This window comes from Harmonia axyridis, chromosome 1 (assembly GCF_914767665.1).
Source record: "Harmonia axyridis chromosome 1, icHarAxyr1.1, whole genome shotgun sequence".
Lineage (NCBI taxonomy): Eukaryota > Metazoa > Arthropoda > Insecta > Coleoptera > Coccinellidae > Harmonia > Harmonia axyridis.
In genome coordinates this window covers 60,710,943-60,835,206 of record NC_059501.1, presented here as the reverse complement: position 1 = coordinate 60,835,206, position 124,264 = coordinate 60,710,943, and the positions used below count along the sequence as shown (strand labels likewise).

Below are 124,264 nucleotides of genomic sequence, written 5' to 3'. Positions count from 1 at the left end.
CGAAAACAAATGAAAATCTGATAAAATTTGTTTGTTTTTTTTCATTACTTTCATGTGTACAATACTCTGAAGATTGGTTTAGCCCTTATCATAAACCCTCAATATAAGGTAGAATTATTCAAAGGGAACAATCAACATTCTATAGTACAATCAGGTGTTGGAGTATATATGTAACAACAATGTAGCAAACACTTCACTGATATGAAGTTATCAGTGGTCATGACCAATCAGAAACCTATTCCAGTTATGTGCAGTGTTGAATGTCCCCCTCATGGGAGTAGGTAGCCAGGAAGGGGGTTTAAGGGGTTCAAATGCCCCATTTTTTAAATTGAAAGAGGCGAACTGGCATGCAACATGTCGACCAACCTTCGCGCAGCCGCATTCGATAATCTGAATCTTGAAACCCCCGAAACTGAAACCTGGCTACGCCCGTGGTCTCCATAGCAGCTGCTATGTAATATCGGTTAATTGATACTACTCCAATCTTGTTGAACTGTTTTTAATAAACAGCGGTTTAAGAGTCTGTAAAAAATGTTTTTAAACTGGGCTTTCTGTAAAATCTTTTAAAATTCGATTGAATATATTTAGTTTTATCACAAATTAATTGAATATTCTGTGCTGGAAAATTTATTCAGATTTGAGTTGAAATCTGCAGCTTTCGATCTCTTTGTGAATAAAGTTTGTTTCTTAATGCTTAATGCAATATAATCTACTGGGTTTAATTTCAATACATGAACTACAGGCTGAAATGATTATCATTTTGAACAACTATAGATTTACATATCAAACATTTATCAATCTATTTCCACTTCTAGTGTTCCTCCATAATGGAAGAAAATGAAGATGCTGTTATAGAATACTTCAGAGATAATAAAGATGGATTGATATGTTCACAAATAGGATTATGTGGAAGAAGATATGTTAAGGAAGATTTATAAAATTTCTTAAATAATTGTGATACTTTTTATAATAATACTATTTATATTTCGTTAAGAAATCTGTTTTTTTTTCACCTATATCCTGAAAACCTATGAACTACCTCATTTACTTATAGACAAATTCTGGTATACATGAGGTTTCTTTTTGTCAACATGAAGATTTTTGAGATTTCAAATAAAAGTGTAATGAACTGATATGACATAACAGCAAGGGCGTAGCTACCTAACTACAAACAGGAAATCCTGGAATCAGATAACATGAGCAAAACCCTTTGGAAAACAGTCAAGAAAATTAAGGGAATCACAACTCCCGACACTGAAATACCAGGATATCCAACAAAAATAGCGAATCTATTCAATACCTTTTACTCACATGTGGCGAAGGACAGAACTGAAAGAACCCAATATTCACAAAGCAACCATAAAATAACAGGAGTAAATTCTACATTCAAACAACTACCGGTGACTGAAGAAGAGACCAAGAAAATAATCTCCATGTTGTAGAATAAAAACAGCTACGGAGGTGATGATATCCCAATTAAACTGGTAAAATACTGTGCAGAGCAAATAGTGTCCCCTCTAACTTATCTAATAAATATGTCTATAAAATATGGTATTTTTCCAGATTTTATTAAAGAAACACTAATCAAACCAATATTCAAGAAGGGTGAACCAAACGAACCTCAAAGTTACACACCTATCAGCCTTCTAACAACATTTTCCAAGATACTTGAACTAACAATCTGCACTCAACTAATAGAATACCTCGTAAAAGAAAAGATCCTTTCTACCACACAACACGGTTATGTCAGAGGTAGATCAACTCAGACAGCAGTGTTTGAGTTCATTTCAGGAATCCTACATGCCTTGGAGGTTTTTTCTGCATGCTGCTTATCTACAGAAATTAAGTGTTCAGTATTTAGTTGAGACGAAGAATTTGAAATGACTGACCAGGGCCCCCTCGCGGACCTTATAAATATAAAAATGTATCCTGAAAAATCGAAAAATATGCGTGGGCACTCACAAGGGTGAAAGATTGATGAACTAGAATGGTTGAAGACAGGTTGAATGTATTGGCATTAATGCATATACATAGAACCATTTGCAGCAGTCTTGATGTTGAAAGATACGATAGTCAAAAAAATACGAGACTAGAATTTGTTATTAAATTTTTAATATTTGATGATATGTCTTAATTTAAAAGGTGTAGTAAAAAGGAATTCATTATTTGTCCAATATATGGCTTTAGTTATCTGTATTTTGCGTTATACATACAGGGTGGGCAAATAAGCGAGGTAAGCGGCTATATCTCAGGATCCACTTATCGTAGAGACTTGCGGTAAAAAATTTTATCACTAAAGTGTACAAAAGAAAACACTGGAAATTGTTTTGAAGTTCATACCTCCACCGCTAGGGGGCGTAATAGCTATCGTCGAGTAGAAAAATGCATTTTACTCGAAAAAGTTTCATATTAAGTTGGAAAAAAAATATCATCACTGTAAACCTTGGAAAATTCTCTATCTGTTTGAATTGTCACTTTCGATTTTGCGACATCAAATAAGGGTGGGGGAAAGATAGAAATCTGACTGATTGAAATGTCTGTAACTTCAGTTTGGCTCAACATTTTTGAGCAAATTAGATCTTATTTGAGAAACAACATCTTGTTGATTAAGGAAAAAATATACTCATGATGAATTTGATTCAGCTGCTTCCGATAGGGAGCGCTAAGTTAGAAGTTCATTGTTTTGTTCATTTTTCTCTGAAATTTCAAATAAAATGATAGGATTTTCTTAACAGAAACAAAAATTTCATTGAATTTGCATGAAAAAACCTGAAGGTCGCAAAGCGATAATTTCAGGCGTTCTGAAGTTATGGCCGAAAGAAGATATTCTTCAACTGATGCACTGCGAAAAACCAAATTGAGTCTTCAAGTTCTAACAGAAACAGAAATCCCATCAAATTTGTATGAAAAAACCAAAAGGTCGCAAAGCGATAGCTTCAGGGGTTCTGTAGTTATGGACGAAAAAAGATATTCTTCAACTGATGCACTGAAAAACTAAATTGTGTCTTCTTTCGGCCATAACTCCAGAACGCCTGAAGCTATCGCTTTGCGACCTTTTGGTTTTTTCATACAAATTTGATGGGATTTCTGTTTCTGTTAGAACTTGAAGACTCAATTTGGTTTTTCGCAGTGCATCAGTTGAAGAATATCTTCTTTCGGCCATAACTTCAGAACGCCTGAAATTATCGCTTTGCGACCTTCAGGTTTTTTCATGCAAATTCAATGAAATTTTTGTTTCTGTTAAGAAAATCCTATCATTACATTTGAAATTTCAGAGAAAAATGAACAAAACAATGAACTTCTGACTTAGCCCTCCCTATCGGAAGCAGCTGAATCAAATTCATCATGAGTATATTTTTTCCTTAATCAACAAGATGTTGTCTCTCAAATAAGATCTAATTTGCTCAAAAATGTTGAGCCAAACTGAAGTTACAGACATTTCAATCAGTCAGATTTCTATCTTTCCCCCACCCTTATTTGATGTCGCAAAATCGAAAGTGACAATTCAAACAGATAGAGAATTTTCCAAGGTTTACAGTGATGATATTTTTTTTCCAACTTAATATGAAAATTTTTCGAGTAAAATGCATTTTTCTACTCGACGATAGCTATTACGCCCCCTAGCGGTGGAGGTATGAACTTCAAAACAATTTCCAGTGTTTTCTTTTGTTTACTTTAGTGGTAAAATTTTTTACCACAAGTCTCTACGATGAGTGGTTCCTGAGATATAGCCGCTTACCTCGCTTATTTGCCCACCCTGTACAAGTCCGATCGGGTTTCACTATATGGATGAGATTTCGCACTACAAAAACATTCTGACAGTTTTGTGATGAGTTGACTCAGTTAAGTTTGAGCGCGCCACAACGATGGACACTAGCAAAAAAACAATAAGCTTTATTTTATAGTTTTTCTTAGATAAAGACAAAAATACCAGTCAGGCGGCTGAAAATGTAAATACTGTTTTTGTCCTTATACTGTAATAGCCAATCACGTGCAATTTTGGTTTCGTCGATTCCGTTCCGGTAATTTCGATGTCAAAGATGCACCACGCGCTGAAGGCCACTGGCCAATTGTCGAAAATATCGATAAAAGCATGGATATTGTCGAGTCCTGTTTCGATTGCTCAAGAGCTTAAGAGTCCACAATAAACCGTACGGAACACTATTTGCATAAGGCTGATCTCAAGAAGATGCTAGATCTATGGATATCACATGAGCTAACCAAACAACCGCATGGACCGAATTTCCACTGCGAATCACTGGAGAATCACAACAAAATCGCCCTATTTTTGAAACGCTTGGTACCTGGTGATGAAAAGTGGATCATTTATGACAACGTCAAGCAAAAACGGTCGTGGTCGAAGCGCTGTGAGCCTTCGGAAACAGCCAGGAAGGTTTTGCTGTGTGTTTAGTGAGATTGGCAGGGAATTATCTACCAAGAGCTGTACAGGGTGGGCAAATTTCGATGTTTTAGCACTACAACTTTTGAACCAGAGGAGATAGACAAAATCTGATACCCACTTCTCGATCTCTTTTTCTGAGAAACTAAAAAGGGTAGTTTTCGTTTTTGGCCACCTTCTTTTGTTTTCGAGTTATAAGCGAAAATTGGAAAAATGGCGAAATCGAAAAACAGTTATATCTCCGCTAATACTGATGATAGAGCTCTGAAATTAAAATATTATACAGGCACTTTTTTACGTAGAATCCAGTGGCGTACTCGTATTTTCAAAAAGGTTTTTAATTACGAAGCTATGACCCAAAGTTATGTTTTTTTAAATGGGAACACTAGATTTTTGTGCCATTTTCTGAAAGCTTATTTTTTCCTGATTTCAAAAATATATAACATCGTATGATTCGTTTCAAAATAAATAACAGAAAATGGTCAAAAATCTTTTTTTACTTAAGAGTCTCAATATTTCTATGGTTTCAACTGTTGATGAGCCTTCCTATAACAAGATCAGTGTCCTTCCGTCAATCTGATTATTTCTATGCTTTTCACTTATTTCTACAAAATTCGAATCTATATTTATTTTATACAAATAGTTTCGAAAAGATAAACGAACTTGGAAAAAGTTTCCTAGGTAGCTTGAACACAGTTTCAAATATTCATCTATTGAAATATCGAGAAGAGGTGTCGACTGTGCATTGTGCAATTGTTGTCATTATTAGGTTAAATATTATTTCTTGTTTGTCCCTTCGTAATTAAAATGTTGAGTTCAATCAGATATGCATTGTTTCATATGCTGTTTAAAATGGATTGGTACTCCTGATACACGCATCTCAATACAACTCTTTCGATTGAAAAATTCGATATTGTGGTTTCTCCGTTATTTCCAAATCAATTTTTACATACAAAATTTATAAAACATATCTAGATTCGAATTTTGTAGAAATAAGTGAAAAGCATAGAAATAATCAGATTGACGGAAGGACACTGCTCTTGTTATAGAAAGCTCAATTTTTCTGTGTTCATCAACAGTTGATACCATAGAAATATTGAGACTCTCAGGTGAAAAGAGGTTTTTGGCCATTTTCTATTATTTATATTGATCCGAATCATACGATGTTATATATTTTTGAAATCAGGAAAAATTAAGCTTTCAGAAAATGGCACAAAAATCTAGTGTTCCCATTTAAAAAAACATAACTTTGGGTCATAGCTTTGTAATTAAAAACCCTTTTGAAAATACGAGCACGCCACTGGATTCTACGTAAAAAAGTGCCTGTATAATGTTTCAATTTCAGAGCTCTATCATCAGTATTAGCGGAGATATAACTGTTTTTCGATTTCGCCATTTTTCCAATTTTCGCTTATAACTCGAAAACAAAAGAAGGTGGCCAAAAACGAAAACTACCCTTTTTAGTTTCTCAGAAAAAGAGATCGAGAAGGGGGTATCAGATTTTGTCTATCTCCTCTGGTTCAAAAGTTGTAGTGCTAAAACATCGAAATTTGCCCACCCTGTACACCTAAAGCACAACTGTAATAACTATGGTAATTGAAGCCTTGTTCTTCATGCAATAATAATGGTTTTCTTTGTACTACATCTTATATTTTCTTGCCCTGGGTTTTTTCAAGAAATAAATTTACATATATTTATGGAATATGTGAAATTTTTCCTTGTTTTTGTACTACAAAAGTTTGGGAAACTGAATATATGATTTACTAAAATCCATCTTTCTAAAAAAAAACAAAAAGAGATATTGATGTTGTGAAGGATATAATGATTAATGGCAAAAGATACGAATTGGCTATTGGCGTTTCGATGGAATCCTTTGAATGAAAAGTACTAAAAATAAAATATCAAGACACCTAAAGGAGGGAATAAGCAATACCACTATAGCGTGGCCCATGTTACTACGATGCGCAGGATTGTAATTCTTGGTATACATCATAACATTTAGGATCTCTTTCTTCGCATAATGTTTTTGATTATCGTTCAGTTTTTGTAACATGGGAACAAGCATTATAGGAAACTATTTGTCCTCATCAATTTCTTCGCTTTGTTTTTGTTGTAGGATTTTTTTTAATGAGCTTTCGTAAGATGTTATCTTCTTCGCGGTTTTCTTTTCTTGTAATATGAAACAATATGAGGAATATGAAATGCGAAGAGACATAATTATTACTAATTGATTAAGTTATTTTCAGATGTCTTGCCAATGATAATAGCTCCAATTCTTCACACTTCGAATAACTGTTAGGAACTACATACTGCAATCAAGGGAAAGACGCATGTTAGCAATTTTGGATATGCTGCAACCTCAGTGGCGATGCTAGGTCTGAGTGAGGTGCAGGGGGGGCCGGGCCACTCCTGAAATTCTGCTGCCCCCTCCCTTAAATTTGACATACTAAGGCTAAAGTGATTAGAAGATTAGCAGAAATATAATTACTTACTTTGGTCTCCCAAAAAAATCCGGCCACCCCTGATTTTGAGAGCTGGCGACGCCACTGTGCAACCTCCTGTACATGCCAGATATATCCGAAGAAAACTGGTTAACTATTACCACACAGTTTTATGGCAAAAATGATTCTCCGCATCATATTGGAACCGTGTTGACAGCAAACACATAAGATGACAGAAACTTGATAAGACCGGTACTGAGTTTTTTAACTATGACAATTTTTCTCAACAATTCTTTTGGGTGCGGTTATTGTTTCATGTGGGGGCATATGGTACAAGCAGTGATTATAAGGTCTACAAAAATTTTAATTCCGCCCATAGACTCAATAAAAATCGATTAAATATTCCAAATGTGCAAACGCTACCTCAAGATGAAAGCTATGCATTTAGTCTTTTGTTTGGTCATTAGCTTTCTTCAATGCTTGTCCTAGCTAGTACAGTCTAAAATATTAAGAAATACCTGCTTGTACTGTTGACATTACAGGAGTCATCCCGTCGTCCAGCACACGCTTTGTTTACGTGTGTTGGGCTGGAGGCCCCCTTGAGCCTGTCCGTTTGGCTCATTTCAATACGCAACAACCGGGTCTCTTAAAAAATGAGACTGAGGGCCAGTTGCACCATTTGCCTAAACATTGATTAAAAATTTAAACGTTGATTACTCTATGATTTCTCAAGAGAAATCAGAAATTAATCAATGTTTAAATTTTAATCAATGTTAAGGTAAATGGTGCAACTGGCCCTGATGGTTGCACATGTTTAATCGCGGCGATTATTAGGTCGTATCGCAGACATAGAATAATATTATATTATAGATCTATGAGTCGTATATGCGTGCAGTCATATAATAATAATAATGTCTTTATTTTCACAAAAAAGTTACAATAATTCTTATCTTATCTTATTTTAGTTATTAGCTAATTTGATTTATTGTGAAAAAAGGCGGAGTCCAGTTATGCTCATGCATATTCTGCTCTACTCAACCCTTACAGAAAAAAAATAATAAACAAGAAAACAAAAAAAAAATTTTGATTTGTTTTTTCACACTTTTTTCATAGGCGTTCTGCGTTCACTAATGGAGTCAGTTAGACATGTGTTTCATTTTTCGCGACCAAACAATCTCGCGGCAGAAAATCACATGTGCGCGCCTCACCTAATAGTCTAAGAGCCAGTGGACGACACACAACACATATTTTAGGAAAGCCCAAAATTTCCTCAGTGAGAGTCTTGTACAGGGTAGGCAAATTAGCGAGGTAAGCGGCTATATCTCAGGATCCACTCATCGTAGAGACTTGCGGTAACAAATTTTACCACTAAAGTGTACAAGAGAACACACTGGAAATTGTTTTGAAGTTCATACCTCTACCGCTAGGGGGCGTAATAGCTACCGTCGAGTAGAAAAATGAATTTTACTCGAAAATGTTTCATATGAAGTTGAAGAAAAAATATCATCATTGTAATTCTTGGAAAATTCTCTATCATTTTGAATTGTCACTTTCGATTTTACGACATCAAATGAGGGTAGGTGAAAGGGAGAAATCTGACTGATTGAAACGCCTTTAACTTCAGTTTGACTCAAAATTTTTGAGCAAATTAGATCTCGTCTGAAAGATAATATCTTGTTGATTGAGGACAAAATATAGTCATGATGAATTTGTTTTTGCTGCTTTCGATAGGGGGCGCTAAGCCAGAAGTTCATTGTTTTGTTCATTTTACTCCGAAATTTCAAATGTAATGATAGGATTTTCTTAACAGAAACAGTTGCCATAGTTTTGAATCATTTTGAGATTATGTATTTTAAATGAATGTATTCTTCTGATAAGTTCTCGTTCATTAAACAGATTTCTCTATCGATTTATTGATGACGAATCCGTCTTCGAATTAGATTCTGGCCAGCCGATTCGAACAGGGGTTGGTAAATAAGGCCATTCAAAATCCTGCATTATCATCAATTTCGAAACTGCAATTTCGATTGGGACGAAAATTTACATTTGAAGAAAGAATGGGCGCGTTCAGCAGAAAGATCGCTAACGAAAGTAGCTCCGCTACTGATAGGTATCAATTTGGTAACGTTAGTATTTTCTGCTGGACAGGTTGCTCCAGTTCTTGACAGCAATAGATTATGTGGGTCCTTCTTGAAGGTTACGTTATGACGAGAGACAATATTCTGTGAAAATATCGATTTTTATTTCCATGTTTGCTTATGGTATTAGGTAACATTCAGAATGTTAATAAACGTATCTGTTTCAGTTTCCATTATTGTTATATTTGAAATTTAAATTTCGTCCCAAAATCACTGTCACTAATGTCAGTTACTCAATATGTAAGATGTCTAAAAACATGGTGTATGCACTCAATTTTTGAATGCAATGACATTCGACCAAATTGAGAATATTAGTTTTATTTCGTGGAGGCGCCGCAATGTCATAATTGTCATTTCGACCTTTTTCCTTCGATTTTGATAGGATACATCAATTAACACCCAATCCTGGCCAATTAAAAGCGATGTGTAACCGAGTATGATCGTGCAGAGTCGTGAAACAAAATACAAAACGTCTATAAGAATGAATTGAAATATTTGAAATAGAGAAAGAGTTTATTGGTCTTTATTAGTTTCAATTTCGAGAATTGCTTACACAGGTCATAACTATAATGAAAGATATGTAGGTACAAAATGGCACAAAACTCATAAATAATAAATAACAAGAATCTTAATTTGTTGGTAGCGCTACCTACAGTTGACTTAACGCAGCTTAACTAATATTCTCAAAATTGTGCTGTTTGAAAAATATTTCCTTATTTGTTGAATAAAACTTTGTGTTTAATATTTCGTACTATGATATTAAGGTTTTAGGCGATTACGATGACCATTCTACATTCAAATGGGCTCTCTGAAAAAGTCTGGTGTAATCTTGATTTGATTTCCGTTGAGATGTTCATTATAGGGGTACCTAGATCGAACTGAGATTTCGACATCCACCTCAATCTGAGTCATCTGCAATTGATCTATGGCCCAAATTTCTTCTCTGTAGCAGAAAAACACCACAAGTTTCTGGAACAAAAGACATGGATGTTAAGTGCATATCTCCAATTATACATAACCATGTTTCACAAAAAACAAAAAAAAAATAATAATATTATGAGTCAAACATTATTTTTTCTGAAGAAAAAGAAAAGGAAGTACGATTTCTAAGTGTGTAAATATCTTAAGATATTACTTATCTATCTGGTTAATGTTTCGGCCAAATGTCATCCACATAACCATTGTCAAACAGAAGATATTTATTATATTTATTATTTTTTCTTATAATAGTATTTTATTTAGATGTTATCAACTGTAACATTAGAGAAAAATCATATCAGCTCCGTACAGTTTGAATTGATAATATTCCTCTCATGACAAAAATTATTATTCCACAGAATAAGTTTGTTTTTTCAAAATTTTCACTTAGCAGTTCACGTTAATGAGTGCACGCAATTTAATTTGTGTGATCTCGAGAAGTGTCCATCCTGAAACCATTAGTCGAGTTATTAACAAGTCAAAGTGCTGGTAAAGTGATTTCTAATTTGCCTTAGACAGTTGGACACAGAAGACAGAACAAGGGCGTAGATCTCTTTTTCTTAGGGGGTAATCGAAAACCTTTTCTTTAGACAATGTTTACTCATATCTGTAATATGAGAAAGAAATGTTTGATAACGAAGTTTGAATCAAAAATTACTCGAAATATGAAAATTCCTTGAATAATTTCAAGGGTAGAATGTCCTATACATGGGCCCGCAAATGCGTTGTTTTCGAGATACGGGGTGTTTCTTGTAGTCGGACTATTTTGTGATGCATATAACAGTTTATTGAATCTTTATTGATATTCACCACATATTGTGTAAATAAGTACCAAAACTTATAATTAATTATTTATTCATCACAGCTTACTAGATCTTATAATAATTTGAATGTTCCTGAGGATTACTGAAGAATTGTTTGACAAGAAACCATAAAGGGTAGTACTGGACCACAGTTTCATTTTACATTCTTCTTAACTACCAGTGGTTCATTAAAAAAAGGTTCTGGTGGAAAGAAGCGGGCACTCTTCCAAAAAAAATATTACCCTGTAAATTTGCATTCAAAATTAGCATTTCACATGATGAAAACTTAAAATTGGAATATCTATGCAAAATCTAAGTTGAAAATCTTGCGAAGGGAAGGTGCTATGAGAAAAATACTTGAATTCAACATTTGTATCTCGAAAACAAATCGTTTCCGGACCCATGTTATAGGACATTTTTTAAAATGATCCGACGAATCTGTCATTTTCGTTTGTACCTCCAATTTAGAAACAGCCTGTAGATTAAATTCAAAAACTGATGTCTTTACGAATAAACTGCAATTTGAATGAAACAGTTTGAATTTTAAAAACAGCACAGACAATTTTTCGATGCGAATAACTCAGTTCAGCTCTTTGATAACTGTAGTAATAAAATTTTGTGAGGAAAATGATACAAGATCATTTTGAAAGCGATAATAAACTCGATAATAAACTCATAAACCGTAAGAGGTCGATTTTGAAGAAAGGTAAGAAGAGTATTGGTTCATTTTATGAAAATATTTTTGTTTTTCATCTATGAGAGAATTTTGAGAAATTTTATATTTTGGACATCTTGGGGAGGGGGGTAATTACCCCCATTTCTACGCCCTAAAGGCAGAATCTTAATCTTTGTTTCGCGATCTCAACTTTTTTATATACCACCTTTGTAACTTCTCTGTATAAATAAGAATAAAGTTAATTCAACCTTAGAAGAGTCTAAGGTTGAATTAACTCTATTTTTATTCATGGAATTTTTATTTTCAATAATGCCGTAGAGTGGCGTATCTAATGGGGGGGATATAAACAATTTTTTTTCTTATAACTCCTCTTTATTCTATTTGGTGGTGTTGCTGGAGGTCAAATTTAAATTATATACGCGGAAGAAAAGAAAAAAAGAAATAAAAAAGATCAAGGGGACTAAATTTCAGTGCAAGGGAGGTGACACATCTCTTTGGAATAGCACTCCAATATAAAAATATACTAGAAAAAAGCAGACAAATGCCATGACGAATTTTGAAAAGATTGAAGGAGAGGCCGGTAATACATTAGCGAAAAAATATGAACATTTGGCGGAAAAAGAAACTATTCATCGCTGACGATACAATAAAAAAGAAAAAAGATTGAAGGAGAAAATGCATGCTGAAGAGCATAAACTTAGAAAGGAATGTTCTGAACTGGATGTCGAAATAAGGAAAAACAACTGAAAAAGTTGTCCCGTTCAACCTGATATATTCAAAAGAAATTACCTATTTATTTTATTTTGAGGGCTATGGTTTCTTAATTAATGAAGAATAACATTTTCTTTCAAACTGATCTTTCATCAGTAACTTATCGCAGTTTTTCGATTTCAAGATTTCCATGAATAATAACGAATCTCTTTCTTTCTGATTACAACTTAAAACGTGTACACAGCTGAATCAGCCGACTAGGTCGTTTATGTTCTCCGATATGTAAGGTTAAGGAATCGCTAAAGATGATTTAAGGGTCGAAATTTGGTCAGTTAGCTGAGGTTGGTTTAATGGATGCTTTAATAATCTTCTAAAGTCAGTGCAACACACATTGATCGTCATTGAAGTGTTATGGGGCCTTTAGCCTAAACGACCCTTTAAAAAAGGCGGTGCAAACAGGCGCAAATCTCTTATTTGATGTGTTTATCCAAACAATTTAAACTAGGCAGGTTGGATGATGATATGTAGCTGAGGATTATTTTGATTTAAGTTAGTATTTGGTAATACTCTGCTGATTGATATGTGTCTGGAAAATGAAGATTTGCTGCGCCATCCCAACGCAGAAACCTACATACTGACACTCCCATTATAGACTTGTCAAATAATTAGAAGACTTATAACAAAAATGAGTTTTTAATATATATTGTCTATAAAGGTATCTTCTATATCCAATCTTAAATCTATTGTACTACTTTATAATATCTCATCATGTTTACAATACATACGCCTATTGCCCGCCGTACAAGATATCAAATATATCGATATTTTTTCAGGGCCGGTCGAGCATCTTACCGAGAAGAAGCTGTTGGATATGTTCAAGTGAAACACGAGGGCTCTAAATGCACAGTAAAATGCAGAGTTTCACCTGAACATAAAGTAAAAAGTAAGCCTTATCATTGCACGTTGGTTTGTGATAAAAACGAAGGAATGGTGGAAAGTATAGTTTGTCATGATTGTGCTGCTAATCAAGGAGGATGTAAACACACCTTTTTATTTCAGCCATCGTGTAACGAACAAAACACGACACGAACGGCACAAGTGATTGTACACCAATGAATTCGTAAGCACTCTGCGAATACCAGTCGCCTCGTGTAAGTGGCGTGACGTCACACACTAGACTATGAAATTATTCTTCCAAGCGTAACTTCAAAGTCCCATAACTTTTTCATTTCTAGAGATATTTCAATGATTCTTCCACATTTTCGTTTCATTTTACTTAAATTTTTAGAATTAATCTCCACATTGATCGTCATTGAAGTGTTATTTAAGGGGCCTTTAGCCTAAACGACCCTTTAAAAAAGGCGGTGCAAACAGGCGCAAATCTCTTATTTGATGTGTTTATCCAAACAATTTAAACTAGGCAGGTTGGATGATGATATGTAGCTGAGGATTATTTTGATTTAAGTTAGTATTTGGTAATACTCTGCTGATTGATATGTGTCTGAAAAATAAAGATTTGCTGTGAATCGGAGAAAAACATTTTATTCTGCGATTACTCTTCCTGCCTTGGCAGCAAAATGAGTATTCTCAATGGGAATAAAACATTTCATTATTATGGGCATATACCTACATTTCCATAGCAACTAATCATTCCAACAATTGCGATTTCTATCAATTTTTTTGAAATTTATCTCTACAGAAAATATAGAAAGATTGTGAGTAATATTGTAATAATTTGCAAATACAATATACAGAGGACTCTCGTTAACTCGAAACACCACGAGACCAAGATTTTTCGTCGACCTAGGCGTAGTTCGTGTTATACAGGTCATTCTTGATTAAATTCGACTTACAGAGATAAGCCGAGAGGTAATTCGGGTTATAGAGGTAAAGAATAGTGATATTTATCCCCTATAATAAGATCGTACATATTTGATTAATTTACTGAAAAATTAATTGACAATTGAAAATTTCATAATGAAATAGATCAACGTGTATTTGTGTTTACACAAAAGCCAATCGACAAATTCTGAATATTTTGAGAGTTTATCTGATGGAGGAGTCTGATATACAGGGTGTCCCATAAGTGGCACGTCACAGTGACACCGGAGGTAGGTCAGCTAAAGAGGGACCTAACCAGCCTAACACGACCCCAGTAAAAGTTGCATGGTTTTCGAGTTATTACCAAATTACGTTTTTTAGTGAATTTTCACTTTTTTTAACATTGTCAGGGTCAGAATTCTGCTGGAAAGCTCTCGAAGCTTATTTTTTTTGTTGTAATGGAATCTTAAATAGTTATTTAAGATGACATGAGTATGATTCTGTCAAAAAGTTATGTGGATTTCCGTAAATTAATGGATAAATCTTGATTTCAATTGCTAGCAAAACGAGAACCTTGACTTTGGACACCTGCTGTGACAAAAAAATCCTTGAAACAAAACGAGCAAGTAACATCAAAAAATTGGGCATTTTAGACAGATTTAGAAATGGTACAATACACGAATCTTATGCCCATAAAACTAGGTATTTTCATCATTTTACCGATGCCCTACTTAACTAAGTTGAAACTAGGAACCCCGCTATCAGGTAATTTTGCCGCTTGCTATGACATTACATTTGATACCGGGCTTTGTTATTATTTGTTAAAGTCACAATAGGGAAAAAGATGGATTAGGGGAAGCGAAAAAGGAATATTATTGAAAAAAAAGGTAAATTAATGAAAAACAGACTTAACTTTCGATTATTCATTTAATTCTTAAATCTAACTTACAGTAAATGTTCAAACTGTTTCCCTCGGACTCTAATGCATAAATGACACCGTTTTATAAAATTACGATTTTTTTTATTGGGGATGTTTAAAGGACAAAGTGTATGCAAAACCAATAAGAAGCGAGGAAGAATTGCGTGAACGCGAATTCGACGCAGCCCGGACCATATCGGAAATTAGTTCAAGAAAATTGAATCGTAATTTTATAAAACGGTGTCATTTATGCATTAGAGTCCGAGGGAAACAGTTTGAACATTTACTGTAAGTTAGATTTAAGAATTAAATAAATAATCGAAAGTTATGTCTGTTTTTAATTAATTTACCTTTTTTTTCAATAATATTCCTTTTTCGCTTCCCCTAATCCATCTTTTTCCCTATTGTGACTTAAACAAATAATAACAAAGCCCGGTATCAAATGTAATGTCATAGCAAGCGGCAAAATTACCTGATAGCGGGGTTCCTAGTTTCAACTTAGTTAAGTAGGGCATCGGTAAAATGATGAAAATACCTAGTTTTATGGGCATAAGATTCGTGTATTGTACCATTTCTAAATCTGTCTAAAATGCCCAACTTTTTGATGTTACTTGCTCGTTTTATTTCAAGGATTTTTTTTTCACAGCAGGTGTCCAAAGTCGAAGTTCTCGTTTTGCTAGCAATTGAAATCAAGATTTATCCATTAATTTACGGAAATCCACATAACTTTTTGACAGAATCATACTCATGTCATCTTAAATAACTATTTAAGATTCCATTACAACAAAAAAAATAAGCTTCGATAGCTTTCCAGCAAAATTCTGACCCTGACAATGTTAAAAAAGGTGAAAATTCACTAAAAAATGTAATTTGGTAATAACTCGAAAACCATGCAACTTTTACTGGGGTCATGTTAGGCTGGTTAGGTCCCTCTTTAGCTGACCTACCTCCGGTGTCACTGTGACGTGCCACTTATGGGACACCCTGTAGACTCTAAAACGTCAAAAAAGTTCATTAATTCATAGTGTTTTGTTCGTTTCTTTTTTTCCATCCTGAAAAATTATTGCAATTATTGCGCAGGAGCATTTTGTTCAAATTTTTTAAGTTTTTCGTAGAAATTCCAATCTACCGAGAGGTCTCTCAGAGGCTTAGGAAAGTCGGGATAAAAAACATTAAACAAAAGATGTATTTTCAACAACCTTTACATAAATAAGCAACAAATCTAAGACAAAATTCTATAAAACCTCACGATGCAATTATTGCATTATCAAATATGCTCGATTCACCGACACGTTTCGACTTGTGTGGCGGGGTTTGGAATTGACTACTGACTACAAAAATGGTAAAATCGAGGGTAAAATATATCCGTAACATCGTTTCGAGTTATGCATGAAAATTTTTTCGGCTTTGACAGGTTTTTCCAAGGGGATTGAAAATAATTCGAGTTATCGGGGATTTTGAGTTAACGAGAGTCCACTGTACTACATGGTTGTATATCATTATGAACAATCGGCTTTAGCTGAATTCCTAGCCTCGCTACGCTCGGCTATGAACTATCAGCCGCGGCAGTCTAATCTACTTCTTTGCTGCCTAGTAAAACATAACTATTCTCATAAAGTTCAGCTTACTCTAGTGACAACAAAAGGTATTGGGCTGCTGATGCACACTACATCAACAATTTGTCTATTTTATGGTAATATCAATAGAGTAAAACACAACTGATTTTTCAGTTCAGTTTTTTGAGTTCGGTAAAATCCGACTAGGGATTTCGATATTCTGATTTCAGATGTAAATAACAATGTGAATTTTATTATGATCGCATTACAGAACCAGAAAATTCACCAATGACATAAAAAATCAAACAGAATATCCAATTAACCAATACTTCCATAACAACAGATCCAATTATAGGTTGAAATTTAGTTTATATGTGTAAAATAATGAATCTTCATGCCGAATTTCAAGGGGTTCGTCATCGAGGGCGCAATAGACGCATGAATGACGAGCGCTTAAAAGTATCTCTGACACCAAGCCAGTACTTTTTTCGAATTTTTCAGTTCAGAGTTCAAAAAAGTCCCAAAACTGCCGTTAGGATTTTGCAAAGAGAGGTCAGGAAAATCATTTAAGATAGCAACTACATACTTCGATTGTTATTTGAAAATGAGTCTTCAATGATCAGTAGCAGGTTTAGATGAGATCTTGCGCGAAGCTCCCTGAAAATAATAAATAATTGAAATTATTGAAGTGAACAATTGTGCAACTAATATTTTCTCAAGTAAAACATTTTTACGCCGAGTAATGCAAAAGCAAATATTTTTTTTTATTGACCAACTAGATTTTCATAAAATAGCAATTATTTTTTAGATGAGCAATATAAAATCTTTGAAGATGAAATATCACTCGCGCATTTAGAAATCACCATAAAATTTATTGACATATTGTGCAGCAGTAGCCCAGTACACTTTGTTTTCACGACAATATGATTAACTACATGAAAAAGAAATCTCCTCCTAAAACTTCCAATAAAGATATTTTTCATAGCCATAATTTTTTTTTCAATGAGGAACTCAACCGAGACAAAAATATTTTGAATTTGAATTTCATCATATTATCAGAACCTTAGATTATTCGGAAAGAAATAAATCGGCTACAAATCTTATTGAATTTTCCATTTATAGAGAAAGAAGAACTAAGTCAAGCTTTGTAAGAAATTTCGTGTCGAAAGGCTTATTAGACCCAAAAAAAATCAAGCAGAATATGAAAAAATGCATAAAATATAATGCTGGTAGTTATTAAAATCATGAAAAATTGAAGGAGAACATCGAAAAAAAATGGGGAAAGCACTAACGTGAAGTCTCTAAGGCCAACCAGTTTTCAGAAAAAAATCAGGTAAGACATCCCTCCTAGATTTTTGGAGGGCTTAAAAAACCGATAGAAATTTTTTATTTTGATTTCATAAACTAAAACTGTACAAAATTTCAACAAATTTATGTGAAAATTTTTCGCTGCAGAAATGTAGAAAGTGTTTGATTTTTAGAAATTCACTTTCCAGGGAAATACTAAATTGTGACCGTTATTTTAATTATCAAACATAACGCATTACGCTCAATAAAATAGTGCTCAAATAGTTATTTATAATACAAGTGCAGAAGGCATTGATATTCTTCCACGAGTTCAAAATTCAAAAACGAGCCACGAAGTGGCGAGTTTTGGAATGAACGAGTGGTAGAATGAGCCTTCTGTACGAGTATTATACATTATTTTCTCTAATTCATTGCATTTTCATTGAAATTAATGAAATATTTCCATAAATATAATTTAGTGATTTTTGCATTGAAAAATGTTGGTTAGCAGAACTGATTTCTTTAAGGCAAATTGATGAATTGACAGATAAAGCCGTGGCGGAAAGTTCGGAGTGCCAACATAGAATAATAAAATATAACCATGAAAACTGTGCGTTTCTGATATATTCTCGCACGATTTTGTTCTACAAGATGTGGAAGAATGAACGGAATAACCACAGAATTAGAGAAAATGATATTAAACACCCAGTATCTCGCTTATGCTACGATAACGGAGTATAGGTCAAAAAACAAAAATGACTCTCCTGATGTCATCTACAAAACTACGTATATTAGGTTATATATGTTTCTCCAGATTATGGTGAAACACCCTATATATGTATTCAAGACATGAACTTGATTTTTATCTTTATCCAATTTATCTGCATTTATCCAATTTAAATTTTATAGCTGTCGGATCAGGCTTTCAAGCTAGAAGAATCAAAAAAAGCAACCGATTTTGTATGATTCTCCATGAAAAACACATAGTTTTATTTGTTAAATTATTATGTTGTAAGATTTTTCAAAATGCTATCTGGGCAGCTCTTGTTTTTGAAGTTGTCATTTTTTGACGAGTTAAAACTACTTCTATACTAAAAATGGAACGATACACTCTTCAAAAACGCATTGAAATTGTTTGAATTCATTACAAAAAAGGTAAAATTTTGTAGTCACAGTTGGCAAAACTAAAGCACTTTTGTGTCGTTGTGATAGCACCTTCTCGACCGGCATTAGTGAAACTGGTGAAAAATTTGAGTTGTTGGGATAAGTTAGTGACAAATATGAATCAGAAGACAGAAGATGCGAAAATGTTTGTCTAGTCGAGAGTTCCTAGATATATTTCATGGATTCGGTCCTTATTTGATGGAAATTCATTATCAAATGAAATAAAACAAAACTAATTTCCACAAATTTGTGGAAATTAATTTTAATTGATTGATTTAATTAATAATTAATTTATTTTGTTTTATTTCTGTTATAATTATTTATGATAAGCTGGATCTTATTACCTCATTTATTTTTTTGGAGTATTAATCCATTTCGTTCATGGTCGAACCCACAGCATTAATATTTCAGTGAATCTTCAAGGCACAACTTCAAGGTGGAAATTCTTTAAATGTTCCTCTTAGTTTGAAGCATGATCCGCCACTGGTGACTCGGTCTCTGTTAACATGTGACATCAAAAAATATTTGCTTTCAGAGATTCAATCCATTTCTCGTTTACACCTGAGGACGAAATTGTTAAAAACATTTAGTAATAACATCTTTGAAAGATCATACAGTATATCTATTAATTTTTTCCACTCACCAAACAGGCGGCAACATTGTACTAACGTAGTTCGTACTCGTACATATGTCAGAACGACGAACGTTGCCCTTGAAAGTAGAACTTGGTGGAATCATCCTATTTATTACTAGGGGAGTCCGCCTGGGTAACAACATAAACAATGCGAAGAATGACAAAAGCTCTAGAAGTCTCGGACTAAAGAGGTAAAAAATTCCCTGAAAATATTTTTTTGATGAATAATACGAATCATCCAGTGATGAAGAATAAAACTTCAAACATAGAAATATTACACATCAAAATTGGCAAGCATGTAACATTTGAATCATGTAAATGGATTCGCCCAAACGAGCTCTGTGAGATTTCAGTGCGCACGTCTTTCCACCACCACTATCCCAAGTAAGCAAATGCAAAGCAAAGCCAGTATTAAATCGGTCATCGTTGTGGGAAGTTCTTACAGAATGCGTCACAATTTTTTCTCAAAAAAAGATTATGTGAAGTTTGAAATATATTGTGATTATTTTGTTTTCTTAGAAGAAGAGAAGAACACTTGTGTCACTGGAATAAAATTTTGCAATTTTAATGGCTTTTTTGAGGTGAGTTTACTTTCTATTCTTAAACGTAACTAGTTGATTTTCTACAAATCACTTCAGCATTTCATTATATACCTTAGAAGTTGCAATTATTGGAAATAATATACTGTAAAACTCGTATCTATAGTAGTGCTTCCTATTTATTAATTGGAAATCTATATTTTACTGTAGATATGCACTAGATGATCTTGTGATATGAAATTCCGCTCTGTTCTGACAATTTTCTAATATAATTTTTCATTTTGAAAGAAAATTCACTTGTTTTGTTGTCGGTGACGGGTGACGTTGCGTTGCAATCACTTAACTTGGCAACAGAGTGAAAAATTAATAGCAAGCGTGCCATCAGATTGTCATAATTAAATGAAATTTGGAAAGCATGTTACTCGTATTTCTCGTTCGGTATCACCTCAACATTCTTTCCAGTTGTGAAGTTTTCTTTCCCATCTGATTATTCAGATATTTTTCGAAGATGAAGAGTTTACCGTTTCCATATTGATAGATAACCATACCAACCGAATTCATTTTATATTTGTTTACTACGATGAAACTTTACGTAAGAATTTCTTTCAATCCATATTAACTCGGTGTTTAGGTTGAACGGTGCGGCAACAGCGGATATCTCATTTTATCCGGTTTCATGCTCTCCCACTGTCCTATCGATTTACCAGTTCACGAATGCCCAATGTGGTGTCAGGGTTTCAGATCGCGGGAGTGAACTCGTCACCCAACGTTGCCAGACTTCCATGAAAATTGTGTGTTTATTCATTGAACCGAATTGACAATGAGCCATATTCCTCATTGTTTATGACAGGAATTTCTGATTTGGTTGAATATTTCTTCTATCCTGTGTGTTTAAAATAATTCGAGTTATATAAAGATCTGTAGTTTTCACGTTTCCTTGTTTCCAAGGCATATTTCACATTTTTATATATTTGAATTCTTCCTATTGAGTACCTACGTATTTCGCTAATGCGTAATAGAATATACTGCATTAATCACATTCAACTTAAGTGATAAAGTTGTAATAATTTCACAAATAAATTGTACATGATCGAACCCACGGGGTTTTAAGGAATATATGCATTTCCTTACGTGTTTTGTTGTAACAGCTGTGGAAGTTGCGCAAGGCTATCCTGATTACCGCCAATGAGTTTTGGTTCTGATGCGCGCGTTCCGGTTGAAATAATTTGACATTCATTTTGTCATTTTATTATTCTCATTGTTCCTTACGTAATCAACGTGAACGAAGAAAAATTTTCACTTCAAATTAGCTCGGTTTCTAACGCTGACCATAAAAGTTCTCAGAATTATAATCACATGCACTCACTTTTTTTGGTGATTTTCCATAACCACAACACCAGTTATTCGTTATTTTCATCTCACGTTAACCTGTACAGCGAATTCACGTTCTGTTCTAATTTCTGTTAGGAGTTTTCCATTGCCAAGATGCTTCTCATGTGAGTTGCCAGTTGCCACTTCTATTTCTACCAGAAATAATGCTGGGCGTGTCAATCGCTGTAGTTCCAGTTCTCTCTTTCATCACCGACTTCAAACACTTTTGAATTTAACCCTCAATATCCCCCACCATTTTACCAACAGCTGAATGGTATACCATCGTCTATAATCGACACCGCAATATTTATTTATTTTTTGTAATGGACTATCATACTCTGAACTCTTATTTAGTGAGTATACATTGAAAGCATACGAATTCTTTTGATTGAGTTGAACATAAATTCATTGAGTTATCATATTGAGAAATTTTTATGTTATGATGAAAATAACATTTTGATAGATAAAAGCCGTATCTAATATTTCATTAATCTTATTTTTCCCAGCAAATGCGAACTCGTTCGAAAATTGAATAACGGTTCTAAGAAATAATGTAGACATTTAGCTTCAGGATCGAACACAAACAAGGAAATTGTGCCGTGTCTCAGTAAATAATCTATTTTTATACAGGTGCAGTCACCTGCGAATTAATCTCTAATTTCTTTCAAATCGATGTCGAAATTTGACTTTATCTCTTGTATGTCTTCAGATCTCTAAGCTTATAGTACATTGGACCCCCATATGAAACTTAACAGTTGAATATTTCGTTTGAAATAAAATTTTGTGGAACGCGTCGATTTAATGATTTGGTCATCGATTCACATGATAACTTATTTCGGTTCATCATGTCCAGTAATGAAAATTTGGAATCACTGAAGGATATAATTTTCTAACCCTCTTTGAAATCTTCACCACATTATGGAATTATTAGGAATAAAAAATGAACTAAAAAACATTCCGTAAGCCGTCCAGAGAAATTTATTCTAAAACTTGATTCTCCTGGCTCGAAAACATGATTCATGGATTTTGAAAGCAATACATCAAGAAATCAAATTTTAAATAATTAATAACTCCGAAAATTGACACACACACACATTTGCCAAATTCGAAAGGTGTTACTACAATATTTTTCACTGCAAAGTTCTGGCTCAAATAATTTCTATGAGTTTGATGTGGTAGGGAGATGGGGTCCGACAAATCTTTGATGGTTCTAATTTCTTCTAATTCATTTAAACAATTCGAGATTTAGAAAGAAAAATCCATAGTATTAGGAGATTGATAGATCAAGGTGTTCAAATTTCAAACTGCCATCTATGAAGGCGTATCGTTATACATCGTTTCTTCCAAACCACTTATTATTATAATGTCTGTTTTCTTGAAAATTGATTGAATTTTTTCAACGGTTATCAGATGTAAATCGATATTCCCCGCTAATTGAATTTTCCCTAAAATTCACATCGAACGAAATATTCAGCTATAAACTTCCATATGGGACAGCCTGTATGTACTGTATTATAGTTACCCCATCAAAATACTTATCCACACGTTGTTCCAAACACTTCATAGAGGGTCAATATCATTGTAGATCAATACGTGTTGAAAAGGTATATTGATCGTTTATGATACGCTTTAAGGGATCAATAAAGCTTATTGAAGAGCATGCATATTGATTGATTTATTGGCCTTCCATCCTAATATCTTTTTTATGATATATTCATTTTACATAACATTCAGTTTATTTTCTGTAGATTTTTCTATTCATTATTATCCAAGGTAGCTGTTATAACTGGATAAATATAATTTGGATGAAAAACACTAACAATTTTTTTTCGTTCACCTAGGAGTCCTAGGATATTCAATGCTTTCATTAAATGCCGAAGCCACAGACTTATGTGAAATTTTTCCGAAATGCATGAAAGGACTATCAACAAATGTAGAAGATAGAAAAACATTTCGATATCGAGATCCAATTTGAAAATGGACCGAAGATTGGCGCAAGAACATACGAGGAGAATAAATTGCAAAATGATACTTGATGTTACAAGAATATTAATTCTTGCACTTTTCAGTAAAGAACTGAAAAGGATTATTTTTTGTCGAGAAAGATTCTTGACAAAAGCGCAAGAACAATTTTTCCAAAAAAAGTTCTTTTAAAAATACTTAAGGAACAGAAACGATAATGGACGTTTGTCTGTAATGGAATTGAACTAAACAAACATTTTCGTTCTCCTCAAATTGCTGATCTTATTCAGCAATAGGAAAGTTGCCTTTAACTTTACAAAGGTAAACATTCGAAAAATCAAGAGTATTACTAAATAACGAACATTTTGATTGAATAAGGATCATTGAAATTTATCAAAGAATTGCATTCTACAGTGGTAAAATGCCAAGAAGATTATTATAATTGATTTCACAGGAAAGAAATCAAACTAGAAGGGAATTCAAACTATTCTGATAGGAGGATTATGTGATCTTGAGGGAAATCTGATCAAGTGGGGATACTGTGAAATATAATTCTCAACGGAAAATATTATAATTCAGTTTACGTTTAATACAACTGCTCAAAATATATTATGTCAAAATATTCAGTTCTGTATTTCTACCCTATTATTTTATTGATATACATATTACTTTTTAAATTTTTTTGAGAAGTCTGGTACAAGTTCATCATAAAATTATTAAGATTTGTAATTCAGCAATGACATATACACAATTCAATGAATTCGTATAGGTACCTACTTAGTTACATGCTATGACTTCACTTAAGTGTAGCAATATTTTTCTTCGTGATTTGAAACTATTTATACTCTATTCATCTGGCGAGCGTATAAATTTATTTGGAAATTGTTTCTATATCAAAATAAACAAGTTTCATTGAAAATTATACAACGAAAATTACATAGTAGGTATCAAAATGATTAACCTTTGATTTTGTTCTGGGATCTTGGGAGCGCTCGACAAATGAGCTATTTTTGACAGAAGAAAATGTACGAAATAGTTAGGAATAATATAATTGTTTCTAAATGGGTTGTAACTATCTGAAAGTGTAAATGCATATACAAAATTAATCATTGTTTTTACGTTGACAGTTATTTCAATAAACTTCGGTAGAAGGCGACATAGAAAATAATTTCTAGTAATTAGCGAAATATGAGCTGGAATTCAAAAGATTGGATTTTTGCACAATTAGAAAAATATCACTTTTTTACGCGGTGTTTCCATGATTTGAAATATTTTTGTAGGCAATTCGTCAGTCAGTTTTAAGACGAAAAGTTCCTATAGATACATGTTTTAAGTTTTGTAGTTATTGAGATACAGGGTGCTCAATGTTTTTAATTTTTTTGATAAAAGCAATAAAACATTGTGGTAAATATCAAAGTTGTACATTTCAAAGAAAATGTGCTCCTCCAGCTAAAAAACAAGCATCTGCTCGACGTCTAATGGATTGACGTTGGAAGAATCCAGGAGGATTGTGAATAATAATACATTGCACGAAGGTGTACATTTTGAACATTTGCTCTGAAATATACTATTTTCATTTTCTTCACAATTTATTGCTCCTATTAAAATAATAAAAACATGAACGTCCAGTATCTCATTAACGAAAGAACTTTTCACAAATATTTATGCCAACTTTTCGTCTCAAAACTTCTGAATATTGATGAAGAATTAACTGATTAATTTTTTAATATCGTGATAAATGAATTATTAGAACCAGAGGATGCCAAACTTACGTCATAGTATAAAATCTCGATGAAAGCTGAATTAATATACGATATGTCAAGTAGGAATTATCAACGCTTGCAGTTAGCGGGCATTAAAAGTTCATAAAAATGAGACCTTAATATGTCATAAGTATAAGCATTGAGATATATACATGTTATTTGGGTAGCAGACAATTTGCATTGTAGAAGACCCCCTAAATTCAGAAATTTCAGCGTCAATTCACTTCATAAGCATAAAAGCTTAAATTAACATTTTACCCGGACAACTATCAGAGGATGCTATCTCAATTGAGAGACAATAGATATCCTCCGTCAGATACTTTCAATAGATATTTTTCTAAAAAGTGCGGAAAGTGGTACTTTCCCGCACGAAACTGTCGTCAAGCAGTTCGGTGCGAGAAAGACACTTTCAGCAAGAGTTAGGATCAACATTTTCTCTACAATGGCATTAATTTATTTGAAATTGAGAAGGTTTAATTAATTATTCATATACACATGAATAACAAACTTATATCTGCATATCTCATCATTGGCGTTATTTGGACGTTCGGTGCACAAAGCATTGCAGGATTGACTTTACAATTTAATATTTTCTTTTCCGAAGACATAAGCGTGAGGAAAAGAACTAGCAGGGTTTTTTCCATACTGTGTGGGAGAGTGACTCTTTGGGCCTCAAAATTTGTGCAGGAAAAGGGTTGAAAGCTCACAGTTGTAGAAAAAAAGTATATAAAAAACAGGTGTCCTTCGAAATTTATTTGTTAGTTTTACAACTATCCAATTTGAGTTCATTTTTGCACTCATCAAAGTATTCAAATTACAATCAATCACTTTTAGTAGGTTTACGCTATATTTATTTCTCGCCATCTTCAGATAAACTGGCGGGGGGTTTCCACTGTGTCTGTCATTTGGGATAACATCTTTTGTAGTTACCCAAATAACATTATTGGGTCCCAATTTCATGCACATTTAACATCCGTCACCTGCCAAAGCCACGACAATCTAACTTTTTTATTGACCATTCCTACTTGACACTATTGAGGACATTGTGTGTACATAAACTTGCAGCTTTTAGACTATGACATACCTAATTCTTGCATCCAAGGGCTTTTACTCTATGATAAATTCAAATATATTAGGTAAAAAACAACAGATTATCATTAGTATGCACAAAATCCGTTTTAATATCGAGTTAGAATCAATTTTAATGAAAATTATGTTGAATGTTTCTTCTACAAGCATGCGCTTTCTACTCTTTTTCCACACTCATTTCAAATCACAAAAAGTCACTTTCCCGCACGCAAGTATTAAAGAATAAATTAAATTCTCTATGCACCGAACGCCCAATTAACGACATGCAGATTTATATCATTCATGTGTATGTATAATTAATCAAATCTTGTGAGTTCCAATTTATTTCAAGCTCTTGTAGAAAAAATGTTGTTCCTAACAATTGCGGAAAATGTATGTCCCGCACTCAACTGCTTGACCGTAGTTTCGTGCGAGAAAGTACCACTTTCCGCACTTGTTCGGAAATAGTTATTTTCCCAATAAGTGCGGAAAGTGATACTTTTCCGCTAGAGACTGCAGTTGACCGAGCGACGCCAAGCGGAGTTCGGTCAAGCTGTCGAGTGCGGAAAAGGCACTTTCCACATGAGTTAGGAACAATAGTTCCTAAGGAGAGTTTTCATCTTGATACCGACTGACGTTATTAGAAATTATATTTTTGTGCGCTCAGTCGCATAGAGAAACGTTTGAATTTTATGATTGACGCATAGAAATATGCCATAATTTCATGATTGATGCTACTCTATTATATTTGCGTGCGGAAAAAACCCTTGCTATTCACTTTCCGCATGCATATGCGTGCGGAAAGTGAATAGCAGGACTTTTTCCCGTACGAATTTGGAAAAGTGCTATTTTCTAAACATCAATGCGTGTAGAAAGTAATACTTTCGAAACGCTAGTAGGAAAATAACTATTGTAACCTATTATTAGTTATTACTTAAAATAATTCTAGAAGGATCAACACTTTCATAATATTTCAAACATTGTTGTCACTGTCACATAGCAATTAACACAGTTAATAAAATATATTAATCGTGTTTACACTTGGTGACATTATCCAGCAAGAATTGTTTCAGAATCGAATGAATTTTATGATTGACGCATAGAGACATGCCATAATTTCATGATTGATGCTACTCTTTTATATTTGCGTGCGGAAAAACCCTTGCCATTCACTTTCCGCATGCATATGCGTGCGGAAAGTGAATAGCAGGACTTTTTTCCGCACGAATTTGGAAAAGTTCTATTTTCTAAACATCAATGCATGTGGAAAGTAATATTTTCGAAACGCTAGTAGGAAAATAACTATTGTAACGTATTATTAGCTATTACTTACAATAATTCCAGAAGGATCAACACTTTTATAATATTTCAAATATTGTTGTCACTGTCACATAGCAATTAACACAGTTAATAAAATATATTAATCGTGTTTACACTTGGTGACATTATCCAGCAAGAATTGTTTCAGAATCGCAGGCCCTTCGCATTTCAATTATTGTAAGAACCGCCTGCTATATCTCTAAGTACTGCCATGGTCACCTTTCGATAGTCCATTAACTTCATTTTCATTTCTCTCCCGCTTTTTACTTCTAGAACTACATTAACATAATTTTGATTATGTGATTAAGGCTGATTTGTGGAAGGCACTTCGACCATTTCATTTTCTTCCTGAAAAACAAAGAAGTATTCAATAATAATAGAACAAAAAGTACAATGTACATAATAATTAATTAATAAGAAATCACTTTTCACTGATACATCAACATTTTCATTTGTTAAAAATTCAAGATTTACAATAATTTCCATCGTCGCCTTGAATTTTCGAATCTTGGAGACCTATCTTCTATTTATAACAATTTTTTCTCCAATCAACAAGGATCTCAAAATTTTTCCTAAACTCTCCTACATATTTCTGTTTCTTATTTGCAAATACGTATAATCCGAATGATTTAGAATCACATATCAATGGTTAGGATTGACATACACTCTTTGATTTTCCCACAACACCAAAATAATAAAAGTTTGAGGTTAAACTAAACAAACTTCTCCTCTCCTAACTAAACGCTGTTGCCGAACTCTATAAGTGAGTGAACGTCAACGTAGGTCGTAGTAAACTGATGTAAATTTTGATAAAACATACTCAAACTAGGGAGGTGGTAAGACAATAAGAGAAGGGGTGTTCAAATACAGGATACAGTACAGACCATAACATAAGAAACATTGTAATCTTAAATAATGGGTATATTACAGAAACGTAGGTTAACCGCAGGGGCCACATATTCTCTTTTTTCATAAACTTGGAAACCGTTTGTTATTCTCGACGTTGCCGTTCCTACATATTTTTCGTTATACCTACAGATTTTTACCTGTATCTATGAATTCGCATTCAATTTCTACTGGTATTTCTGCTACTATTCACAATTCCCTTTTTAAAATAAAATATGCAAAGATTTTCCACGAAAATATACGAAGAGATGCATACCTAATTTTATAACAATAGGTCTAATGGAACCCGAAGACTGAGATGCCTGGTATTTCACGTTAAAAAGACCAAACCGAAAATAAATAGCAAATTTCACAAAAATCTACCTGGAAAACAAAGGGTTTTGCGGGACCTTGTTTATATGGATTTTTTTTCTTAAAATTATTCATTATCTCATTTTGTTTGTACCTCCAATTTTTATTAACACATGGTAGATCGTAAAATCAAAAGTTTATCGGAAATGCTGTCATGAAAATATTGGATATTTCTTTTCAAACATTCCTCTCGAATATTATATGATTATGTGCTAAGCTTGAAATTTTGCACTTAGCTTAAAATTCTTATTACCCGGAATTTCAACTCAGAAACCCAGAATCGGTTTTGTGGTCTCGTGAAAAAATTGGGTTTTTTTCGATATTATTCTTGAATTTTCCATGGTTCTGGTAAGGCTAACAAAATTAAATTTTGCACAAAACTTGTCATTTTATGTCAAAATGCAAATTTTCTTCTCAGTCGAATCTACAGTTTTGAAATGAATAAGATAACAAAAGTTCGAAAGATCATATTTACGGAACTCATAGTCGGTTTTTGCCCATTAATGAACGCAATCGCAGCATTCAATCCTAACCTAATCTGAAATTTCAATTTTCTTGCTATTTCCGTTCGAGAGTTATGTATAGCGTAATTTTAAGGACTGTTTCGTCATCACGACGCAGAACTTGAAAATTACAGACATTGTGATGAGATGATGCGGCGACTTGTTCAGGGCACGACCGCTTGAAAAGAATGTTTTTCTATACTCAATTTTTCCCTTGAAAAAATAATAATGATTCAAGTTGATAAGAGGCAATTTTATTATATAATTTCATAGAAAAAATAAATATCAACTCTCGATTCAAAATGTGTACAATTATAGCCTTTAAGGTTAAAATATATTAATATTAAACATATTAATTCAATTAGTCTCTGGCAATTCATAGTGTAAAATAATTGATTACAGTAGGTAAACAGGTATCGAAAGTGATTAATAAATGAGGATGAATTAATCGAAGATAAAAAGTTGCAATGGACATATTCCGTTGAATCTACAAGAAGACGCTTTAACTTTTAACAGGCTATTTTGGTTTTTGTTCCCCCCTGTCCAGCTTGAGAATTAGTCTTCACTATATTTATGTGAAATCTACTTTTATTTCTCGATCGAATCTGCTGTTTTGAAATTAACCCATTACCTCCCATACTACTAATTTGAGTAAACTTCGAACTAAAATCTACTAGCAATTATAATTGTGTTCTACAATGAATATTTAATTCCCAGATTTCGTTATAGATGGGTAAGATGATGATAATCTAATGAATCATCTATTAAAACACGTCTTGACTTGTTCCACCTCTTCAAGGTTATCGTTTGCTTTGTATATTCTGAGATTTTCCGTTTGCTCCTACTTTTCTGGCTGTCAATTTTGTATTTGAATTACCTATACACTCTAATTTTATAAATTATTCAATTATTCATATATCCACTTCCGATGAAATGAGATAACGTTGTTGTCGTATAAGTATAAGAAAATTGTGATTTTTTTTTCATACTGACTGCTATACGGATTATAATTTTCAGCCAAATTCTTCCGAATGTTTATACGGAAAATGTTTCGGGAGTTTTCAGAGAAGCTATGAAGACATTATATTCTTGAAAAAACAAAAGAATTCTACAGCGTAAATAGTTCTAGTTCTGATGATAACATACTGCTATCAGTATTGTTTTCCAAAAAACTTTAATACTGAAAAAAAAAAAAATTATCATAGAGCAAGAAATCAGTATGTATGAATGTTACAGTTTCTAATAACTGATTTGGTAATAAATAATAATGAATTCTCTGATTTTCGTTTCAAGTTTTTCCTCAGATATCCTCCCATTGTACTCAATTGAGTACACGATGATAACTTTTTTCAATTAGATTTCAATGAAACAAATCCGAATGCTGCTCCATTATCCTGATCTAAAAATCAATTCCATAATGTTTATTGAAGTGATGTTGCAAGTAGGATAAGTGAAAACAAATGTGTCGTACTACCATTCAAAGTTTTGCGTGGCTTAAAGGTCCACTTAAGAGGGATTACCACCACGTGACTGCTCAATTCAAAACGAAATTATAGATTTATCCTCTTACAACCACCGATTGTTATGGGGTTTTCATATAATTTCTTTAAAAGGTAATCTACATTGTAGAATGACTATTGGCGTTAATACTACCTTTGACTACATTCTTTCAATAAATCGAAGATCTAACGTAACTTGCCACTCTACAAAATAATGTTCAAAAATGACATTCATAACATCACACAAAACGTAGGACCACAAGAAACAGCCTGCATCTCCAAAACAAAGCGTTTTCGGATTAAGGAACATCTGTATAACAAAATACATATGAGGTAGTTTTCAGCAAGCACGTGCTAACAAATTTGACAGATATGATGCAATCATAACACACTTCTGGGACCGACCTGTGATTGGATATTTGACTCAATTCACGTGTTTCTCCACAAAGAGCTCACTTCTTACGTGTCCCACGCGAATGAAAGTTTTGTATTATCTCAAAAAATATTGAAATAAATAACTAGAAAAATATAAAACACTACAAACTCGCGGTACAACCATGGCGGATCGAGAGAATGAGTTCTGCATTGATGCCAAAGCTTGGGTTTAAGCAGGTGGTTAGCAAATATTCTTCTACCAAAAATTAAAATAATTCTAATATCGAAGACAATTTATTCAAAAATTTCATATTTAACAGAATCATTCAATTTTCTTTTCATATAAAAGACTTGTTCAGTAATATAATACAAGGACATATCTATACCCTCTATAATATAATTGAGCATTTGGAAAGATTAATATTATGACAATAACCATTTTAGGATATTCACGAATTGGGTATGCTCCCTCCCTTCCTCTGAGGCTCTGATAGATAAACTGACAAATGAAATACTGTAAACAAACTAAATGTAAAAATGTTAAAAGAATAAAACGAATAATCGAAAAAATTCATAATTGTATGGGGCTAGGTTCATAAAATTGGTATTATTGTAATAAATTTCATCTGCAGTCTTACTCGTAATGGTTTTACAGTGAGAAATTTCGAGAACTGTGAGATATGAAGCAATAGATTGTAATAGATATTGTAAAAATTGGATTGTTCATTATAAACTTTTCTAAATATTTTAATATAAAAAAGCCCTTGGCCCTCCCGACATACAGAGCTTCTCAAAGACAATTAGCATTTACTCAATTTCTATCCGGCATTCGATATTCTTAATTCTATAAGAATCATTTCGAAAAAGAAATCTTTCTGAGGTATATAATTAGAAATACATCGGTGAGAATCCTCTTAACATTGAACTATTATAAATACTATACATGATTTTAATGGTTAATCTTTTTGCTCGTTCGTCATTAAGTTATTTTTCTTTCATTCAATCTGATTGATATTCAATGAAGAGAATACAAGTTGAACCTCAGAACCCCATCTCTATGACATTTAATATAATGTAAATATTGCCCACGTGGAAACATTCAATGACTCTTCAATACAAAACCCAACCTCAAAAGATATCTATCATCAAAACAACAATTAAATCATATGATTCTCAGGTATCATTGATAATGCTTAAATTAAAAACTTACGTTGACATTTTTGGATCTTATTTTCAATCCGTCGTTTTCTTGATGGGCCATGACAACTGGTTTGACATAACTGTTCCTTAAAATCTTCATCCACTACACTAAGGTCTCACTAGTTATAATATTTCCAAATTGAATTTCAATTTGCAGTATTATTGTCACGTTCAACATTTACAGTTCATTCAGTTTTTATTAACGTCAAACGAAAACCTAACCTAAATGTAACCTAACCTAAATACTAAATAAAGAGAACATGCACTTCCAACTGCTATCCTTCAAGTGACAAGTTCTGTGGTATTGGGAATCTTCTATGGTATTTAACAATTTGTCGTTCTTCTTGAGGAATATGATAACATGTAAATTTCAATTTAAGATTATTTTTTATGTGACGATTACTAGATAGGTTCTGCCGTACGTTCTTTTATTGTTATATAAAAACAAATAAATCTTTTATGTACGCTTAGATTATAAATCTAGTTTAATATTCTGATATTTTATTTGAATGGTGACCGACCTACCAAGCTGTAAAACAAAGAAGAGTTGGTAGGTAGTACATAAATGTCAAATAGTGTTGCCAAAAGGTGAAACGTTGCAAATGTGGTGAAAAGTTGCATATGTAACAGAACGTCAATAGTTCCAACTAAGTTAAGTTAATAATTTGATAGAAGTGAGTGAAAAAGTAATGATTGTTTTTAAGTTCTTCTCAAGTATTGTAAGTATGAAATTTGTTTACATCCATTTATTGAAATCAATTTTTTGAGTTCCATCTCTAAAGAAGCGAAGAATTGTACTATTTGCTGTTTTTACATGTTGTCATTATTTTTGTTTTTGAAATTGTTTTAAAATATCGTGATACTTATTGCTTAATCGAAACAGCTCTGTTCATCTTGGAGGTCTGATAAGTAAGTTAAAAAATATTTACTAAAATCATTTAATCAACTCATAGTGCGGTATGTATACGAATATATCTTTTGTACGTTTTTCTCGTGCTAATAATCATTGAAATTCCCAAATGCGTAAGTATAATTCATTGAAATTAATTTTTTGAGTTCCATCTCTAAAGAAGCGAAGAATTGTACTATTTGCTGTTTTTACATGTTGTCATTATTTTTGTTTTTGAAATTGTTTTAAAATATCGTGATACTTATTGCTTAATCGAAACAGCTCTGTTCATCTTGGAGGTCTGATAAGTAAGTTAAAAATATTTACTAAAATCATTTAATCAACTCATAGTGCGGTATAATACGAATATATCTTTTGTACGTTTTTCTCATGCTAATAATCATCGAAATTCCCAAATGCGTAAGTATAATTGAAATTCAAGTTAATATTCATGTTACCAATTGTTATAGATATTTTTAGTTCTTTTGTCTTGTAAATACGATGTACTAATATTCATTCTCTTCAACCTATTCAAACATGTTTTGAATTACACTACTTTTGGTTTTTCAAACGGGGATGGATATGAGCTTTCTCTTCTATTTTCTTAAAACGCGGTGCAAACTTAACCTACACTAACCAAACTTGGTACAGCCTGTCCTTCGGCTGTCAATCATTCAATTAGTACTTCTCAAAGAAAAAACAACCCGACAATATACCTTTAAGGCTATTACTACGCATGACAGTCCATGATGCTTTAAATAAAATTCTTATTGCTTCAGGCCCCAAATACCGGTTATAAAAAAAATCTTTCACTTGCCGTTCCTATTTTTTTGTTCGGAAATTATAAGATCCATTAGAAAGTAATGTTCATAGTTTGAAAATTTTTAAAAAAAATCATACATCGAAAATATGGCAGTATAAAATTATGTAGTTGAGAACATGTAATGCTACGTAATAGACTCTTCATCGCTGTCCTTTACATGTTTTAAATGATATTCATATGATTTGGGATGTGTACATCCCAAACAACAATTAAAAAAAGTAGATCGACTTCATGTTTTTTATCCAAATATAAAGCCGCTAATCATTTTTCTCTACACATCACTCATACTACAAAAAATGTGTCACAAAATCTTTCCTAGTTTATTTGGACATTACCTGAATACAGTAGTATATTATTGGTAGTAAGTACAAGTTGTATTTTTGCCAACTAGCTATTCACTTCAAAATTTAAGTTTTTGAGTGACAGTTTGAACAATGAGCTTAAGTTTTGCACAGTTCATCAAATTTTGGGGCAAGACGACAATTTTTTCTTCCATACATATAATACTGTATTCGAAACTACTTGAATAATATACCTGTTATTGTAAGCAAGATGAACAGATTAATTTCACTGAGTCCAGACAATATCCACTAGGATTTGTGACAAAAGTAGTTTTGACCTAACAAATTTTAAAAAGTTGAATGGATTTTGACCTAAAACATTCTTTTGTAATTTTTTAGGAATTACATGTAATAAAGGGACAAAGGAAATGTCTGATAATGGGGTAATTTCAACTACGACATTGCAGAAAAGGACGACATATAAGGCAGAAATATCAAAATTAGCAAATATAATAAGATATACAAAGAACATTTATTTCTTTAGAGAGATCAATTATCAGAGCAAAATTTCATTACTAAGGGTACTCAAAAGGAAAACGTCATACAAGAAAAAATTACCTATATTAACAAAGAGTAAAAGACACAGAAAGGACATTTTGAGCAATAGATAATACATAATTTCATCAGAATTCCACTCTGGAAAATAAGGACATTGCTGGATTTTTGGTGCAGGTACTACCTATATTGTAAGACATATAAGTTTTGAAATTCAAAAAAGTTAAAAAAAATTGTTATGAATTCTACATTGTAATTTAGTTTCAAAAGTAGAATATAGTTCATGCATATCCTCAGTATCAATAAATTTATTTATAAATATTTTTCTTATTTGAATGTTTATATGTTAATAATTTCAGAGTTTCGTCAATGATTATTCAAATTGCTTTCAGAGTTTTAAGAGAGGCCAGCATATGGTTTCTCATTGTACTTCTTTGTCTATAAGAGGCAAGGGTATGTACTTTAAATATACATATTTACAATAAATGCAACTTCTATTGAATTGATTTGTATATAATATATCAACATTTCAAACCATATTTCGAGTCTGAAATGTGATTTGAATATATATATATATTCATGTCCAAAACAAGAATGGTGAAATATTTTATTATTCACAACACCTCTTCTAGACTCATAGGCTTCCAATATAACATTAATGTTTGTTTTTTTAGTTCTCCCAATGTGATATGAAATGAAACGACTGCGAGTGGATGAAACAGTAAAAGAAGGAGGTGGTTCGATATCAAGCACTATATACCGACAACCCATTTCTAATTCATCCACCTTATCTTATACGACAGCTGGTTCTGTCAAAGTGGTCGGTGAGGGAATGCAAACTGGATTATATCCATCTGCTCCATCCGTTAACTACGGAACTATGCCAACAGCTGCTGTCACCCATTCTGGCCATAGCCAGATTCGTGGCTCTGATAGTTCTCCTCCAACTCCTCAAGAGCCGGTTCAACAACAAAGCCCAGGAAGTTTTCACAGGCTCAAAGTGGAAGATGCATTATCTTATTTAGATTTGGTGAAATTCAAATTCAATTCAAAACCGCAAGTGTATAATGATTTTTTGGATATTATGAAGGAATTCAAGAGTCAAAGTATTGATACTCCTGGTGTAATAGAAAGGGTTTCAAATCTTTTTGACGGCTTCCCAGATCTCATTGTGGGTTTCAATACGTTCCTCCCTCCAGGCTATAAGATAGAAGTACAAAAAAATAATGATGGTTATGCTTTCCATGTATCAGTTAGCATGGGCAATGTAGCAGGAGGCTCTGACAATCATCATAAAACATCAATGATAATGAAAGGATCTGGCACGATCAACACTTCAGTTTGTGGTCAACCCATAACACATACCCAGCAGACCTTACCGGTACCTTCACATATTTCCCCTGTCGCCCCTCAGGCACCCCCGCAACAACCATCTATTGTTCATCATTCAAATTCATATGTTCCCAGTGCTACTACTTACAATTCTTTGTCGTTATCTGCCGCACAAGCAGCAGTCAATCAAGCATTACAAGGTCACTCGGAAACACCTCAGAATCAACCTGTAGAGTTCAACCATGCGATTAATTACGTTAATAAAATCAAGGTATGTCAAAATTTTTCTCTTATATTTTATATTGATAAGGAAAATCTAAGAGTCAATCAGAATCAGTTTTGTTCATTGCATATAAAATCTTTACTACGAATAATGGTATTTTCATTCTTCAAAAGAAAAATTTTAAACATTTGATTTTAATTATTATATGAGAGGAATAAGTTAAGTCAAGTTAAGTTTTAAGTTCTACGGCTTCGACTAGATTATAAATTTTTATCAAAGATCTAGTATTCCTTCTATCTCTCAGAGTATTTTAGAAAATTTTTCAATGTTGAAATGTAGATATACAGATTCTAATTCCAAAATAAAAACTGTAAAACTGATTTTGAATTATTTTGAAGGTTTACCATTGCAAATAACGAAGTGTAAATAATTCCAAATTTTAAAATAAACTTCAAAGAATAACTTTTCACCCATATGACTTATTAAGCATTCTTCATTATGTTTCAAAATCTTCTATTTGCTTTACATTTTATTTTGTAAACTTCACAGTTCGCCCGATAACATTCCAATCATATAAATAGTTTTAGAAATTAGTATGAAAAGTAACCTCTAATTTTTTATAAAGTTAAAAATGGCACCGTGATTCTAGTATATATATATATCAGTTTACTCACAGTACTTTCGAAAGCCTCTCTCAAATTGTCCTTAATTCTTCACTTATTAGGAATTAATTGAATTCTTTTTGATTATTTTAAGAATCGCTTCCAAGGCCAACCGGAAAAGTATAAGAGATTTTTGGAAATCCTCCACACATACCAGAAGGAACAACGTACGCTTAAGGAAACTTCAGGAGGATTAGGAGGAAAACAATTGACAGAACAAGAAGTGTATAGTCAGGTAGCAAAACTATTTGAAAATCAAGGAGATCTTTTAGCGGAATTTGGTCAATTTTTACCAGACGCCACTAGTCATATGAACCAAGTACAATCAGCAGAACACCATGTTTCAAAAAAACCTCCTGTTAAACCAAGTTTTAGAGAAAACATGGTAGAAAGGAACGTGCCACCTAAAATCCCAATTGCTCCTAGTCAAAAAAGATCTTTATCCCCATATTCCAGTACCAGAGACAGTCATCCACCAAAGAAACATAAACTTTCTTCCTGCCGTGACATTACCATTACAGAAGCCGGAAAATATGGTACACTGAACGATTTTGCATTTTTTGATAAGGTAATGTATATTTTTCTATAAAAAAAATGTATTATTAATTTAACAGAGGAAATTGATTTTGCGAATTCATACAAATGTTTTATTTGATTTATTTAATTGAGTCATATGGTTTCCTCAAAAATTACCTATTGAATAGATTTTGTAGATAGATTTTTCTTGAAAGTGATTTTGAATTTCATTTAGGAAAATAAATACTTCTAAAGTAAATATATCGGTTTTATTATTATTCACTTGAGTTGAATGAATTAGTTTATGGATATTCAATGTTTCCTTAAATATCCTTCCAAGTCGAAAATTAGTTCTAAGAATAAACTATTAATAGATAACTTTTGTCATTTCCATTCAATTTCAATGAAACAAAGCCTAAATGTTGCTCCATTCAACTGTGAAAATCTCAATGAATTGAGTGTTGCAAACCAACAAAAATTTAAAAAAATATATTTTTTGTATTCTGTTACTTTTTTCTCATCGCACATCCTAATTCATGAATTTTTGTAATGTTAGGCATCGGTTTCTACTGCTTTTTAATTTTATTAGATTATAAAAGAATTATATGATAGGATGAACAACATTAATTTTCTGACATTTTTCAGCTGAGGAAACAAGTGAAATCATATGAAATTTACGAAAATTTCCTGAGATGTTTAACACTGTATAATGAACAAATTGTGACCAGAAGCGAATTAATATTGATGATAAACCCCCTCATTGGGAAGTTTCCAGATTTGATGAGATGGTTTAGAGATTTTCTTAGACAAACCGATGTGGAAAGTATTCCATATAATGTTGTTCAAAATGAAAGACCAAAAGGAGATTTGGCTCAAGAAATCGATTTTGCGACTGCTAAAAGGCTGGGCGCAAGCTATTGCATTATTCCACCTTCGCAAGAAGTAAGAGTTAGTTCAAGCCGAACACAGTTGTGCAAGGATGTATTGAATGACCAATGGGTTTCGTTTCCAACATGGTCTGAAGATAGTACCTTTGTTGGCTCTCGAAAAACTCAATATGAAGAGTATATGTATCGTTGTGAAGATGAAAGATTTGAGATGGACGTTGTGATTGAAACCAATGCTTCAACAATAAGAGTTCTGGAAAATGTTCAGAAGAAAATCAGTCGAATGAAACCTGAAGAACTTGCTAATTTCACTTTGGATGATACTTTAGGTGAATCCACTTTTCCAATTCTAATTATCACATTTTCCCATAGAATTTTAAATTCTTGACATTGATTAATAATAATTTCAATTTGAATTCATTGAGTTTTAGGTGTTAATCATTTATGAATCCTTCAATGAATTCTTCTTGAATCAAATTCGTCTATCTCAACATGTATACAATTATAACCATTATCTTGTTCTTAGGTGGTAATTCTGCAATTTTACATCAGAAGGCATTGAAGAGGATCTATGGTGAAAAAGCTAAAGACATCATTGAAGGTCTTAAATGTAATCCTGCTAATGCTATTGGTACTATACTAGCTCGTTTAAAGTCTAAAGAATTAGAATGGCGAGAAGCGCAAAAAGGTTTCAACAAAATTTGGCGTGAACAAAATGAAAAATATTATCTGAAGAGTTTGGATCATCAAGGGATGAATTTTAAAGCCACAGATGTAAAAGCTTTGAGATCAAAGAGCCTTTTCAATGAGATTGAAACTTTATATGATGAGGTAAGTTTTTTAGACATCAACTTTGCTTAATAAATACATACATAAATACTCAAATATTTCTCTCATTGGTTGAATTTTGAACATCTTCATTTTGTCCCTCATCACATGACCTAAGGCTTAATCTTTTTCTCTCTAATGTTGAAGTCAATGCTCTGCACTGTACGACAGCATGTATTATAATATCATTGTATTGCTTTATTCCGCCAGTTACAGAGGTTAGAACATGAAAGAATTAATTCCATCAGATGTATAATCTCAAGAACCGAAAAAGAAAACATTCTCACCATTGATTTTACATCAATTACATTGAACGTCTCACTAATATTTCAAATATTATGATTATGATTTCATTCTAAAATAGTCAAATAGGTTTATATGCATTACTGTTTACTATTTCATTTTTTAATCTAGTACTTAATGTTATTCTGAAGTCTTGTCAATGTTTAATGGATTTTATTTATTTTTTAGAGGCACGAGCAAAATGATGATGCAGGTAGGGAGGTAACAAGTGGACCTCACATAGTAATTCCTTATAGGGATCGCACCATTTTGGACGATGCAACTAATTTACTCATCCATAATGTGAAGAGGCAAACAGCTATACAAAAAAGCGAGAAGCATAAAATAAAACAATTTCTCTACAGAACCCTACCAGACTTCTTTTTTCATCCGAAACAGCATCTCAGCGATGATGAAGAAGGTAAATAATTGTTTTATATATGAGAGTTTCTATTTTATGCTTAATGTGCAGATTTTTGATTGCTTAAAATTGTATCTTTCATTCGTAGATGATAAAGATGAAGACGAGAGCCCTAGTAGTAGTCCTAATAATAATAAAAATTCCAAAAACACAACGAACTCTATTAAATCACCGTTACGTTATGATTCAGAAAAGGTAGAAACTGAATCTGATTCGAAGGAACAAATACTTCCACATGCCCAAAGTGAAGATCCAGTAAGTGAAATAAACTAGTTTTAAACTAAACATTAAAATAATAATTTTTGTTGTAACTTCATCCTTAAAACAAAAATTAATTCAAAATAACAGAAATTATACTGTAAAACAGCGGGCTCAAGTATCTGTAGTTTTCACATCTTGCATAGAGAATGGTCTTGAATGATTAGGTTTAGCTCACTGAGAAATAATTCGAAGTCAAAATCCACTCGCCATGAACACAATAACTCTTCAACAGAACGTAACGGGTGTTTTTTTTTTTCGAGGTATATAACTTTAAGTTGGCATTACTGTTCAAGATGGCGACCGATTTAACAGCTGTCAAGTGATTTATTCTCAGTTTTGTTCGGCAATTCATCATGAATAGACTCACGCCTGAACAACGCTTGCAAATAGTGAAATTTTATTTCTAAAATAATGGTTCTGTGCGGAATACGTATCGCGCACTACGTCCATTTTATTTTGTTCAGCGATGAAGCGCACTTCTGGTTGAATGGCTACGTCAACTAACAAAACTGCCGCATTTGGAGTGAAGCTAATCCTCAAGTGTATGTCGAAACACCGTTACATCCAGAAAAACTGACTGTTTGGTGCGCTTTATGGGCTGGTGGAATCATTGGTCCGTACTTCTTCATAAACGATGATGGCCAGAACGTTACAGTCAATGGTGATCGGTTTAGTGCCATGATTACTAACTTTTTCATTTCTGAATTGAACAACCATGATGTCAAGGAGCTTCCAAAAAGACGGCGCAACATGTCACACAGCTCGTGTCACAATCCATTTATTGAAAGACACGTTTGGTGACCGCCTAATTTCACGTTTTGGACCTGTGAATTAGCCTCCAAGATCTTGTGATTTAACACCGCTAGAATACTTTGTGTGGGGCTATGTAAAGTCATTGGTCTATGCAGATAAGCCACAAACCCTTGACCATTTGGCAGACAACATTCGCCGTGTTATTGCCGATATACGGCCACAAATGTTGGAAAAATTCATCGAAAATTGGACGTCCAGATTGGACTACATCCGAGCCAGCCGTGGTGGTCATATGCCAGAAATCATATTTGAAATGTAATGCCACAAGATTATCTTGCGGATAAATAAAATTCATGTCAATCTAATAATCCATCGTTGTTTTATTGCAATTTAAAGTTCTATAGCTCTAAAAAAAAACACCCTTTACTAAACACTTGAAATTTTCAGGATAACTCCAGGGTTCAAAAATCTTCGTTATATCTGTGCAAAATTTCTCAATAATTGGAAAAACACCCATTTGGTCAAACTGAAATCAAGAAAACAGTAATAAAATAGCAATAATAAAGAATATTTATTCATGCACATTTGAGCCTGGGATATGAAAACACATAAATTTGGATTTATCATAAATTTTGTGCGACTAAGTTTACTGATAATTCAAGTTAATTCAGCACAAAAATAATTCAAGAACAACAGGATTTTCGTTTGGTGTCAAGTTTTAGACAAGCAGCATTTATTTTTAAAAACTAAAATACTCCAATAAAAACAAAATTCCATTGAAAATAGACAAGTTTGAATGCAGAATTACCCGCATGATTTGGTATTGATATATGAATGTATGTATCTAAAAAGGAAAAATCGAACTTTTCAAACCTATTTAGTATCTTTGTATCACTTTTCCAGGAAATATTATTCCAAAATCGTGACAATTTGCCTTGAAAGTTCACGTTATTCTGTTTTCATGGCATGCCACAAGGCAAGATGTTTTCACTTGAGATTTGTGTGCATAAGACTGACTTAAGTACATTTAGTGAAGCAAAAATCTACATTGAAAATAAGAACAAAAACGCTAAAGCTCCTGATCTGACATTACTAATTTTTTATTACTATTACAGTAGACTCTCGTTAACTCGAAATCCACGCTAAGTAAAATTATTTTCAATCCTCTTGGAAAAACCTGTCTGAGCTGAAAGAATTTCCATGCTCAACTGGAAATGACTTTACGAATATATTTACCATTTTCACCTCTAGAAGTCGAAGACACACAAAAATTACCTCTAACTTGAAGTCTGTAGTTAATTCCAAACCACTTCGCACAAGTCGAAACGTGTCTATATAAATCAGCTTATTTAATGATGCAATTATTGCATTTTGAGGTTTTATAGTTTTGTTGTTTAGCTGTGCGAAGGCTGAAGACTTGTTTAATGTTTCTTATCCCGGATCTACCAAGCCTCTGAGAGACCCCTCAAAAAAAAGGAATTTTTACGAAAAACTTATTTAGAGTTTTCACTCCCAATTGCTAAAACAAGCTCAAAAAATTTAAATAAAATGCTCCTGCTTTTATAATTGCAATTTCTCAGGAGTTGTCAGGTTGAAAAAAATGTTGCCTAAAAAGAAACGATCAATAACTCTTTGAAAATTAACTTTTTTGACGTTTTGTAATCTAAACCAGACTTCTCTATCAGTGAAACTCTTAAAATATTCAGAATTTGTCAATTGGCATTTATCATCACATAAAGTCATTGGTCTATTCCATTATGAAATTTTCTGTTGTCAATTAATTTTTCAGTAAATTCATCAAATATGTATACGACCTACTCCTACTATAGGGAACAGATATCACTATTCTTGACCTCTATAACTTGAATTTTCATTTGGCTAACCTCTATTTCTCGTTACCTCTAAGTCGAATTTAATCTAAAATGACCTTTATAACTCGAACTTCACCTATGTCAAACTATACACAACTCGACGAAAAATCTTGGACCCGTCGTGTTTTGAGTTAACGAGAATCCACTGTATATTATTTCTATGTGTACATTGGATTGATTTTAATTTTATGTTTCAGGAAGAAGCATACACTCTTTTCATGGGGAACAACAATTGGTATATATTCCTAAGGTTACACGCGATTTTATGTGACCGACTATCAAAAATTTATGAGAGATCTGTGATAGTGGCAGAAGAAGAAGCTAAACAACAACCTAAAAGAAAAGAGAGCACAGCATTATCCTTGAGGTTAAAGCCAAAGCCCCACATTGAAATTCACGAGTATTACCCTGCCTTCTTAGATATGGTTAAAAGTCTTTTAGATGGTAACATGGATGTAAATACTTACGAAGATACTCTCCGTGAAATGTTTGGGATATATGCGTACATTGCTTTCACCTTGGATAAAGTGGTTTCAAATGCTGTTAGACAACTACAACATTGTGTCACTGAAAAAAGTGCCAAGGCTTGCTCAGATCTGTTTCTATCTGAGCAAAAAAAAGGCTCAACAGGAGGTCCTTGTGTAACGGCTCACAAACGTGCACACATTGAACTAGCATATCAGAGGGCAGCTGAGAAAGCTGTACAAGATGAAAATTGTTTCAAAATATTCTTTTATAAGAAAGACTGTAGAATGACCATTGAATTACTTGATACTGAGAATGAAAATGATGGTAAAAGAGTTGAAGATACGAAGAAATGGAGCATGTATAAAGAGAGTTACAGTGATTGTAGGAACACAGGGAAGATAAAATCACCGGTTTTTCTGGAGAGAAACCTTCGGTAAGTGATAGAACTATAAGCACTTGCTAAGTAAATTTTTAAATGGATTACGAACGAATTATTCAAATAATAACGACTATTTTATGGAATAGACACCGGAAATTTATTCGTTATCATCAGTTGAATTTAAACACAAGATTGCATTACTGAATTCGAAAAACAAGAACAAGCAAGTTTTCCTAACTGAAAAAACTAGAGGAGAATTGAATTTCCAGTGGAAAACATTTGTTTTATTCATATATATGGCAGACGTTTCGGAGATCATCTTTGAAGATATCATTCAAACTAATAATAAAAATTTGAAAGTGACGTTTGGATGGTTATGACGTTGTATGAAAAACAAATGAACTGGAAATTTCAAATGTCGAGTAATAGTGGAAGAAGAACGTTTGGAAATGGATGGAACGACAAACTTGAAAGCGCCAATCAAAAAGTAGAGGAGTTTGAGAAACGAAGTGGTGCAGAAGAATAGTATTATCTGCTTTTAAAGGCAGATGATCTGAAAGTTCATTAATAGAACCTAAGGAAATAAATGGAGAGAATCTTACTATTGAGATAGCAGAATCGCAATTGTAAATTTAGCTTCACCCAGAGAAGATAATGCCTTAAGAAATACGAATTTGGTAATTGAACATTATTTTTCCAAATTTTAAATATTTCATTATTTTCAATTCTGAATATTGATCATAATTCAAATCAAAAAGTTCTAATCTTTTTGGAAAATTCCATAGTTAATTTTTGTTATTGTACCCGATAAATGAAACTGAGCAAGTATCGAAAAAAACCCTGAAACTACAGAGCTATGCATGATAAAATTAACCATCTGGCATTGATTCCAGCTCAAGAACTACACTTTGCAAAAAAAGTTTCTCATAAGCATTAAAGCGCTCTAAAATTTCAGATAGATTGATATACTTTCCTCATATTCATATGAAGAAATATGATTATCAGTATGCAAAAGAAAAAATAATATACATATTTTGTCATGTCTTTTTGTCTGAAAAGGATATCAAAAAAGTACAATTTTAATCTCTACTCAGCTTACGATGCCTATTTTATTAAAATAACTTTCTCCTAAACATACCAAATAATTCAACCCAAGATAGAATAATCGGGATCATTATATCAATCTAAGACCGACAAAGTCTGAAGTATGTTACAAATTTGCTGCATATCAATCAGCCAAGTGAATCCAGGGCAGTGGCCAGATATAGGGAGACTGGTGAATATGGAAGACGACCAGTAAAGAAGCGTACAAGGTCTACGAAGCGCGAAGACAACCGTTTTTTTAACTCTACGAGCTTTACGCCGGAAGCATGTCACAGCAAGACAATTTCATAATGACTTGAAGAAACATCCGCAGGCATATAAGCTATGATTTGGTGAGGTATGTCTTTAAGAGACTGCACAGAATTGGTCTCAACGACCTGTTGAGAGAAATACAGCGACTTAAGAACAACATACAATAATTCTACGGTCAGTGCGAAAATCTCGACCAATGAGGATTTACACCTCTGTTCCATTTATTTTATTTGTACCTCGGACATCAACTGAGTTGACGCATTGGAAGTAAATATTGTATAGCGTATAATCTCAGGTTATACCAATATCCAACTACAGTAACAGTTATTGAATATCTTCAGATAGTTTTGAAATCCCAAGCGGCAAAAGTCCATTATATCTGTAAAGTTATGTTCTTTTTAGTTTTCATGTTTTACGAGTCAACGTTCATATTTTTGTTACCTATATAAATTGTTTTGAAATCTTTGTTTTGTTATCGAAATGTTACCCGAAGAAGCCGCAAGCAAACATCATTAGATACTTTTAAAAATAATAATACAAACTCTATCATTGTTATGTTTATAAATGTTTATATGTAAAATTTCATTTTTGCTATGAGGATTGGAGAGAACTACAGTAATGTATGGATAATCCGATGGCCAGAGGCAATAAAGTGACTCTACTATGGGTACCAGGGCACTGTTGTGTTGAACGAAACGAAAAAGCCGATGAACTTGCAAAAAGTGCATCAAGATTAACACCTGCTGGACCTAAGCCTTTCTGTGGGCTAGGAAAAGACCAATTTGAAGCACAGGTCCAGCAATGGAAGTTGAAAAACAGGACAAACACTCCTGGACTTACTCAGGCCAAGAAATTCGTGATGATTTTACCTACCTATGCCAGAAAGCTCTTGAAGCTGTCACGAGTCGAGCCGAAGGGGGATGGTGGGACTACTGAACGGGGCACTGGCGGTACAAACATAATTTGTACCGTATGGGAAAGTCAGCAGATAAGATTTTCAGGCTCTGTGGATCAGAAGCAGAAACAGCTGAACACATGGTATGCAAGTATCCAGAGCTGGATGGCCTAAGAACCATTTATAAGGGGAAGCCGATCTTGGATACCCGAGAGGCAACGGCCAAGGTCCCTAAGGAGGTTGTTAATTTTATCAACGCCATTGACGACTTCTTTGAATTTCCATGAATGAGTAGGGTAGAGAACAAAAGATCTACATGGTCGCAGTTCCCGAAAGGCTTACCGAGCCACAACGACTCCAGTTCAAATAATAATAATGGATAATCCGAACGGTATAATGATATGTATAATCCAAACAACTTGAACTCTGCAATCCGAAAGGAAGAATGGAATCTAGCAGATTTAATTTTTTGCGTGAAGAAGAAGTAGAAGAATTAGATCAAGTATAGTATATCCAAAGTCACTTGAACTAGTCTATAAAAACGCTTGGCCAGAGATAATTGCAAAACAGTCATAAACCATAGGCGCACACTTTTCAAACCCTTGAGTTGAAAATAATATTTTTGCGTATGTATGGGACTCAGATGTCGATTCTTTCAGAAAATTTGTGACGTGAGTAGCTTTCGATGTTACATCAAAAATGATACTATGTCATTCTACGGTGCTATCAAGGAACGTTATCAACGATGAACTGATCGTTGCATAGAATTATAATAGCACGATGTTTGAGATGAATTCGGAAATGTTCTGTCTGAAGATAAGACAAACTAGGGTAGAATAGGTGCATGACCTTGAAATCCTTGAGTGACATCCAGTCACTCAAAAAGTTTTTTGGAAAAAAACCTATATTTTTTATTCATTCAGTCAATTTTAAGTAGGTATAAAGAGAGAGAGGTCTCAAGCAAATCCTATACTTAAAGCGGTATCCAGGAAAAACTTGAACTAAGGAAAACTGTAATTTCTCATTGAAAAGAGTAGTCTATGACTTCCAGAAAACATAAAAAGAAACTAAAAAGTCGAAATTTTATGAATTGTAATAAATTGAGTTGAGATGGTTGAAAATCCATAAACCAATAAAATTTTCAATTACGAATAATGACAGTTCATGAAATGTCAAATTTAGTTATCCAAATTTCGATTTTAGTTTCTATGTTTTCCGGAAGTCATAGACTACTCCACTCAGTTAGAAATTGTAGTATTTCCTCAGTTCAAGTTTTTCCTCGATGACTCTTAAATTTTTCGTATTCAGAATCAGAATGAATATTCAGAGATATATGTAACCTATTATTAAAACTGTCCTGACTGATGGCAGGAAATGGTGAAATATTTCTATTTTCTATAAAATACTTGATTGATTCCTCGATCTGGCTTCGTGGCTGCTAATTTGACGTACTAAGAGCCTCAACATCATATGCCTATTCTACATGATTTCTCAAACCAGTAATAACATTGCTAAAATCAGAAAATGTAATGAAAATTTTGTTGGTTAATCTCATTTTAATCAATTCTTCCTTCAGTGGAATGAAGATAATATGTAGGATGCGAAATCATTTTCTTCAGAACCCGTCATATATCAAGTCTGACTTTGAAAGTAAATGGAGGAATAGATTTGATTGCGAAATATTCATCTTTTTTTACATAAGCCATAGAATTGTGCCGAACATCATAGTCGAAATCATTAAAAGCATCAACCACACAATGAACTAAAACTACGTAAAAATGCATTTCAATAATACCCCTATGGACCACACTGGTCTATGCGAATTATTAGAAAGTAATTAAGAAGTGATAGATGCAGCCAATGAGGATAACCAAAAACGCTCTCAAAGGGGAATACGAGGGGAAATATTCAGCCAATAAGATCAATCTAATCGGGACATTCTTGTTTCCAAGACGATTTGCTACATACCGGGGTTTATTTGAGAGTATTGATAGCAATATTTTCATAAATTCCAAAGGAATTTCTGAAAACTTGGACAACCCTTGTATAATTGAAATATTAAGTCTTCCTCCAAGTGACTTTGGATATACTATACTTGATTTAGTTAGAGAAAATTAGGACACAGAGTTTTTGGAAGATGATGAGACAATTGCTGATGTCAAAATCAAAGCTCTGACGACGAAGATGAACCTTCTCAGAAAGTGTCCACTAAAGAGGCAATCACATCATTCAATCCATACCTTCGATGGGCAGAAAAAAATGATTTGCCATCGCATGAAGTGATTCTTCTAAGAAGAATTCGACAAAAGTCTGTCAATACTTTATCTTAGTTTTTGCAAAACATATTCATTCTATGTACAGCATTTTTTCATGAAAATATGTTCACACGCATTAGAAATGAATCTATAATCTGAATGTGTTTGGATTATAGATATCATTCAATTTGATTTCTATAATCCGAATGATTCGATAAACAAGTATTGCCAACTTTCTGTTCGAATTATCCATACATTACATTATCTCAATTCAACAGAAAGTTTCATTTTGTTTGTTATATATTCAGAACCTGTGTTAATATGTGATATTAGGAATAGATATGAAATTTATGGCTGTTCAACTTTTATTGTATTGTTATATTATAAATTATGTTGCTTGAAGCTAATAAAAATTTTACTATTACTACAATATTTCATGATATTGAAGAGATATTTTCGGAGAAAATAGAATACTTCATATTAACTGTTGGCTTTTTTATGGTGAACATCTTTTATATGGCGATTTTTTGCCGACATAGTTGAATACATGGCAAATGGGATAGGTCAGTTTATCGCTAAAAATCAATATTTTCAATTCAACTAAATAAATATTATCCAACAATAAACACTCACTTGACTTTGTTCATATTGAATAGTTATTTTCGTAGAAACTGAGCAATAAAAATTAGTAATATTTAAAACACAGTTGTTATTCTTGAAACGTGCCAAATCTCAAAATTCTCTGCTTCTAGCTTGTAACACAAGTTTATGAATTCTTTAATCACCTACAAATAAATAAGTAAAGACGTGAAAAAAATCGCCAAAGTCGACTGCAGTATGACGATGACTATATTTCTCTCTTTCGCTAAAGCAAGATTATGTTTGTCTGAGATTGGTCGATATTTCCGCACTGTTCGTATAATTAATGTATGCTAGGAACAACAAATCTCCAGACCCAGATAAAATTACAGCAAACTTGCTGGAGGATTTGCCGAAAGGGGAAGTTGAAATGTTCAAGACAGTACAGCATAGAGTGAGAAAAAATACTACACATTTTTGGATAAAAGGTAGTCATTCAATATGGTATACCATGAAGACCTTCATCACAAAATCAAGGAAAAGCTCCCATTGTACTTCAAACGGTTCAATTCATATCTAAACGAATGAATGGAACCTTAGGACAAAATTTAATGGTGAATATTTCAACCATGAAGCAATTTGAGCAGGTGAGCCCCATGGAAGTGTACTGGACCCTCTACTACACTTCTCATCTCCTAAAATACTGTAAAATGGTTTTAAAATCAATAATAAACCTATACAGCAAAAGCATTCGGTGTGATACTAGGACCTATATATAAATGAAAACCTAAATTTGAAACAACACCTAGCAAAAAAAAAACAAGTTTCACGAACTAAACTGGCTTTTCTGGGAGGAAAATTCAAATTATCACTAGATCAAAATCTTGATATACAAACAGTGATCGAACACCTATGGTCTAATGTCGTTCAAAGATCTCAATAAAAAATTCTTCAGGCTATGATAAATGCACCTTTGTATGCTGCCAATGCAATACTCCACAATATGAATTTACCTTACGTTGAACACGTCATAAAACACGATACTGTAAATCTATGGCATGGAAGCACACACAAATCATCTCATCCAACTATTTCTGGAGCAGCCTTCTCAATTGACCTCAGACAAGGACAACGTGAAAGAGTCATCACTTGTTAAATGGGGTGTATGATGTATTGAAGCCTTTTACCATCTAATGAGCTTATAGAATATAATGTATTTTTATTGATAATAAACTCATCATAAAAAAAATTCAATGTATTTTTTTTTTCAACCCTTCTAACTAAGCTCTATTGTAATGAGAACATAAACAGGTATATATAATTGAAATAGCAGAGAACTTTAATAGTTATCTCTCAGATTTTTTTTTATAATATTAAGATGAAATTAGATATATAAGATGTCAAACAATACAGGTGATTGTACTGCTTTTTGAAAAGAACTGACTCGCTACTTTTGTTTTGATAAACCTGCATACTACCCTAGACCCTATAGGGAACCAGTCTCAGCAAGCACTAAAAATCAGCAGGACTTTGGTTCCAATTCTCAAAAACATTGAGACATTTTCTTACATAAAACAAGAAAACAAAAAAAAATTGAATCCATCAACTAGATTACTCTAGTATACTACACTTCAACAAAGAAATGGAAGAAGTGAGAGAATAATGGAGGGAATTAAAAACTGCATCTGATAGATGAGAAGCTATACACGTGAGGATCTATGGAGCTATAATAAGACCAACAATGCCGTATATAAGTGAAACAAAAACCAGGAATTGGAAATGATACAAAATAAAACAGAGGGGTTGATCTCTTTTATCAGAAATGAAAAAATTACTCAAAACAATTCCTAAGCTAGAATAGTACATGTTTAAACTAGCCAGAAGGCAATATGTAAAATCGTAAGATCCAGGAACATGGGAAGTTATGGCCCAGACGAAAATAGAGAGGAAAGACTTAGGGAACTACTTGGAGAAATAAACCGGATCATCTATCTACTAAAACTTAGAAACAGCCTGAGAAATAAATTTCGAATAGGACACCCAATACTTTGCTATTAAATGCAATCCACCCAATTAGTTGCTTTATACAATAACAAACAGAACCCAAGCAGGCTTCTAAACTTAGATGCCAAATTGTACAATAAGCTTGAAGATATGCCAGACAATGGAACCATGAAGACAATCATACCTGAGGCACAAGGACATTTCCCACAATTACCTGTCACAGAAAATAGGAGAAACCTATGATGTACCCAAATAAATAAATTGTAAATAATCAGTTTGCACAAGCTTTATACATAAATATGTAGACATATATATATTTTTTCACTATATATTTTAATTCAGCTGAACAACCGAAGTTCAATAGTTCTTGCTATGTCCAGACAATAAAATATGTTTTATCTCTCTGTACATAGGAATATCGACTGGAAATATTCTTATTCGAATAGAATATGTTCTAACTTTTTTCATTCATCTCCTTGGCGATTTTAAATTGACGTTTTGTTATAAATTTTTTTTCACTTCAGCCACAAGTCTGTTGTCATAGAAATTTGGGTATTCCAATATTATTTTTGAAATTTCAACTCTTTCGGTTTTCAGGTCACAGAAATATTGGGTAATTTTTACGATATTCTTCAATATTCCATGGTTATGATTACGCGACACAATGAAATTTATCACAACACTTGAAATTGTTATTTTATGTCTAAATGCAAAATTTTATATTGATCGAATCTGCAGTTTAAGAATACCAGGAAAACAAAATTTGGAACGGAGACACCCCTCCCCCTCTAGCCAGATTAGGCCCAATAATATACATAATAAAATATAGATCAGAGAAAATTAAAATATTAAGTTAGAAACTTATCAAATGTGTTTTTTTCTCAATATAAGTGCGCCCAGGACAGATGCCAGAAATAAAACTTAAATTTAAGTTTTAACTTTTCCAGTTTGGAGACGGGAATGAGTGAATAAATAAAACCAAAAGGTTTTTTGGTTGACTATTTTCAAAACTACACCTTTAAATCATATTAGGGAGTAGAAATAGTTTATTATTATAATTACAAACTTACAAATATATTGAAATTGATATTTCAATGTCTGGTCTACATATGAATAACAAACTTGCAAAATTTGATTGATATCAACTAATTCAACTCGAATGTGTAAGCAAATAATACTTTAATCCATTAGTTCAATGATATTCGTCAATAATCCTTTATTCAAACATGGAATCAAAACTGAGTAATATATCGACTTCATCTCATTAATTATTCAATTTACAAAAGTTGAATATTCAAGGTGAAAATGTTATATGAACTTTTTAAAAATTTAATATTTCATTAGCATTCACAACGTTGTATAAAATATTGAAATCTTGTCCAATAATTGTTTGATATAGTTACCTTGTAAGTTATTTGATTTACTTACGTTTTAAGTAGGTTTTTTTTTTCGAGTTACACTGATGACATGTTATTTCAGATTGTATAAAAAGAGGGCCATGAAGAACACATGTCATTCAAGGAGATCAGCCAAAAACCATCAGAACCTTCCATCTGCAACAGAAGAAAATTGTGATAAAGCAAATGATGATGTAAGAGAAAATAGCATTGATGAATTTGAACGTGAGTTAAGAGAACGAACAGCACCAGAACGTAATCAAACTAATCATCCAGGATATCATGTGGCAGATGACACTGAATGCAAATTCAACTCCCAAGACTCAAAAATAGTGTTTACCTCTAATAAAGACAGTTATATCTATAAAATAAGTGCCTTAGAAAGAGCAAAAGAGGTAAGTTGTTAGTTTTAAAGTTGGTTTCACACCATGATTGAAGAATGAGCTGCTATACCTTTATTTATGTAGGATGCTCTGTTCTTCTAACTTGGTGTGGATGTTGCTTACAAATAATATTAAATGTTTAAATAACCTATCGTCAAATCGGACATATTTTTCAATGGTTGTTATAATACATTGAATAATAATTTATACTGCTTCACAAGAGTATCTTAAGGTATATGCAGGAAAACTAAACTGTACTTTAGTTTAGCTCAATAGATGGCAGGAGAGTTGACGGCTAGCCATTCACTTTTCGGTTAAACTGAAATTCGACTAGACAATAATGCTGAAATTACTTATAATTTGTTTGAGTTCAATGAATATCCTTCATTATTATTATTGTAAAATATTTCTCGAATTCAAAAAGTGTTATATTTTTACATAACATATTTGAAGCTATAACGAAACTATAGTTAATTTATCAATCTTACTTGTTTCCCCCAGTTCATCGGCAATTCTACTCCATTCTCTATCCACCAACAATCGATTATGATATCTTTTATCAGTCTTGTCCCAGAGTATACTGGAATTTCTAATAATTAAAACTCCGTTGAAATCATTCATTGTAGAGCGATCGAAGTAAACGTGCCTGCATCAACAAGAACTACAGAAGTTCGCGCGAATTCCGCTCGGAAATATCAAATAATTTGATCGCCGACAGAGCGCGAAATTCGCCTGAAACAGTTTTACGACCGATACGACTGCACGTAAGACAGCGCTATTATATTCCAAGGTTTGATAAATCGCGTTTGGACGCATCGCTCGCAATAGTTCGCTCACGCAGGACACAGCGTTACGAATACAGTGACTTTATATACTACAGTAACAACTTCGGCCATCCGCCATTGAAGGTCGGCGGAAAATAATAGATTCAAACATTAACCGGTGTTTCAAGATTCAGATTATCGACTGTGCATGAGCGAATGTTGGTCGACCGCTAGTTTCTTTTGATAACATCTTCGCATTTTAGGGGGGTTTGAGACGACCTCCTTGGGTTTCCATGAATGAGTAGGGTAGAGAACAAATCTACATGGTCGCAGTTCCCGGAAGGCTTATCGAACCATAATGAACCCAGTTCAAATAATAATAATAGGGGGGTTTGAACCCCCTAAACCAGTCACAATCACTAACAAGTTGAACAAGAATGCTTCAAAGCATGTGAAACAGCCGCCCGGCACCCGAATGTAGTGTGAAAAGCAGAGATCTCTGGTGAAAGTTCGACCCCTAATGGCGGACAGGGCTCCAACCAATCAAAACGCTGACGAGCCGTGTCGTCACTGTAGTTACGAACATCATACAGTGTTATCTACTTTTGAAACACCCCACCCCGTTAGTTCATCCCAAGCTTGGAGACGGCGCAGAAACACTTTCACACTTTTCTGTGTATACGGTAGTATCTATGGTTTCTATTACAATGAATGATGACATCATACCACGCCGTCACCGGCACGAAAAATGTAACCGTTTTCATGAAATAGTAAAGTTTATGGACATATCAATCAAGGGAAAAGCGTTAACCGTAAACACGTGTTTTGGATTTTCAACCCTATGTTGTTGATTCCATTTGTTTTTTGTTTCCCACCAAACTTTTTTACCGTACTGATGAGGGCCGACAGTCCGAAACACGTGTTTACGGTTAGCGCTTCTCCTTGAAAGATGTGCCTTTAAACTTTGATTATATTACAGCGAAATTTAATCGCATTCGAATGAATTTTAAAGTCCTGTATGAGGAATAAAGTAACATATATTCATTCATACCATTTACTAACGATTTGTTCATTCTACCTATCGACTTTATTTAGGATGAATAGGCTAATAGGTAATCAACTTACGAAAAGTATCAATAACCAGTTTTTCGTTCTTGTTTTCATACCCTACTTGGGATCACTAACAACAGTTCAACACCTATCACTCACAATTTATCTAAACTAATTTTCATTTAACATCAATCGACTATAAAGAGAACTTACGAGAATGTACAGCGGAACACGTTAACTCGGCCAAATTCGTTATCACTGGTACATAGTTACCAGGTGAAGGTTCAATTTCCCTAACGAAAATTTCAAAATATCTAATTCAGAATTGGTGGAATTTTGCAAGGTGTCCAGAAATACGACCGAAAAACTTGTACACCACATTCTTGAAAACATTTTTAGGTGAATTCGAATTATTACCTTTCTATGCAGCGTTGCCGGGTCGACAAGCCTAAAATATCGTACCGCGTGTTTAAAATTATCGTATTTTATCGTACATATTATCGTATCCCACTGATTTTTATCGTACACATTCGAAATGAAGGAAATTTTTCCGAGAATAATTTGTGAACAAGGATGAAAAAACAAGCAATGTATCGAATAAGTAATATATTTTTTATTTAGACGAAACGGTTAATGAATAATTAATTATCAGACAAGATCAGAGAACCTGTATTATCCTATTCACAGATTGTCGTATTTTCACTTTATTCAGAATACACCTTATTCTAATGTCTCTTATGGTTAAATTTTACTTCATGAATAGGATAGATAGTAGAGATGCGTATAGATTCGAAAATAAAACAAGAAATTTTTTAAGGAAATCGTGAAAGAATGGATCGAAATATCTTCGTAAAAATTCTCTATAAAATAAAGGTCATCAAAAAAACGATTTTGTTGTGTGAAATGAATATATTCAAATCTCAATTATTCAACCACTCAAATATGTCAATGAAATTCCTGTTACAACAATTTTTTTTCAGTAAATAGAATACCAAATATGAGATAATGGTATATTTTCAACTGGAATTTGAACACAATCTGTTTTTAATGAGGCACCTACCCTTCGGATATTCCATGATTCTTTGTATTTATTTTCAGCCGACAGCCAAGAAGTTTTATGATTTTATTATGTTTAAGTAGGTTCGTTTTTCTAGATCCACGTAGAACGTAGAACCCCAATGAACGATGAATTGATTCATCGGAACATTCTAGAGTCTAGACATTCCCAACCGTCTCGGTTAGATTTTTCAAAACTACTAAAATCTACCAAATGATTTCTTCCTACTTAAAACTTCATGAAAATGCGAAAAATATACTGAAAAAGTAGATTTCTACTAAATCTGGCCATACTGAGTTTCATTATATTTTTAGTATCTATGGACACTTTAGCTAAAATGATAGGTACGCTGAAATTATCGTACAAAACGCTATTATTGTACATGAGGTATCGTACATAGTACTGAGCAGCGAATTATCGTACAAAACGATAAATATCGTATGAACGGCAACGCTGTTTCTATGCATTGTTTGCAGTCTACAGCTCATCAGATGGCGCTTGGGCAGTTCTTTTTTCAAATAACGAGCGTTCAGAGCCGTATCTAGGTACTATTGCGCCTGTAGCAATATATTAGACAGCGCTCCCCATTTTTGAAGATTTTTTCCATCCATTATATTTTCTTATAGTATTTCTTGTTCATAATTTAGGTCATATATTTTCAGTTTTGCTGATCTTGTGATTATTTTAGGCTTAGTACGAAAATTCTAGGGAGGGCTAGCAATATTTTAAATGTTTCCAGATTCCTCGCCATAGCTCGTTGCGAGGCGTATTCATGAAAACCTAGTTGGGATCGAATCATTTCTCCTGGTGCTCCAATATTTTTTCTTTTGATATTTTTGGGCGCCCTTGCGAACCTTGCGTCCGTCGCAAAAGCAACCTTTACCACGCCCTAGAGCCCTGCGAGCGTTCATTTAAATTCGTGGTCAACGGTGCTGTGGAGAAATTAGAGTGGATTTTCTGTGATTACAAGTAGCTCTTAGCTTGTACCATATCACTAACATTTGTTTAAGATTAAAAGTAGCGAATTCTAATTTCTCCCCAGCATTCTTAACCACGAATTTAAATGAACACACGTTATATTCCGGATGGCCAAACGGAATTCAATAATGTCGCATTTCAATTTTTCATAATAATCAGGGGCGTATCATTGGGGTGAGGATAAACGTATAACTTTTACATTTTTAATATTTTGACATGTTTTGTCACTTCAAAACTGCGAAGATTGAAATGGACACTACTTAAACTCGTTGATATCGGCGGTAAATTTAAAGTGGTTTCTATAGTTCATTTATTTCAGCAATGGCATGACATCAGCGATCGAAGGAAAGCATCGTTGCCAGACCGCCAAAACAATCCATTTAATGTTTACAAAACAAATTTTGAGATTCTATTCTATATCGTTTCATTATACAGGGTGTTTCCTAAACATGCGGCAAAAATTCAGGGGGTTGTTCCTTGGACTATTTTAAGCATGTTTTGTCCTTGGATGATTTTTGAAAAACCTCTTTGTTTCGAAGATACAGGGCGAACAACATTTTTCATATTTTTAAAATTAATAATAGTTTAAATAAAAATGCGTACCGCACTGTGTTTACTAAGTAGGTACAATTTATTTTTAAATTTGTTTAACAACATTCCAATTACTAAAAACGGCCAGTTTTTTGACTAAAAATTGCTAATACATCACAAAACGAATTCAAATGAAAACCGTGTTTAATCTGTATTCCTTTACCATCTGCACTTATCAATTTTTAGTCAAAAAACTGGCCGTTTTTAGTAATTGGAATGTTGTTAAACAAATTTAAAAATAAATTGTACCTACTTAGTAAACACAGTGCGGTACGCATTTTTATTTAAACTATTATTAATTTTAAAAATATGAAAAATGTTGTTCGCCCTGTATCTTCGAAACAAAGAGGTTTTTCAAAAATCATCCAAGGACAAAACAAGCTTAAAATAGTCCAAGGAACAACCCCCTGAATTTTTGCCGCATGTTTAGGAAACACCCTGTATACTGGAAGATTTATTACGATCCATCTAAATTGTTGAGAAATCAATATTTTGTATAAATGCTGATAACTATAGTAGGTATAGCAGATGAAAATTAATTCGAAAAAAACCAAACCCAATTCTTATGAATGAAATAAACAAGCACAATCAGAATAGGTCCACCGCTACATAGCAAAGGGATGACAACACAAACTTTTTTTTAAAGGTTCTTTATAGTTATGAAGATCAATATTCGAAAAAAAATACATTGTGACTAAATGATAGAGCTATCTCTTTGGGGAACTATCTCACAAAAATCGATGAAAATGAAGACAGAAATTTTTTTTGCCAATCAGTGTTTCTGGTCGGTTCCTGACAAATAATACATATTTGATAGTTTTAATGGTAATGCTAGCCTACTAATTGATCAATATTGAACGGATAAGTTGGAAAGAGTTCCAATTTTTCCTAGTGAAAAATAAATGACATGATTTATATTTTCAAAATGGCTACAGGGTTGATAAATTCAACCATAACACCTTACTTAAAAAATGTGCCTATAACAATCGATTTTGAATACGAATTATTCAACACCATGAAAACGACAAATTTCCAAATTTCGACCCTAAAGGCTCATTTTCACGGTGATAGTAAATATCGCGATAGTACTATCATGATAGTGCGACAGCACTGTCGCTATCACGATAGTAACTATAAAGTAGTTTACATGGTGACAGTTGCTGCGATACTATCACTATCGTGATAGATTCAAAAATGATATGCCGATTCTGTTTTCGGATTCGGATTACTCAATAAAAAATAATATATGCCCCCCTTTTTCTTCTAGCTCCTATAGTTCTCAAATACCCTCACTAGACAATGGATTTGCCCACCTTGTACATACCATTATAAGAAAATCAGCTTCTCAAGCCTTTCAAAGAAAAATTAACAAAAAATATTTGGTCTCTCTTGTGAAGTAGTTTTTTATCAATTTGATTACTTTACTACTAAACTTTTAATTTCACATACAGTGTAAATTTAAAAAATAATACTGAAAGCCTTTTTTTGTTTTCAGTCTCATCCAAGAATAACCATGCGTCTATCAACGCGGTTCAAATATTGGTTGAAAGAGTGGGTAAGTGAAAATGTTAGTGATTCGCAGCATAAACAATGTATAGACTGGTTGATGGGCCGATGTGAAGGTGTTGTACCAAACAGGACTAAAATTCTAACAGACAATGATATCTCCAGGCCCCCCTATACGTCCTATAACAGGTATAAAGTTGACCAACTCGTGAAAGACGGCACCTGAATGAAAGTATAGTAGTTTTAGAATACAAGCAATTGTTGAAAAGTCATGTACCTTAGAAGTTGACAAGGAATGTGCCTCCATAAGATCTTGTAGGATAAATCATCTGTGTCTACAGTTCAGTGTTGATTACATATTATTTATTATGCTTATCGTTATTAGTTTGTGAGAAATTAAGTTATAAGTTCGTTAATTGAATAGGAGCTTAAGTTGTTTTGTACATTTTTTAAAATTAATTTTGTATGTTTCGTTTTTATCTAAGAATTGTGGATCATATTTTATTATGTGGTGTCACATTATGGTGGAATCTACCCACTTTGTTTTTTCATGTTGTTATTTGTTTTCATCCAGGATTTGTGTGTTTTAATTAATTAATAGTACATACGCAGTATGACCTTAGAGAAAACAATCTCAGTGCTGAAATCTGTTTCCATTTAAATAGCTTACTGTTCAAATACTTTCCAAAAATACAGAAAAATACTTTGTGTTATTCAACACAATTTAATACCACAAGGATAGCTGAATTTTATGCTCATTAAAGCCTATTAATTTCACATCTGGTTTTATGATATCATTGACAATGTGAAGTCTGCTGCTTGCTGGTATGAATACTATAGTATTTCTTGTAGGCAACTAAATTCACGTTTGTCAGTGAATATTGAGTAAACCAAAGGTGGTCATATTAGGCCTAATGGTTATCTGTAATCAAGATAGTTTATCTCATATAGAATTGTAAAGAATTCTCTGTTTGAACGAAGATTCCAAATCTCTTCATAATTCTGTAAAATATGGCAATCAAAAAATTAATGATATTTTTAATTACCTGAATCTGCAAAAGTGATCTATGGAACAATAGGAAATATTTCACATTAAAATTTTATAAGTTTTACATTCCTAAGGAGTAGGTGTATGATGGAATGTTGAGTTGGATAAAATTGTTCAAATTATTTCAGACAAAAATTTTCAGTGTTTATTCCACCATCGATATTGATTTTCATACTAAGTGTTACTTATCGAAGCAATAATAGCTGTAAAATATAATCTTTGAAAACTAGCTGATGATCAAAGGTAGGTAGCAATAAATCAATAATTAATTGAACAAAAAATTATTTGTCTTAAATTAAAAAATCCACAGACTTTCTCCTGGATATGCTTCTAAGCTAATTTTCCCAGAAGATTATTTTCCATACTATACTTCATTGCTTCAGGTCAAAAATTATTACTGTAAATATTTTTATTTATGTAATTTGTTTAATAATACTTCTGTATTGAATATAGGGTATCGCTATAACATTATTTGAAAAGAAGTCATGTGATCAATTGAAAGTTGTAACTTTATTACAACTTTATATACAATAAATATTAAAACAAAAAATCTTTTATAGCACAATCATTTGGAGACTTTGGTATTATGATTGTTTCAATAATTTATTATTCATTTGAATATTTCATATCCGAAGATTCTAAGTGAAAAAAATACCTGAAATACTAGAAGTTTTTTCTTGCTTCATTGTTTTTGTAGAAAACAAAACACCAATTCACCCTACTCTAAGGTCATGTACATATACATATTCTACATTTGGTTTGTTGAGACATTTCAATTTTTTATTCTGAATGTTGACATCTACCAAAAAAGTCTTATTAAACAAGTAATGACTACTTTGGAGTTTGGAATTCAGAAAAGATAATAGTTTCTTTTCAATGAAAAATTTATAAAGTTGTAAATTAGATCATGTTATTATTATTATTTTTTTGGACATGTCAGCATTTTTGTACCATAGTTTATATAAACCCTATGAGAAAATAACCAAACTAATGTAATATACATTCCATTTTATACACTATTCAATGTACATTTGCAATTCCAAAAAATATTGGTTATTTTCTTTATGGTCATCTCACAAAACGCATTTTTGAAAGTGAGAGAGCAATATGTATAAAGTTGATATTTGAATCAAAATGTATCTACATTTATAAAAAAAACAATTCTTATATAATATATGTTTTATTTCATATTATCCTAAATTGGTTTCATCCTTGGTCCAACACTGTTCGATTGTATTATGCACCATCAAATATCCGGATAATATCATTTATAACAATGGGAAATATGAACCTTTAATTATATAGTGCCTTCTGAAGAAAGCAATAGAAGTTATCGTTTCCATTTTATAGTGCCACCTATAGATTAAAAGAAAACTGCCGGCAATCCCGAGTTTAAGTAAGCTAGAATTATCAACAACAAAATATTATCAATAGACAGACACAGTAGACACCTTACTTTGTCGTAACTGAGGAGGTGTTTCAAAAACACGTAACTTCATGTTCATTTGAAGGAAAAAAATTAATTATATTCATTACTCCAATAATGGGCCTAGACCCTCCTAAATTAATTTTATAATGAAGAAATAACTCACTCTATTTCTTCATCAACTTCGGATTTGGTCCGTATTGATCCTCCCAGTTTGTTTTAAGGCAAAAAATCAAATTCTGAAATGGATACATTGAATACAATATTATTTACCGCAAGGTTTTTCTCATAAGTCGCTTTTTATGAAAAGATCTTTGGATTTGAAATATTCTTCGAGATAGAAGGAAATAATAAACCAAAAAAAAACATACTGGTACTGAGTAATAATGATCTGTATGCTCCTTACGAAATTAAGGTCGCAGTTGCATGCAAATGTTCATAGCAGGCAGATTTTTCCGAATTGGCCCGCCGGCCTAGGCCCTAGTGGAGGGTAAGCTTAAACCGGTGTTGTCAAAATCAGCTGGCTGGAAATAGGTTAAGTAATTGATTTGATAATCATAAAAACAGTGAACTGATTAACTGAAGAATCTTCAGTTCACTGCATAAAAATGATTGTTCCCAGAAAACTTATTATTGAGAGCCTAAGATATTTTTGTTATAAAAGGTTAATTTTTTAATGAATTTACGCATATAACAAAATTATTGCAAGGAAGTAATTAATTTTTTTTGTTTCTGAAGTTTAGTTCTAGATTTGGAAGATACAAGTTAGTAGAGCCAGGAAATGTTTCTGAACCTCTATTAATTCCCGATGATGTTGCAAAACCTAGTTATTACTCAACAGGAGAACCATCTGAAAGTATACATAAAATTGATATAAAAGACCCTAATCAAATATTGCTAATGAAAAAGTCCTGCACACTTGCAGCAAATATTCTGAAAACAGTTGGTGAATGCATCAAAGTATGTGAAAATGAAACATTGAGCATAGAACTTTGATTTTTGAATTGTTTGAGCTTTTATAGATTGGACAAACTACAGATGAAATAGATAAGTTAGTTCATAAACTTGCTATTGAAAATAAAGCATATCCATCACCTTATAATTATAAACGCTTCCCTAAATCTGTTTGCACTTCAGTCAATAATGTTGCCTGCCATGGAATTCCAGATGATCGGCCGCTGGAAGATGGAGACATTATAAATGTTGATGTTACGGTAAGATTCTCAAAAAGTTTTATAACAAAGACTTTCCGTTGAAATGATTAATGTTTAATGAATATACTTATACTTAACTGAACAAGTGAAATGAAGCATAAATTAAATAGTTGCTAACATTAGATCCCCAAGAAGCGTGTGTTTAGTAAACAGTGATGTGATAAATATAATAAAATAATTATAGCTTTCACAAAACTTTGATTGATCAATAAAGTTGTTTGTTGTAGTCTGAAATTCATATTATATTCAGAAATGAAGTGAAAATGGTAAAAGCTTAGTCAGTTGAAACCATTTTTCAGGTTTTTCTTGAAGGCTATCATGGAGATTGCTCAAAAACTTTTTTGGTTGGGAATGTAGATGAAATTGGCACAGATTTGGTGGAATCAACAGAAGAATGCTTGAATATGGCCATTGAAATATGTAAACCTGGTCGCAGGTTTCGGGATTTGGGAGAATATATATCAACGGCTGCAAATTTAATGGGTTTTAATGTGATACCCGCTTTCATAGGCCATGGATTGGGTACTTATTTTCATGGACCTCCTGATATCTATCATACAGGTGAAGGATATTAAAGTAAAATAATTATATCAACCATTATAGAAAGTGGTATGCAACTGTTATCGGCAGAAAATAAAATTCAGGAAACATTCTTTCTGTCCTCGTTAGGCACACAGTTTTTTTGGCAATATTAGTTTTTAAGCAAAAAGTTTTTTTCTGTTGTCGCAGAAATATTGGGCATTTCTTTTCTATTATTTCAGAAATTTTATGGTTCTGCTGATGGTGATCAGCTCGATATTTTGCATGGAGCTTCAAACTGTTATTTCATTTAATCACCAAGGACTCCGTGGGTGTTTTTGCCCTTTATCCAAACGCAAATCTTACCTGTTGTATTGAAATTAACAGGAACACAAAACTTCGAAGGGCTATATCTTTGGAACCCATTACCGGATTTTATTCACTAACACACTTAACCTTTGAGATCAGAACCTACCCTTTTCATGTCGTGTCTTTTCGTGTTTCGATATCCTTCCATTCGAAAGTTATCGTCTATCCGGCAGACAGAATGGAATTTGAGGACGAATTGTTCATCGATGAGTCGAACCTTATCGTTTGAGACCATTCCCAGTTTGGATAACAAGCGCTCAAAAATACTACTACATATACCTACCATGAAGTAATGAGATTTTGAATAATATAATTTTTAGTGAATAATTATCCTGGAGTAATGGAAGCTGGAATGACTTTCACAATAGAGCCAATTATTGGTCAAGGAACGGAAGTGATAGAGATATTGGAAGATGGATGGACAGCAGTGACAATTGACGGCTCTAGAACCGCTCAATTTGAACACACCATTTGCATTACAAATAATGGAGCTGAAATTCTCACTAAACCAGATTAATGTTGAATAGAATCTTTGTATTTTTTCAATATAGTGATGTTTAAAAAATTTTATGATTCATGCAAATTCTTAGTCTTTATCACGGCCGAGGGTGCATGGTTGTATGTTCATTGATATTGGTATTTCACCAAATCATCTCTTCAACACCAAAATAGTTAGTCGGGACGGCATAAAATGATATTCAAAGATATAAAGATTAAGCTGCTTGGTGAGATTATTTGGAAACATATACATAAATAAAGTCGGTGTTTCTTGATTGTACACTGAACATTACTTAACAAGAACAGACAATGATTATTATTAGATTCATTCTTATTAATGACAATTCAAAGAAGATAGCAATTTGGCCAAATTTTTTAGGATCTTGTTCAGCTACAAATACTAGTGACAGTAGTGACGTCAGGGATTAACTGCCTTTTTATTGAATTTTTTTAAGAAATGGATATTGATATCGTTGAAATGAGAGGTCAGGGTTATGATAACAGTGCCAACATAATGGTTTACAAAAGAAAAACCTTTTTTCTAACCTTATGCCACACATAGCCCCAACTTAGTAGTGAACATTATTCGGGAAATGTTTTCATCTCGGTCTCAACCGATCTATAGGATATTCCTAGGAAAAAACTTCCTGAGCTAACAGTCAATCCTCTATCTTCTGTCTAAAACTGATTGGGAGAGTCGAATTGATGATATCAAAACCCTAAGGTTTGAATTATAAAAAGTTTATAAAGATTTGCTTGCTCTCTATGCTGCTGAATCTAGAGACACAAAAATCAATGTCCCAAATTAATAAAATAAAATCTTTGAAATTCATATGTTCGTTAGTTGTCTGGTACAATATTTTGTCAGAAATAAATGAGTAAAATTTACCAGAAGCTGTGCGAATTTTGATAGATATTAAAATATTTTTAACCGAAATTAGATCTGAAAATGATTTTATAGACATGCTCAGTGAAGCATGTTTATCAGCTGTACAGATAGTCAGACCAAAAGAAAAAAAGGGTTTTTTTTCAACGAACATGAAGATGAAAAGCCATTCAATGTGCAGTGCGAAATTTCAAAGTTAATTTTTATACATTCTCGATACGACAATTTCAAAACTAGATGAATGATTTCAAGATTTCGAAAAATATAACGAACCTATTCGATTTTTAAATAATATAGATTTATTTATTCACTACATATGAAATTATGAGATATTGTAAGAAATTGGAAATTTGACCCATAAACAGGTAATATTGATATAAATGCAATTTATCGTTAAAATCTAATTCAAACATGTATATTAAAAATAAAATATGTCGGCCAAAAAAGTGTTGAAACATATCTCGTCAGTAACGATTTGAAAGGAATCTTTTATTCTTATTTATTTGTAGCCTTACGAATATTTTTTACTATGACCGTCACTGTGATGCAGGGGAAATTTAAACTCATTAAATCCTACTTAGATCTAATGAGCCAATCGAGTTTTACAAATTATGCGGCAATAAGTATCGAAGAAGATATTTGTTCCAACTTAGATTCAATCGATTTCATTAAAGAAGTTGCATTCGAAAAAAACAAGAAAAGTAAATTTTAACATTAATTTAACCCATTTACAAATTGAATGTACCAAAAATTGTTAAAATACAGGCTGAAGGACCCTTGGTCGATGGCCAATCGCATATGCAATAAAGTACTGTTATTATTATTATTTCAATAAGATGTAGACACATTTTGTAAAAATGCTAAATAGACTGTTCACTGATGGTTCTTTCAATAAACGTGTATCCGGCTAGAAATTTACCTAGCCCCGCTAACCAACTTCAAACTAAGTATATTCGCTAATAGGGCGTCAATATTTAGTTCTTGTACCCGGAAGCAGGTACTTTATCCACAGCCTTGATCTTTATGTTATCTTTATCTATTATATTAATATGATAAAATTGGATAAACAATTCAACTGAAGCATTCTTAAATATGGTTAAGAAAATTCGTAAGAAAAAGAAATAGATCTATAAAAACTTAGTAAATAGGTAAAATAGCAATGAGTATTTTATAGTGTCCCGGTTGGGAAATAGAGGACACATGGAGGATCACAAAAAACCCCTCATATGAAATATCCATGAGTACGTATACATTAACACGCTGGCGTTCACTGATAGTTGAATTCAATGTTTCAACAAACCTCCCACGATCCATTGGAAATGTGCATTGAGCATTCAGTTCACAGTCATGCCTTTAAAGCGCGAGCAGAACTATGCAAATGATTTTCAAAATCTGCAAATACTGGGAAACATTTTTTTTGGGCATGTAGTTTCACAGTACATATTTACAGAAGAAAACGCTACAACCTTTTTTTGAGACCTGAATTGAGAGCCTACCCATAGAGATATCAGAATAGAGAGCTCAAGAGGCCGAAATATGCGTAGAGGTTGTGAGAAGGATAAGCAAATAATTTCCTGTCTCTCCAACTGGAGATTGAAAATATGAATGGGGATGACATTTTTCTCTACTGAGAACCACTCTTTTCCCATAAAATATAAAGACAGAAAATATTGGTTCCTGTGGTTGATAATGGAGGGCAAAATTGAGAGCCTGATAGAAGACAGTTTTCATGGCTTAAACATCTGAGAGATCTGACTAGTCCAAGTTAGGAAGTATAGCTGATGATGTCATAATATCAAGAACGATTTTCCGAAATTGTAGCCAACCTTGTCTAAAAACATACTAAAATTCAGATATTCTCCAGATAAATGGAAGAGGGCCACCATGACTTCCATTCTGAGGTCAGGAAAGCACCAGAAATTCCCCAAAAATTACCGACTTCATCAGGCTCAAGAACATTGTCCCAGATGAACAGTTACATCATAAATATATCACAGTCCTTCAATCATTATTCTACATATTTTATCAATTGAGGTAACACAACTTCTTATGAGCCATGAAACAAATCAAATATGAAGTTGAACTGTAATATACAGGGTGTTTCCTAAACATGCGGCAAAAATTCAGGGGGTTGTTCCTTGGACTATTCTAAGAATATTTTGTACTTTGATGATTTTTGAAAAACCTATTTGTTTCGAAGATATAGGGGAAACAAAATTTCAGATAATAACATTTTATTATGAAAAATTACATGAAAATTCAACTCAACCTACAAAAACTGTTGAAAATGACCACCTCTAGCCAGCATACAAGCATCCAATTTTCTCCTCATTGACTGCCGAACCCTTTCAAAAACACCAGGATCATTTCTTATTAAGTTACACCCAGCAATGATCCGATTTCGCAAGTCTTCCACATTTTCTACTGGAGTGGTTTTAGTCAAAAAACTGGCCGTTTTTAGTAATTGGAATGTTGTTAAACAAATTTAAAAATAAATTGTACCTACTTAGTAAACACAGTGCGGTACGCATTTTTATTTAAACTATTATTAATTTTAAAAATATGAAAAATGTTGTTCGCCCTGTATCTTCGAAACAAAGAGGTTTTTCAAAAATCATCCAAGGACAAAACATGCTTAAAATAGTCCAAGGAACAACCCCCTGAATTTTTGCCGCATGTTTAGGAAACACCCTGTATATTAGCCTCTAAGAGAATCTATTAAATTTATAAACAACTGACATTTCTCACAAAAACAACTGATACAAAACATAACTAACTTACAGACTAGAGACAAATAATTCATATGGAGAAAGGCTCAGTATACTATATTTCAAGATATTCAAGATCCTACGCAGTCACCACCTGTGTAAACGTGGAAGGAAATTTTCTATAAGAATCCAAACCTAAGGGGTCATAATTACAAACTTTCAGCAGAACCCTGCAGTGCGGAAAAATTTCTTTACTAAACAAGAAGACAGGTCGAGCTCTCTGGACACTAGTGCGGTAAATGTAACAAAAAAAACTATCTTTATCTAGAATATCTTTAATTCACCAGTTGAGACATATCAGTCTATCGGTTGAACCTCCTACTGCAATGCAATTATAATAATAATCTAGATCCACAGATGTTACAGGAACAAAATACTGTTCAATATCAACAATGTACTTTATCTTTATCTCAACTTTTTAAAAATTGAAATTTATTAAATAACTGCTCAGCTGGTTTTCTTAGTGTACTGATGTAAAAAAATCTCTATAACTGTCTCCTCCATCAATGACCTCTACGCCGCAAAAATTCTTCTGGCATCAAAAATTTTCCAAAGTTTCCTCCCCCTTCACCATATTTGATAGCATCCCCTGCACATAAATATCATTAACAATTTTTGATTATATTCTATGAATATATATATTTTACCTCAATCAAATGTATCAATTCGTTTTTTCTCGGTGTTTGTTGAGACAATTCTTCGTATGTTTGTTGAGACAATTCTTCGTGTGTTTGAGTGTTAGCATGTACAACTTGTTTCCTTTCAGTTCCCACATTTTCTTCAAAATTTTCTGTTTGGGTTTGAACGTCAATTCTTCTTGGTTTCTGAATCAAATTTAAAGTTGGAACTGCATTCTTTGATAAGAAGTGATTCGTCACTAAGTCTGCTTCAAAGTGGATACTGCATATTCGGTTATTTGCATATAACATCATTGCTTCCTTCTTCATTATACTTTCATCATTACAGGCCAATTTCCACTGTATAACTCGTTCAATATTATCTGGTTTTGGAAATCGGAAAAATCTAATCGACTTTGTACAACTACCACGATATCTTACACTTTTACAATTCTTGACAGAACATCTTGTACATATTTTACTACCTCCTATATGGACAGGCATGATGTAAAATTAAAAACTAATTCTAAACAGCCAATACAAAAACGAACTACATATATAAAACAATGAATTATTATTAATAATTAATATAGCGAAAAATATTGTTCTTCTGTCAAAAATTAAATTCACTTTCAACGCAGGTCGCAGATAACTATAAATTTATCATTTTTGTAATAAGAAGATTTCTTAAAATAATATAAAATGAATACTTCAATGTATATAGCTTTTGCTTGGTTAGAATAACAACAAACATCTGACAAGAGGCAATTTCAAATTCACTCAATCAATTTAACAGTTGAACCACAGTATAGGACACAGATTACGGATTACATTTATTTTAAAGTGATACTGAAACTAATTTTTTTTTTCTTTTCAGATATTAAAGACAAATGCAGTTTACCTTTCGAAGCAGCAGACACGGCCGAATTAATTTTATTTTTGGATAAATTATTCGATTCTCTCAATGTATCAAAGATTCGAAATACACAGGGTAAGTTTTTGAAGGAACCAATAACGACTAAATCAAAACATGAAATCTTTTGGGAAAAATCAATCAAAATTTTGAAAAAAATGTATTTTTACGATAACAAAAAAAATGTGGTGGTACCTACCATGAAAAATTTTATTTTGACTATAAAAGCTTTCGTTTACCTTAAGAGGAGACTGTTGACTGAAAAAAATTTCAAGTATATCTTGACTGGTGCTTTCAATCAAGATTGCCTTGAAAATTTTTTCAGTTATATCCGAGGGCATGATGTAAGGAACACTAATCCAAATATTGGCCAGTTTATGTCCTCTTTCAAATGCCTTACTTTGAATAACTTTATGTCCTCCCATTCTGTAGGTTCCAACTGTGAAGAGGATTTGACATCACATATTGTTTGGATAATCTAAAATCATTTGTTTTATCGAAATCTCCTTTACCTCAAAGTGTTGTGCTTGAAGATTTAAATATAGTTATTCCGAAATTAATAGTCCTGAACAAAAATCAAAATTTAGTAGATGTACTTTAGTTTATGTGTGTAAAATTTTATTTGAAGATAAATTGATCGAACAATGTGATATGTGTAAAAAAAATTTAACCTTTAACAGTGAAGAATTGGGGGACATGGATTTTATTCAGGTAAGGCAGTATAAACACGGAAAGTTGACAAAACCTGGGCAATGTGTAACATTTTTATTTCGGCATTCTCTAAATTACCTTTTCTATACTATCCCGCGAATTTGTGAAAAAAAAACATTTCCCTTTATTTAAAATCGTTTTTAATGAAATATTTAGACTTCAAAATTTTAAACTGTAATGAACATATGTTGGGGGAAAAAGTATGTGAGACAATAATAAGGGTACAAACACAGTGGAAGCCGGTAACCTGCTTCCCGGTAGCTGCATACCGACCGGCGCTGGTGAGTTTTATAAATTATTCTATAATAATTAATTAGCGGTAACACAGTGCAAGCCGGTTGAAACTTATCGGCGCTGGCAATCGGCTCCGGCTGCGAGCTGTCGGAATTGCAATTTAGTTCTTTCAAGCCGGTTGACCTGCGCCGACTGTGTTGTGAAAATGAATGTCGACGCTTTCATTGCCGAAGTGTACAAAAGGAGTGCAATATGGAATAAAAATCATAAGTTGCATAGTAACCGAAATGTTAGCATTTAGATGTCGTGTTCAAGAATTGGTCAATGATTCAATTTATTACTGACAATACTGACCAGAAGTACATACATTCCCAAAGACTTCGTCAAATTCATGTTCAAATTCTCCTGGCCAGAATATTCTTCAAAAAAAAAAAAAATTCTTCGGTATTAAATTTATCAAGTACAGATTATATAGATAGATTTATAAGTTATGTGATGATTCATTAGTAAAATATTTTAAATCAGAATCTACAACCTCTGAAAGTTTATTGGTTCTTCATTAACCCATATAAATTACCTTTTTTTTTTTAATCTTACCTATCATCCTACGATAGATTTTGTAATATAACTTACATTAAGAGGGGTCTATCCCATTTCAGCGATCATTTCAATAATTAGCACGCATTATTTTAGGTTGAATTCATATGAGGTTTTCACTTTTATTCGTTTTGAAAAATTCGACCAACAAGCATTTGTTTTTTAGTGAAGTTTCACACAACAATATTATACAAATATTTTTGTTGAAGGCTGAAAATGTTTTTTTTTCTAAATTTATGAATAAAGACATTAAAACGTATTTTGATTTCTTGCATGTGGTAAAAAAGACGGTAAATCAGAAGAACGTTTGACATTGCTTTACTCAACTTGAAAAGTGGTGAAATTTCAAAAGCGCTGAGGAGATAGGACTAGTTTTAGCAGAACACGAGAAAGTCACGTAGAATAAACCCCTCTCGAAGTAATCACAAATCTTTCCTCGGGATATATAGGCTGTTTATGAAAATGACACCAATTTTTATTTAGGCGGTGCTCAATCTTATTCAAAATATATTTGAATGTTTCCTGACTCGTTCGGGTGTATTGAAAGAACTTTTCGTCATCATTTTTTAATTTTAAAAATAAGTGATGATATTCACCATATCTAAATCTCAAGCGATTTATTGGTTGAATACCGACTTTAGTTCTTGCCAGTTTTTAAACTACTGCATCTAGTCCAGAGCAATCATTATCAGATGACGACGACGACATCTTTCACGCTCAATGTTTCGAACAGAATTACCAGCTTTAGCCGGCAACTACTCTGTCCTGCATAGGCGCGAGAAACCGGCACCTATCGGAGATACAAAATTTTCCAAGTTCCTTCTAACTTCCCCTAGTGAAGAATTAATTGATACTATCAAAATAGGGGCAAAAAGAATCTTTGATACAAAGAGAAAAAAGAAATGATTTATTTATTTATCTAATTATATATTTATTTATTCATATATTTATTTATTTATTCATATATTTATTCATTATTTATTCATTCGAATTAATTTATTCATGTTATTCATTTTTGTTGAAAGTAATTTTCTTATTGTTGAAACTAATTTATTCATTTATCGTTTATGATTTAATGTTGATGCTCCTTTATTTATTCAATATTGATTTATTTATACATATATTGTTTATTTTTTGTTGATTTTTTTATTTTTGTTCAATTTACTTTTATTTGCACAAAATGTAATATCATCACATATTATACCAGTTATTTATAAAAAAATTCAAATGGTTTTTGGTCATCATAGCACCAAACTCCATTTGAATTTCTTAATATTTCGTTAATAAATTCAAAACAAGTATAGGAAAACCACCCACTCCAAATTTCCCGCGTTTGTCGTGTTTGTTCTAGTCCCGACCGGCAGGGGGAGTTAATTTCAATGATTCTACTTTAGGTAGGGGAGTGTCGCATCTATGTTATCCGTAATTTGTGGTATATGAACTATTCTGTGGTTGAACACCCAGTTGCAGCAACGTTCATTAAAATTTTAATTCTAAATTATTTGTTATTTTCTTCTCAAAGGAAAATGTATGATGTACAGGCTTTCGTAATTAAGGACCTTTATCAGGAAGAATTGAAAACACACTTAGGTGAAAAATTATGCAAAATGTCATGTTGCATTTCCCTCCTAAACTAGTTTTACTGGAACAGCTAAATGTTGAATAAAATTTTATTAGATCTGAATTCTATTCTATTAAAATTCTGATATTCTCTTTTGATCCCATGTGGATCCGCTAAAGGTGTGACGATGGAATCATAAATCAAATCCAAATGTTTCAATAACTCTACTGCTATTTTTTCACACATTTCCAAACATGATTATATGGCCAGCATTCAAGACTGCGTCTCCTGAATAGGTGTTGATGAAATATACATATTGAGGGATATACAGAATGTCCCTAAATTCAGGAAGTGAATGCTCGTGTGAAATTAAGATGAGTCTTTCCTATAACAAAATTTCCTCAGCCCACACCTTTCCGAGATATTACCCCCAAATGGTGGCGACTAAAATTCAGTTTTTATTTTTTTTCTAAAATCGGTAATTCATGACACGTAGACTACGTTCGTATACTTTGGCTAGAAGTGGTAATTTCCAGCATTTATTATGAATCCTTCCACATTTTACATCTTTACTGTTTTCCACCCAATTTATTAAAAAAATTATAAAATATGGTTTTTCTCTTCAGCTATTGGTTTTGGGAAAAAAATTCAAAAATAAAAAAAATTTGTAAAAAAAATTTTTGTTTACAAATTTTTAATTTCATTTCATCTCGAAAAAAAATTTTGATATGAAATAAAGAAAGAGTTGCTAATTTAACCCCGTATAATGTAACAGGAATAATATTGAAAAAATACCCGTGGTTAGTCCTTTGCAAAAAAATTACAGAATTTCAAGTTTCTAGTTTTACTACACCTTTTTCAGTTGTAATTCAGAAAATCAAAGTTCAATTTCAGAAACGGGAACATGTATTTCAGAATAGGAATATGTAATTCAGAAAAGAGAAATTGAATTTCAGAATAGTTAATTTAATTTCAGAAAAACGAAATTGAAATTCAGATTAGGAAGTTGGATTTCAGAAAAACAAAGTTGTAATTCAGAATAGTGAATTGAAATTCAGAAAAGGAAAATTGTATTTCATAAAAGAAAAATTGTATTTCAGAAAAGAAAAATTGTATTTCAGAAGTTATCAATTCAATTTCAGAAAATGTAATATGTAATTCAGTAGGCTACAATGTCCTGTTAGAAAGCCAGTGGGGAGGCGTAACTTATTCTTGCTGAGATCCAAATACCTTTTGGACCTTGCAGTTTTAAAGTTCCGAAGGAACTTTTTGGAATGATTTCCCGGAAGATTCCTCCAGAGTGCTTCTCTTTCAGTTTCTTCCTTCTCCAGAAACTCTTTCTTATAGGTGCATTTGCCTATACCACAGAAAGGTTCTAAGACAGTAAGTGGCGTTTGAGCTCCTTTTCTGGCTAGTGTGTTAGTCTCTTCTTTTCCTATGAAATTCTGAATTACAATTTCTTATTTCTGAATTACAATTTCTTTTTTCTGAATTACAATTTCCTATTTCTGAATTTCAAATCACCAAATCTGAATTCCAATTTATATTTTCTGAAATCAAATTTACCCTTTCTGAATTACATATCACTATTCTGAAATTCAAATTACAGTTTCTGAATATAAAGTTCTTATTCTGAATTACAATTTCCATCTTCTGAAATTCAATTTACTATTCTGAATTACAATTTGCATATTCTGAAATTCAATTTACTTTTCTGAATTACATTTTACGTTTTCTGAATTACAATTGAAAAAGGTGTAGAAAAAAAATGAAAACTGAATTTTAGTCACCACCTTTTAAGGGTAATATCTCGGAAAGGGGTGGCTGAGGAAGTTTTGTTATAGCCGACCCATCTCAATTTCATAGGAGCATTCAACTCCTAAATTTTGTCGCATGAATTTAGGAACATTCTGTATAATAAATCACCTTCTGATATGTTTCGGATATTTGAATGAGAATTTAAATATCTCAATTACTAATTCGTAGGAATGATATATTTTTTTTATTTTAATTTTTTTTCGATGTAATGTGCGAAAATTACTGTATTTACATGGAGATTAGCTGCTTTCTCCCATTTACAAGTAAGTTTGTTTGCAGATGGCACATCCTACACTGAATCGAGGATTTCTTCATTTATATTAGTGTTCTGTGCTTCAAACCCCGCAATAGGGGACATAGAAAAGAAAAAGATATTAGCTCAAGTAGTCTGTGATTAGACATCATAGAACAGATTTTTATCTTTGGGTTTGACATGACAACCGCAATTCAAAGAAAATAACCTTTTTTCCTCATTTCAATTTTTCTGAGAACATAAATCAAACCTATTTATTTTCAATGTTTTCATACTTTTTTTTCACAGGTTTTGAAGCAAATTTTTAATGACACAATTCAAAGAAGACGTCTCTATTTATAAAATAATCTCAATTTTGGGAGGATGTTTTCAAAACAGAGCAATAGTAAATTTAGCAAAACATACCCCATCTGATCGGATGTTAGTTGTGAAACGTTATCAGCTGGAAAAAATTCGTGATAGTAATTGCTTAGACTTAGTAGAGGTGAGCATGTTGATTGAAGCCGCTATAAGCAAATATATACAAATATAATTTCTAGAGGGAAATTATTCTAACACGTCAATTGCAACATCCAAATATTATTAGTCTTCATACAGCTTTTGTTTACGGACCTGAAATATTTGTGATAAGTCCCTTACAAGCTTATGGTTCCTGCAAGTCTTTATTGAATTCAAATTTCAACGAAGGTCTTTTATTTCACTTCCTGGTTTTGACATGCATTAAGAATATTAAATTTTAGGTTTACCAGAGTTAGCTGTAATTTTGATATTACGAGATGTAACTGAAGGTCTAAATTATCTTCACAAGACTGGATATATACATAGGTAAATTCAATTGAATAGTAATTCGTTTATTAATATTTAGCATCATTAATAAAAAGATTATACTTATAACTCTCTAATGATATGAAGTCTTGTTGTTCATGGAGATATGTAGGTGGAATCCCAAACTAATTAGATTGTATAGAGTGAATAGCTTTATGTTCAACAAGATCATATTCTGCTAAAGTACTAGGTTATGTATTTAGCAGTTTATTGATTCAGAAAAGTTTTTCAACACTTTTAATTGAATCATTATAGGTCTTTTTTCAACTTCAGTTATTTTGATTCAAATTTGTATTTCTTTCTGCTTTAATCAAAAGGTAATGTTTTTAGAATGATTCTACTTTTAGAGCCATACGAGCTAGTCATATTCTTATATCTGCCAAAGGAAAAGCATGCTTGAGTGGGCTACGCTATGCCTGTTCTATCGTAAATAATGGGAAATGGCAGAAAGCTATACATTCATTTCCATTAACCACTCAGTCGAATCTCAATTGGTTGAGTCCTGAGTTATTAGAACAAAATTTGAAAGGTTTGTAGTTCTAATTATAAGTCTCTCTCAATAAAATATATGTACTTTCTTGCTATAAAGTTAATCCTCATTGAGACCCAATTTTTTAGGTTACAATGAAAAATCTGATATCTATAGTTTGGGAATGGTGTGCTGTGAATTGGCAAATGGTAGAGAACCATTTGCAGAATATGATTCTACACTCATGCTTGTAGAAAAAGTCAGAGGTTGTGCCCCTAGTTTGTTAGATCGCAGCACTCTCTTTTCCAATAGTGAAGATCGTGAGTGTCAAGGTTAGAATTAACATTGTGCATTTTATAGGAGATTTCCTAATAACATTTTAAGATTATAAAGAATGTTAGAAGGCATGACATTCAAACACATTTCTTCAACATTAGCTATACAAAAGGTGACCAAACGTCCCGTTTTGAACAGGACTGTCCCTTTTTTGATTTCTTGTCCTGGTGTCCCGATACTCAGCTCCGGGACGCAAAATCGTCCCGTTTTCGGAAACTACGCGAAAATCAAAATAATCAAAAACTTCAAACGTTTCTTTTTTTCTTTCATTAACTACCTATTCGATTTCTTCCACTAAATCCCTGAATACAAATCAGTCAAAATCGTAAAATTTAACTATATTCGTTAATGGAATATTTGCACTGAGATGTGATAAACATTGATTAACAAACCCGAAAAAAATTGTTGATATTGAAAAATTCCTTCATATAAGAATAAAGTGATGCAAAACCTTCGAATCTATGTGTAATTAAAATATTTTTTTGATTCATTATACTGTATCAGAAGTAGAGACTGTAGGATGAAAGTTGGAGGAAAGAGAAGGATGTTACTTTATAAGAAATTTTTAGGTGATTGTGATGTTCCAGTAAGCTGGTCTAAAAGACGATTCAATTCATATCTTCATGAATTCTGCTATATTTGTTTAGAGAGGGAATCGTCAATCAGACCAACTGCTGCTCAATTATTATCTCATCCTGTTTTTAAATTGATAAAGAAAGGACCGTCTTTACCTGAATTATTGAAACCTGCTCTACCTTTAAGTGACAAGGTAGCATTCAATGGAGGTATGAATTATAATAAACTTTTTCTTTGTTGTCAAATTGATTACAATAATTTCAATTACATACTTTTAAAGATGGAACTAAATAAAAATATTGTTATTTACAGAAGAAGTCGCCAACATGGACCAAATAGAGAAATTTGCTGATATGGACATGTCTCTGTATGATTGGGATTTCTCTATGAATCAGAATGATTGAGGTTACAAATAATGATCTCTCAAGACATCACTAGTTTTGAAATTGATGATAATGAAACTTAAGAGATACACATTTTTGAGATAAAAACTTTATTGTGAAATTGTTGTAAATAAAATAAAAAATGTTCAATATTATTTTATGTCCTTTTTTCTTCAATTGTTAGGAGTATATGGAACAAAATTTCATTTTATTTTTTCAAAAATAAATCTGTAATAGTCTTCAGACGAAAAAATTTCAACTTTTTGTGTAGTTTCCAATTATTAAAACTTCCTCTGTTAAGAGAATAAAGAATCTTAAAATGGAATTTCAAAGGGCCATCAGAAACCATTGAAATTTGTTACAAAATGCTGGTTGCAATTTTATTCTTAATTTTGAATACCTCAAATGATATTTCAAGTCAATTAATTTATTATTAATGGACTAGTTTTCATTTTTTTGTTAAGGATTAATTCTAAAAATTTAAGTAAAATGAAACAAAAATGTGGAAGAATCATTGAAATATCTCTAGAAATGAAAAAGTTATGGGACTTTGAAGTTGCGCTTGGAAGAATAGGTAATTTCATAGTACGTGTGAGTGTCGTGACGTCACACACTAGACGACTGGTATTCGCAGTGCTTACGAATTCATTGGTGTACAATCATTTGTGCCGTTCGTGTCGTGTTTTGTTCGTTACACGATGGCTGAAATAACTTACTATAACATACATATAAATTACTTTTTACTGCTCACATAAATATGTTTTGCCATTGATAGACTTCAACAACCAGTACTCAACTACAAACTGTTTATGAAACGTTTTTTAAATAAATCATCGTTATAAGTTGAACCATGATGAAGCAAACTCAAAAGTAGATACTTACATGAAAAGTTTAACTCCTTTTATTTCTGCACGACATAAAATGGATTTGAAGAAAAAAACTCCATCACTGCGAATATATCTATTTTAGGCAAATTGTCACTTTGTCCTTTCACGAAGCCTTCTTCCATTATGGTAACATAAAAACAAAACTCGAGTTAAAACTACACTGTACAAGTATTTAAACGTAATTTATGGTGTAGCGATCACAGGCAAGAGCCGTGACGTCACAGACCAAAGACGTTCCGCGCTAAAATACGTAAATTTAAATAATCTATTTCTCAGTCATTTATTGATGGATTTCCAAAATTTTTTCACTGATTTATCAGTTTTGCTCTATATTTTAATTCTATCGTGTCAAATATAGTATTATCAACATCACTAAACTAGTCCGTCCTTGTTTCAGGGGAACAATGGAATGTGTTTTCAATCAATGATTTTGCAATGCAGAATGTTCCTCTGCCATAATTTGATGCCTATACCATAGAATAAAAAATTCTTATACTATGCCTATACATAGGGCGGTACTAGTGGTTTTCAATGTTTCAGGTAACCTCTTAGAATATAGATAGATTATTAATTTTCTAAGGGCAACCTGCTTCGTATTTATGAATTGTTTGACACTTGTCAATATTCGACTTAATTTTTCATTGACAGAATTTTGAAGGTTATAAATGTTTGATCCTTTCAAATTTGTGAATAACTAATAATTATTAATGGTTCCGACACCGAATGTTAGATGTCATGGAAAATATTCGTAAACAATAATCTGAAAATTAAAATGACAACTGCCAACCAGAGTGGGCGTGGTTACCGAACCTAACCAGAATAAAAGAACGGTAGCTCTGGTGACAGATAATTCACCGATGTTTGAGGAAATAGTCACCGGTTTTTGAGGAATTTGAAATAAACGGACCATCAACTTACTAACAATAGTAACCAAGGTGATATACGGACCATACCCATAATGATATATCGAAAAATGAAATATTGAAACTTTCAAGCAGGAAAGAATTGATGTAACATTTTTGCGTTTCAAGTAAAATGTAACTTTATAAAAAAAAAGTTTAGCAGGAAAATAAATTAATATTGGGTGCTAGCAAGTGCGACAATAAAAAATCGTTTTCCCTTAAACATTAATATAATAAAATAAATTAAAGTTCAAAATCGAGCATTTTATACACCATTAAAAAACATATGAATGTACATTAACATCTGGTCAATCAAATGGTATCTTCAAATGCTAGTATTACTTTGATATAAATCATCGCTCCTCTAATATCACAGTTTCTTGAGGATATAATTTCAGTTCTTCAAGGGTTTTGGTCTGATCCATAGATGTTAACTGGAAAAAAATAAATAAAAATTGGTTAGGTTAGGTTAAAAATTGGTTAGAAAAAGCAATTTTAAATTTATTGTCAAGAACTTACATCTCTTCTTGGCCAGCTAGATATCACTTTATAATCTTCACTATTGTAACCTTCTACAGTAAGAAAATCGTGCAATACCTAAAAATATTTCATTTAATTGATTCAGTTTATACTTTCCAGAATGTATAATACTCACTTGTAACGATGCGGAAATAAGGAACCTTCTTTCCAAATGACCTCCTTTTGGCAGCCTAAACCTAATTTTAGTAATAGCTTCACGATCACCCTGCTCTAGAGCAGGTTCTGGATGTAATCTTTTTTCTGCTTCTAATCTCATTCCTTCTTTCCTCCTCTGTTCTGTAGCAATTTCGTTTTCTCGTTGTAACCTTGCTTCCTCTTCTGCTTGTTCCTGTAGAATTAAGAGAAATACAGAAAGTTAACATTATAACATTGATAAAAAAAATTGAAGAACAAACACTATGATAATGATTATATTGAATGAGAGTACCTTGAGTCTTTTGGCTTCATCTTTAGCTTTGTCAGCTGCTAGACTTTCGTGGAATGCAATATCTTGTTCCATTTTAACTCGTTCCCTTTCAGACCTTTCGTCTTCTTCTTTGATCTCTACTCTTTGCTGATTTGTAAATAATTCCACAGCTTCTAACAAACGAGACAGGAATTCATTCACTCCAAGATTACCTGATATCACATTGAAAATATCAGTTGATCCTCTAATTCTCATAATTAAAACTAAAGCAGGTAACCTGGAAAATTTTAAGTGATTAGTAATTCAAGTTTGAATTTAAAATTATATCATCTCATTAGAGTTTAAATTTTAATGTTTATTTTAAGCTGCAATGAGCTTTAACAAGCATTTAGCATCAGAGCTGTACCTGTCACCGCACAGTTCAGTTAAAGTAAGTAACTGATTACTAGAGACTTATAGAATTAATTTTTAAAGAAAATTGGTTCTGCCAACCAAAATGTTTCACATTTCTTGAACAAAATTGTCATAGACATTGGATTATCAAAATCATACTGATTAGGCTAATGGACATTAAGATATATGTATAGAAATTTATAATCATAAAATTTTCAGCTAAAATGTTTGTTTATGATAGTGATTATACTTTGATTATTTTACAATTAAGTTAATCCTAAAAAAAATTTTCCTCCCTTTGAGAGACATAAGAATATGGTATTTTTTAGTAATCAAGGGTAGATTTTCACATTTAAAAACATGTTTATACAACACCTACATTAAAATTGAAAGCAATATGAAGCATGTATAGAATTTTCTAATTTTACTACAGTGTGGTAATATGAGAGGTGACCTCTCATTATAGATGCAAGGAGCCAAAGGAGATATTTGAAGAAACTAAAGCACATCAGTTCAGTCCTATAAAGTGGTTACAGACGACCTCTAAAAAAGCGTACAAGCATAATACAACTGTTAAAAGACACCAAATCGAAATATGCCTTTGATATAAATCCCCCAAATACCAAAAAAAAATGGCACATTCAACATAAGTAGGGAATTTTAAAATAATACTCGAATAGTTGACAGAAAACAAAGAACTGAGTTCAGTATAAATATCTACCAGTTAATATTGATGGGAAGGTAACCAATATACATATTTTATGTTTATAGAGGTAACACACTCCCATCTGGATATTGTTGAGGATGTCACACCAACTATGGAATGAGTAGATAAATGAAAAAAAGCAGAAAATTTTTATAAAAAATATATTCAGGGCAAAAGCAAGCTGAAGAGCTTTTTGCATTTAAAAAGAGAAGACGCAACTCATTTTATCTCTCCCAAATATCTAAATAAACTACTTACAGGTCTATTTGACATGGAAAAGTGATATATCCTGCAAAAAAAAAGGAAAAGGAGACTCAACTTTTTGTAGGTTATGTGAATCATCAAATTACACCACCATACACTTCCCCTGCGTTGGAGCCGAAAAGGCTTCAATTATTGAAATGCATGGAGTTGACAGAAAATTCGCATTGTGAAATTAACGTTACCTGAAGAATTAGAAACCTTGGATAATATTATGGTTATTAACAATAAATTCTAAATCTTTGTTGTTTTGAGACTTTCATTTTAGGTGCTGTATAAACTTCTTGAAAAATTTTTGTGATTCCATCTTCCCATTTCATTTTAATTTTGAGTAACTCATGTATTTAGGTAGTTGTGAATGGAAAAAATTAATTTGGAAAAGTTAATACTCAGTCTCTATATCTGAGAAAATGATAATTCTAAAATCTGAGCAGATTTAACAAATCATTAAATAATTCTTACCTTTCATATTCCATATCTTTCAAACTAGAAGAGGCAAGTCCTCCTAAATTGGCATCAAGTATTGCATCCAATTTTTTAGCATTGCTTCTGAAAGTTATATCCCAGCCCCATAAAACGAAATATTGCGCCAACATTTCCATAACACTTTCAAACCCTAAGAGTTGACTGCAGAAGACGTTTGTCAAAACGCTTTTATCGTGATGGAGGTATATAGCAAGAATTTTTCTCTGAAGAAATAAAATTTTATGATTAATTTGAAACGTACATCATTTCAAACAAATACCAGAAATTGATAATTTAAAAAAAGCTGTCAAAACTCTCAAGTTCAAGGAATTTTAAATTCCGGGTGTAAAATTTTCTTTTCACACAGTATATATCAAATGATTTCTTAGATAAATATTCAATTCACTTACATCCTTAGCAGGTTTATTACAAGCCTCTTGCAGAGCCCCACTTAATGGGCCTGGGAAAAAGGTAGGATGTACTGGTCCGTATCTTGCCGTAAACCTATTGATGAATGTTGAGCATGCAGTCTCTTCGTCGGCAATATTTTCTGGGACTGAAAACATTATTATTCTGATAAATTTTCATTCAGACCTGTACCTTATGAGGTAGTCTTGTTTTTGACATCGAAATATTGACAATTATTTAAATATATTACATTATATTAAGTAAATTATTTAAGAACAACTTGTAACTCACTCAATGGTTCATTTCTTCTTGTTGATAGATCTTCCACAAAATAATCATCATCACCGTTTATAGACTCTGCAGCGTCTACATATTCTTCATCATCGCTATCTATTCTTATAACTGACGAATTGTGATTTGTCTCATTATCTCTCTGAGTGGGCGATACAGCGTTTCTACTAAGAACAAAGTCATGCTCAGGGTAACTGTAATAAAAAAAAAGGTCAATTAAAACATTTTTTTAAATTATAAAAGACTATTGCTCACTTTATCCCACTCAAGGCGAGTGGCATTGCATCATCTACCAAGTTGGGCCAACCAATCCAGATTTGGTTTCTAACTTCAATATTTGTCAATGCATACAATCCATTTTTAACTTCCAAAACAGGTGCTGATCCTCCAAATTTCAAGTTGAACATTTGATCCTCGTATTTAACATTCAGGGTGAAAGTGCCACTTAATTTTTCCGTTAAATAATTCCTGTAAATTTCAATAAATGATTTAGTATTCATTAGAATTGTATCCAGAGGATATTGTAACATTATTACATTGAAGTGAAATGTATCTGTTGAATCATTCTTAGATAATATTGTTTCCCTAATTCTATATTGCAAACAATTAAAAAAATATATATTGGTAAGAAGTTACTCTATTAATAATCTATGTATAATTTTGAAATCCATCAGACTTGGTAATTATAAGAAATAATATTCCTAATTATCTTTATGTTGAGATTTTGAACAAGCAATGGATGTGTAACTTCCTTATAAGAAATAAGTTTAAAATGTATTAGAGATGAAACAAACAGAAAATCTTACACAATGAACAGTTATTTTCTCCTATCTCTGCAGAATTATTCAATACATAAAAAAAAACAATAATATATAAAGCAACCTTATTTTGGGTTGAGGAAGAACTCATCAAAATAAATAATTTCATAAAAAATCAGTAATAGAAAATATACAAGATGGGGAAGATATCAATCTACGAATTCGAATACGATTCTGTGAAAATTCAGTTATGGCTCTGAGTCTTCAGCTTTCCTCAGAGAGATCATGAATCATGTTCAGTGTGATTTCTTTCTTTGGGTCACTTGAAATTTAGGTGTATTGCGAAGAAGTTAATATTGTTGAAGAAATGAAACATTAGAACAATGTTATTGATAAATTTCTTAATTTCGTTGCTTTCAATTTTTTTATTTGACTGTTTTCAAAGTTTAGTCTTTTTCTGTCTGATCTAAGAACTCGTTTGATTAAAAGATTTCAGAAGAAATTGTCCAATAAAAATAAACAAAAGGATACATATTTGAATTTTCAAATATGTAGAACTCATTCCAACACTGAAGCTACAATCTAACTTGCAGGTCATTCTATCATCATCTTATTTATTGCAAGATAGGCATGTTTAGCTATGTTTACTTTACTTTTAGGTGATGTTTTGGTGAAAATACCACATACTCTAGAGTCGAATTAAAATCCATATTATCAACAATTTTTTTCAACTTTTGCATATTTTATAGGAGATTAGTGGTGAAATGGTTCATTTTGATGAGTTCTCCTATCTGTTGAAAAAAGACTCACTTCGATGTCGGTTTTAACCAAGGTTTTCATTAAAAATTTAAACCCAAAATAATAACCCTACTTCATCAGAGCTCATTCGTGAATACTGGGATAAATTAAAAAATAATTCCTGGACGAGATTATTCAGTTAATCGACTCACTATATTCGTAATGTAGACAAATTTGAAACGTTTAACGCCCACAGTAAAGAATTACTGGACATAGGCCTACAGGACCTGTCCGATTCCAAATCATTCAGAGACTCTCGTTCACAAAGTTTAGAAAATTTAATTGGATCATGGAATTATGTTTTTCCAAGTGTTAATTTTTCTGTATGAGAGCTATATAGTTCAGGTAAGAACAGAATTGAATTTGACCACGGATTTGTCATCTTTTTGCTTGGGGAAAAATGCAGTTTTCCAAAAAAAAATGCACAAATCACTTGACGAAATACTCTAATCGAAAACCATTTGACGAATTTAATATATTTTCTTTCTTCAATAGACGATTGCTTATGAGTAAAGACTGGCTGACAACCAAAAAAATATTATATGGATTAATACCAATTGCAACAATGAATAATTACAACCAAACATGAGTATCATATCATATCATTAAATCAATATAAAGGAAAATATATCTCTAGTGGAAATATGAAATTAGTAATAACTGAAATAAAAAGAATTATTGTAAGCTACAGACTTGAATATTTGTAAATATATAAATCAAATAAAAATATGATATAATTCAAGTTGAACATTGAACAATTTTCACTGAAAGTATAAAAGGTACAATCAAAAATTTACCTGTAAGCAGATATTACAGATGAAAAAATCCAATGAAACTCATCCGAAAATCAAAAATTGACTGATAAAAAGACAATCTATAAAAATGAATCTGAGCACACAGAACAGAAATTTATTTTGATATCGTTAAAACTACTTTCTACTGAAATTATAAATTCTTACTCTTTCTCTGAAGTATATCCATCATCATCAGGAAGCAGACTCAATGAGTTTTCTCTATTTATTATGAGCTTGGAAAAGGGGGTGTCCTCATCTTGATTTTTCTTAACCCATCCTAGTAATACTTGACGGCACATGGGTACATGGAATTTTTTCTCTAGAGCCCGTTTCAAGTCTCCTGAAAAATATCACAGATGAAATTCTGATATAGAAGGATCAAATATCACCAATGTGATTAGGGAATTATATTCTGATAAAAATAAATCTTAAATTATTATGATGACTATTTATTGTAACTAGAGAATCATAGAAACTTACTGATGGTAGATGTATCTGGTAAAGTAATGACAACAAATTTGGTCAAATATGACACCTTGAATGTTAAATTTCTTGGAAATCCTCTAGATGTAGATGGTTGACTAAAATGATTCCTGTTAAAGCCTTGTATTCTGTCAATTGGGTGTTCAACATTATTTTCCATTCTAGACATGCTTGAAGCACTTTCAATTGGCATAACTGGAATATCATCTTCGACTATCATTACATCAGAATCATTTGTATTATCAGCTTGAAATGTCTGGCTTTCAGGAGATATAACCCTGCTTACAGCACTCTAAAAAATAAACAAATATAATGTTTTGCTCTTGGAATATGCAGTAGAATTGAAATATTATTTCTTTCTAAATTCATTTTTCAAGAATTAAAAGAAACTGATAGATAATCTTAATTAATATGATTTCATCAAGTAGGGAAAGTTTTTTGCGGAAATTGTGTCCTCTACATGCGTAACCCAATTGTTATTACATTCTCACACGACAAACTTAAAATTCGAGTGCCTCTTGAAAATGTTATTATATTATGATAGTTTAAAACGTGTTCAAGACTCAATTACTGTGAAAAATCATTTTATATTGATGAAGTTTTTCTATTCATTAATGAATAAATATGAAATCCTAATTTATCAAATTATTTTCAATTGTTCAAAACCCAAGGTAATAAAATAATAATTGCCCCATTTAACAAAAAAAGGTTTATTATAAATATCATCCATTGTGATACTTTAGTACTATTAATAATTTCAAAATAAACAAAGATCAACTGACAACTAGCAGTAACAAACTACAAAAAAGTTCTGTGTTATTCAAAGAAAATGATATGTCATAGTTCAGATTCATAAGATTATTATCCAAATGAATTTGAAGAATACCAACCAAATGAAAAGAATACAAACAAAGCATACTACCTATGCCAAAATAATCAAAGCAAAACATATCATTCAAAGTTTGTTGTTGAATGCATAAGAGGTTTTCATCACAAAGAAAACCATACAACATTTAATGATAGTATTGATTAAAACGTCATATTTGAATTAGCACAGATAACTGAACAAAAAACTTACCATCAAATCCCAATTACTTTCATCTAGATGAAAAATTGCTAAAGCAAGATCTTCAACTCCAGTGCATGCCTAAAAAATACAAGTTTCATTACTGATGTTTTCATGTTGATGTGGAGGATTTAGATATTACAAACCTGGAAATTCGCAAGTATTTCTTCTCTATTCGACATTTTAAAAATCTGCTTTTATTTCAAATTGGTATATTTAATTCACAAAAACAGAACACACTTCTTCAACAATTATAAATGATTTTACTTGACATGTTTAGTTCTCATCAAATGTTGAAATCTCCTTTGGACATTTCTTGATTCGACATTTCCATATTCTATGCACGGCACGACATTTCTTCATTTTATTGCAAATGGCTTCCTATTTCTGTCGATGTCTATCCTCTTCTAATTATTTTATTTTAACTTTTATTTTAGTTTTATCCCAGAACCATTTCGAATGAAAATGTTAATGTCCCACCTGAAACATCAAAAATTTAATTTTCAATATATTTTTCATCTTATCCCCGTCGAAGTCCGGTACCGGTACGCCGTAACTACCGATACTTTGGAACCGGTTAATTTACGTTTATGGAAAGTGCGACGACAACCATAGATAAGTAGAAAAACGTTACTTTATCTATGCTTATATCTACTTAACTATGGTTACTTTTAAATAACGTTCCAAAGTTGCGGTATCGAAATACCGTCCCATCCCTAAATAGAATTATTTCGAATCAAACTTTTCGGTGTTATAGGCGAAAAACTATTTTTAGATCACCCCATTTGAAAAGCTGTATCTCTCTAGGGTTTAGGGTTACATTTTCGGACTGATAACATTTTTTTTAATGTTTTTTTGAAATTTCAACCCCTAATTTATAAACATTCTGTATATGGATTGATAAGATAACTTTCTTGTTCATCTGTTTGTTCTATAAATTATAATGGTCTTATTCTTCTAGAAAATAATCAAGGAACTGTCAATATATAAATATAAACAATCACAAAGGTTAATCGTCAGAAATCAGCTGATTAGGAATAACATTACGTCTACCAAGTTGTACGATGATTGCAATAAATATATTATTCATTGTATGAAATGTGAGTTGTGATTATCAATGTTTTGTGCTTTTAATTTTCAAACTTTCTTCATTTTGTTATGTGCCTAATTTAAATATGGAAGATTCCGTTTCAATAATCAAGGAGTTAGACTTGTTGATATCTGATGAAGAGGAAAAGAAATTTGAAGGACGTAATGTTTACAAATTTATAGCATGTTGGAAAATATCTCAAGAACGTGAGCAAGCAATTGGATTCCTCAAAATTGTTATGCCAAAGATTCAGTTTTTAATTGAAAAAGGGCTGCTCAGAAGGGATCTTATTTTTTTGTCAATTTTGGCAACACAAAATTTCAATTTTCTGGAAAAGTTGTTGAAATATGAGAAAGAATGTTTCTCCTTGAATGTAGATCACTATTCCTCTTTGTATACCTATTGTATTTTCAAAAAGGAACATTGGATATCAGCAGTAGAAAAAAATTTTCGTCCTTCATTCGAGACAAGAGTATTCAGTGACAATATTTCCAAAAAATTGATAGTATTAAAATGTTTGAATTCTACAATAAACAAATTCAATTTGAACAAAATTGTGTCTGCTCTGAAGGACTATGAAGAATTCCATGGTAATGATGATACCTTAGATCATCTTGTATTTGAACTGAAAAAATGCTTGGATATAATTATATTCTGTAGGAGTATTAGGGGTGATGTGGATGAAAAAGAAGTTTACAATGTGATGTGTGCAAAAAACATGGTGGAGACTCTCTCTATATTCATACCTTTGGAAAAAACTGAAAATTGGCTGTCTATTGCTCAAAAATTAAAGAAATATGATGAAAGCTACTACAATACATGTCCAGATTCACTGAAAAAATCTGAAGTGTTCAAACTATTTACGATACTAGCAACTGTTTTTAATATAGAAAAAATTTATAGGACAGAACCTCTAAGCATGACCAAAATTTTGGATGATTTAAAAAATAAATTACTTAAGATAGATAATCCACCTCTAATTCTTGAGTTACTAGAAGATATATTTGCCATATTGTTTCTGTCTGAGAAACATTTAGATGAAAGTAAACCAGATGTATTCAAAAATAATGAAGCTGTGATAAGATCCATTTTGTATATAATTAAAGAAGTTATTGGAGTGCTGAAATTGAAAGGTGTTTATAAAAACACCGAAAACTGTGAAAGATTCACTACTTTGTGTAGATATGTTCACGATACTTGCTGGAGGTTAGAAATCGTATCTACTCTCAAAACAAATTCAATAAATAATTCAGAAAAGATTTTGCATTATATGTTGGCATCCCCAATGTCTCTGTTGTCCATGTGTTTGAGACAAGGAGGTTTTTCCCAAGCACATGAAGTTGTTGAGGTAAGTTGGCTAATTTATAATATAGGGTGAGGTACATAACATTCCTCGATTTCAAATAGGTGTCGAACAGTCTGTGGTAGAGGTAGAAAGGTGGGGAGAGGCTCGTTTTGTCTGATCACTAACCCCATCTTAGTTCCTATGATGGTTTGGTCGGGTGTACATCGTGGCTTTGTAGGGCCTATTACGAAAACAACAGGAATTTCAACATTCCTTGTGAGTGTTCTGTTCCTGATGCGAAAACAATTTGGGCCTGGATTGCAAGTTTGTTAGAAGCAGGAGCACACAACCACAAAGAAGATGTCGGAAGGTTACCTGGTTATCATGATCGCTGAAAGCTTGATATGTGACAACGTTACAAAAATTCTTGCATCCTAGATTGGATGCTATAGTTGGGTAGTGAAATGTTTCAGAGATCGCCTTCAATAATTAATCAAAACTTAGAGTGACAAAATGGGGATGACTACATTATAATAACAAATAAAAAAAAATCAGTATTTCATTGCATTCATTTTTTTAAATTCTTTTAAATCGAGGAATTTTATGTGTCCCACCTTGTATGTTATCAACTCTGTTACAAAAAGCTTGCTTAACTGGATTGTGGAAATTGTTTTAGTCTATAAGTTGGCACGACTGTCTTCTGTTCATACTTCAAGTTTGAGCATTATGTAATATTTAGTTTAGGGTATTATCCGCATATCTCCTAAGTTAATTTCGTTAGTAAGTAGGCGGTCAGTAGGTATATAGGGTTAGAACTATTTAGAGGGGCACTACAGGGATATCGAAAACCGTTAGAGATACAGGGTGGCTTAAATTACAAAAAAAATATGTTATTTAGGGATTAGTGTGTTGGTGTTAACAGATCTAAAATATCTCTAATTGTTCCCGAGATATCTAGAAAAAACTGAAAATCGATGATTTCTTTTTTTTTCTGTATAACTCATTTGTTTCACGAAATTCGGTCGAGGGGGAGATGATCCTCCCAAAATGGAACCACCTAACACTTAATATGCCTTTCAAGAAGACAAGGTACGAAATGGAATTGATAACAATATTAGTTGTGTATTACAAAATTCACATCTTTTCCGTCGTAGTGTACATAAATGACCTAATTGGTACACAAACGCGCAACGTCATGAACAAATTATTTCGAAGAATTATTATCTCAACGAGTTCCCATCTTCAAAATAGATGAGAATACAAATAAGGGTAATATAAAAAATGAATGAATAGCTCGTCTCGTAGCAATAGGTTTACAAATTTTACAATCTTCATCCCTAAAGAACGTGTTTCAAATGAAATTGCAGATGTATTTCTGCTGTATCTGTAGCTGTTATTGTCGGCACGTTTGATGAATTTATTACGCTAGTTGTTGCTGTTAACTGTCTAATTTTTATGGAATTTTTTCTATCTGAAATTTTTTCCGAGATATGAATAAGAAAAAGAAGTGGCATAATATGTTTCGTGTTTCAACTGAAATTGCAGAAGTAATTACGGCTGTCGGCAGTAACTGTTACTGTCGGCTCGTTTGAAGATTTTATTTTTGTTGTTGTTTGGGCAAATATTTCTGGGATTTTTTTTATCTGAAGTTTTTTCCGAGATTGAATCGGAAAAAGAAAAGGCATAATATTTTTTGTGTTTCAAAACTGAAATTGCAGAAGTAATTACAGCAGTCGGCTGTAACTGTAACCTGTAACTGTTACTGTCGGCTCGTTTGAATGTTCGATGATTTTATTTTTGTTGTTGTCTGGCCAAATTTTTCTGGGATTTTTTTTATCTGAAGTTTTTTCCGATATTTGAATCGGAAAAAGAACATGTAAGGTTTTGTTTTTCAAAACTGAAATTGCAGAAGTAATTATGGCCGTTGGCGGAAGCTGTAACTGGTACTGTCGACTCATTTGAATGTTTGATGATTTTATTACCCTTTGTTGTTGTTTGGAAAAAATTTTCTCGGATTTCTGTGATTACAAGGTTTTCAAAGGGTTCAAAGACCAAATTAGATTTTGTGTATATTATAATATCAATAGAAATATTTTTGAGATGATAGGACATGATATCGGTCTAATTTGGGACTTGTAACTGGTCCCATCATTTAAGGCTAGGACCGCCCTTGGTTAATGTCGTGAAAGTTCTAACTTTTGAGATACAGGATGATAAGGTATTTTTACCTAACCTAACCTAACTTTTGAGATAAATAATGATAAAGGATCAGTTATTTCCCTTGAACTTAATTAAACTTTGATATGGAACGAACTTAATTAGCTTTGAAAAAAGTAAAATTCATTTCCATAATCACTTGATTGTTTTGACCCGTTTGAATATTTTATACACCTAACCTAACAATAATAGTTTCGGAAATATGAGTCTTTGAAATTTTATTCGGATTTCAGAACTAATGACTGCATCAGAATCCTGCCGCTGGATAGTCATTGAAATTTTTCACATTGAAAATTTCATATTTTTTTCATCACACTGTTCAAAATATTTCGTGTTGACGGAGGAGATAATAATTCATAGTGTGAATTTGGAACTTTTGCATTTGTTCAAGTGAAAACCATGAGTCGGTCGAAAAAATCAGAAATCATATTCACTAAAACAATGGCGCAACCAGGATTTTGTTTTGGGGAGGGGCAGTCACTTCAACTTGAATGTGATCGGTAGATTTCATCGTCTAAAATTGGGAGATTTAGATTATTTCTATAATTTTGGTTTGAATCTGGTTTCATTATTAGATTTAGGTGAAAATTCGACTTTTTTAAGTTTTCGAAGATGAGAACGAATAGTTTCTGTTATTTATCAATTAGAACTAAAAATAGTAAAAATGCTATTCCCAGAAAGTAGAAGTGGCTTTTTACTAGGCCGTATTTGAAATATAATTAGAAACATAATTATATTTCAGTAACAAAACATTTATTTTATGAAAATAAAACAGGTCATAATCTATAACAATATCAGTTAGTATACGATTGAAAAGATACAAAATTAATAATTTTGAATATTCATTTTTCTTTCACATAATCCTAGGATTGTCGGTTGTATAAAAAATAAAGAAATTGAATATGACAAACTCATTCTTTAATTCGGAGATCATATGTTTATTGAAATATTGAGCTAATAAAATTCGAATTTCTGTTTATATGCACAAAAACTTATTTTCAAACATTCCCTCCTCAATCGGAAATTTTGAAGCAAGATGTTTTTATGGCTTTGGAATCTTTTCCGAGTTCCATAATAGCATAGTATAAGGATACTATGATAATAGCATATTTTTTATGACAGCAATACCAGCATCCGCTGGCAACTTCGTCGGCATATACAACAAAGAAATATAATATTTCTTTGTCTAATAGTGTTCAACTATTGAACTACTACCTAATAGGTGGTGGCAATAAAATTTAAATCTTATGGTAATTTTTAACAAGCAATCCCCAAGAAATTCTTTCTTATATTGAAGTTGCCGGCCGAAGCTGATTTATAAATAACCAACGAAAATCCATTAGAGACGTTATGGTTTAAATAAGCAAGTTGCAAACTTGGAAATGTAAAATCGGTAATTGGGTAATGGATATTTATCTCAAGGGATATATTGTGAGTAGAGTAAAGGCTCATTTCCACGGTTTTACCTATCGCAGGAACTATCACCATATAAACTACTTAATAGTTACTATCGTGAATGACCTCCCTCATAACCACATCCCCCAAAGGAGCATCTGCTTCAGTGAGAATACAGAACTTTCTTCTTCCGATGAAGAATCTTGCAATCTTGCTTAAAAAAAATTAAATTCTAGTGAATGAAGAATATTGAAATGTTTCACTAATAATATTACACCAAGTGCGAGGCCAAGTGTTCTCGAATAAAATAAAACAACAAATCACAACAAATACATATACATAAGCCCAAAGAGCCCCCCCAGCCTCAGTTGCGCTAGTGCTGTAAAAAATTAATTAATAAGAATTTCAAAAACAATTTTTCAGCAGTAGTGTACATTTTCATCCAAAAATATATCCAATATTGTTTATACATCAGAATATGCATCTTGATGCATTGGACACGTGTAGTAACTTTTATAAATAAATAAATGATAATAATAATAAATAGGGGCACATTGGTTAAAATAAAAAGATTTTTCTCGATTAACCGTTGTCCCTTGATATAAGATATAGTAAAAATAATAAAGATCCAAAAGTTCAAAATAATTTTATTTCAATGTGAAATTAATTTTCTTAATTCTTTCTCTAGATTTTCATAATAATACTTTTCATAATTCGTGGGTTGATATACAACTCTGTTTTCATAATTATCGTGTATTACTCCAACAGGGTTTTTAATGAAATATTCTTTTATCCAGTCTATCTTATTCCTGGGTTGACAGAATTCGCACCTAAAACAGCAACAACACCATCCTAGAAAAGTACATTTTTATTACATACGGATCTTATAGTATAGTAAACTATAATTGTTTTGTGCTTCACTTGATCTATTAATTATCTATTTATATTAATTTATTGAAAACAGGATTAATATGTGGAAATCAGAAAAATATTACTTTATTAATATATACTGAGTGACAGAAAAAAACACCCAGTAATAACGAATTTATTACAATTTTTTGTTTACATATCTCTTAGTAAGTCATTAATTTATCAGAATTTTAGAAGAATCCATTCATTGGAAAAAATTTAAAAAATTGATAATGTGTTGGTCATCTATCCTTCTCTTAATAACAACAGAATCAGATAAATATCATGTACAAATGAAACAAATATGTGAAGTATTTCTGAATATTAGGTATCTATACCTGAATAATTTTTTAAATCTTTCAAATTTCGAAGCATATAAAGGTTTTGTAAATATTTCAGCAGTTTGCTTTTTAGTTGGAATTGTTATTATTCATCTTTCAATATTTTCATTTATAAAATGATATCTTTCCTTCAGATCGTTTGTTAGACTGATTATTTTCAACAATTTTTATAGCACTTTAATTATCTGCATATTCCCAAGTATTGTATCGTTTTTAAATTCTTTCTCTCCTTTTATTTCTTCTAGCCATTTGTCTTCTCTATAATTTCCTTTCTTCTGCTTTTTTGTTTCGATTATTCTTGTCATGTTTCTTTTTTTTTTTGTTCCTTTTTTTTTGTTCCTTTTTCTTTCGTTTTATGAGCTTGGAAGCTGAGTCCATCTGTAAATTTTTTTGTTCTCTTCATGTTCACGTCTTTATCTATTCTTTTTTTGAGCGCTTTCCGAACACAATATTCTGTCGCAATGTCTATTTTCTTTGATTTTGAACCGCGAATGGTGTCGAACATAAGGTTTGACCCATATATGACGAATCAGTCCTCAAATTAGATTATGTCCGTTTGTATATTAAATAACTTTCGAACGGATAGACGTAAGAATTTGAGTTCGTTAATAGGAAAAATCCGACTAAAGTTTCGTAAATATGGCAGCACGAAAATTTGTGCACCACTGCACCTTAAAGTTTTGAAACTGCAGATTTGATCGAGATTACAATTTGAAGCTAGAAATTTGTCTGTCGCTTAGTATATTACAGTTCCAGCCTTGAAATAATGTTTATTCCTGAAATATGCAACTCACCTCTAGTACACCACAAAGGAACTGCAATTACGATGTAAACAATCAACCAGATAAGGGATATTTCTCCTAATCTTGTGAAGAACTTTGAAGCTTTATTACTTTTTGGCTCTTTGAGTAGACATAAAAGCGCCTTACTATCTAAGGAAAGTCATATTGAATTTCACATAAAATTATTATTTCCCTTCTTGGAATTTCATTATTGAATTCGTAGGTATGTCAAGATTTCATGTTTACCATACCTACATTTAGGATATACACAATGAATAAACAACATACTTATATTCTTCATTTCTTCAAGAGTACAGTTGATCTCATCTTTTTCTTTCCATATTGTTTTCAAGGAATCGGCAGCACCTTCATATTCCTTCATTTCAGTGTATTTTATTTCTGTACTAATTTCTTCTACTATTTTTTCTTCGAATCTTCTTTTCATTTCGTCATAATTATAATCCTTATTACTTTCATATATTGTGGCTTTGGTATCAGTATCATTGAGTTGCCGTTTTTCTTCGTTATTGGATTTTATAGAATTTTTCGACATGTTGTTGTGATATTCCACATTAAGACTTTCCTTTAATCAGATAATGAAAAATACCAATAAATTTTTATCTAATTTCATCAACATAATGAATATAAATTGTTAAATCAATCACTACTGTGTTGAGAAAAAAAATTAGAATTAGTTAATAAACCAAATATGTATCTACTGCTCACTACAATTTTTTGAATAACCTTAAAGAAAAGCCTATTTCGAAATGATGAATTATTTCCAAAGAATACTCCAATCAAGAAAAACAATTTCAAACACAGCGGTCGCCATCTTCAAATATAGCAATAATGGAAACTGAAACATATACTTTTACTAAGATTCTGAAATGTTACTCTGAATAAAATTCCCATATATTAAGAATAAAAAAGTAATAATACCGTAGGCAAACTTGGAAATCAAAATAGATATTGTAAGAGAAAATTCTGTCTCATCATAACGTAACCTTCAAGGGACCCAGAGAAGGAGCAACCCGTCCAGCAGAGAATACTAACGTTACTAAACTGATACCCAAAGATTAATCTCCCTAATCTTTGCTGATACCTATCAGTAGCAGAGCTACTTACGCTACCGATCTTTCTGCTGAACGCGCTCATTGAATGCGTCCAGCAGAAAATTCATAGAATATTGATATCTGTTCCACAACTGTTGGGTCTGCTAAACGCGCCCATTTATGAGAATGTCAAAAAAAGAATTTTTACTGTCAAATAGCCTATTGAACCAAAAAAAATTACAGACATAGATAAAATTAGTGATTGATGGTAAAACAATCAGATCAGCTTCTGTTACTGAAATACTAGAATAAATAATAAATCTAAAAAATTCAAACCAAATCGAATAAATAAAATTATCTGAATTAAGTATGGACATTTATGTGGAATGTGCATGTTACTATAGAACTACCTTCAAATAGTAAGTGAAATGAGACGTGTTTCTTTCCTCAGGATACTCATGATAGAAATTCTCTTCTGTATAATTGAAACTATTGCTAGAGTGAGTTACTTCATGCTCAGCTGCCCGTTTTTCTATTCCATCGATAATTTGATGAAGTCTAACAAATTTATGAGGATTTTTGTTGAACTGAAATCTGCTCAGTTCTCGTTCAGGTATCATTTCATCGCTATCTTCAACAATATCGTCTGTATTCATTCCTAAATCTTCTGATATTTCAAAAGTATCGTTATCGTGCAAGTCTATGACATATGCAGGTGGCCAAAAACATTGTACCTCGATATGGGTTTGAAGAAAATATATGAGTTTTATTGTAGTACTTAGTCTAATATATGTCATGTTGTGTTTTGATAATGTCGTTTATCTTGTGTTTCCATAGAAAATGCTGTTTAGGGGAAATATCCACACAATGGCCGCGTTCAGCAGATGGAACAATTGTAGAACAGTAAATATTCTATGGATTTTCTGCAGAATTCATTCTATTGGTTTCGCTCTGTAGCGATCGCCATCTTTGGCAGCGAATTTATTTTATGCTACTTTTCGGTAACATGTTGAGTAACTGACTTCGAAAAGAAGTCAAGAAATAAAACAGTAATAATACCGAAAGCAAATTTGGATATTATAATCTATATTATAACAGAAAATTGGGCGCGTTCAGCAAACTCAACAGTTGTGGAACAGTTGTCAATATTCTATGAATTTTCTGCTGAACGCATTCTATCAGTTTCCGCTACGGAGCGGTCGCCATCTTTGGTAGCGAATTTATTTTATGCTACGTTTTGGTAACATGTTTTCACTGTCATTAGTGACTGTGATTTTGGAACGAAATTTAAATTTCAAATGTAGCAATAATGGAAACTGAAACATATACGATTATTAACAGTCTGAAATGTTTTTCTGAGTGAATTTCCCATATATTGAAGAAGAAAATAGTAAAAATACCGTAAGCAAGCTTGGAAATAAAAATCGATATAACAGAGAATGCTACTTTTTGGTAACTTTTGTAACTGATATTAGTGATAGTGATTTTGGGATGATATTTAAATTTAAAATATACCAATAATGCAAACTGAGACATATACGTTTATTAACATTCCGAAATGTATCTATAACAGAAAATTGTCTCTCATCATAACGTAACCTTCAAGAAGCACCCACAAAATCTATTGCTGCCAAGAAAAGGAGCAACCCGTCCAGCAGAGAATACTAACGTTACCAAACTGATAACTATCAGTAGCGGAGCTACTTACGATACCGATCTTTCTGTTGAACGCGCCCATACAATTGTTTCTGCTCCGTAGCGGTCGCCATCTTTGGCAGCGAATTTATTTTTATTCCACTTTTTGGTAACATGTTGATTAACTGACTTCGAAAAGAAGTCGAAATAAATCAGTTATAATACCGAAAGCAAACTTGGATATTTTAATCTATATTAGTAATAATAAATAATCATTTTGGAAATAAGTGATAAAATTAACAATGAGTACAATATTTAGTACAATTTCCAAACGAGTAATATCATCGTATGATATTAATTATATATCTGGTTATCTAATGTATCAGCAATATAAATTGCCATCAACATAAACCATTGTCAGACAGAAGGTCTCCACGTCATTACGTAGGAATCATAATCGAAAGTAACCCAAGGAGAATGCATGTCATCAAGGGAGGATAGCGATATACCGGTTTCACCCTTATTAGGGATCATCAGTACCGCATAACCGCATATTGCTGATACATTAGATAACCAGATATATAATTAATATCATACGATGATATTACTCGTTTGGAAATTGTACTAAATATTGTACTCATTGTTAATTTAATCTATATTATAACAGAAAATTGTCTCTCTTCATAACATAATCTTCAAGAAGAACCTACAAAACATTTTGTTTTTATTTTAAGTCAAGAAGTCAAAAAATGAGCAACTTGTCTAGCAGAGAACACTAGCGTTTCCAGACTGATACCTATAGTATAGTGACTTAATTACGTGACGACAATACCTACGTTCAAATTTAGCCTAAAAATGGCGTATAGGTTGGGGCTTAACCATAGAACTCAAGAATACGATTGACAGATCTGAACTGACACTTAAAATTATTGGTACTAACGTTACCAAACTGATACCTATCAGTAGCAGAGCTACTTACGCTACCGATCTTTCTGCTGAACGCGCCCACTGTAGCTATCAGTAGCGGAGCTACTTGCGTTACCGATCTTTCTGCTGAACGCGGCCAATGATCTATAATAATAATAGTAGGTAGCGCATAGAGAGAGATGAATCGAATTTAAGAGGGAATGGTACCACGTGCGTTTGAGCGCATCTGTCAAAGTTTACCTATTCAGCTCCCTCCAGCCCCTCTGAGAAGCCTTCACTTTTAAGGATGAGTGGAGCAATCTCAAACGTTCTTATGATTTTCCGTCCTTTTCTACCACATCTAAGAATTCAGATACGTTTGACGGCATTCAATTCTTACACGCCAGCCAATGAAATCGCAGTGAATTGTACGAACGGTTGTTCGAACATTTGGCAATGCAGCAACTTCGAGCTCGAAAGACAGGTACAGAGATGGTATTAGGTATCTTCTAGGACGGATTGACCAGATGTTTTGAAAGGAATAACTCGCTTTTTATGATGGGCAATAAAACCGATTTTAGAGAGGGTTGTGAGAAATATCAGTTAGGATCGACTATTATCAGATGGGTTCGAGAAAAAATGTATATGCTAAATTTGTTCAGATTCCTTCATTCTTACGAAAATTAATTTGATTCAAAAACGTATTTAGTGGAATAATAAAAAAAATCAAAACAAATGCACCGAAACTTTTCACATAAGCGGGTCACATTCATTGAGCAAAATATTGATTTTGCTCATTATGGTTAGCCAAATCAAAATGAACCATCAATATGATGGTCATCCAAATATGATATCGGATGAATGATGGAACATGGTCATTTATGACCAATATTCATTTCAAGTCAGTTGTTATATCGTATTGATCAACATGCTGAATATTACGATTCATTTATATTGAAGGCAAAAAAAAAGTACTAAAATTTTCAAAAATTCTTATTTTCACAAACTGCCTTCGTACAAAAAACAGTTGTTATATCGCATTGATTATCCATGTTCAGGATTACGATCCATGAATTTTGAAGGCATAAAAAGTACTGGAATTTGAAAAAAAAAGCCTATTTTCAAAAATTGACCACGTACAAAAATCAGTTGTTATATAGCAATATCGCATTGATACTAATATTCAGGACGCTCAGGATTACGATTCATTTTTTGAAGGCAAAAAAAAGAATGGAATTATAAAAAATTCTCATTCTCAGAAATTGACTACATACAAAAATCAGTTGTTATATCAAAATATCGCATTAATTCTCAATGCTCAGGATTACGATCCAACAATTTTGAAGAGAAAAAAAGGACTCTAATCTCATTTTCAGAAATTGACTATGCAGAATCAAGAAATTTCTAAACAATAATAACATCTTAGTACTGACCTTCAATATTCCCTTATAATTACCAACGAGTTCAACTGAAATATTAATTCTTGTTGTGCATAAAAATAATCACATTTCCATACACTGAAAGATAAATTGGGATTGACTGAATATCTACGGAACAAATTTACATGATTAAAAAAACTAATAGTTGTCATAATTATTAGAATGACCACGTACTAATGAGATTATTCTCGGAAAATGTGAAAACTATAAACATGAAATTTGGTAAAAAATCAGTTCTTATATCACTTATTGATCTTTCATACTCAGGATCACGATCCATTAATTTGGAAGGCAAAAAAAGGACTAAAATCTTTTTTGAAAATTCTCATTTTCAGAAATTGACTTCGTACAAAAATCAGTTGTTATATCGCAATATCGCATTGATTCTCCTTGCTCAGAATTACGATCCATTTATTTTGAAGGCAATAAAAGGTTCTCAAATTTCAAAAAATTCTCATGTTCAGAAATTGACTCACATCGTAACATCGTAGTACTGAACTTCAATATTACCATATAATTATCTACCATTTCAACTGAAATGTTATTTCATGTTGCGCATGAACATATAATCTCTTTCCCATACACTGAAAGATGAATTGGTATTGAATGAATATTTACAAAACAGATTATGCATGATTAAAAAACTAATAGTATCATCATAAGAATGACCATGAACTAATAAGATTCTTCTTGTTTTCCTGTAGAAATCAAATTTGATATTTTTACATGATACTCCCATAAAGCAAGTAATAGGATCAGAATAAATAAATCCTTGAATCTCTTGTTACCCATATCGAAAAGAATTGACAGCTAACTAAACTGAATAAAGGTATGAACAGACCGACGCGTGACTGCGGGAGCGGGAAAGAAACTTTTGTGGGATGGAAATAAACGGCTTTGAGCAGTAAAACTTCTTCCTCCGAAAAACTGTCATTTTCATACATAATTTTAGATTCATACTAATAATCGTGTCTCATTATTTTCGCGTAGGTGTGCATGCTATGCAATCTGCCCGCTGAACGCATCGCTCCCGTTCCCGAAGTCCCGCGTCGATCTGTTCATACCTTCAACCGTTCGAAAAGAAACGAACAAGCTGGAAATCTTTCTATTCACCTAATACTGTTTACGACTCTAACTGAGAACTGATTCATAACGCAGCAACGTTGCCGGAATTATCAAATTGTAGGTAGTATTTAAGAATCTGGTGATTCGTTGCGAATTTATACAGTAGGGGCAGCACTATACGACGGTCGATTATTCTTTTTTATTACGAAGTGATTTCAGCTCTTTTGAAATGTTTTTCTGTAGTTTTTTTTTACGAATAATTTTAAAATAAATCAGTGATAAGCCCTTTCATCCATATCATCAATTCCTTTGCGGAAAACGAAAAGTTACCAACTTTTTTTTTTGTTTTTTCATTCGCAAATTAAAAATAGCCCGTCCCTGCCTTTCAGATCATTGTTTGAAGAAATTATCAGAAAACCCCATACAAATCGGTGATCTGCAAGAATAGTTATTTTCCTTTAAGTTTTGAACTGGGCAGTCAAGTGGTAGCATTCCCTCTTAATTTTTGAAATTCGATATAACGTTTTCGGCTAAACAGTCATAATTAGTACCATCTTCAAAAATACCGATGATACTGAAGATGTTCAGCCGAATCTCGAAAATTAAATACTTGATGCACAAACCATTTCTTATTATTATGATTCAGAAAAGAATAACAACATGTCAGTCCTCTGAGATGCAAAAAAGAAATGAATAAGAGTATAAAAATTCCAATGCTACTTGATTTCATTTTATCGATCACTTTAACCATTTCTTATTATACTTATTATGATTCAGAAAAGAATAACAACATGTCAGTCCTCTGAGATACAACAAAGAAATAAACAAGAGTATAAAAATTGCAATGCTTCTTGATATCATTTTATCGATCACTTAAGTAAATCCAGATCATTTTTTCCAGATATTCGATATGAATGATGATGAGGCAGCGAAAGAGTTAACAAACACTGAAAATCTTCGCAAATTGAGATTAGAATCGAGGAAACTATGCCGAATTCAGAAAATTAAGGAGTCATCCAATTTCTCATCCCCGGTGATCGAAACCGAATCTCTTGAAAATTTCAAAAATAGAGCCTTAAGAGATTTGAATTCTTGTATAAGGAAAAAGTTTCAAAAAATCGCCGAAGATGCAGAATGCCCTAGTCACTTGTGCCATTATAAATTGAAAAACGAAACATTTATGAACATCATAGACTTCATGTGTACAGAATCTTCTGACTTGGATCTAAATAATATTTTATTGCGAATGACCTCTGAGAATAATACTTTATGCGATCATTCAACTTCTTCATTTTCGATATTTTGTGAAAAGCTTATTGCAACAGCTGAATATCTGATTCCAGTTAAAAAAATCTCAATTCGCGATATAATTTTATCTGCTGGGATTCCTTTCGATGTTACCGAATATTCAGTGAATGAAAAATTCAATGATGAGCTCAACCTTTTGTATGACGAAATGAGAAGTCAACTAATACGAAATGAAGAAGGAATCTTCAATAATAACCATTTAGCTCACAAAACGTACAATAAGATAGATTCTCTTTTTAAGCCTTCTCCAGATGAATGTAGCAATAATATAAATTACTTGAAAAGGTTATTCAATTACTTGAAGGCTTTTTCTAAAGTGTTATATATTGAACAAGATACATCCGATATAATTGCCCAAGGTAAAAACACATCATTTTTTGAATTATTGGACTATAACAGATCTGAATTGATGGGACAGTTATTATTTGAGAAAAATCTCGATCCAACGGACTTCGAAATATATTTTTCCAAAATGGAGTTAGATTTTCTTTACCATCTCATAGGAAATTGCTTTCCCACAATAAACCTTCACAGTGAAGAATTTGTGGAAGAGGAAGAACTCTTTCCGGAAAATAATTTATACCTTCCCACAAAAAACATAATTCTTTATATCATGAGGAGAAATTGGCTCTTAGCTTTAATCTTGGAGGAAATGTATCAAGTACCCAATGTCAAAATGAATATCAATGATGCAAGAATAAATGCCTTCTTGAACTACAGAAATCTAGATGAAATACAAAATTTGAAATGTATATTTGATAATAATGAAATAGCAACGTCTCTCCAGCGAGAAATATCTTATAGGAAGGTCAAAAAATATATTGAAGAAAAACTGCAGAGTAGATGCAGTAATACTCCTCCCCAATGTGATTCAGAGGTAGAAATGTTGGAGGCAGCTGAAGAACTTACTGAGGAATCATCTGCTAAAACTGAGTGGAATAAAATGTTAGAAATTCTACTGGCTATCCCAGAGATACAAAAAAGAAAAAATAGTGAGATTCAAGATTTCCAAGATAATATTGTTTGCAAGTACATCAATGATCATTTTGAAGAGGAAAGTTTCAAAAAGATATATTATATACACAATAGGTCGAAGAGGCTGGAAACAATTCTGAGGAACCTGGAGAGTTGGCCTTATGATTTTTGCCTTGAAGTGATAAAGTCAGAAGTCAATTGTTTCACCCCGCCGGATGGATCTTTGGTGAATCAGCTGCAGACTTGGCAACAAAAAATTGGTTTATATGGTGCGGTAAGTCTAATGCCTTGCTATTTATACACAGTTATTTAACACAATTTCTTCCTTTTTAATTGCAGCTATCTGATATTTTCAATTTTGGATGTTGGAGTGACTGTGGACAAATTATTCTCAATGATATCCAGGGTGCTTTCAATAAATTAGCAGAATTTCATAAGGTATGTCATTGATTCTGTAGGGGATGAATAATATTTTTAAACTGGTATTTGAACAAGCTCATTGAGAAATGAAGTTTTTCTAGTTCATAGTTGTCATGAATGGTTAAATAGTTAGAAAAATGAGTACTTACTATTTGTTTCTGACGATGATGGTTCGTTCATTAAACGCTTATAAATATACTAACTGAAAGAGAAACTGCAACACCCAAAAGGAGCTGTTTAAATTTAATTTTTTTTTTGTTGGTAAAACATAGTATAGCAAGGAGTAAATGAAATTTGGGGAAAAACGAAGGGTTTACAATTTTTTTAATGAATTTGTTAATAATGTGTTTGTCCACCGCGATCATCTACACACTCCCCAACACGTCGCGGCATTGATGCAATAAGATGATCTATTTCTTCTTGAGGGATACTATCCCAAGCTACCTGTACTTCATGTCTCAGAGCCGCTGGCAAGTCCGTGGGGGCTGTGGTAAATTTCCAAGTCTTCTACCCATGATGTCCCAAACATGCTCTATGGGCGAAAGATCGGGGGATCCGGGCGCCCATGGCAAAAGATTCACATGGGTCGCTTCGAAAAAGTTTAAACTAACTCTAGCAACGTGAGGCCGGGCATATTCTTCCTGAAATATTGGATTTTCGAGCCGGTTAATGTAAGGGAAAACATATGACTCCACTTTCTCTTGAAGGTAACGCAGCGCAGTCATGTTACCTCGAATAACGACTAAAGGTGACCTACTTGCATGTGCAATAACACCCCATACCATAAAGCCTACCGACGCTCAACATCAAATTGAGGTTCACGTTTTTCTCCCCGACGTCGTCTAACCCTTCTTCGGCCATCATGTGCACCCAGGGAGAATCGAGATTTATCAGAAAAGACGACCTGCTTCCACTCCACAATCCAATGTTGACGTTCTCTGCACTACTGTAATCGTTACCGATGATGCTCAACCGTCAGAGGTAACACAAGATCGCGTCGATAATGCTGCAGTCCAAAAGACGTTATCCGGCGGTAAACCGTTCGGACTGCTGAGCTGAGTTACAGGATGGCCTTGTTCTCCTTACCACTCATCAGCCAAAGATCGAGTTGTCGCAAATCGGTATCTAATGGCCGTAAGTCTTAGAAGTCGAACTTGAACTTCATTTGTGCCCCTTCGACGTCCGATGCCTACTCTTCTAGTCTTCTTCAATTTTGGGCATTATCAAACCACGCTTGACAACATCTCATAAGAGTAGTTGAATTTCTGTTCGTACGGTTAGCGATTTCTCGAAATGACAACCCCGCCTCCCGTAGACCAATAATTCGACCTCTTTCAAATGCACTTAGCTGGCGATAAATTCCGCGTATACGTCTCTAGGCATTTTAATGATTTTAACAACAAATAAACGTCGACTTTGGATCTCCTCGAACAGCTGGTTGGTTGTAAAATTAAAAAAACTTGCAAAAAACGACTACAATATTTAAGTGAAAAAAATTGTTTACATTAAAAAACCTTCACGATTTTGTTCCCCAAATTCAATCATTTTCTCCTTGCTATACTATTTATGTTTTACAACAAAAATTTAAACAGCTCCTTTTAGGTGTTGCAGTTTCTTTGACAGTTAGTATATTACGTAGTTTAGACATTCAATACGAGTAGTTCGGAGTTTTTACTTCAGGATCTCATTGATTTTTTTTTATTGTTCATCATCAATTCGGCATTTACAGCCAGTATGTAATAATGATTGTGCCGACGATAGATCGAGCCCTTTGATATAACCGCTGGTTGAATGAATTTTTGAAGGATTAATTTATTGTGCGTTTTGACTTATAATGGATGTTCCTCCTGAGAGGGATATATCCCTCTTTCACCCCCTTGGGTACGCCACTGAATCCAAAAATTATTTGAAATGTTTATGAATCGTTTTCTAATCTTCTTTTTTCAAACTTCTAGGTTTCACAAATGCTAATATTGATCCAAATGCACAAACCATCTGGAGAAATATTGAGGAGTATCAATGAGGACTTTTTCTTGGTCGCCTTCGAGAAAGGATGTAATTTGGCGGAACTCAATAATTTACTTGAAGCCCTTCCTTCGGACCATTCTGTGGATATTTGTAACAAACTCTTGAAACGGACTCCAAATCTCGATTATCTCCACTTCATAGTTGATTTTTTGAAGCGTAAAACAAAGCAAAACAACATCAAAACGTTACAGTTGAGCATAAAGATATTCTCGAAATTTCCAGAAAGTCAACGAGATCAGTTTGTTCATTTAATTAATAATCCACTGGATATTATCGAAATGCTTATCATGAATACAAAGTTCGAGGAGTTGGACGTAGTTTTAGATTTATTAAAACAACATGAGGAAGAAGATTCTTTTTCTTCGGAGATAGATGGAATATTGAGACACTACGCGGAAAAAAGTTTGGACTTCCACGTTATTACCGAGTCCAATCCACAAACGTCAAACACCGCAGATTTCAATCTAATGGAATCTTTAGATTCCAATTACTCGAGAAAAACGTCTTCGTTTAGTTCTCCTGAAGTGGTCAAAGATCAATGGGTGAAGGATAATCAAGTTTTAGAATGCATGTGCTGCAAAAATGTCAATTTTTCAATTCTAAATAGAAGGCATCATTGTCGAAAATGCGGTAGATTGGTCTGTTACAAATGTTCTACCAAAAGGACGAAAATTGCATCTTATGGTGACATTTTAGTCAGAGTATGCGATGATTGCTACAGACAGGTGAATGTAGGTAGTACTTTGACAGAAAAAAGTGAGACTACTTCCACCAAGTCAAACCTGAACTATATGTGGTCTTTGACCGACGATGAAGCGCATAATAAGATTGTACGTAATGAGTTTGCCTACGAGTATACACCTAGTGTTTCCTTATGTTTGTCAATACTCAAATTTCATTCTAAAAACGAGGAATACCCGAAATTTCTCCTGAACCATTCGAACAACCTGCTGAATATGTTTCCCCCTTTCAAAAAATTTATGCCTGATATTGACTATCTACTCATCATAAGAATGCTCAAATCTTTAGTAACGGTCGCTAAAATGATGTCACAAGAGTATTCTCTCATCCACAACATGTCTTTAGCCGATAGTCTGTTAAATCAAGTGAATTTGCTTGAACTGTTCTCTGAACGAGGTTGCTTGAATCTTCTGCCAGTCGCAACAGATACATTTACTCCCAGAATTGACACTTTTACTCTTCGAAAGTTCAGGGATAACTTGTTGGAAATGGAGGAATGGAATTTGGCGTTAGAAGTGTCAACAAAAGCCGGCTTGGATCAAACGAGTGTATTTGCAGCCTGGGGGAAGAAACTCTTGAAAGCGGGTTGTTTGACGAAAGCACGAGAAAAAATTCAACGCTGTTTCAACAGCAACAGACGTTTTGACTCACGACGCGAAAGCTTTTCTGAAAACGATGAAGAAATGAGTGCTAGAGGTTCGAATTTCTATTTGAATAAATCCTTTGGCGAAGTCAACGAAAAGAAACCTCTGACAAACTCCCCACTCTTAAATGAGATAATCAATATTTTAGAATGTAAATCTGCCGTTATTGATAAAAATATTGTAGACGAAGTCAGTATGGCAAATTTATCAGCATCCAAAGTCATGAATCAAAGTTATCTGATTCAAAAGGATCCGGCTGTTAGTATTTTGAACAAGTTGAGGAATCTGGATTATATTGCTTCTGGAAAATATTATTTTCCTACCGATAGAAAAGTACAAATTAGTTATGCAACAAATAGGCCAATTGTGGATACGGTCTTCTATAACGAATGTATTTTTTATTTGAGTCGTTATGGCAGCCATCAAAGTCTTCTGGATTTCTATATAAGACACGGAGAACTGGATCAGGCGCTTCAGTATATTCTTGGAAACAATATGGGTAGCGATGTTTTCATCGAAATTTATATGAACTGTTTGAAGGATGGCTTGGTGAATGTTTTGCAGGAAAACATCGCCAAGATTGATTCAACTTTAGATGTGTGGAAGGTGAGTTGATTTGTGTATTGTATCATTCATTCATTGAACTTAATTCTTCATCTTATTTATTTAGTTTATTCGATTATTGAATTTCGTGGACTGATGCACTAAAAATATTTAATAAGTCTTACGCGTGCAACATAATTTTGTCTTTTACTTTTAATATCGAAAAAAAAAATGGAAAGCACTAACGGGAAGCATTCGTCAATTACACCTTTGTGAAGGCTACATTACATGGTGTTACCGCGATGGCCTATTAGACGTTATAGAAAACTAATTATAATTTTGTACTGAAAATTTGCATATTGGGGTTTGAGACAATGATCTTTTTTTTTCAGACCTCTACAACTCCAGGTTATATTGAAAACATACTACTACTCTATTATTTCAAATGGTACACCCTGTATATTATTGCCTGATTAGATAGCTCATTTGATGACAATTTCAGAAATATGCCATAATTTGGGTTCATGAGTTCATAGGATATTCTATGAGTCAATTCTACGTATAAAAATAAGGGGGTCACTAAAACGAACCCCTATACCTAATGAAAACTTTAAGACTTATCGAGAAAGAACTAAGAAAAAACCACAATTTCTGAGTGGAGTAGTTTATGACTTCCGGAAAACTCAGAAAGAAAATAAAGGTCGGTGTGAGTCCTAGTCGCACTCGCAATCATTTTTTTCATAAGAGTCCCATTGAATCATGAACTGTTGAATTTTTATCCAAGTTATGGATGACATATTGCTGAAATTGTCTTCAAATAAGCTATCTAATGATGCAATAATATACTGGGTGTGCCATTTGAATAAGAAAGTAGTAGTCTGTTTCCGATATAACCGGAATAGAGGACTAGAAATATTTAGAGAGAAAGATCATTGTCTCAATCGTCAATATGGGAGTTTTCAACACAAAATTATGGTTAGTTTTCCATAAACGTATAATAGGCCATCGTGGTGGATCACCCTGTACACGGCGCGCCGGACGGACGTATTCAACTTTGATAATATCTATAAAATGAAAAAAACATTGTGACGAAATTATTAAACGCTCTAAAATGAGGAGAGCACTGATGAGAAGTCAAGATCTTCTTGGTCATTCATGCACTAATTGCACCACACATTGGAACTACATACCTATAGATACAGTTATGTGGTCTCCAAGGGTCTGCAATCAACACATGAATGATTAGCGCTCAAAAGGTTCTGAGTTCAAGTCAATATTCAGAATTTTTTCCAGAAGATGAGTCAGTGAACAAATGAATCAATAGTTTGAAGCGATAAAGCACATTTGGATCAACAGGACATAGTTTCAATACTTTTTCGACATTATAGTTTGTGTTTATTTTTTCATAATTATTGTTTGTCGAAAGGAGATGTGGAACCCCCTACATTGATTAAATTTCGAATAATTCCTTTTAGCATTATCTCCACCAACTTTGTCGACATTTAGAGCAACAAAAATTTCTTAACTCGCTTTACCAACTGCAACTTTTCATGGGAGACTTTATGAGAGCTGCTATCACTTGCATACGATTTTATCAAGAGGACACTAAAAATTTCAGTGATCTAGCTCGAAAAAATAAATTTTTACATAAGGCAGAGGAACATATAAAACAAATGCACGAGCAAGATGAATGGATAGAGGTTACATCTGGTATGTTTCAATGTTGTTTTTAAAGATTTTTATTGATAGCTCTGATTTTTAGTATCTAAACACAACACGAATACTTTGGACGTTTATGAAGAAAAGCTATTAGCTAACCCTTCCATTGTAATGAAACCAAACTATAAGAATAGTATGATGTATTTAAACATTATTTGGAGTCAAAATGAAGTGGCTAGCTTTCTAGCCGATTGTGAAGCTGCTGGTATGGATCCAATTAACATTTTATCAACTATTCTTCCTGATGGTGAGCATACACTATATTGTGTACATGGGCCCTAATATTGACATTCATATTATTTTTAGATAATGATTCAGAATCCAACAAAAGCATACCTACCCTTTTTGGGAGCTACATGGATAAGATACGTTTAGCAATATTAATACTTGTGACTTCTGATGACATACAGTTTGGTTTTAAGATTGTTGCAAGGTACATTTGTATATTATAAACCCGACTTTAAATAAATTCCAGATATAAGTTTGGTCTTCAACTATTTAAGTCTGTTGAGTATCAATATTAACCTTCATATTTTTTAGGTTGCTCACTGAATTCAAACTTCGACCAGGAACTGTTTTCAGTCAGACTGGAAAACATCTGGCAAAAATGAAGAAATATGAGGAACTTAAAGAACTAGTCAATTGCATCAAAACAAATTTGAGTGGAGATAAGCCAACTTGTGAAATATGCGATGAAATGTTAACAGTTGCAGTTGCTACAATGAGCAAGGAAAAAGCACCAATTTCGAATATAGAAGATTTGATCAAATTGATAACTGATAAGGCTTCCAAGGTATTACTCATTAAGATAGAATAGTTGTTATGAAGTTCAAAATTCAATTACTATTCTGCATGGGTTGTCATATACAACAGTATAATTTTTTTTTTAAACTCTTATTATAATGTTCATGATGAAATATTTATGATATCATTTTTATTTTTCCAATATTTTTTTAATTTTTTGCAGATATCGGCATTTATAGAAGCCAAACAATTGAAGACTGCCTACTTTCTTGCCATGCGCTCTAAACGAATTTCTGATATTAGAAGGATTCTGAGAGAAGCAGAACTGAATAATCAGCCTAATATAAAAGCGCTATGTTTAAAAGTGTTTCAAGGAAACAATACCGGGTAATATATATGCGTAATTCTGTCCAGCAAAATAAATTCCTCTATTTATCGAATATAATAGTTTACTTATTATGAATAATTTTGGGGCGTACCTCACTGATAATTTTGATAGCCTATGTGTTTTAGTGATTTTTGTGCATTAAATAAAGTTGTTTTATAGATATTTTAAAATGTTTTTAAGTAAATATCACAAAAACCTGTGATATTGAAGCAGAAGGCTGTAAAGTGAAATACACTCTTTGATTAAAATTTTTATATATATAGTGTGATGATGTATATTTACACTTCATTCGAAGTAGGTGTATATAAGTTTGTGGAATTATTCAGTGATAAGCAATAATCTGCATTTACTTCTCATATTTATAATAATATTGAAAGATACGAACCTTATGTTGATTATTCTGTATTAATATCGAGTAACTATTACCAAAGATTTCTATTTAAGGATAAATGTGATTATATGTAATTTTTTGAATGTGCAAAGTGTGTTTATTTTATTTTTCCATTTTCCTTGTTAAGAATCACATTTCTGAATGATGTATTTCATGAACCAATGTATCAAGGATAATGATTAAAATTCCTTGTTTTATAAACATGACCATCTATTCTTAAATTGAAAAAATGTAAATTATTGATAATGAAATAATAAATAAAAAAATAAAAATATTTTCTATCAAACCATTCTTTCACTTCCTTCATAGGGTAAATGCACTGGTTAGTCGACCGGCACTGGCTCTCGACCATTCCGTGATTTGAGATGAAATAATAATAAAAATATATCATGTAGTGCAAAATATTTTCGCCGTACGCGTTCTCGACCATTCTACCCTTCCAAGATAGTTTGCATAGTAGGGGTATAGGTCAAAGTTTTGGCGCTAAAAATTAGTTTATAATCGTCTTTCTTAGAAAAGGGTTCTTTCTCGTCCTCTCTTAGAAAAGTGCTTTGTGATATATGACCAGAAAACAGTAATTATTTTTTATTTTGAATGAATTATGTATGTATATTTTGTCCCATATGAACTATAAGACATATTTTTGAGTGTATTCCAATAAAGAAGCAAATAAATGTATATTTTTTTGTTCAATATTCGGCGGTCGCGAACTGGTATTGGAAAATTTGTATCTTTTATTTCTCGACCAAAGTGGTCGAGAACCAATATGTTACTTCAATAATTGTTTATTTCAACCGATATATTTCTGTTGGATCATTTTCATTTTTTTTCGATACCCAGATTCATTTATATATCTTCTTTCTGAATATTAGTTTGCGACCACCGAATTAACGTTGAAACACTTATTTCTACCTTTTATTTATTCGCGGCCGAGAACCAATTTCATTGTACTTAATTCTCGACCATTGGTGGTCGGTGTTTTATATTTTATTTACTCATTAGTTTCTAAATAGATATTAAGAGCAAAACAACCAGAGAGTATTGTATATGAGTTGCTATTTTGAAATATTTATAGAAAGTGGAAACTTTTGCAAAATAATTTTTTTTTACGTTCCAAGTGTTTCTCACTTAACTACCTCATCTGAGTGATAGGTAGTGATGGCGATGGTACGTTACGAAAGTAAGTACTAATCACTCATCTCGCTCTAAAGTTTTATATGAAATTTTTAAGTTGAGCGGCCACTATAATTAGTGGTCGAAAACTAACACAAAAATAGTCGAGAACTCTGCAGCATGGTCGTGAACTGAAGTTATTGAAATTTACTATGTTTTCACATTTCGAAGGTTAAATGCGAAAAGAACGCTTAAAATTATATGACAAATCATTTAAAACTCGCCAAAGAATCGATGAACACCAACACCTTTAAAATTTTATAAGTTTATGTGTGAAAAAGATGTGCTCGAAATCGATGTTTCTGTTAACTGGTCGAGAACCAGTGCATTTACCCTACTTGGTAAAAATGACCAGAACCTGCTAAGTAAAAGTTTGTTGAATAATATTCTACTGAATTACCAATCTCATTAATTTTATAAAAGAAGAATCAAAAATTGATGATGGAGCTGCAAGTTTTTTAAAGTTGTTGAAGGTTTGTATAGAATAATAAAATTAATAGCATGTTTTTATTCATCTCTTCATAGAAAAATAACAAATGATTCAACTTTCCTCTAAAGTTTCTTGCATTGTAATGTATTCTGTCGTATGTGGTCAATTATTACTAGTAATAATGGAGTATATAGGCTTCATTATACAAATAGTATGTGTAAGTAATTATTGCTTAATGGACAATCAAATATTCATTGTGTAATCAGAACACAGTATATTTGATAAATAATTAATACAAGAGTTATCACCATTATGTTCCCAGCAAAATACGAAGTAAATTTGAATCAGCAAATATGTGTTACTGTACAAATTTTGGTTTTACCTTTAAAAGAAAGATAAAACCATCGTAAAAATAATTTAATCCAGTATAGCATCCTTCTTAAATATCTCTTTCTTTGGTTGTTACATATACTCTTTCTGCATGTGTTCAATCAATTTAGAAAGAAATTATGGTGTTTCATTTCATTCTATTTTTACTATGAAATTACTAGTTTTGACCCTGGCATATCTAAACTTGCAACATCTCCTAGATTCTGCCTTTTTTTGAGTTCTTCACGTATAAGTTCAGCAACTGCTTTTTGAGTTCTCCTCTCTAATATTTCAAGTTCTTTAGCAAGATCTCTCTTCATATCCCAATCTTGCTTACGAGGAGCAAGTGTTGATAAGTCCAAATTATCTATGATAATACTTTCCTTTGCAGATTCCAGCTGAGATTTGACTTCTTCTGTTAAATCTTCTGGTTTCGCATCAGGAACTTTATTTTTACTCAAGTCGTCATGTTCTGGTTTATAACTTCGGAATTTAGGTCTGGAAAAATCAGTAAGGATTAATTGTAGAATCATAAAAACGTAGAAATTAAATTTGATCATTTCTAGGGGTACCTACTTCGGTAATGCATTTTCTGTTATTCCATTATGCTCATCTGGATTTCGTTTACGTTTGAGTTCTTTCAATCGTTCTTTACGAGCTAACGCTTGTTTTTCCAATTTCGATAATTCTCCTTCCATAATCAGTATTTACATAAGTAGAATATTGCTCCTATTATAAGTGTCTATATGGTATATATTGGTGAATTTTTCAATAATAATAATGAATTCCTTCTTGTATAGTTTGAATTAAATTTTAAAATGAAGTAACCTTAAAATCATAAAATCAGTATTCTGTGTCCATACTGTACATAGACCATAATCCAAAATCAAGGGCGTAGATCTTTTTTTTTTCTTGGGGGTAATCGAAAACAAATTTCCACAACAACGTTTACTAATATCTGTAATGTGACAAAAAGAGGTTTTAATAACTTACTTTGAACCAACTTACTCAAAATATTTTTTTTTAATTATTATTACCAATTCGATTGATCTTACCTTATACTGGGTTTTCCTAAAATGGACTTTTGAATGAAATTGAGAGATTCCTGGGATAATTTTAGGAATTAAAAGTTCCATGAACATGAGCGTGTAAACGCTTCGTTTTCGAGATACAGGGTGTTTCTAGTATAGTCGTACTTTTTAGTGATGCTTATATCAGTTTATCGAATCTTTATCAATCTTCGCTACAGAATGGGTAAATAAGTACCAAAACTTTATAATTCATTTATTCATCATAGCTTACTAACTGAATGTTTGTCATAATTTGGATTTTCCTGAGAATAACTACTGAGTTATTTGAATTTTTTTCTCGAAATCGATAGCAGTTACGACAAAATTACAACAAATCGAAAAGTGAAGTAATAGACCAGAGTTTCTTTTTACATTTTTCTGAAGTAGCAGAGCTTCACCAAAAAAAGTTCTGGAGGATATAAGCTGGTACCCTTTCATAAAAAAAATCACCATGTAGATTTGCATATACAAAATAAGCATATCACAGGATGCACAAGATGAAAATTGGAATATCTATTCCTATTCAAGTTATATATCTTGTGAAGGAAAAAAAAAACTTGAACTTTAACATACCATATACCATAGTATAAGGAATTCCTTATTTTATTATTATTATATGTATGTACCTATGTATATATTTGAGCCCCATTATTCGCTTTGAATTTTCTTTGATGGAGCCTCCGATATTGTACTCAGGAATTATTTCAATTTCATATGAAATCGTTTTTTTGAACTCAAAATCACCTTGTCCAATTCAGCTTTGGACGTTTTGTCGATTTCTTTAAAAATACTCCTGAATTCTTAAAAATTATAAAGCTCTATAGTAAAAAGACGACGCTGTTCTTAAAGGCTATAGCTGAAAACCAATTTATATTGTTGGGGTATTAGTGAATTCCTATTCAGAGATTTAGTATGGAAAGCCCCACACTTTTTTTATAAAAATTATTTTAGTGAAGCAAAAATGTATTTTTATGGATTCAAATTTAAATCGAATGAATGATTTAGGAAACGGGGAATGTGATGAATAAAAAACGTGCTCAACTGAATTCTAATGAATAGAAATAGAATCGAAATAGAAATAGAATTTATTTGCTTTCAAAACATCACAAATAAATAAAATTAACCTTCAATAATTTACAAGGTGCGTCAAAGTTAAATATTTAAAAAATTGATACAATAAATATCCAATACATAATAATAATAAGTCACATTAAAAACTTCAATAATAAGTCACAATAAAAAAACTTCAATAAAAAAACCACAATGGCAACTGGCTTACAGATAATAAGTGAACTGCATTCTAAAATTCAAAATCTAAAATTTATAATCTAAAAATTCTTTTATGGAATAGAATACATTTTTTGTCAAAAACCTTTTCATCTGATGTCTGAAGGAAACCTTGCTTTGCTCCAACCAGCCTTGAGGAAGTTTGTTTAGCAACTTGATACCCAAAAAGTTGAAGCTATCTTGGGTTCTCTTTATACGGTGTTGTGGGAGTATCCATTTATTTCGGTTTCTAGTGGAATAATCATGATGAAATGACTCGGTTTTGTCACTCTTGTACAAGGAACATAGACAGGCAAGTATGTATATTGCTGGTAAGGTCATTATTCCATACTGAGAGAACAGCTCCCTGCAGCTTGTTCTCTGTGATACTCCAGCAATTGCTCTTATCGCCTTCTTCTGGTGCAGGAATACTACTGAAGCATCTGGTGCAGCTCCCCATAGAATAACGCCATAAGTTAAGACGCTGTGGAACAGTGTGAAGTAGGTGAGTAATGCTGCTTCTTCATTTAAACAATTTTTAATTGTTCTCACATTGTACACTGCCCATGATAATCGTTTGGTCAGCTTGTGTATGTGGGGCTTCCAGCAGAATGAATTGTCCAAAGTAACACCCAAAAGAATCACACTCTCGTCAACTGCACTTTGTTTGGTGGTGAATATTAACATTAACCTCTGGGATTTATCTACATTCAACTTCAGTCCGTTTGACTGGAACCATGTTTTTGCCCGTTCTAAGCATAACTCTGCTCTATTCCTCGTATTTTCCACACTCGAATCCCTCACACCAAAACTGGAGTCGTCAGCATACTGGCACTTCAGATCACAACCAACATCATCAAAAAGGTCGTCGACATACAAGATGAAGAGAAGCGGTCCCAGAATAGATCCTTGGGGTACTCCGATCGTTATGCTTTCTTTTTCAGATGTCATATCATCCAGCTGTACAACCTGACATCTGTCCTCCAAGTACGATCCCAGCAAAGCGAGAACTGGCCCCCTGAAACCAAAAAATTCTAGCTTCTCCAGCAACAGATCATACGCCACACTGTCAAATGCTTTGCTCAGATCTAAACAGCGTAGTTCAACAATTTCCCTGTCATCAAAAGATCTTATTATATTCTCTACTATACTTGCCAGAGCAGTGATAGTTGATCGTCCCTTCCGAAATCCGTGCTGATGAAGAGAGATTATATGCTTCGATTCAATAAAATTCAGCATTCTTGTTTTCAACAAAGATTCCAAAACCTTAGAGATGACGGGCAAGAGAGAAATCGGCCTATAATTTGTGCACTCGTTTATGTCCCCTCTCTTATGAACCGGAATAACCTTAGCCAACTTCAGTCCCTTCTAAAAAATTCCTTCCTCAAAACACTTTTCTACAACACTACACAGGGGCTCCTTTATCTCGTGAATAATAGACTGCAGAAGTCCGACAGAGAACCCATAAATATCACGAGATCGTTTAGGCTTCAAGTTTTTAACGAAAATGATGAAATATAGGAATTCATTTCAGGTTTTAGATTCTTCTGCTGAGTTTCGACTTCATAAAACGCACGAACATTTCGTTTTTTTCTTTAATATGATTAAATAAAACAACTGGATGTTATGGATGAACCTTTTATTTTGAATTCAAATGCACCCACGCCCAACACTAGTTATTTTGATTTAAAAAATAATGTGTGAAATTCGTTAAATCAATTTGTACTGGTTGAAAATAAGTATTTTGTCGAATTTCATTAACTCAGATTATCTGTAAGTATAACACATTTTTCTAGGAATTCAGATTTCTCGGAAAAAGTAGACAATGCCGCCCCTCTAGAGCGGGTCCTGTGGTTTCAGGTTCTTCCGCTCAGTTTCGACTTTATGAAAAACTTGAACATTTTTGTTTGTTTTTTCTTTTGAGAATATTAATTGAATATTAATTTTAAATTCGAATGCGCTCACGCTCAACATCTGTTAATTTGATATAAAAAATGAAAACTATCATATTATAATAAAATGATATGAAATAAAAAAACTTCTTATATTTCTTATGAAGAATATATTGGAAATGGTGAAATGGAATAGTTTCTGATATATTTTGCATTCCATTCTGAGGAATCCACATTCTAATTGGAGAATTGAAAAGAAAAATAATCCCAAGTGGCAATAAAATTCGGCAACGATTATCCAAGAGAAAGCCGACAAGCCCGATATCACTGTGGTAGAAAACACTATTGATAACGAAAGTCATTCTATTACGAAATTAGAATTCGATAACACATAATCGTGTAACTTTTCTAATCCACTGCTCAACAATTGATAGGGATCACTTACTTGTTCTAAATTGATTTCTGAAATATTCGCTCCAAGATTATAAATTTAGTCAGATATCAGAGTATTTTCAGTTGATAATATGGTTCACTTGAGAAAAGAATGAAAAAATGGAAAGTTGGAGAGAAAAAAAGACTTTATTAGGAACACTCAAATTTCTGTGTTTGAATAACATGAAAATTTTATGATGAAACCACAAGAAGGCTGAAGTTTCGGTTAAGCTAGTACCTAGTTGGTCCCCCACGAGCTCGTCTCAAGCATTCTACCCTACGAGGCATACTTTCGATCAAACGATTTATAAAATTTTGGGGCAAATTCGTCCAAATATCCCGTAAAGCGTTAGAAAGGTCCTCCAGGTTATTGATCGGTTGTTCTAAGGTTGACAATTGTCTAGACATCTCAGACCAGACTACCAGACATGTTCGATGCCATTCATGTCTGGAGAGCGAGCTGGCCAGTCTATCCTATCAATAGCATGAGTTTCTAGCGCTTCATTAACCAGACGACTACGGTGTGGACGGGCATTATCGTCAATTAAAATGAAATTCTCGCCCAAGGCAGCCGCAAACGGAACAATTATGGGTTCAATAATCATATCGTGATATCTCTGGCTGGTCATGGTGGTGTTCTGCAGAACAACCAACTCTTTGCGTTGGTTCAAACAAATGCCTCCCCATACACATACAGAACCTCCGCCAAAAGCTGTTGTGGGTACCATAAACTGTTCTGCATACCTTCGACCTCTTTCCCTCCAAGCAAGAATACGTCCATCGGAGTTGACCAAACGAAATCTAGACTCATCCGTAAATAAACATCGGCTCCAATCTTCAAGTGTCCAATTGCGGTGCTCCTCAGCCCATTGCCGTCGATGAACCCGGTGTTCCCTATTCAAACGGGGATGTTGAACCCTCCTACGTGCTCTCAAACCACGAACATGTAGTCGTCGTCTTACAGTCTGGTTCGAAATTAGAACTCCTGTTGCAACTCTCAGTGATCTATTGAGCCGCGACGCCGGGTAGGTGGGATTTCTCCTAGCATTGAGGATCAAAAGACGATCTTGGGCAGCTGTTGTACTGCGCTGCCGACCTCCCCCATGAACATAAGCTACTGAGTCGTTTTCGATGAACCTATTCCAAGCCCGACTCACGACACTTTGCGAAATCTTCAACCGCCGGGACACTTCTCGCTGGGACAAACCTTCCTGTATCCACCGTATGATTTGGTCCAGTTGCACAGGAGCCAAACGTCTTCTCGGTCTGACTGATAAGCTGATATTGTTTTCATTTCTTCAATTATTGTCACCTTATGTGTTTGAACCAGAGAAAAAAACAGATTTAATAACAACTACCACATTGCTTTTCACTCCACCTGTAACAGCCTACAGACAATAATCGATTTTGTGAACAAGAGCCGATGAAGTGAGGAAGACTTTGATATAATCAACTCAAAACATCTTACTTTTTCCTTAGAGCACATATAATGTACAGATATTCACGAGATAACTTGAAAAAAATACAAATGAAGAGAAGTTCATAAGTGATCCCTAGCAATTGTTGATCAGTGTATTTTCAAAAAATATTATACCAAAAAAAAAAAAGTTGAATCATTTGTTATTTTTCTTTGGAGTGACGATCAATAATTTATTTTATTATTATTCCAAACCTTCAACATATTTGAGAAACTTGCATCTGACAATACCTATTACAAATTCGAATAATCGATATTTGTAGATGTAGGTAATTAGAGTGCCTCTTGTAGGCTTAGCAACATCGAATGATCTTTCGACTATCACTTACTACTTACCTCTACAGCTATCTATTGCAAAACAGCGGAAGCAAAGTTGTACACCTAATAAGTGTATTTTTTTAAATTGTTTTATTTATAATAAATCACATGCATAAGACAAACGAGAGCTATTTCTGATTGAAATGACACTTAGTTATAGTTAACGTTAGGAAAAATAAGATGAAAAAAAGACAAATGCTTCAAATATATTACTATTTATAACTCATTTATTTCCCTCAAAAATGTTATACAGGTTGTGTAAAACAGAGATGTAAAATATAACAACATAATTAAAAATAAAATATGTATATATAAAACGATACAGCATTAATCCAAACAAACAAAATACAAGTGGAGATGAAACAAAATATAAATACATGTACAAAAAAAAGAAGATATCACGCAAAAAGGCAGGAAGAACTGGAGTACCACCTGTCGATGCATTCCTTGTGAAAACAATGCCTGCAATCGGTTAGGTACAGTTCTCCAGTCAACCTACTCAGACATACGCTGCAGTCCTCCTCAAAAGTTATACCCCTAGGAAAAAAAAGTAGATATTAATTCGCTGTTTGATAGGTACAATATGGTTATTGTTCATTTCATACATATACAGGGTGTTTCAAGTTCGACGGCCTATTAGACGTTTCTGGAGAACGGGGCCGATTTGAAATCTGAAAATTCGTAATATGATATTGTTCATGATATTCTATTCAGCTAAAATATTTTCGAAGTTCCGGCTCTTCCGGTTATAAAGGAATTAAAAAAAAAAGTTTTAAAAAAAATTTTATATACGCATAGGATATTCACAGTAAAAATAATTCACGTAATAGTGACTATGGAAATTCTCTCTTTTTTTTCGGTTTTTCCTTAATATTTTGAAAACTATGAGGACTAACGCAATAATTTTAGAAAAGAGTAATTGAAAATGGAAATTTTGATAATATCTGAGACATAAAATTTTTTTTTTAAACTTTTTTTTTAATTCCTTTATAACCGGAAGTGCCGGAACTTCGAAAATATTTTAGCTGAACAGAGCATCATAAACAATATCATATTACGAATTTTCAGATTTCGAATCGGCCTTGTTCTCCAGAAACGTCTAATAGGCCGTCGAACTTGAAACACCCTGTATATTGAACAAAAATTTCTTTATAATAATGCAACATTCAGAAACTAAAGATAACATTTGATTATATTGTTTCAAAAATAATTAAAGAAAAAAATGATGTAGAAGCATTACCTTTCTGTACAGTCGTTGTACAACTTTTCGAAATTGAACTCGTAGGTATAAATGGTCTAAATACATCTTTTCAGCTTCAAAATCAACTGCTTTGTACTTCAGCAATGCTGAATACTAAGCTAGTAAGCAAGTAAGCGTACCAACACACTTAAGTGCTCAAACACGTACACGGTATGCTGTGCTGTTCGTTCGTTCGTTACGCGCCCAAGGTCTATAGATTTCTATAAACCTTGTTACGAGCCTAACTAAGGTGACTATCGAGCAACAGGACTGGATACTGAATGTGCGCCTGCGCTATTCATTATTAGTTTGGTTTAGGTATGGGAAAAGGACAAAAAACTTTCGATATACACTGATCAACAATTGCTAGGGATCACTTATGAACTTCTCTTCATTTGTATTTTTTTCAAGTTATCTCGTGAATATCTGTACGTTATATGTTCTCTAAGGAAAAAGTAAGTTGTTTTGAGTTGATTATATCAAAGTCTTCCTCACTTCATCGGCTCTTGTTCACAAAATCGATTATTATCTGTAGGCTGTTACAGGTGGAGTGAAAAGCAATGTGGTATTTGTTATTAAATCTGTTTTTTTCTCTCGTTCAAACACATAAGGTGACAATAATTGAAGAAATGAGAACAATATCAGCTTATCAGTCATGCCGAGAAGACGTTCGGCTCCTGTGCAGCTGGACCAAACCATACGGTGGATACAGGAAGGTTTGTCCCAGCGAGAAGTGTCCCGGCGGTTGAATGTTTCGCAAAGTGTCGTGAGTCGGGCTTGGAATAGGTTCATCCAAAACGACTCAGTAGCTTCTGTTCATGGGGGAGGTCGGCAGCGCAGTACAACAGCTGCCCAAGATCGTCTTTTGATCCTCAATGCTAGGAGAAATCCCACTTACCCGGCGGCGCGGCTCAATAGATCACTGAGAGTTGCAACAGGAGTTCTAATTTCGAACCAGACTGTAAGATATGTATGATGTATATGTTTGTATCTTGAAATGCTAATATTTATATATTTTGCTTCTGCTGACTATTTAAAATTTTCTCTTTGTTTTTAATTTTAGATTAAGATATGTTCAAATGTGCATTTTGTATATAACAAGGGTTAAGTGGTAGAGCACCTTCGGGTGAACTTCCCCTTGAGATTTCTTGTGAAATAAAGACCTTATTATTATTATTATTATTATTATTAAGACGACGACTACATGTTCGTGGTTTGAGAGCACGTAGGAGGGTACAACATCCCCATTTGAATAGGGAACAACGGGTTCATCGACGGCAATGGGCTGAGGAGCACCGCAATTGGACACTTGAAGATTGGAGCCGATGTTTATTTACGGATGAGTCTAGATTTCGTTTGGTCAACTCCGATGGACGTATTCTTGCTTGGAGGGAAAGAGGTCGAAGGTATGCAGAACAGTTTATGGTACCAACAACAGCTTTTGGCGGAGGTTCTATATGTATGTGTATGGGGAGGCATTTGTTTGAACCAACGCACAGAGTTGGTTGTTCTGCAGAACACCACCATGACCAGCCAGAGATATCACGATATGATTATTGAACCAATAATTGTTCCGTTTGCGGCTGCCGTGGCGAGAATTTCATTTTAATTGACGATAATGCCCGTCCACACCGTAGTCGTCTGGTTAATGAAGCGCTAGAAACTCATGCTATTGATAGGATGGACTGGCCAGCTCGCTCCCCAGACATGAATTGCATCGAACATGTCTGGTCTGAGATGTCTAGACAATTGTCAACCTTAGAACAACCGATCAATAACCTGGAGGACCTTTCTAACGCTTTACGGGATATTTGGACGAATTTGCCCCAAAATTTTATAAATCGTTTGATCGAAAGTATGCCTCGTAGGGTAGAATGCTTGAGACGAGTTCGTGGGGGACCAACTAGGTACTAGCTTAACCGAAACTTCAGCCTTCTTGTGGTTTCATCATAAAATTTTTATGTTATTCAAACACAGAATTTTGAGTGTTCCTAATAAAGTCTTTTTTTCTCTCCAACTTTCCATTTTTTCATTCTTTTCTCAAGTGAACCATATTATCAACTGAAAATACTCTGATATCTGACTAAATTTATAATCTTGGAGCGAATATTTCAGAAATAAATTTGGAACAAGTAAGTGATCCCTATCAATTGTTGAGCAGTGTATATTGTATCGATATTTTCTGACACTATCGAAATTTATCGAAATATGTGAGAGTAATAATATCAATATTTATCGATAAGTTTACCGATGTAATATTTTGGTGTGGGAAAATTCTGTTGCATTCAATAAAGTTTTTTCCTACAACTGCTATGAAAAGTAGCGTATTCTTCATAGCTTAATCAATTTCAAAACTATATATTGCTCATAATGTGGGAAATATTATCTCTCTATTTCTGTATCGTAATGAGTTCATTACAGTTCTAAAAAACAGTGCTGTAATGAACTCATTACAGCATCGTTTTCAGATATATTTTTCGTTTTGTGGTTGTCTATTCTGACTTCCAATCCTATCAAATTTCAACAAACGTCAATAATTGTCAATATAATATAATTTGGGTATATAGAGAAATGATTTGCTACATATTCGCAAATTCTCATAATTCTGGTAGTGTTCAATCGATTTCGTCAGACATAATTCACGAATTTAATGTGTAATTGTAAATTATGTCGAAATCGAAACATACGATTCATATTCAAATTCCGTAATCTGTCAATTTTCGTAACAGTCACACCAACTGCCAAGATACAATACAAAAGTCACTAGGATATATAATCTGAATTTTTCATTGAATTTCGACAATATTTCGCAAAACTTGACTGAAATAGAGAAAATATCGTCTAATACTCGTTGCAGAAGGCAATTCCAACACTCATGCGTTCCAAAACTCGCTCCTTCGTCGCTCGTTTTCGAATTTCGCATTCGTGTTGGAATAGGAGCCCATTCTGCAACTTGTTTTAGAATATACTATTCTCACGGCACTTTGCCCACACCTCACATGTAGACCAATGATATTGGGCTGTTGAGTCGTTTCTATGGAACCGCAATAAATTAGCACATACTGTCAACGAAGGCCATTTTGATTTGAATCAAGTCCATTACTTGGATTATTGAAATTTGTGTAGTTGTAGGAAATAATATATTGTGCAACAAGTGGGGAAAGTCCAACTTTTCTTTCGAGTGTGGAAGTTTGTGCAAACACACGAGCGAGAAAAGGACTTTCTCCACATGTTGCACACTATACTTTTCCTACAACTGCACAAATTTCAATAATTCAAGTAATGGACTTGATTCAAATCAAAATGACCTTCGTTGACAGTATGTGCTAATTTATTGCGTTTCCATAGAAACGACTCAAAAACTCAATTTCATTGGTCTACCAAGGGAGGTGTGGGCAAAGTGCCGTGGGGAATAATCTTTCCCACAGTATGCGCAATATATAGTTTTGCAATTGGGTAAACTATGCAGAATACGCTACTTTTCATAGCAGTTGTTGGAAAAGTATAGTGTGCAACATGTGGAGAATAGTATATTGTGCAACAAGTGGGGAAAGTCCAACTTTTCTCGCGAGCCTTTCAGAAAAGTTGGACTTTCCCCACTTGTTGCACAATACTATTATCTATCCGCTTTCTAGGCTTATTTGCCATCTGCGATGTTTGCATTCGTCATCGGTATACACTTATCCGTTGTTTTCGGTTTTTTGTATCATTTTTGTCACAAAATTTCATTTTGTAGTTATCAAAGAACTGATCTGTGTAATTCACATGGAAAAATTGTCTGGGCTGTGTTGTTCAATTTATTGTGTTTCATTCAAATTGCAATTTATTTGTGAAGACAGTTTTGAATTGACTATATCACAGGTTGTTCCCGAATGTGATATCCTAATTTTGAATGCAAATCTACAGGGTTAATTTTTTCTGGTAGTTTAGAAAAATTTAAAAAGAAATTCTGGTTCAGTACTACACTTTTTGGTTGTCGTATCTGCAATCGAAAAAATTCAAACAGCTCTCTACTGTAGTTCTCAGGAAAATCCAAATTATTATAAAGATCCAGTAAAGTAGCTGTGATAAATAAATTAATTATAAGTGTTTCTACTTATTCACCAACTCTGAAGCGAAGATTAATAAAGATTCGATAAACTGATTAAACATCACAAAAAAGTAGGTCTAGAAGAAACACCATGTATCTCGAAAACAAAGCTTTTGCGGACTCATGTTTATGACCATTTCATTTTCAAAATTATCCAAGGAAATAAACCAATAAAATAAAATATGTTCGGTTGTTATTAAGGGTTCCTCACCAACAGAAAATAATATAAAAGTGGTTAAAATGGTGCCTCATACTTTGGCTTCACTGGTGTTTACCAAAACAAAAGACAGAAATAACAAACTGGACAGGAATAACATAGTGTATAAAATTGATTGTGGAGTTTGTGAGGGGTCTTATGTCAGACAGACTGGGAGAAACTTTAAAACTAGACTAAATGAACACCAGAGAGATGGTCAGAATTTGAAGCCTTCGACTGGTTTGTCTACTCACACAGTTGAGACAGATCACCGCATGAATTTTGAGGACGCTACGATATTAAGAACGGTAGATAATAAGTTTAAACGCTTATTTATTGAGTCTTTGGAGATTAAATATTTAAATACTACGTTAAATCTAGTCACAGTCAGAAAGTGTTAGCGCCATCTATTGTAATGTGGTTGACCTTTTTTTTTTTTTTTTTTGGCCCTGAGGTAGGGGGAAAGCTAATGCCTTCTCCAGCGG

General features: G+C 32.8%; 9 protein-coding genes and 1 long non-coding RNA gene across 21 annotated transcripts in view; 5 read left to right on the top strand and 5 right to left on the bottom strand.

The window, feature by feature from the left end:
- The window catches only part of LOC123688746 (protein seele), a 4,703-nt gene extending 3,706 nt beyond the window's left edge, over positions 1–997 (top strand). Inside the window, exon 3 of the mRNA XM_045627391.1 lies at positions 816–997. Coding sequence (XP_045483347.1) covers positions 816–938 — 123 coding nt within the window. The 3' untranslated portion in view covers positions 939–997. The remainder of the gene's footprint in view (positions 1–815) is intronic.
- Positions 998–8,671: 7,674 nt separating this feature from the next.
- LOC123688745 lies at positions 8,672–52,347 on the bottom strand. 8 transcript variants are annotated; one of them, XR_006750100.1, is made up of 5 exons: positions 21,064–21,196; positions 19,806–20,949; positions 19,537–19,730; positions 19,238–19,454; positions 8,672–9,947 (listed from the first exon to the last, which is right to left on the bottom strand). It is a non-coding gene; the product is annotated as an uncharacterized LOC123688745 (long non-coding RNA). The 8 variants fall into 8 exon arrangements; XR_006750102.1 differs by lacking the exons at positions 19,806–20,949; positions 21,064–21,196 and adding exons at positions 27,564–27,898; positions 52,333–52,347 and having other exon boundaries at positions 8,674–9,947; XR_006750103.1 differs by lacking the exons at positions 19,806–20,949; positions 21,064–21,196 and adding exons at positions 27,564–27,898; positions 28,215–28,229 and having other exon boundaries at positions 8,674–9,947.
- Positions 19,967–60,850, top strand: LOC123688743 (paired amphipathic helix protein Sin3b). Of its 2 annotated transcripts, XM_045627389.1 has the most exons (11): positions 34,777–35,109; positions 35,325–35,385; positions 35,607–36,535; positions 37,244–37,717; positions 38,311–38,881; positions 39,079–39,383; positions 39,852–40,083; positions 40,172–40,338; positions 43,166–43,869; positions 52,384–52,696; positions 58,620–60,850. In XM_045627389.1, the coding sequence occupies exons 3-11, from the start codon at positions 35,627–35,629 to the stop codon at positions 58,854–58,856; spliced, it is 3,912 nt and encodes a 1,303-aa protein (XP_045483345.1). In that variant the 5' UTR covers positions 34,777–35,109; positions 35,325–35,385; positions 35,607–35,626; the 3' UTR covers positions 58,857–60,850. The 2 variants fall into 2 exon arrangements, with proteins under 2 accessions (XP_045483344.1, XP_045483345.1); XM_045627388.1 differs by lacking the exons at positions 34,777–35,109; positions 35,325–35,385 and adding an exon at positions 19,967–20,108.
- Positions 60,851–61,633: 783 nt separating this feature from the next.
- On the top strand, positions 61,634–63,776 carry LOC123688744 (methionine aminopeptidase 1D, mitochondrial). Its single transcript, XM_045627390.1, has 5 exons — positions 61,634–61,768; positions 61,848–62,064; positions 62,127–62,318; positions 62,618–62,879; positions 63,527–63,776. Exons 1-5 carry the CDS (start codon positions 61,713–61,715, stop codon positions 63,721–63,723), a joined length of 924 nt encoding a protein of 307 aa, XP_045483346.1. The 5' UTR covers positions 61,634–61,712; the 3' UTR covers positions 63,724–63,776.
- Positions 63,777–67,617: 3,841 nt separating this feature from the next.
- On the bottom strand, positions 67,618–68,964 carry LOC123670626. Its single transcript, XM_045604142.1, has 2 exons — positions 68,006–68,964; positions 67,618–67,947 (listed from the first exon to the last, which is right to left on the bottom strand). The coding sequence occupies exons 1-2, from the start codon at positions 68,477–68,479 to the stop codon at positions 67,897–67,899; spliced, it is 525 nt and encodes a 174-aa protein (XP_045460098.1). The 5' UTR covers positions 68,480–68,964; the 3' UTR covers positions 67,618–67,896.
- Positions 68,965–74,229: 5,265 nt separating this feature from the next.
- LOC123689073 (STE20-related kinase adapter protein alpha) lies at positions 74,230–76,806 on the top strand. 3 transcript variants are annotated; one of them, XM_045627877.1, is made up of 7 exons: positions 74,230–74,546; positions 74,602–74,749; positions 74,803–74,887; positions 75,235–75,416; positions 75,506–75,676; positions 76,262–76,477; positions 76,581–76,806. In XM_045627877.1, the coding sequence occupies exons 1-7, from the start codon at positions 74,370–74,372 to the stop codon at positions 76,670–76,672; spliced, it is 1,071 nt and encodes a 356-aa protein (XP_045483833.1). In that variant the 5' UTR covers positions 74,230–74,369; the 3' UTR covers positions 76,673–76,806. The 3 variants fall into 3 exon arrangements, with proteins under 3 accessions (XP_045483833.1, XP_045483832.1, XP_045483831.1); XM_045627876.1 differs by having other exon boundaries at positions 75,506–75,688; positions 76,584–76,806; XM_045627875.1 differs by having other exon boundaries at positions 74,231–74,546; positions 75,506–75,688.
- Positions 76,807–78,651: 1,845 nt separating this feature from the next.
- On the bottom strand, positions 78,652–86,128 carry LOC123671422 (FAS-associated factor 1). The gene is made up of 12 exons (XM_045605270.1): positions 85,956–86,128; positions 85,822–85,890; positions 84,741–85,035; positions 84,426–84,600; positions 82,166–82,378; positions 81,911–82,104; positions 81,622–81,767; positions 81,209–81,435; positions 79,408–79,663; positions 79,096–79,308; positions 78,960–79,037; positions 78,652–78,874 (listed from the first exon to the last, which is right to left on the bottom strand). Exons 1-12 carry the CDS (start codon positions 85,989–85,991, stop codon positions 78,794–78,796), a joined length of 1,983 nt encoding a protein of 660 aa, XP_045461226.1. The 5' UTR covers positions 85,992–86,128; the 3' UTR covers positions 78,652–78,793.
- Positions 86,129–86,475: 347 nt separating this feature from the next.
- On the top strand, positions 86,476–109,595 carry LOC123671421 (zinc finger FYVE domain-containing protein 26). The gene is made up of 9 exons (XM_045605269.1): positions 86,476–88,247; positions 100,827–102,482; positions 102,548–102,646; positions 104,584–106,647; positions 108,060–108,294; positions 108,347–108,550; positions 108,610–108,736; positions 108,844–109,096; positions 109,271–109,595. The coding sequence occupies exons 1-9, from the start codon at positions 86,985–86,987 to the stop codon at positions 109,436–109,438; spliced, it is 6,069 nt and encodes a 2,022-aa protein (XP_045461225.1). The 5' UTR covers positions 86,476–86,984; the 3' UTR covers positions 109,439–109,595.
- On the bottom strand, positions 92,428–95,708 carry LOC123671423. 2 transcript variants are annotated; one of them, XM_045605271.1, is made up of 4 exons: positions 95,291–95,707; positions 94,117–94,411; positions 93,841–93,978; positions 92,428–92,648 (listed from the first exon to the last, which is right to left on the bottom strand). In XM_045605271.1, exons 1-4 carry the CDS (start codon positions 95,675–95,677, stop codon positions 92,449–92,451), a joined length of 1,020 nt encoding a protein of 339 aa, XP_045461227.1. In that variant the 5' UTR covers positions 95,678–95,707; the 3' UTR covers positions 92,428–92,448. The 2 variants fall into 2 exon arrangements, with proteins under 2 accessions (XP_045461227.1, XP_045461228.1); XM_045605272.1 differs by lacking the exon at positions 93,841–93,978 and having other exon boundaries at positions 95,291–95,708.
- Positions 109,596–111,491: 1,896 nt separating the features above from the next.
- On the bottom strand, positions 111,492–112,675 carry LOC123670594 (coiled-coil domain-containing protein 12). Its single transcript, XM_045604098.1, has 2 exons — positions 112,375–112,675; positions 111,492–112,296 (listed from the first exon to the last, which is right to left on the bottom strand). Exons 1-2 carry the CDS (start codon positions 112,494–112,496, stop codon positions 111,966–111,968), a joined length of 453 nt encoding a protein of 150 aa, XP_045460054.1. The 5' UTR covers positions 112,497–112,675; the 3' UTR covers positions 111,492–111,965.
- Positions 112,676–124,264: the final 11,589 nt, after the last annotated feature.

Coding starts and splice junctions, on each gene's coding strand:
- LOC123688743 (XM_045627388.1), top strand. CDS start 35,627: ATGAAACGACTGCGAGTGGATGAAACAGTAAAAGAAGGAGGTGGTTCG. Junction 37,718..38,310: donor ATTTTGCATTTTTTGATAAG/GTAATGTATATT, acceptor GACATTTTTCAG/CTGAGGAAACAAGTGAAATC. Junction 38,882..39,078: donor CACTTTGGATGATACTTTAG/GTGAATCCACTT, acceptor TCTTGTTCTTAG/GTGGTAATTCTGCAATTTTA.
- LOC123688744 (XM_045627390.1), top strand. CDS start 61,713: ATGATTGTTCCCAGAAAACTTATTATTGAGAGCCTAAGATATTTTTGT. Junction 61,769..61,847: donor AGATATTTTTGTTATAAAAG/GTTAATTTTTTA, acceptor TCTGAAGTTTAG/TTCTAGATTTGGAAGATACA. Junction 62,319..62,617: donor TTATAAATGTTGATGTTACG/GTAAGATTCTCA, acceptor ACCATTTTTCAG/GTTTTTCTTGAAGGCTATCA.
- LOC123670626 (XM_045604142.1), bottom strand. CDS start 68,479: ATGCCTGTCCATATAGGAGGTAGTAAAATATGTACAAGATGTTCTGTC. Junction 67,948..68,005: donor AATTGATACATTTGATTGAG/GTAAAATATATA, acceptor ATTTATGTGCAG/GGGATGCTATCAAATATGGT.
- LOC123689073 (XM_045627875.1), top strand. CDS start 74,370: ATGACACAATTCAAAGAAGACGTCTCTATTTATAAAATAATCTCAATT. Junction 75,689..76,261: donor TGAAGATCGTGAGTGTCAAG/GTTAGAATTAAC, acceptor AGAAATTTTTAG/GTGATTGTGATGTTCCAGTA. Junction 76,478..76,580: donor CAAGGTAGCATTCAATGGAG/GTATGAATTATA, acceptor TGTTATTTACAG/AAGAAGTCGCCAACATGGAC.
- LOC123671422 (XM_045605270.1), bottom strand. CDS start 85,991: ATGTCGAATAGAGAAGAAATACTTGCGAATTTCCAG. Junction 85,036..85,821: donor AAAGTAATTGGGATTTGATG/GTAAGTTTTTTG, acceptor TTTATTTTTTAG/AGTGCTGTAAGCAGGGTTAT. Junction 82,105..82,165: donor CTCGCCTTGAGTGGGATAAA/GTGAGCAATAGT, acceptor TTTTTATTACAG/TTACCCTGAGCATGACTTTG.
- LOC123671421 (XM_045605269.1), top strand. CDS start 86,985: ATGGAAGATTCCGTTTCAATAATCAAGGAGTTAGACTTGTTGATATCT. Junction 102,647..104,583: donor AATTAGCAGAATTTCATAAG/GTATGTCATTGA, acceptor TCAAACTTCTAG/GTTTCACAAATGCTAATATT. Junction 109,097..109,270: donor TAACTGATAAGGCTTCCAAG/GTATTACTCATT, acceptor AATTTTTTGCAG/ATATCGGCATTTATAGAAGC.
- LOC123671423 (XM_045605271.1), bottom strand. CDS start 95,677: ATGACATATATTAGACTAAGTACTACAATAAAACTCATATATTTTCTT. Junction 93,979..94,116: donor TGAAGAAATGAAGAATATAA/GTATGTTGTTTA, acceptor GACTTTCCTTAG/ATAGTAAGGCGCTTTTATGT. Junction 92,649..93,840: donor TCCTTTGTGGTGTACTAGAG/GTGAGTTGCATA, acceptor GTACTTTTCTAG/GATGGTGTTGTTGCTGTTTT.
- LOC123670594 (XM_045604098.1), bottom strand. CDS start 112,496: ATGGAAGGAGAATTATCGAAATTGGAAAAACAAGCGTTAGCTCGTAAA. Junction 112,297..112,374: donor ACAGAAAATGCATTACCGAA/GTAGGTACCCCT, acceptor TGATTTTTCCAG/ACCTAAATTCCGAAGTTATA.